The 119,792-nt window shown below is 45.6% G+C and overlaps 2 protein-coding genes across 2 annotated transcripts; both read left to right on the forward strand.

Annotated features, from left to right (window-relative positions):
• Positions 1 to 17,467: 17,467 nt before the first annotated feature.
• On the forward strand, positions 17,468 to 48,325 carry LOC142255023 (vomeronasal type-2 receptor 26-like). The gene is made up of 6 exons (XM_075326449.1): positions 17,468 to 17,662; positions 18,049 to 18,616; positions 40,848 to 40,969; positions 41,058 to 41,181; positions 41,272 to 42,172; positions 48,145 to 48,325. Exons 1-6 carry the CDS (start codon positions 17,468 to 17,470, stop codon positions 48,323 to 48,325), a joined length of 2,091 nt encoding a protein of 696 aa, XP_075182564.1.
• Positions 48,326 to 51,029: 2,704 nt separating this feature from the next.
• On the forward strand, positions 51,030 to 99,777 carry LOC142255024 (vomeronasal type-2 receptor 26-like). Its single transcript, XM_075326450.1, has 6 exons — positions 51,030 to 51,447; positions 57,397 to 57,500; positions 83,582 to 84,373; positions 98,347 to 98,568; positions 98,659 to 98,782; positions 98,873 to 99,777. Exons 1-6 carry the CDS (start codon positions 51,030 to 51,032, stop codon positions 99,775 to 99,777), a joined length of 2,565 nt encoding a protein of 854 aa, XP_075182565.1.
• Positions 99,778 to 119,792: the final 20,015 nt, after the last annotated feature.

Consider the following 119,792-nt stretch of genomic DNA (forward strand, 5'->3'; position numbering starts at 1 on the left):
ATATGTGCAGGATGGAGACATCATCATCGGGGGAATGTTCTCCGTTCACTGCTTGACCGAACAAAAATCAACACCAGAAAACCCATTTATCATCAAGTTATGTTGCTCAGTTAAATTTTAATAAATTTTCAACATAAAAGTGTGGGTCAATTATTATTCAACCCCTAGGTTTAATATTTTGTGGAATAACCCTTGTTTGCAATTACAGCTAATAATCGTCTTTTATAAGACCTGATCAGGCCGGCACAGGTCTCTGGAGTTATCTTGGCCCACTCCTCCATGCAGATCTTCTCCAAGTTATCTAGGTTCTTTGGGTGTCTCATGTGGACTTTAATCTTGAGCTCCTTCCACAAGTTTTCAATTGGGTTAAGGTCAGGAGACTGACTAGGCCACTGCAACACCTTGATTTTTTCCCTCTTGAACCAGGCCTTGGTTTTCTTGGCTGTGTGGTTTGGGTCGTTGTCTTGTTGGAAGATGAAATGACGACCCATCTTAAGATCCTTGATGGAGGAGCGGAGGTTCTTGGCCAAAATCTCCAGGTAGGCCGTGCTATCCATCTTCCCATGGATGCGGACCAGATGGCCAGGCCCCTTGGCTGAGAAACAGCCCCACAGCATGATGCTGCCACCACCATGCTTGACTGTAGGGATGGTATTCTTGGGGTCGTATGCAGTGCCATCCAGTCTCCAAACGTCACGTGTGTGGTTGGCACAAAAATCTCGATCTTGGTCTCATCAGACCAGAGAACCTTGAACCAGTCTGTCTTAGAGTCCTCCAAGTGATCATGAGCAAACTGTAGACGAGCCTTGACATGACGCTTTGAAAGTAAAGGTACCTTACGGGCTCGTCTGGAACGGAGACCATTGCGGTTGAGTACGTTACTTATGGTATTGACTGAAACCAATGTCCCCACTGCCATGAGATCTTCCCGGTGCTCCTTCCTTGTTGTCCTTGGGTTAGCCTTGACTCTTCGGACAAGCCTGGCCTCGGCACGGGTGGAAACTTTCAAAGGCTGTCCAGGCCGTGGAAGGCTAACAGTAGTTCCATAAGCCTTCCACTTCCGGATGATGCTCCCAACAGTGGAGACAGGTAGGCCCAACTCCTTGGAAAGGGTTTTGTACCCCTTGCCAGCCTTGTGACCCTCCACGATCTTGTCTCTGATGGCCTTGGAATGCTCCTTTGTCTTTCCCATGTTGACCAAGTATAAGTGCTGTTCACAAGTTTGGGGAGGGTCTTAATTAGTCAGAAAAGGCTGGAAAAAGTGATAATTAATCCAAACATGTCAAGCTCATTGTTCTTTGTGCCTGAAATACTTCTTAATACTTTAGGGGAACTAAACAGAATTCTTGTGGTTTGAGGGGTTGAATAATAAATGACCCTCTGAATAAACTTTTCACAATTTAAAAAAAAAACGAAATAACATTCTTTTTTGCTGCATTTCACACTTCCAGGCTGATCTACAGTCCAAATGTCACAATGCCAAGTTAACTCCGAATGTGTAAACCTGCTAAATCTGCAGGGGGTTGAATACTACTTGTAGGCACTGTACCTGCCATCAACTATGTGTCTGGCTGCCATCTTAAACTGTAATTCTCTTCTTGCATGGATTGGGAAGAATATGACACTCCCGTGGTTTACCAGGAGTCAGATAATATGCACCTATCACATCTCCACCTGAACCTGCTCCATCGACTTCTGCTTCTATCACCAGGTGCCTTAGAATTAATTCTATGGACAGAAATGTCAGGACCAAATGCTCAGTGCAGGTGTAGAGACTAGCATGGCTGGGACCTGTAGTGTTGCCCAGCCTGGCAGCATGTATGTGTGCTGTCCAGCAGAAGTAATCAGCTTCAAGTTGTAGTCAACTGGACATCACCCCATGCTACTTATCTCCAAGCATAGTGCTGGGACTTGCCAGTTATAGTTTAACTTGCTCTGGTTCACTCCCACTTCTCAAATCCTTTGAAGTCTATATTCTCAGTTCCGACCTTGGCCTGAAATTAGACTTTCCCGTTACCTGACAATTCTGTTCATGTCCATGATCTCCTGTCATTGACTTGGCTACCTGACCCTTCACTGCTAGTCCACTCCACTGGCCAACGACTACTCTGTAGACCTAACCCAGGGTCGCCTATATAGGTACTGAACCTAAAGGGTGAAGGCCACAACACCCACTTGGACTCAACAAAAGTTAACTCATTAGATGCCAAATATTTTGATTGCAAAGATTCCGGCAACAGAGAGGAAACATTTAAAAAAAATGGGGAAAAAAGGTATTATTTTGCTCTACAGCCACTGATATCCTTTTACAAGCCATAGCTGTAATGAGTATGGAGGGAGCAGTCACACTCGGTGCATGATGGAGCCCAATGTTGCCTCTGCCCTATTCAGACACATCATTATTATACATGGCAGGTGGTAGTTTGGGAGCGGATACAGATTTTGCATTCTACTATATTATTCTTGTTATCATCATTAGTGACCAATAAAATAATAAAACTACATTAACTGCAAAAGTATAATCCACATGTAAGATAGTAATAAATACATCAATCACAACTGGTCTATTCTCACCACAGGCCGCTACGTCAGTTCTACAGGAATCTCCAACTTTTTCTTTCTGCCATCAATTATCTGAACAACGATCCATCACTTTTACCAAACATGACTCTGGGATATCACTTTTTTGATTCATGTTCAAATCCTCGAAAGGCAATTAAAAATGTATTACAAATATTATCGGGGCCCGGGGTGACCGTCCCAAATTATTCCTGCCGAAAGAAGAGGAGATTGGGCGGGATTATCGGGGATCAGAGCTCTATCACAATTTTACCTATATCACAACTACTGGCGCCGTATATGTATCCGGTGGTGAGTAATGAGCCCTAAGCTTACATGTAAGGCATCTGTTCAACTTGTGCATAGCTTCCGATGCGAGAGCATTGGAAGCAAAATGCTAATGACCCTCTGCTGAGATTGTGAGGCGAGGGTCCTGCGACTGTGATCCACCTTGCAATCAGATCACAGAGCCGGAGAAGAAGAGTGAGCTTAGGGTAGAGCCCTCTTCCCTCTGTACTAGTCTGTCTACTGTAACTTGTATACAGTTAGGTCCAGAAATATTTGGACAGTGACACAATTTTGGCGAGTTGGGCTCTGCATGCCACCACATTGGATTTGAAATGAAACCTCTACAACAGAATTCAAGTGCAGATTGTAACGTTTAATTTGAAGGTTTGAACAAAAATATCTGATAGAAATTGTAGGAATTGTACACATTTCTTTACAAACACTCCACATTTTAGGAGGTCAAAAGTAATTGGACAAATAAACCAAACCCAAACAAAATATTTTTATTTTCAATATTTTGTTGCGAATCCTTTGGAGGCAATCACTGCCTTAAGTCTGGAACCCATGGACATCACCAAACGCTGGGTTTCCTCCTTCTTAATGCTTTGCCAGGCCTTTACAGCCGCAGCCTTCAGGTCTTGCTTGTTTGTGGGTCTTTCCGTCTTAAGTCTGGATTTGAGCAAGTGAAATGCATGCTCAATTGGGTTAAGATCTGGTGATTGACTTGGCCATTGCAGAATGTTCCACTTTTTTGCACTCATGAACTCCTGGGTAGCTTTGGCTGTATGCTTGGGGTCATTGTCCATCTGTACTATGAAGCGCCGTCCGATCAACTTTGCGGCATTTGGCTGAATCTGGGCTGAAAGTATATCCCTGTACACTTCAGAATTCATCCGGCTACTCTTGTCTGCTGTTATGTCATCAATAAACACAAGTGACCCAGTGCCATTGAAAGCCATGCATGCCCATGCCATCACGTTGCCTCCACCATGTTTTACAGAGGATGTGGTGTGCCTTGGATCATGTGCCGTTCCCTTTCTTCTCCAAACTTTTTTCTTCCCATCATTCTGGTTCAGGTTGATCTTTGTCTCATCTGTCCATAGAATACTTTTCCAGAACTGAGCTGGCTTCATGAGGTGTTTTTCAGCAAATTTAACTCTGGCCTGTCTATTTTTGGAATTGATGAATGGTTTGCATCTAGATGTGAACCCTTTGTATTTACTTTCATGGAGTCTTCTCTTTACTGTTGACTTAGAGACAGATACACCTACTTCACTGAGAGTGTTCTGGACTTCAGTTGATGTTGTGAACGGGTTCTTCTTCACCAAAGAAAGTATGCGGCGATCATCCACCACTGTTGTCATCCGTGGACGCCCAGGCCTTTTTGAGTTCCCAAGCTCACCAGTCAATTCCTTTTTTCTCAGAATGTACCCGACTGTTGATTTTGCTACTCCAAGCATGTCTGCTATCTCTCTGATGGATTTTTTCTTTTTTTTTCAGCCTCAGGATGGTCTGCTTCACCTCAAAGGGGGGTAAAGGGAAAAGTGCTAGGAAGGCTAGTCCTGAACTGACACACCCCAATAGGTTTGCAAACTTGGCAGATGAGGGGGATGTCATTACAGGGGTAACACTGCTGCAGCAAGGCATGACCTCTGAACGCCAGAGGAGTGTCTGCTCCAGTAAGGGGGGGAATAGGAGTGCAGGGCAGGCAAGACAGGTACTGGTAGTGGGGGACTCAATTATTAGTGGGACAGATAGGGCAATCTGTCACAAAGACAGGGATCGCCGAACAGTGTGTTGTTTTCCTGGCGCTCGAGTTCGGCACATCGCTGATCGGGTTGACAGATTACTGGGAGGGGCTGGGGAGGACCCAGCGGTCATTGTACACATTGGCACAAATGACAAAGTTAGAGGTAGGTGGAAGGTCCTTAAAGATGATTTCAGGGAATTAGGTTGTAAGCTTAAAGCATGGACCTCAAAGGTGGTATTTTCGGAAATACTACCTGTGCCACGAGCCACACCAGAGAGGCAAAGAGAGATCAGGGAGGTTAACAGGTGGCTCAGGAATTGGTGTAGGAAAGAGGGTTTTGGGTTCCTGGAGAATTGGGCCGATTTTTCAGTTGGCTACAGATTCTATGCTAGGGATGGGCTGCATCTTAATGGGGAAGGTGCAGCTCTGCTGGGGCAGAAAATGGCTAGAAGGTTGGAGGAGTGTTTAAACTAGGAATGGGGGGCGAGGGTATTCACTTTATAGAAGGGGAATGTAGTGCAGATAGTGACCAGGCACAAGTAATGAAATTGGGGGTGGTACAGGGGGAAGGGTTAGGACAGTTAATACAGTGAGCAGGAATACAGGTACAGAGTCATACGTAACGTGCATGTACACTAATGCCCGAAGCCTCACAAATAAGGTGGAGGAATTAGAATTAATATTGTTGGAAGAAAATTATGATATAGTGGGGATATCAGAGACATGGCTGGATGAGAGCTATGACTGGGCTGTTAATTTCCAGGGTTATAGCCTATTCAGGAATGACCGTACAAATAAGCGAGGGGGAGGTGTGTGTCTATATGTAAAATCATCCTTAAAACCCATCCTGCGTGACAATATATGTGAGGGTACTGAGAATGTAGAGTCCCTATGGGTGGAGATAAGGGGGGGGAGAATGAATAATAAAATACTGATAGGGGTGTGTTATAAGACGCCGAATATTATGGAAGAGGTAGAGAATCTCCTCATAAAGCAAACTGATAAAGCAGCGAGTCTCGGAGAGGTAATTATTATGGGGGACTTTAACTATCCTGATATAAATTGGGGAACAGAAACTTGCAGTTCCAGCAAAGGAAATAGATTTTTGATAACAATGAAAGATAATTACCTTTCACAAATGGTACAGGACCCCACAAGAGGGGGAGCACTACTAGACCTTGTACTAACCAATAGGCCAGACCGCATATCAAATATACAAGTTGGGGGTTACTTGGGGAATAGTGATCACAAAATAATAAGTTTTCATGTATTCTTTAGTAAGATGTCTAGTAGAGGGGCTACAAGGACACTAAACTTCAGGAAAGCAAATTTTAAACGGTTGAGAGATGATCTTAGTGCAATAAACTGGGATGATGTACTAAGTAATAAAAGTACACAAAGCAAATGGGAGACTTTTATGAGCATCCTGAATAGGGCTTGTGCAGAAAATATACCCTATGGGAACAAACATGCTAGAAATAGGAGGAAACCCCTATGGCTAAATAGAGCTGTAAGGGAAGCAATAAAAGAAAAACAGAAAGCCTTAAAAGAATTAAAGAGGGTAGGTAGTGATGAGGCATTATATAATTATAGAAAATTAAATAAAATATGTAAAAAGCAAATTAAGTTAGCTAAGTTTGAGACAGAGAGACTCATTGCGAGAGAAAGTAAAAATAATCCTAAAATATTCTTTAACTACATAAACAGTAAAAAACTGAAAAGCGATAGTGTTGGCCCCCTTAAAAATAGTCTTGGTGAAATAGTGGAAGGGGATGAGGGTAAAGCCAACCTGCTGAATGACTTTTTTTCTACGGTTTTTATACAAGAAAATGCCATGGCAGATGACATGACCAGTGATACCATAAATTCACCCTTGAATATTACCTGCTTAACCCAGCAGGAAGTACGCCGCCGCCTCGAAATCACTAAGGTTGACAAATCTCCGGGCCCGGATGGCTACACCCCAGAGTACTACAGGAATTGAGTTCTGTGATAGATAGACCATTATTTTTAATCTTCTCAGATTCCTTAATAACAGGGTCGGTACCGCAGGACTGGCGCATAGCAAATGTGGTGCCAATATTCAAAAAGGGGACAAAAACTGAGCCGGGAAATTATAGGCCGGTAAGTTAACCTCTACGGTTGGTAAAATCCTTGAGGGTTTCTTGAGAGATGCTATACTGGAGTATCTCAAGAAAAATAACCTTATGACAGAGTATCAACATGGGTTTATGAGGGATCGATCCTGTCAAACTAATTTAATCAGCTTCTATGAAGAGGTAAGTTCAAGTCTGGACCAGGGAAATGCAGTGGATGTTGTGTATATGGACTTTTCAAAAGCTTTTGATACGGTGCCACACAAAAGGTTGCTACATAAAATGAGAATAATGGGGATAGGGGAAAATATGTGTAACTGGGTTAAAAACTGGCTCAGTGATAGGAAACAAAGGGTGGTTATTAATGGTACGTACTCGGACTGGGTCTCAGTTCATAGTGGGGTACCACAGGGGTCAGTATTGGGCCCGCTTCTTTTCAACATATTTATAAATGACCTTGTTGGGGGCATGCGGAGTAGAATTTCAATATTTGCAGATGATACTAAACTCTGCAGGGTAATCAATACAGAGGAGGATAATTTTATATTACAGGGAGATTTATGTAAATTGGAGGATTGGGCTGAGAAGTGGCAATTGAAGTTTAATGTAGATAAATGTAAGGTCATGCACTTGGGTAGAGGAAATATCATTTATGATTATGTACTTAATTGTAGAACACTGGGTAAAACAGACACAGAAAAAGACTTGGGTGTATGGGTGGATGGTAAACTTCACTTTAGTGGACAGTGTCAGGCAGCTGCTGCCAGGGCTAATTAAATAATGGGATGTATTAAAAGACGGTATAAGTGTTCATGAAAAAAATATAGTTCTACCTCTGTACAAGTCACTAGTGCGACCGCACGTAGAATACTGTGTACAATTCTGGTCACCGATATATAAGAAGGACATAGCTGAACTGGAGAGGGTGCAGAGAAGAGCGACCAAGATTATTAGAGGAATGGGTGGGCTGCAATACCAAGACAGGTTATTAAACTTGGGGTTATTTAGTTTGGAAAAACGAAGGCTTAGGGGGATCTAATCACAATGTATAAATATATGAGGGGACAGTACAGAGACCTTTCCAAAGATCTCTTTACACCTAGGCCTGCGACTGGAACACGGGGGCATCCGCTACGTCTTGAGGAAAGAAGGTTTAATCATAATCACAGACGAGGATTCTTTACTGTACGAGCAGTGAGACTATGGAACTCTCTGCCGCATGATGTTGTAATGAGTGATTCACTACTAACATTTAAGCAGAGCCTGGACGCCTTTCTTGAAAAATGTAATATTACCAGTTATGTATATTAGATTTTATGACAGGGTATTGATCCAGGGAACTAGTCTGATTGCCGGATGTGGAGTCAGGAAGGAAATTTTTTCCCCATTGGAACTTGTTTGCCACATTGGGGTTTTTTTTGCCTTCCTCTGGATCAACATGTTAGGCTACGGGTTGAACTGGATGGACTTAGAGTCTCCCTTCAACCTTAAAACTAAAAAAAAAACTATGATACAATTGAGAGTTCCTTAGACCGCATGTTGTCTGGTCACAGCAACAGCTTCCAAATGCAAAACCACACACCTGTAATCAACCCCAGACCTTTTAACTACTTCATTGATTACAGGTTAACGAGGGAGATGCCTTCAGAGTTAATTGCAGCCCTTAGAGTCCCTTGTCCAATTACTTTTGGTCCCTTGAAAAAGAGGAGGCTATGCATTACAGAGCTATGATTCCTAAACCCTTTCTCCGATTGGGATGTGAAAACTCTCATATTGCAGCTGGGAGTGTGCACTTTCAGCCCATATTATATATAATTGTATTTCTGAACATGTTTTTGTAAACAGCTAAAATAACAAAACTTGTGTCACTGTCCAAATATTTCTGGACCTAACTGTATGTATTTTGTATGTAACCCCCTTCTCATGTACAGCACCATGGAACTAATGGTGCTCTATAAATAAATAATAATAATAATAGTGAGCACTTTCCCCCTCTCTTCCACGACCTGTATCTGCATACATCGCACTGTGGTCGGATGACATGTGAGTGCAGTGCGATGTTTCACACGCACCCATAGACTTGTTTGGGTGCGTGTGAGTCGAGACTTGCTGCCAAACGCAGCATGCAGTGATTCATTTCTCAGGACAAGATGGCATGAGAAATCAATCGCAGATGGACAGTGCTGTCACAGGGTCCTTCTCCAATATCACACAATCAACAGAGCGAGAGATGAGTGAAACATTTATTCCAAGCAAAACAGAAGGTTTATAAAATAATCCACCACACACAGGGTAAAGTAGTCCAGTAATGGGATAAATGTTCAGGGGATCAGTCACAATCCTCCAGCAGTCCTTTTCCAGGGAAATTGGGGTTTCTCAACAGCTCTCTGTGGTGCTGCCTGTAGCCGCAGCTTCTCCCCCAGAGGATGAATCTTCCTGCTTGTCTCTTGTCCTTCCCAGCCTGACTGAATAATCCCCCAGGTAAATAGAGTTTGGGTGGATTCCAGGCCCCCCTCCCCCACTCCTAGGGACAGAAGCACTGCAAGGGGTTATTAACCTTCAGACAGGACAAATAATACATAAAATTGACAGAGCACCACGCCTATAATACAAACTTACACAAAATGATACAAAACCCACAATATCACACCATCACACCCTCTCCCTCCTTCTTAATAAGTTAGTGCGCCATGAGCGCTACACAGACCTCTGGCCACCTCACTTAAGTCCATGTTATTCAGCTGTCGATAGTCCCTTCTACAGCGGTAATGTTGTTAGGACAAGCTTCCCTTTGTGTCCTCCTTCACTCAAACTGTGTTTCCTGCACCCAAAAATTGACATTATAGATCTCCACGTCATTTCCTAGGAGAATATCTGCAGGCAGGCCGCCCGTCACCCCAACTAGGCATTGCTTGATCCCAAAGCCAAAGTTCAAATATACTGTCACCTTTGGGATATTTCTCCTTTGTCCTCCAGCCAATCAAAATAACAATCCCTGGTCCATGATGTATTGCCTGTTGCTGAACCACCCGGGGATCAGCTATTGTGAGAAATGCCCCAGAGTCACAAAATCCAATGACTCTCTGTCCATCCAGCACAATCTGTAAGTGCTTACTTTGATGGTAAGAGGATCTCAGAGATGTGGTTTGCACCCCACAATCTCCTAGTGTCCGACCACGAGTGTCTGAGTCATCAGGAAAGTCAACTTGAAGGGGTGAGAACTCTTTCCCCATTATATTTGACTGAAGTGAATGAACAGGTCGATTGAGTGCAAAGTTATTCCTCAATCGAACAGCAGGGCAAGTGTCTTGCAAATGCCCAGGCTTCCAACATCGATAACATTGGCGCTGCATCGTACTCCTTCCAATGTGCATTTTGAAGAAGGCAGTAGGAGAACCTGGTGACAAAGGCCGGAGCCCATACACTCCAACAGGGCCTCTATGGTGCAGGGGTCAGCGGTACACTCCAGTGGAGGTGGTTGTACCTCTTCCTCAGGTGGTATGGAATGCACAAAATGCACCGGATGAGGTTGAGGTGCATGGGGCTCCCTCCGAGTCCTTGCGGGACAACTGGATTGCTGGTGCCCAGGTTGTCCGCACCCATAACATCTCCTCTCTGTGATTCCCACAGGGTGTGGTCGAAATGGTTGGGCCCAGGATTGTGAGCCGTGGTTGTCATCGGCCTGCTGAGAGAGAGGGGAGCCAGCACGATCTGAAAATGGCATGCATCATATAAAAGGTGCAAATTCACAGATTTATTCCAACTGTACTGTAATATAAATGAGATTTTTAGCAAATAATTGATCAATTCTTTGAGCCACCCCTGCCAACGTCACGGCAAATCTCAATAGGGGGGTCCTACTCTATATTCTGTATTTCATGTGCCATGCGGCCTCCTAGATAAAGTTAAAAGCAGAACCATAATGGAGCACACATACCTGTAACCTGTATATATAACCGCTTCTATGTTGCAAAAGAGGCAATTGTGGATAGAGGCCAGCCCAGGTCCCAGCATGTGGAGCAAGCTCTACACATACCAGGACTATATCAGAACTGATCCTCCCAGTGCCAGAGAGCAACCATTGATAAAGGCGGACCAGATCCAAGTATGGTGCTTAATTAGCAATGCCTGTGGAAAGGGTGAGGCAACTGAATGTGTACAGCTACCAACAGGAGGAATATATTGCAAACCAAGATCAGGCGTGCATAGCATGGTGGTGACCAGCCACCAGACATTTGTAGCATAACTACAACCAAACAGAGAGAGAGGGGAGCCAGCACGATCTGAAAATGGCATGCATCATATGCATCTCTGTGATTCCCACAGGGTGTGGTCGAAATGGTTGGGCCCAGGATTGTGAGCCGTGGTTGTCATCGGCCTGCAGCTGCGTGGAGTGGCAGATATAACTGGAGGGCCGAGGCGCAGGAGCAGGCTGTGGCTTATTGTCCAAGAGCATCCTCCATTGTGGTCAGCTAGTAAGAGCCTCATCAGCCAGGGCAGCAGCTCTATCCAAGGTGCGTGGTGTGCGCTCTCTGAGCCATTCCCGTATTTCTGAGGGGCACTTGTAAAGAAATTGTTCTATAAGAAATACCTGTATAACATCTTCCTTAGTGAAGACATGTTCTGCTTCAAGCCATCTCCGACTTGCCTGGGACTTCTTATGGGCATACATCCTAATTAATCCCCCCGTGGTGCATGGGAGGTCTCGGAACTGTGCCCTAGATAAGTCTGGGGTGATAGCATGATAATCCAGGATAGTCTGCTTTACAATGTTATAATCCCGGTTCTGCTGTGAGTCAATGGTGCAATAATCCTCTGGCAGGCTTCCGTTCAGGAGTCCCTATAGCAAACATATCCAGCCAGAGTGGGGCACCTCCATCATGGCACACTGCTGCTCAAAGTCCTTGAAGAACCCTTCCACATTTCCGGAAGCCTCATCAAATGGCTTGAAGTCCGACCGGGTAATCTGAACAGGCTCACGGGTCGCTGGGTTTACACTCCAACTCATATTACTCTCTCTGCAGGACTGCATTGCTTCTTGTCTCCGCTGTGCTCAGCGAGCAGTCTCCTCCTTATACTCCTAAGATATACCTGGGCCCAGAACCACCATCTTTTCTTCATACCAACCACTGTTTTTTTGGTGCATTTCCAGCGCTTGTCCGTTAGACATCTGGGAGGAGATGGTCTGGCTAGCACTCACCAGTAGATCAATTAAGGCCTCTTTAGTCAGTCCCTGGTAGTTCAGGCCCAGATCTCTGGCTCTCTCCTGTAGACTGGATGCGGTCCAGTTTTTGTACTCTCTGTGGGTGGATCTCCATTGGGCTGCGGTCTGTTGATCCCACTGCTGCCACCAGTGAAAAATCCATAGAACATTTATTCCAAGCAAAACAGAAGGTTTCTAAAATAATACACCACACAGAGGGTAAAGTAGTCCTGTAATGGAATAAATGTCCAGGGGATCAGTCACAATCCTCCAGCAGTCCTTTTCCAGGGAAATCAGGGTTTCTCAATGGCTCTCTGGGGTGCTGCCTGTAGCCGTAGCTTCTCCCCCAGAGGATGAATCTTCCTGCTTGTCTCTTGAGCCTTCCCAACCTGACTGAATAATCCCCCAGGTAAGCAGAGAGTTTGGGTGGATTCCAGGCCCCCCTCCCCCACACCTAGGGACAGAAGCACTGCAGGGAGTTATTAACCTGCAGACAGGACAAATAATACAGAAAATGGACAGAGCACCACGCCTAAAATATGAACCTACACAAAATGATACACAATACACAACCCACAATATCACACCATCACACTGCCCCAGTTTTCCACTGATGCAAGTGCAATCCGATCGTTTCATTGGATTGCACTTGTCCATGCAAAACGCAAGTGGAACCGAGGCCTAATACAGAGTATTGCAGAGGGAGCAGCTGCACAATCCTCCATGACTGACACTACTCTGATAAAGGGCAGGTTTAGGTATGATAACGCTACCTAGCCTGCATATATAGGGGAGAGGGTTAATGGGGATTGTCTGATTTTTTTTGTGTATTTTATGGGAAAAATGGAATTTTAAGAACATTTTGAGTGCTCCCTGAAGGAAAACAATGTCACCTCAACACATAATATTGATAACCCAACCTCATCAATAAACGATCAATAGTAACCTTCAAAAAAAGATACAAAATCTTACAATCTCCCCAAAAGAGAATGATGGTGCTGAGACATTTAAAAATACTCAAACCCAGACATAGCCATGCTACAGGAGACTCATCTAGCAACAAAAGACTTTGAGAGGATGAGCAAAATGTGGGTGGGCCAGGTTCTGGGTTCTCCGTCACAGAATAGAAAAGCAGGAGTACTAATTTTAGTTCACAAACAGGCCAAATGCATCATAGTTGAGCACGAGAATGACGAAGAAGGGAGATGGCAAAAATTGACTTTGATCTATCAGGGGAGACAGTTAAAATTGTACAACCTTTACGCACCCAATACCAATAATAAAATATTTTTCCAAAACCTGGAAAGCCAGATACTACTGGAAAAGAAGGTTAGAGTTGTGGTGGGAGGGGACCTTAATACAGTAGTCAATACATGGGAGGATAGATCACGAAAAAACAGATCCAGTGATGTAGAACGTACACATGACAAAATTTTGACACCATTTTGGAAACTACGAAAATGCTTGATTGTTGGCGTATGCAACATCCTACAGGGAGGGAATATACTCACTTTTCACAAGTTCATAACAGTTGGTCTAGGATTAACTATTTTTGGGGTCACAGAACCTAGGGCCAGAAGTGGAGGAGGTTAACATCCAGGACATGGTCATCTCGGATCATTCCCCTTTGGAATTGGTGCTGCGAGATGCTCATCCGAAGGGAACAAATATCCTGTGGAGATTCCCGTCATACATGGCAAAAGAGGAAAATTTCCAAAAACTTTTAAAGATGTGGTGGTCAAAGTTTACTACAGATAACGAACAACATAAACTAGACAGCCATTTATTTTGGGATACGGCCAAAGCGGTTTTAAGAGGTGGGATAAGTGGGTACATGGCAGCGCAAAAAAAAAAAACACTTCAGGCTTATGATAAAGCGGCAAAGGAACATAGAGAGACATATACAGAATTCCAACAAACACCAAATACATCAAACAGAGAGCAGTGGGTGACAGCAAAAAAGAATTTTGACCTGTGGCTCGATAGAACGGAACAGATTAAGGGCCAGAGAGTAAAAGCACAATTTTTCAGATATGGAAACAAGTAAGGTAAACTATTAGCGAACTTTGCAAAAGGAAAGATCCCTATTACGAACATTGGGTGTTTAAGAGATGAACAGGGGCAAATTATACTGACCCTAAAAAAATAAACGGGATTTTAGAAAGCTTTTACACAAAACTATATACTCAGGAAAAATTTAAGATAGAGGGAGAAAAGGAGCTGCGGAACAACCTTGCCCTGACAAAAATGTCAGAAGTAGATATGGAAACCTTGAATGCACTAATTCAGGAAGGCAAAATAACAGAGGCTATTAAAAATTTAAAAAATAACAAAGCTCCAGGCCCTGATGGACTTCCAGGAGAATTCTTTAAAATTTTGAATGAAGACATCACACCCACACTAAGCCAAGTATACAACACTATCTTACAGCAACAAACACTTCTACAATCTGGGAATATGGCATACATCAAAGTTATCCACAAAAAAGGAAAAGACGAAATTGATCCGGCATCCTATAGACCCATATCCCTGATTAACCAGGATATTAAACTATTGTCCAAAATCTTAGCGGACCGATTGGCCCTATTTCTTCCATCGCTGATAGGAAAACATCAGGTGGGATTTATTAAAAATAGATCGGCGGTTTTTAATATTCGTTCTGTCTTAGCGGTACAGGATAGTATGAGATGACCTGGCATGGTGGGAGGCAACCCGGCACTTTTGGCACTGGATGCCGAAAAAGCTTTCGACAACGTAAACTGGGAATGGTTGGAGTTAGTGTTGGACAAAATGGGAATCATAGGGACCTTCCGAAGCTATATAAAAGCCATGTATGCTGACCCACAAGCAAAAATAGCAAGTCCAGGATTTCTGTCCAATGTAATTCACCTGCAAAAGGGAACTAGACAGGGATGTCCACTTTCGCCGCTATTATTTGATAACGCCATTGAACCACTTGCCCAACAATTTCTAAAATGTGAAAATTTTACAGGGATAAGAGTGGGAAACAGAGAAATAAAGCTGACCTGTTTTGCTGATGATATGCTTTTATTTCTAGCAGAACCGGAAAAACAGTTACAGCACATCTTAAACCTGATTGAATCTTTTAGAGCCTACTCAGGCTACAAAATAAATATAAATAAATGCCAGTTGCTATTCCTAAGACCCACAGGGCAGAGATCAAAGAAATTTTTGAACATAGAAGTGGTGACGCAGTTTATCATACTTAGGAATTAAAATTGGTACAGACTTTTTGGCCATGTATAGACTTAATTACCCCCCGTTGATAGAAAAAATAATTAGGGAACTAGAGAGATGGAAAACCCTGCCGCTTTCTCTATTTGGACGAATGCACTTGATCAAAATGATCAGTTTTGCGAGACTACTTTACCCAATGCAAACCATTCCAGCCCTTTTAAAACACACGGATGTAAACACAATTCAGAAAGCATTCACCACATTTATTTGGCAGGGCAAAAGACCTAGAATTTCATATCATAAATTGACCCGATTGAAACAGGAAGGAGGGATACAAATGCCTATGATGAGAGCCTATAATTTAGCTGCCTTGACAAGACACATCAAAGATTGGATATACAACACTCAGTACTTTTCCAATACTCAGTTGGAAAAAGAGCTCGCAAAACCCCTAGATCTAATTACGATATTACATTTGAAAGCGAAGAAATTCCCGTCACATATTAAACTCAGTTGCCTGCTAACTGACACTAGAGGAGCTTGGAAAGCAGTACGGAAATTATATAGATTACCGTTTAATCTTACAAAAGACATACCTCTCTGGGAAAACATCAATTTTGAACAGGGACAACAAAACAAGCTTTTTGGAGAATAGAAACAAAAGGGAATTCAAAAATTAGGAGATTTACTAAATCTGGAAGAGGGCAGGGCCTTCAACTGGCAAGAAATGTTGGAAGTATACTCGCTATCTAACAAACAACAGTACACTACAGACAAATGGTGAGCCATTACTCGTCCATAATGAAATGCTGGGGGACACTGGGAATTAGAAATGGATTTGATACCTTGTTGGGTGGAAGAAAGGACCAGATCTCATTGGCGACACTTTATGCCCAAATACAAAGTCAATACAATCGAGGTAAAGAGAACGAAGTGGGGGGAAAGTGGAACAATAAATTTGAAGTTAATGGTCTACAGGAAAAAATACTCAAGGGATGGTTAACTGTGAGAAAAGTGGTGGTTAACGAACAATGGCGAGAGATGCAATTCAAACTAATGCACAATGCTATATACGCCTTTGACCTTCCGTACACAAACTCCCCAGCACACTATCTAAGTAGCTGCCCCAAATGCCACCTCCACAAAGAAAACCTGATACACTGTCTATGGGAATGCCAGGTGATAGCAAAACTTTGGGGGGATACAATCAAACAGATAGACAAGACTTGGGGAATCAAAATCCCAAAAGATCCAATTCTCTGTTTATTCCATGCCACAAGTCGAGAGGCGAGAGAGAGGGAAGAACAGTTATTCATTCCAAAAGCAGTACACGCATTAATACTATTGGTTAAAAAATGCATTTTGCGACACTGGCTTACAAAACAAGCACCAGATATTACGGAAGTGTTAGATACCATAAAAATGGTGATACTGATGGATCAATTAGAAGCAGAAGATGGCAAAGAGAAACGCATGACTAGTTTTTTTTAAAAAATGGAAAACATTTATAGAAAAAAAACTACTCTCAAAGAGAGATTTCTAATTTAATGTATCGTTTCAAAGATACAGCCTGGTATAGCTGGGGAGAGCTAGATGGCTCATTGGGGAGATTGAGGATAGACAGGTAAATCAAGGAACCCTTATGTTATGGTTATTTCTATGTTAATTTATTATTGTTTTCGATGTACAACTTGAAAATGCCAACATGTTTAGTGTTGCGACAGAAAAAAGATTTAAAATGGATGAGAATTGTTAAAAAGCTAACTGAGAATGTTTTCATTTCTGTAAATATTTTGTTGACAACTCATCAAATAAAATATGTTTAAAAAAAAGAAAGATACAAAATCTTTATATGTCCAATAAATAGGGGATAATGTGCTGGTTGATTGGCATCTGACTGCCAGGATCTTCAGCAATCCTGAGATTGTGGCTTTGAATTCCCCAGAATGAGACTCTGCCGCCTTGTCTTTAATGGAGCAATGGGGTGCACTCTCAGCCTACAACCCACTCTCAGCCTACATTAAACTGGAGACAAAATATACCGTTTTGCCCCAGGTGTGGGAATACTCGTTTAATTTACAATTCTCCGTAACTAATAACATGAGATGCTGATGGCTTCTCTTGTGGAAACTGAAGCTGGATCCGAGCAACATTTGTCTCCCGGCTTGAAGCTGAAATCATGAACATCAGAGGATTATGCCTCAAAAGGATGGTATTCCATCTCGGTATTATAGGGGATGACAAGCTGTAATTCTTATGATGTGCCATCTTCTTCTTGGCTTCTTGTGACATGGGGAAATGGCAATATCTCTTTGTTAGGTTCAAAGTAGTTAGATACCATGCCGGCCACAGCCTCTTGATCAGCTCATAAACATGAAGCAACGGGTTTGCTTTGAACCTGGAAACCTCATACAGCTTTTGATATTCCTTACAGAATCTCCATTCTCTATCCAGTTTCAATGGGACAATTGGGCTGGACAAGCCACTCTTGGATTCCTCAATAACTCCGAGATTCAGTATCCGCTTCAGCTATTTGGAGATCACCTGTCACTGGGCCTTGGGAATCCGGTAGGGCTTCAAGTTCACCCACATTTTGAGGTCAGGTAGAACTTTATGTTCTATAATCTGGGAACACCCCACCAATTCAGAGAACAGGTCTCTCTTGCGCTGGAGCAACTCTCGGTACTGCTGTTTTTGGGCCTTCTAAAGCTTCAATGTCAGCTTCCGATTTGGTGACCAAACGTGAAGTCTCAGTGGCATCCCTGAGACACCCCTAGCACCTTCGCCCACTGTTCTGGTGGGAGTTTATCGTCTTCTATGTGTGAGAGTCTCCATTTTAACCCATGTATCACACCCATAAAAGGGATATGTGAGCAACCAAACCCGCCATCTTACACCTTATATTCCCACTGATTTTTTTTCCTTTAATGATTCTTCACACTCTTATTTTATAGATCAGTTATGGAGCTGTTGACCATATATTGAGTCATAGACAACATTTCCCACATTTTTTCCGGACAATTCAAAATGAATATCCCATTAGTAAAAGTTTAGGGAAACTTATCGAACACTTCCGATGGACTTGGGTTGGAATTATCACGTCTAATGATGACAGCGGAGAGAGAGAGTCTGATTTGCTATATCGATTTTTAACACACTTTCAAGTTTGTGTCGCTTTTATACTTAGAGGTTCTGTGATAAAGGATGATTCTGAAAGAGCTGCTCATAAACTTGTTGAACGGTTGGCGGTGAAGGTTGTGATACTTTGTGGCACCTACCATGATCTGATCTTCAATCCCTCTGTTTCTAAATGGCTCAATAATGTGACAATAATCTTAACACCTCCCTGGGGACCAAACATCGTCCTCATTGAGAAGTATCCGGAGATCTTCAATGGAAGTTTGTCCCTGGATCCAATCTCAAAACGCAATGCACAACTGAAGCATTTCATTGATGGCTTCTGCCCTGCAAATTATCCAGAAGACATGTTACTTGAGGATTTATGGATGATCTTGTGCCGCTGTACATCAGGAAAAAAAAAATAAGGATCTATTGTATGAAAAGACTTATGGAATTTCCCTTCACAATTGCACAGGACAGGAACGTATTAAGGATTCCTGGAATTACTTGAATGATAAAGTTTATGATCCAGTAACTAATGCGATGTTTTTTATAGTCAGCACCCTACATCGTATACACTCTTCCCAAAACAACTGGTCTAGAACGGACGCATCCTATCGACTCAAGGTAAATGGAAGACGTCCACCTTATCCAGCTTTACCCTTGTAGGGGATATTTCCATCCCAGATATTTATGGCATATTCCTGATATGAATTGTATATTTTTTTGGGGTGAAGGACATGCGATTATTACCAGCACCCCTCATGTGGGGGCTTTTATAACTATTGCTAGTGACTGATTAAAGAAGTTTCCACTTAAAAGATGTCCATCTCCTTCAGCAGCACTTTTTACTGTGTTTCCAGATGGTCTCCAGCAGGGGAGGGGTCACAGGACCGCTGCAGCCAAACACCAACTGCTGATTGACTGCAGCCTGCATAATCTGTCCAAGCTGAAAGAATCCTATCACCTTCCAGTTTGGAAAGAATCTGAAAGCTGCAGCCAATCAGCGATCACCTGCCCCAACGCTCATGCCCCAAAAGTTGATGCCAGGAGACTGTCCGGGAACACAGGACCATCTGCAGAGCACCAGTACCTGTGCCAGTGCAGAGGGCAAGTATAGGTTTTTTCTTTTATTTTTACACCCCCCCTGGGCCCATTGAGGTTTCCTTTTAGGGTTACTACTAGGGCTGAGTGGACCTGTAGTGAAAAAGTCCGGATCCGACCGGTTTCAAAGATTCCCGGGTGCCGGGGCCCAGGATTCCGGGTGTACGATCCAGATTCTGCACTGGAGAAATGAAAGGAAAAATAAAGAAAACAAGAATTAATTGAGCGCTGCATACTAACGGAGACTCGGTGTCATGGTGGCAAACTGCTTCCGGGTCGCGCATTCACTTCCTGTACTGCGCAATAGGCTCATCGCATACACATACACACAGCTTTCCGTGCTTTCCCCGCCCACCGGCCGTCCTGACGTTGTCAAGGGAGGAATTTTGTTGAAGACTGCTAACGGAGTCTTCGTTTGGGATATCCAGAGACGGTGCCGTATTAGCTGTATATCAATGTATATAAGACAATGAACACAGAGACGTGCTCTCTCTTTTAGCCAGCGTCATCAACTGACTCGTGTATTCTATTGTTTAAGCATTAAACACATCACTTCAGCCTGAAAGATATTTACAAAAACTTCTCCATTTGCTCACACATACTGATAAAGAATAATTAGGGGGGAGTGTGTATGGGCAGCATTGGGAGAATGCATGAGATCATACATTATCCCAAATAGTACACTTTGAAGACGGTAAGCGACAATGAGATTCTGTAGAAATAATACATGGGAGTATCGGATCACCCGCCTCATCCTACAAATACTACATTCCTTCTCCTGTGAATTTTACTGATAAGGCTCCCAGTTAACTTAATGAATATTTCCTTTGTTCATTTATACTTTGGCTAACTTTTTTTAATATACAGCTTAGAATTATACTATGGGTCTATGCGATGGCTACATAGACAGACAGATAATTATGCATTTATATTTACATTTTGATTATTTATATACACAGATATTTTTATTACGTTTGAACAAACAAGCTATAGCTTAGGCGACCTCCACAACGTCTGTGATTGGTTGCAGTCAGACGCGCCCCCAGTCTGTGACAGCGTCTGCCTGCAGTTATCACTCATTGCGGCTCAGTCATTGTCTGCACTGACAGCCGGCGGTCTTGTTCTATGGCACTTGCTGTGAGATGTAGCAGAGCTGGAAGCAAAGTGGATCCTCGTGTGGATTACGTCGGACCTGGAGGGGTGTTTGGGATTAATAAAGTAGTGAAAGAGGGTGTGTTTTTGTATTTTATTCCAAATAAAGGACTTTTTCTCTGTTTACACTTATTTACTTTCATTTACAAGTTGTGATGCAGGTATCTCATAGACACCTATGCGATCACAACCTAGGGTTTAGTAGCAGCTCTGTGCTGTTATAAACCCCTGCAATTACCCCCAATTGCCACCGCTTCAGGGCAATTGGAGAAGCAGGTAAAGCACCGGGATTGTCACATCTAAAGGAAGCGGCAATACAGGGCGGCTGCGGGCTGAGAATACCAACCCCCAGCTGACTTTATCTTGGCTGGGTATCAAAATTGGGGGGGACCGCTTGTCGGTTTTTATCTACATAAAAAAGCTGCATGCGGTTTATCTGTTTATCTAAGGCCAGAGTCCCACTTGCAAGGGATTTGAGCAAGTCTCGCGTCACATCACCCGGGACAGGCGCAGAGTCTTCTGACAGGAGCGGGCTGCATGTGTTTCTATGTACCCGCACGCTCATGTTCGAAGAGAAGGAAAGGCCGGATGATATGATGCGAGTCCCTCGCACATATGACTCTGGGCTTATTTTGATAAACAGCACAGATAAAGCCCGACAGCTGGGGGCTGCAGCTGTGGACTTTATCTGTGCTAATATCAAAATATGGGGGACCCTGCCACAATTCTTTTATCTATTCTTTTATTTTTATACCACGATACTGACCCGCAGACACTTACACTGCTTTCCCCACCCACCGGCCGTCCTAGCACCTGTGATTGGTTTCAGTCAGCTGGCATGCTGACACTCAGGGTGGGGGCGTGTCTAACTGCAACCAATTACACATGCCGGTGAGCGGGCAAAGCAGTGATATTCAATAAGGGTTAATTGTCGGATCCAGAAGGGAATGCGTGACCTGGAAGCAGCTTGCCGCCATGACACAGCCTCTGTGAGTACACCGCGAGCGCTCCTACCCCCCTATCCCTTCCACCAATGTTTTTAATCACCGTATTCTGGTCCCTATAGACTTATATGGGTACCAGATTCTGGAGCGGATCTGGGTTTTTGTTTTTTTTTACGTTTAGCAGGGACTCGCCAATCCCAGTTTTTTGTAAGTTCGACAGCTCTAGTTACTACATTAAAGTCAACTGTATAAGGCTCTGAGAGCCACCTTGTGAATCTTGACCCTTCCCGATCACCTATAACAGTATCATATCTTATAAGAGAACTGGCAAGCCATGCACACATGGCCGGCTTTAGGCATGTGCGACTTGTGCGGTCGCACAGTGCGCCGACGGCCATGCTTCAGGGGGGGCGCAGCAGAGAGGTAAGAAGTCATAACATTTCCTGGCTCCTCCGGTCCCAGCACTGCGTTTTTACTGTAACCGCCGCCAGTTACTTACTTAGCCGGTTAATCACTTAGCTTTATGTAGCCCCTGACCAGCCAGGCCCACCATCTTCACCGAGCCCCAGTCACTGCTGCAGCGGAGGGGCCCGGCGGTGTCGCTTCAGCAACAACTGCAGCCTGCACATGACTAAGGTGCGTGCAAAATCCTTCTAGGTCATCGCATGCAAATTAGCCATGTGGTGGGGGAGGCAATGTGAGTGGAGCAGAGCAGGCAGGCAGCGCGTCATCCCGCAGCCCAATGTGATGAGAGGTCATCACTTTGCACCTCATCACATTGCTGCGGACAACGCGGAGCTGGCGAGCGCGTGGCATCTGGCTGAAAGAGGTAGGGGCTCTATGAGCTGAAGATTGCCGCGGGTGGTGGGGGCCACTGACTCCAGCCGCAGGTGGTGGGGGGGTGCTGACTCCAGCCGCGGGGGGTGGGGGGGCTGCTGACTCCAGCCGGGGGGGCGGGCGCTGACTCAGAGGGCAGGGGGGCGCTGACTCGGGGGGCAGGGGGGGCCGCTGACTCCAGCTGCAGGTGGTGGAGGGGGCACTGACTCCAGCCGCGGGTGGTGGGGGGGCACTGACTCCAGCCCCGGGTCATTGGGGCGCCCACTTACTGCAGCCCCTGCCTTGCTTTAGCTGGATGTGTGGAGGGCACACATCCAGCTGAAATGCATCGCTGCTCAGAGAGGACGCTGCAGGACGTGGGAGCCAGGGAGGGTGAATAAAATGTTTGGGTTTTTTTCTTTTTGCAGTAGACAAATATACGAGGAGAGACCCAGGAAAGGCACATATACACAAGGAGGAGGAGATATATACCAGGAAGGGGACAAAAACCAGGATGGGACATATATACCAGAATGTGCCCAGGAGGGGAATACATATACATCAGGAGCAGCCTAGGATGGGGACATATATGCTGGGAAAGGGACAAATAAACCAGGATGGGAACATATATACCAGGAGGAGGACATATATACCAAGAAGGGGACAGAAACCAGGATGGTGACATATATACCAGAGTGTGCCCAGGAGTGGGATATACATACCAGGAAGTGCCCAGGATTGGACATATATACCAGGATAGGGACAAATAAACTGGGATGGGGACATGCATACCAGGAGGGTCCCTGGATGGGGACATATATACCTGGAAGAGGACATTTATGCTAGGAAGGGAACAATAAACTAGGATGAGGACATGCATACCAGGAAGGGCCCAGGATGCAGACATATATACCAGGATTTGGACATATATACCAGGAGGATATTATACAGAGAGACAATGTGTGTGGGGGGGATAGTATACAGAGAGGTAGTGTGTGTGGGGTTATATACAGAGGAGCATTGTGTGTGTGTGTGTGAGGATATATATACATATATATATATATATATATATATATATATATATATATATATATATATATATAAAGAGGGGCAGCTTGTGTGGGGGATAGTGTACAAAGGAGCAGCGTACATGATGGATATTCCACAGAGGGTCATTGTGTGTGTGTGTATATTATACAGAGTTGCAGTGTGTGGATGCTACATAGAAGAGCAGTGTGTAGGATATTATACAAATGGGCAGTGTGTCTTGGTATTTACAGAGGAGCAGTGTACATGTGGGGACATTATACAGAGGAGCAGTGTGTGGGAGGATATTATACAGAGGAGCAGTGGGTGTGGGAGGATATTATACAGAGGAGCAGTGTGTGGAGGGGGATATATTGAGGAGCAGTGTTTGTGGGGAGATATTATACAGAGGAGCAGTGTGTGGGAGAATATTATACAGAGAAGCAGTGTGTGGGAGGATATTATGCAGAGGAGCAGTGGGTGTGGGAGGATATTATACAGAGGAGCAGTGTATGTGTGTGAGGATATTATACAGAGTAACAGTATGTGTGGGGGATATTATATTGATAAACAGTGTGTGGGGGATACTATACAGAGGAGCAGTGTGTATGTGGGGATATTATACAGAGGAGCAGTGTGGGGGGATATTACACTGAGGAGCAGTGTGTGGGAGGATATTATACAGAGGAGCAGTGGGTGTGGGAGGATATTATACAGAGGAGCAGTGTGTGGATGGGGATATATTGAGGAGCAGTGTTTGTGGGGAGATATTATACAGAGGAGCAGTGTGTGGGAGAATATTATACAGAGAAGCAGTGTGTGGGAGGATATTATGCAGAGGAGCAGTGGGTGTGGGAGGATATTATACAGAGGAGCAGTGTATGTGTGTGAGGATATTATACAGAGTAACAGTATGTGTGGGGGATATTATATTGATAAACAGTGTGTGGGGGATACTATACAGAGGAGCAGTGTGTATGTGGGGATATTATACAGAGGAGCAGTGTGTATGTGGGGATATTATACAGAAGACCAGTGTGTGGGGGGGTATTATGCAGAGGGGCATTGTGTGTGGGGGATATTATACAGAGAAGCAGTGTGGGGGGATATTACACTGAGGAGCAGTGTGTGGGCGGATATTATACTGAGGAGCAGTGTGTGTGGGGGGATAGTATACTGAGGTGCAGTGTGTGTGTGGGATGTTATACAAAGGAGCAGTGTGGGGGGGATATTATACAGAGGCAAAGTGTGTGGGGGATATTACACTGAGGAGCAGTATGTTTGGGGGGATATTATACAGAGGAGCAGTGTGTGTGTGAATATTATACACAGGGGCATTGTGTGGGTATATTCTACTGAGGGGCAGTGTTTGTGGGGGATATTATACATGGGGCAGTGTGTGTGGGAGAGGTATTATATAGAGGAGCTGTGTGTGTGTGTGTGTGAGTGAGTGTGTGTGTGTGTGTGTGTGGGATATCATACAGAGTGGCAGTGTGTGGGGATATTATACACAGGGATATCGTGTGCGGGTACACTGAGGGTCAGTGTGTTCGGAAATATTATAAATAGGGGCAGTGTGGGAGAGAGATTATGGAAAGGGGCGGTGTAGAGTATATTATGGAGAAGGGAGGTGCTAACACTTTTGGCCATAACTGTGTGTGTGTGTCTGTATGTGTATGTATGTGTATATGTGTGTATATATATATATATATATATATATATATACACATACATACATACACACACACACACGTTTTTAAGAGAAGAAAGAACACGATCAACCGTCCATAAGGTGAAAAAAGAAGAATTCTTTATTGACCAGTGCTGAGTGGACACACAGATAAAATATTTAAAACACCAACAAGAACCAACCGGCAAGAGAAGATCACAATAAATACCAAACGCCAGACCTTGGAAATGCATTAGATGGCAAATGATAATAAATACATCGGCATACGTATAAATATGAAGAAAATCTAAACACATATGTGTATCTCACACGCCACATATGTATCACAAATGTAACTTTATACCACTAGTCCATATTGGAAATATTAGTAACATCAAAGGGTCAAGCAGGCATGGAATGCTTGATCATATATATAATATGGGTGCGTGCTACAATAATAGCCAATATTACAATTATTACTGCCTTCCAAAGTCTGGTACAATACACGTGGTCAAGATTATAATAGTGCACGCCACTATGTGCTGAGGGCCCACACAGGTGTATTATATCTTCACCACTACATAATTGGATACAAAGGGGATAATGCCATGCATCCCATAGGAATAACTGGTTCAAATGAGCCCATCACAAGTGATACGGGTAGTGGTAAATCATATATACACACCTGTGTAAGTCCAGAACGGCAAACAGTTTACTGCATATAGCAGGATGGAAAATAATTAAACCAAATGGTGAGCCTACCCAAGGGCTGCAGTAGTTAATGTTAATACATGCCCAAAGCGACGACAGAATTAACCACAAGTGTGCACGATTAACGTGATCAAGATTATAGTGATACACGCCACTATGTGCTAAGGGCAAATATTTGTGTGCAAATCTTCATCACGACAGCAAGGAGTACAGGGGGGATGGTGGCAAACATCCCATAACATAATAATTGGCCCAAATGAGCCCGTCACATATAATAAGTAGTGATGAACGACATATACACACCTATATAAGCCCAGACCGGCAGATAATTAACTGCCTATGGCAAGGTAAAGGATAGTTAAGCCAAAAGATAGGCTCACCCAGAATGGCGGAGGCTAATGCTGGTGGTGCACGGAGCGGCAACAAGGCTTACCACGTGTGTAACAGGATCTGGAGAAACCAAGCCGGAAGGTCCGCCTACCCACGTTTTTCCAAGAATGGTGGTGAGTGTGGAGGGCTTGAGGGGTGGAGTCGGAGCTGGGGTGGGGTGTAATATCTATGGATATGGCATAAATGGTTGAAATCGGAAGACCTCTAAAAAAACTAGATCAGACGTGGTGGATAAGAGGTGCAGATTCTCCAGCACAAATTTGTAATTTATTTTACATTTGAAGAGATCAATTTTCTTAGGATATAAAAAAAAAATGGCCTACTGATCTTGTTTGTTTCCTGGGAAACGGAGTAAAAAATCAGTAGGGGGGGGCACCAAAGGACAGTTTTGCACAGGGCGCCATTCAGGCTAAGGCCGGCCCTGCATGCACATGACCCTCTTATATCTACTCAGTGAGTGTAAAGGAGCAGGCACGCTCATTAGCGCATCACCACATGTGGACACAGGTCTGCCTCTTCTCAGCTGAAGAGGACCACCATATTGCCATCAGGATGTTATGGGTTCACCTGTTGAGCTGGATTCTTTAAAGAGTAACATTTTAATTTTTATTTTATAAATCAATAGTAACATAAAAATAAGCAATTTTGTAATATGTCTTATCAGGGAAATCTGCTTCTCTCTCCTGGACTGATCTGTCATTTTCATAATTCTCAATTCCCAGGTAAAATCTGTATTCAGTGAAGAGCGATTGTTACATCACTGAGATTGGAGATGGCAGTTGAAACTGATAAGATTCTATGTAAAGAGCAGGGTGGAGGAGGAGCTAGAGCTGAGCTCCTCCCTCCTTTTCCAACCACCCGTCTATATAGAATCTTATCAATACTAACTGCCATCTCCAATCTCAGTGATGTAACAATGGCTCTTCACTGAATACAGATTTTACCTGGGAATTGAGGATTATGAAAAGGACAGATCAGTCCAGGAGGAGAGAGAAGCAGATTTCCCTGATAAGACATATTACAAAATTGCTTATTTTCCTGTGTACTATTGATTTCTAAGATAAAATTAAAATGACGATTACTCTTTAAGTTGTAGGTCGGGTCAGCAGGACGGACCAGAGGCGATGCAGCAGCAGAACAGGAAGCACCACATGAAACAGAGCCAGGAGTAAGGATACACATGGGAACAGTAGAGGCCTAAACAATCTGGAACATGCAGAAGGCAGATGGCTAATAGAGATTTATGCAATGAGGAACTTTTTGCACAGAGCCAGGTGTGAATAACACTCGGTAGCAGAGATGAAGGTATATTACGGATTCTCACAACAGTTTTTGAATGCAATTAAAACAAGATACACAAGTCTGAACTTGGATGTAGAGTTGGTAGCGAAAAAGCAGATAAGAGTTGCTGTAATGTAATGAGTCACCTGGATGGAGCGGAGTGTAGGAGAAGGGGAGGCAAAAGGACGAGTAACAAGGGACTATGATCCCACATGCCTTTCTGGACTTGCTGTCAAAGGTCTTGGGTGATGATGTCAGAGGTACTTGCTGGGCTATCACAGTAATGTAGCGCAGTCTAGCACAAAGGGAATCGACCATAACCATAGGAAAAGGAAACAAGACCCAACCCTGGAGTCAGGACAAGTGAGTAACACAGTGATGGTGGAGATTTCCTGGTTTCCAAGGGCAGAAGAGGCATAAAGGAGCATGTCGTAAGCTCTGTCTATAACTCGGCCATAACAAAAAAAAACAGTCGCACTCTGAAATGCTGAAGCATGGGTAACGGGCAGTGTCTCTACGGGGAATGTCACGATGGTGGCTGTTACCCGGTTACCAGGTTCCGTGCCCTGGGTCCTTTTTGTAATGGGGATATTTACAGGTGATTTGTGAATAAAGTTATTTGTGACGCCACTTGCGGTATTGCGGCTAAGTGTAGGGAGCCGCCGCTGCAGATTTTGTGGGGCTGATGGAATGTGCAGCTCTGATGACTTGGGCCCTCCTCAAGTAGGGTATTACCTAAGCAGATGTATGGTGCAGTAAGCATTGAAGAAGGAGTCCAGACAGGTATTCAGTGCAACTGTTTGCCCGAGACCGGCTGGTTTCGCCTTCAGATCGTCCCAGTGCCAGTCTGGTTCTCTGGTACCTTCTTCCCCTGCACCTGTCTCTGGTAAGTGGGTCCCCGTGGTATGGAACAATTGGGGGTCTCTGGTCTGTGGTTTATCTACCTCTGTTCGCCTGACGGTAGCGTGAACCCTGTGGGGATGGAGTCTGTGGTCCTGTCTCCGGCTCTCCCGTTGCTACTGAGTCTTCGGATTCTTGAGGGTCATCAAGGTCCTTGATGGTCCCCTTTTCTGTGCAGGTGTTAACAGGTCGGCTTGGAGCGCTTTCCTGTCCTGGGGTCCTGAACCCAGTCAGTGCGTAGTTCCGGAAGTACTCCACTATACTCCACCGGCAACTACCTCTCCTCGGTTCCAGGTCCCCGTTAACCCAGTCAGGACGTTGCTCAGTCACCTCTCCACACTCCTGCTGTCAACTCCGTTCTCACACTCACACTGACTACGCTCCACAGTTTGCCCCTCCCACTTGGTCAACAAGTGGACTGGAATGGCTCCACCTCTAGGCGGCCATCCATTGGTCTCACCCTAGCTGGGTACCATTGTATGGGGGATTTGTTGGGGTAACTGGGATTTCCTGGGTTCTTGGTGTTACCGGCACTGGGGTTCTGGGTCCCTGCATCCTTGTGGAGATGCAGAACCTTGTAGCACCCTGAGGTGTTATGGGGTGCTACACATGCAAGCCATGAATGTAAGAATATAAATATGCATTACTGCTAAAGGAAATCCAGGAAAAATTGAGATATATAGTGTGATGCCCTGGCCTATCAGGTCGTCACAGGGTATTGTGCAATCTGCCCTTCTGTGCAATATCCACCTCCTCCTTGGTTATGGGTCCCCAACTAATAGTGTTGCCAACATCAGCCAATCAAAATACTAGGAACACTCTGCACCACACCCACCAGACACACCAGTGGACAGCCTGAGTGGAATAGGGTCGCTCAATTGGGGCGTTGGTAAGGGGAGGTCAGGAGTGTCAGGAGTCAGTCAGTTGAGAGTCAGAGTAAAGGAGTAAAGGAGAGAGGAGGTCAGGAGCTGGGCTCCTTGGAAGTCACTAGGTAGCCGACGGTGGTCTGAGCCTAGTAGGAGCTGGACCCCAGTCGCAGGGGATCGTGACAATTGACCAGACGAGAACGGAGCCTTCAAGATCCACTCTCCACCCGCTCCAAAATCGGGGTACTAGTGCAACGAGGGGGATAGGACTTTCCACTAACGGTCAAGGGAATCCCAAGCGTGAAACCTGAGAGCAAGCTCCCTCAGTTAGCCACACTGGGGAGTGGCACCCAACTAGTTCTACACTACAGGGACCAACTGACAAGTGAACTGAGTGCCAAAGGAAAGGTCAAAGATCACCAGGCAACACCAGCGGGGATGGGTCCCACACTAGCTCCCCTCGGCGGCAGCGGTGTCCAGAAATTTGGTTTATCAATTTGTCGGTGTCAGCTTTATGGACTGAGTGAGTACGCAAGTGACCCTTTCAACCCCAACGGCACTCCCCAAACACCATCACCGAGTCCCGGGGCATTCCCCCTACCCGTGGAGGGGTTAAACACCTAGCTGCCCACTCCATCGCCCCCGGGTACTCCCAGCTGCAGCGGTGGTGCTCCACCTTACCACACACCATGGGTGGCACCACGAACTCTCAATATATAATCCCCTGTAAATACCCCCTTTATTTGACCCCCGGGTCCGGACGCCCCCTGAGCCACCGCGGATCTGGATCCAAGCAGCCCGGCTGCTAACGCGGGGGCGGCACAATAGCATACAAAAATGGCAAGTTCTGTATCTGCCCAGTACCCACGTCAAGGCATATGTTGTATACTGAATACCTATTCTAACTATAATTTAGCCATTTTCTTTTCAACGCATTTCAACAAAACCTCTCGCCTTCATAAGGAGAATAATCACACATATGTGTGATTTTTTTTGTCTGATGAAGGCGAGAGGTTTTGCTGAAACGAGTTGAAAATAAAAAAAAATTAGTTTGATCTCCACCTGGATGATTTATTTCTGCACGCCAGCGCAGCGTATTCCCCATTCATCACCAGCCTTGTACATCGTCCAGGGATGCTGCAGCAGCTATTTGATACTTAACAAGTAGTTGTGACTAACAAGTACCGCAGGTGAACCTGTTATCTTTCTTTCCCATCTCCCTTCAACACAGATAAGACACTATTGCGCTTCTGTTACTTTCTAAATTTTACCTCCTCTATAATTCGGCCATGGCAGACCTTGTTACAATCGCAGGTCACCGTATAGATGTGTCCACCCTCACCTTTTCTGCAAACATTTTTAAAGGGCTTTTGTGACGCCCTGGACTAGCCAGGTAGTCACCGGTAGACCCCCTGCACAAACACTAGCCCCTAATAAGGTGACAGCAGCCAACCTACAAAACCCTTGTCACCTCTCTCAGTGTTCAATGGTCACACAAGGGGGGGGAGTCAAGCGGTTGGCCACGCCCACCTAGGAGTCCAGAGAGCCTGAGACAGGAAACAAACAGTCAGTTGGAGTTTGAGTTCAGTACAGTGAAGTGGAATGGAGGTCTAGTTCAAGTGCAGCAGGCCTGAGGCGTCAGGTCTGCAGCGACAACACTGACCGGTGTCGGGGTCGTAGCCCTGGTACCGTGGCAAGGAGGCAGGCAGTGGTTTCCGCCTGCAGGAGCCGGGAAGATGGCTGGTGGAACCGTAAGGGACCGGGACAGGGTAGTGGCCCGCCGGTACCGAACCGGGGAACCAACTGGAAACCGGAGCACCAGGAGGGGTACTCAGACCCAGAACGAGGTCCAGAAGCCACTGGACCACGTCGAATTCACTGATTGAGGTCTGGACCTTAGGTCCTTTCCCGTCCCAAGACCCGAAAGACGGCAACACCCACCGAGGGGAATAGAAAGCCACCGTACAGGCAGAGAGATCCCACGGGCCAGCGCCTGCAGGCAAACAGGTTCCCCGACACACATTAAGCCGGGGAGCAGACTACCATTGCTGAAGCATAGGCAGTTAAGTTCCACAAAAGAGGTGCAGGAGAAAGGCGGGAACCACCAACCTGAGAAAAGGGCAAAGCGCAGCCGGCTGCGGGCACCGACCACCATCCTTTTTGGTTTACCAGAGACTCCGGTGTATCTGTCATAGTGAGTACAACAATGCCCTCGGGCCGCGCACCGCACCACACCATCTTGCCCGCACTTCACAACCACCGGGCCCCGGGACCATCACCTCTTGCCCACGGAGGGGTCAACACCAGGCTGCATAACACCATCCCCGGGAGCCTAGTTAACGGCAGCGGTGGTGTCCACATTCACCACAACCCGTGGGTGGCGTCACGAACTTACATCCCTAAACACCATGGCCTCGGCCGTGAACCTCCCCACCGAAATCCCTACACGTAGCGCCAACCCCCTTTCAGAGTGACGTGACCCCCGGGTCCGGGAGGAGCTCGAGCCATCTACCGACGAGCACGGATCTGAGCGGCTCGGCAGCCGGCCGAGCCCCGGGGCGGTACACTTTCACTTCTCATTATACATAGTCAATACATCATTGGGATATGCTAGCAAAATCCTTGACAGGCTATAAGCCACATCACAACTACTGGGTAGCCACACATTGACATAAAGAGCATTTGTAGGGGTGTCGCCATTACGAACGTTTTAAACACGCTATGATTTTAAGAGACGGTGCTTCACTGCGTGCAGGGTTTTGTGGACTAGCCGGCAGAGTCGGCACTCCTCTCTGCACTGTGCAGTTGGACTAATGCTGGCCAAAAAGTGCAGGAAGTAGAGAAAGAGCAGGAGGGTAGCTTAGGATGGGAACAGGAGAATTCGGGTCACCTGAGAGAAGGAGAAAGAGGAGATGCTGCCTGGGAAGTGTCCAGGAATGATAGCTTGGAAAGAGGCACTGTGCCAGCTGTGAGAGATAGTGTAAATCGGATCATGAGAGAGCCCTGGTAGCTGTCGAGTAAGTACCAGACGGAAAAGCATCTGAGGTCTGCAATTCCCGAATAGGACAAGAGACATGTTCCGGAGGCCTCAATAGACACGGCTCCGTAACAGAAGAAGAAGAGTTCCCCCCGTCCTGCAAGGTGAAATTTGCACCAACGGGCATCACAGCATCGAGCTCAAGGGAGTGGATTTGTTCCCCCTCAACTTTACCATGAGTCGTTTACCGGTGTGCGCTCTCAATGGAGCGAAGCATAGGCCTCAGTAGTCAGAGCACCGTATCAGCATTGCCCAAGTAGCAGAGGCCAGTTAGGTTGTTAGTGCAGTGTAGTTGTGAATATACAGTATTCTACTTGTAAAGTTAACTCTTGTATATTGACTTCTAATAGCTGGGGTGACATGGTGTAAGAAAATGCAGTGTTTCTTAAACTTTACCATCCCCGCACACCGGAGATCAAAATTAGAGAACTTAATTTCCTAAATGATAAGGTCATTGTGTAGTCCTATGTGATTAAATCCTATGTGATGTTGCTCACAGTTCACACTATATATTGGGGGCACTTACTTTGCTGCAATACGAGGTAGTGTGACACCCCTGGACTATCAGGTCGTCACAGGGTACGGCACGCTCTTTTCCCTTTAGTGCAGTATTCAAATCCCTCATGGTTCTGGGTCCCCATCTTACAGTGCTGCCTCCAACAGCAAATCAAATCCTATGAACACCCTGCACCATACCCACCAGTGGGCAGCTTGAGCAGAATAGGGTCACCCACCTAGGGGGCAGGAAGGGAGGGTCAGGAGAGTGTCAGTGAAGTGAAGGAGAGTGGATTGAAGTGAAGTGAGGAGTGAAGTGAGGGAAGGAGGGAGCGGTGGCTCCCAGGAGTAGCTGTCTAGGTTGCAGGCGGTGTCTGGGCCTAGAGGAGTCGAACCCCCGGTCGCAGGGGATTGAGGCGAGGTGCCTAGGACCTGTCAAGAAAACGGTCAGCAGCCTGGTCCTATCTCCAGTCTGGGACTGAAGGCAAGGCGGGGTACACGGACCCTAGGTCGGGGAGAAGCTTCATGCAACCCGGCAATTAACCTGTGGAGAGCGGCGCCTTTATGGACTGTTCCCACTAGCTCCAGAATCGGGACACTAGCGCAATGAGGGGGATAGGGCCATACGCAGCTCACAAGATCCCAAGCGTGAGCCCTGAGATCAAGCTCCCACACTTAACCACAGTGGGGAGCGGAGTCCGGCAAGTTCCAAACTACCGGACCACTTCAGTATATCTCAACTTTGTACCAGGAGGCAGGTCACAAATCACCAGGCAGCACTGCAGGGGACGGGACAAGGCGAGCTCCCCGAGAGAGGCAGCGGCACCTAGAGACTTAGTTTACCCGGTTGTCAGCATCTGCTTATTGGCTGAGTGAGTACATGAGTGATCTCCCCGTCACAGCACCCAGTATAACCGCACACCACGGGTGGCGTCACGAACTATCATCCCCTTGTAAATATGCCCTTTCACTTTAGAGTGTGGCCCAGAGCCCCCGGGTCCGGAGACCCTCGAGCCACGAACGAACATTGCCCACGGATCCGAGCGGTTTGATCCACTGCTGGGGTGGCACAGTAGCATAGGAACACACAGTTCATTAAACGTCCAAAGGGTTTATTAACACCGCACAAACCGCAGTCCAACAACATAACATGAGCCTTTTCTTAAAATAAACAAACAATCACGGATTACAGTCTGTTACCTTCACGGTGCGCCCGCACAGGTTTTGGAGACAGTCTTCCAGTATCACACTGACCCCAGTCAGCACATACACAGTTTTCAAGTCCGTTATATTGGGGGCTCACTCACAGTCATTACACTGACCCCGGTCAACACATACATGATTTCCCAGTCCGTCATATTGTGGGCTCACTCAGTCATCACACTGCCCCCGGTCAACACATACACAGTTTTCCAGTCTGTTATATTGTGGGCTCACTCACAGTCATTACACTGACCCCGGTCAACACATACACAGTTTTCCAGTCTGTTATATTGGGGGGGGGGGGCACTCACAGTCATTACACTGACCCCGGTCAGCACATACACGGTTTTCCAGTCCGTTATATTGGGGGGTCACTAACATTGATCTCACTGACTCCGGTCAGCACATACAAGGTTTTCCAGTCCATTATATTGGGGGGTCACTCACAGGGATCACACTGACCCCGGTCAGGATTAGTCCACAGAATCCAAGTCTGTTATTCTCAGGAGATTTAGTAGTCTCCGCACACACTGACGCCTGTACAGCACAACTCTCAGAAGCTTCTCACATCCACAGCCTCTTCAGACTCCACCATGTGCCAAAGGCTGGGGCCACACGGGGCACTACTGCGATGCTCGCATGAGACTCGGCTCGTGCTGGCAGTACAGCAGGAGCCGAGTCTCATGCGAGTGTGCCTGCTTCTGAGGTCCGACTCTGCGAGCAGACCTCAGCTGCGGGGGGTGGGCCGGCTCTCAGGAGGGGAGGGAGGGATTTCTCTCCCTCTCTCCTCCGTAGTCGGCTATTGCCATTCTTGCACTGCACTGGCAGTACACCGGTGTACCGCGAGTGCAGTGCGATTTTTCTCTCGCCCCATTCACTTGAATGGGTGCGAGAGAAAGAGTCTCGGCTTACAATCGCAGCATGCTGCCATTGTTTTCTCGGTCCGATTAGGGCTGAGAAAATAATCGCTTGTGTGTGCTGACACACAGGCTAGAATTGATCCGAGGGGAATGCGATGTTTTATCGCACTCCACTCGCACCGATTTTCTGGCCGTGTGGCTTAGGCCAAACAGACAATCTCCATTTTACCTGTCAGAAGTGACACACCTCTCTAGCTACTTGTGAACCTACCCTGTGAATACTTTAGCAGAAACATGTGGCACTACAAGCACCAGAACGCAACTCCAGGTTCACAACTCTTATATGATACATACCGGCCATTAGCAGTATAGCATGTTGCCATCTTACACTTAACATGAGTAAACTTGCAGTATTTTAAGCTTATTTCATAAACTGAATTTATTCCAAAGCACATGATAAAAATGTAAATGAGATAAATTAAAAATAACACGGATCAAATTTAGAGAACATTTTCAGATCCCTGCAAGTTATTGGTGTTAATCTACACCTGGTGCTAATTTCCTTAATTATCTAACAAACCCTATATTACTTGGCAGCCTAACTTTCCAGTCTACACTGACTTTGCTGTTCCAAAGTGACTGAAATACTCTGGCAGAAGGTTCCCCAGAAGAAGGCCAAAGGGGTGACCCTATCAGCCACAGCAAGAGAAGTTGGTCGTTCCAAGTCTGTGATTTCATGAATATTGCATCTTTACAAAATCCCAAACTCTTTCAAATCCCCCAAGAAGGCTGGTCGCCCTCAAAAGACAAACGCAAGAGAGGACAGGATAATGGGGAGAATCTCCATGGGTAATCATTTCACCACTGCTGCTGGAATTGCTCGCCAGTTCAGCACTGAACAGTATAATGATCTGTCTCGTCATACAGTGTCACGATGTTTAAGAGCATCCCAACTGAAAACCTCTAATTTACAGAATAAAAAGGCTAGACTCGCCTTTGGTGAGGAACATGTTGTGTGGACAGAGGAGAAGTGACCACAGTTAATTTTAGTGATGAAAGCAAGTTTAACTTATTTGGGTTTGATGGGAAACATTATATTCGTCAACAAACTGGGAAAAAACTAAACCCAAAGTGTGTTAAGAAGTCAGTGAGAGGTGGTGGAGGAAGGGTCATGGTTTAGGGAATATTTGCTGCAGCAAGAGTTGGACCTCACATACTGCTACATGGCAGAGTGAATGCAAGTGCATCAGAACCTTCTTCACAGCACATGGCTCCTTACTTGTGTTCATCACAATCAGCAGCAATTTTCATGCAGGACAATGCCCCCTGTCACACAGCAAAACGGGGAAAGCAGCTCCTTGAAACGGAAAACCATGAAATGGCCACAGCCCAGAGTCCTAATCTAAACCTAATAGAAAAACAATGGAAAATCCTTGGTGACAAAGTTATGACCAAAATATTCACAACAGTCAAAGAACTGTGGAAGAGACTGGAAGAAGAGTGGATCAAAATCCCCCCAGAGCAGTGTGAGAGACTAGTGATGTCCTGTGGAAGAGACTAGAAGAAGAGTGGGCAAAAATCCCCCAGAGCAGTGTGAGAGACTAGTGATGTCCTGTGGAAGAGACTAGAAGAAGAGTGGACCAAAATCCCCCAGAGCAGTGTGAGGGACTAGCGATGTCCTGTGGAAGAGACTGGAAGAAGAGTGGACCAAAATCCCCCAGAGCAGTGTGAGAGACTAGTGATGTCCTGTGGAAGAGACTAGAAGAAGAGTGGACCAAAATCCCCCAGAGCAATGTGAGAGACTATGATGTCCTGTGGAAGAGACTGGATGAAGAGTGGACCAAAATCCCCCCCAGAGCAGTGTGAGAGACTAGTGATGTCCTGTGGAAGAGACTGGAAGAAGAGTGGGCCAAAATCCCCCAAGAGCAGTGTGAGAGACTAGTGATGTCCTGTGGAAGAGACTGGAAGAAGAGTGGGCCAAAATCCCCCCCAGAGCAGTGTGAGAGACTAGTGATGTCCTGTGGAAGAGACTGGAAGAAGAGTGGACCAAAATCGCCCCAGAGCAGTGTGAGAGACTAGCGATATAATATGGAAGAGACTGGAAGAAGAGTGGGCCAAAATCCCCCCAGAGCAGTGTGAGGGACTAGTGATGTCCTGTGGAAGAGACTAGAAGAAGAGTGGACCAAAATCCCCCAGAGCAGTGTGAGAGACTAGTGATGTCCTGTGGAAGAGACTAGAAGAAGAGTGGACCAAAATCCCCCAGAGCAGTGTGAGGGACTAGCGATGTCCTGTGGAAGAGACTGGAAGAAGAGTGGACCAAAATCCCCCAGAGCAGTGTGAGAGACTAGTGATGTCCTGTGGAAGAGACTAGAAGAAGAGTGGACCAAAATCCCCCAGAGCAATGTGAGAGACTATGATGTCCTGTGGAAGAGACTGGATGAAGAGTGGACCAAAATCCCCCCCAGAGCAGTGTGAGAGACTAGTGATGTCCTGTGGAAGAGACTGGAAGAAGAGTGGGCCAAAATCCCCCCAGAGCAGTGTGAGAGACTAGTGATGTCCTGTGGAAGAGACTGGAAGAAGAGTGGGCCAAAATCCCCCCCAGAGCAGTGTGAGAGACTAGTGATGTCCTGTGGAAGAGACTGGAAGAAGAGTGGACCAAAATCGCCCCAGAGCAGTGTGAGAGACTAGCGATATAATATGGAAGAGACTGGAAGAAGAGTGGGCCAAAATCCCCCCAGAGCAGTGTGAGAGACTAGTGATGTCCTGTGGAAGAGACTAGAAGAAGAGTGGACCAAAATCCCCCAGAGCAGTGTGAGGGACTAGTGATGTCCTGTAGAAGAGACTAGAAGAAGAGTGGACCAAAATCCCCCCAGAGCAGTGTGAGAGGCTAGTGATGTCCTGTGGAAGAGACTGGAAGAGTGGACCAAAATCCCCCCAGAGCAGTGTGAGAGACAAGTGATGTCCTGTGGAAGAGACTGGAAGAAGAGTGGGCCCAAATCCCCCCAGAGCAGTGTGAGGGACTAGTGATGTCCTGTGGAAGAGACTGGAAGGAGAGTGGACCAAAATCCCCCCAGAGCAGTGTGAGAGACTAGTGATGTCCTGTGGAAGAGACTAGAAGAAGAGTGGACCAAAATCCCCCAGAGCAGTGTGAGGGACTAGTGATGTCCTGTAGAAGAGACTAGAAGAAGAGTGGACCAAAATCCCCCCAGAGCAGTGTGAGAGGCTAGTGATGTCCTGTGGAAGAGACTGGAAGAGTGGACCAAAATCCCCCCAGAGCAGTGTGAGAGACTATGATGTCCTGTGGAAGAGACTGGAAGAAGAGGGGACCAAAATCCCCCAGAGCAGTGTTAGAGACTAGTGATGTTCTGTGGAAGAGACTGGAAGAAGAGTGGGCCAAAATCCCACCAGAGCAGTGTGAGAGACTAGTGATGTTCTGTGGAAGAGACTGGAAGAAGAGTGGGCCAAAATCCCCCCCAGAGCAGTGTGAGAGACTAGTGATGTCCTGTGGAAAAGACTAGAAGGAGAGTGGACCAAAATCCCCCAGAGCAGTGTGAGAGACTAGTGATGTTCTGTGGAAGAGACTGGAAGAAGAGGGGACCAAAATCCCCCAGAGCAGTGTGAGAGACTAGTGATGTTCTGTGGAAGAGACTGGAAGAAGAGTGGACCAAAATCCCCCAGAGCAGTGTGAGAGACTAGTGATGTCCTGTGGAAGAGACTGGAAGAAGAGTGGCCCAAAATCCCCCCAGAGCAGTGTGAGAGACTAGTGATGTCCTGTGGAAGAGACTGGAAGAAGAGTGGACGAAAATCCCCCAGAGCAGTGTGAGAGACTAGTAATGTCCTGTGGAGAGACTGGAAGAAGAGTGGACCAAAATCCCCCAGAGCAGTGTGAGAGACTAGTGATGTCCTGTGGAGAGACTGGAAGAAGAGTGGACCAAAATCCCCCAGAGCAGTGTGAGAGACTAGTGATGTCCTGTGGAAGAGACTGGAAGAAGAGTGGACCAAAATCCACCAGAGCAGTGTGAGAGGCTAGTGATGTCCTGTGGAAGAGACTGAAAGAAGAGTGGGCCAAAATCCCCCCAGAGCAGTGTGAGGGACTAGTGATGTCCTGTGGAAGAGACTGGAAGAAGAGTGGGCCAAAATCCCGCCAGAGCAGTGTGAGGGACTAGTGATGTCCTGTGGAAGAGACTGGAAGAAGAGTGGGCCAAAATCCCCCAGAGCAGTGTGAGAGACTAGTGATGTCCTGTGGCTGCAGATGTGCTGAAGTCATTCACAGCGACGGCCGGTGCACGTCCCATCGATTGTAACTGTTGTTACTTGCAGAACATTTACTGATCATCTCTCTACAGTCATTGCTGCTCTCTAATTATCCTACATAAATATAACACTGCACTCTCAATAGGCAAGAATGAATAAAGATATAACTCTTTTTCTCAATGCTAATAGATTTTTATTACAGAAGGCAAGATAGCAACAATTGAAAGACATGTGACACTTGCGACAATAACGTTTCGGTCCTCCAGGACCTTGATCACATTAGTCGCTAAATTACTATGAAGAAAAGTGTTTTTTTGGGTTTTTTTTAATGATTAACAGACAGTAGCCTCCTTACTCATAGGCATATGTATAAAGACGTTCGTCCAGAAATCCAAATAAAGTTGCAATACGGTTTGGTTTTTCCTGTTCCCTCCACAGTGGAGTTCAGGGTAGGAATATCCTGTCCTTCCTGGGCAGTTAGGGAAAAATAATCTCCTGTATAGAAGTGCAGGAAGATCCATAAAGTAATTAATGCATGTGTATTATGAGTGGGCTCATAAAATGAATTTGTGCTCCAGACCCTCCGGGGTTAATGCTGTATTTGTCTTTTGTATACACCTTAAAGCTGAATTGCAGTCTGCGTCCCCAGGAGCTGTGGCCATGTGTCTCTAATTATCAGCATTACCTTTTGGGCAAAATAAAGGTTTTATGTTGATAAACTTTGGATCTTTTGTAAAACACTGTTCTAGTGACGCGGTGCACCTCTTACCCTGTTCTAGTGACATGGTGCACCCCTTACCCTGTTTTGGTGGCATGGTGCACCCCTTAATCTGTTCTAGTGGCACGGTGAATGCCTTAACCTTTTCTAGTGGCATGGTGCACCCCTTACCCTGTTCTACTGACACGGTGCACCCCTTACCCTGCTCTAGTGACACGGTGCACCCCTTACCCTGCTCTAGTGACACGGTGCACCCCTTACCCTGTTAAAGTGACATGGTGCACCCCTTACCCTGCTCTAGTGACACGGTGCACCCCTTACCCTGCTCTACTGACACGGTGCACCCCTTACCCTGCTCTAGTGACACGGTGCACCCCTTACCCTGCTCTAGTGGCACGGTGCACCCCTTACCCTGTTCTAGTGACATGGTGCACCCCTTACCCTGCTCTAGTGACACGGTGCACCCCTTACCCTGCTCTAGTGACATGGTGCACACCTTACCCTGCTCTAGTGGCACGGTGCGCCCCTTACCCTGCTCTAGTGACATGGTGCACACCTTACCCTGCTCTAGTGGCACGGTGCACCCCTTACCCTGTTCTAGTGACATGGTGCACCCCTTACGCTGCTCTAGTGGCATGGTGCACCCCTTACCCTGTTCTAGTGGCATGGTGCACCCCTTACCCTGCTCTAGTGTCATGGTGCGCCACTTACAAAAATAAAACCTTCAAATGTTCATCAATGTAGCTGACATTGTTTCTGAAAAAAGCAAGTGATCAGACATTGTTCTCTAATTATGATCTCCAGCGTATACACAATTCCAGCCTGTTATAAACCTGTTCTTTAGTTTCTGCAACCTCCGTCTTGTGTACTGTAATTGAACTCTGCACAGCGGTGGTCCCTCGGTCATCACTTCACATTTTCTGATATTATCACAAAATCATTATTAGTTAAAAGTTGCTCCTCTTGTGCCGTTCATCACGGGATATGAGGAAGTAAGAGGAAGGACATATCTATATGTGTAGGTAACAGGCTTTTTAGTATTTCCATTATTACTTCGGGTTACATTTCTCAACAAGAGGTTATGTCATTTTTTTATTGTTATCCATAGATATTACATACGTTGAAACATTTGAATTTTTTTGGTAGAAAGGTTTTCACGGTGTATGGAGATCTCCCCGATTATTACGAAATTTATAACCACATATAGTCAACCAAATATTGTACTCGAGCGTTGTTGGTTACATTCAACCTAACATTTTACATCACCGCTATGAGCCAGACTTCTACATCAAAGACAGTTTAATTCAATGGAAAACCATTAACAATGAGGTAATGCTTTATCTTGGAGATACTTTGGGGTTCACACTTTATATTTGATACATTTTCTAATCAAGAATAAACTGTCTCTTGAATTTAGAAACCAAAGTCCCAATGTACAAAAAGTTGTCTACCAGGAAGTAGAAAAGTGTCCGGAAATTCCATGTATTTTTGCTGTTACGGGTGTATTCCTTGCTCTGAAGGGGAGATATCAAACTCATCTGGTAGGAGCTACTTCTAGATTCTACCTACATCGGGGCCTTTGTCACTACTTCAGTCATATTATGTGATATTTCTTGTTGTCTTTCCTATAGATAATGAGAACTGCAGGAGATGTCCTGACTATGAGTGGTCTAATGACAAGAAGACTCAATGTGTCCCCAAACTGATGGAATTTCTCTCTTACTCTGATAAAGGTTTATCACTGATTGCTCTATCAGGATCCATTTTACTTTTTACAGTGACCGCAGTGATATTGGGGATTTTAATTAGAAATCAAGATACCCCGATCGTAAGAGCAAATAACAAGAATCTGAGCTTCGTTCTCCTGGTCTCCATCATGCTCAGCTTCCTCTGTGTCTTCTTGTTCCTCGGTCGTCCTGTGGATATTACCTGCATGTTACGTCAGATCTCCACTGTACTATTACTCTCAATATCCATTTCTTCGTTGTTGGCCAAGACCATAACGGTTTACATTGCGTTCAAAGCCACCAAACCTGGAAGTGTGTGGAGAACATGGACTGGAGTAAAACTCCCTAATTGTGTGCTCCTGATCTGCTCCTCCGTCCAGGTGGTCATCTGTATGAGTTGGGTGATCCTCTGTTCCCCCTTCCAGGAGCTGGACACACAGTCTTATACGGAGAAGATCATAGTTCAGTGTAATGAAGGCTCCGATATTTGGTTCTACTTTGTCCTGGGTTATATGGGGAGTCTGGCCGCTGTTAGTTTCATTACAGCTTTCTTAGCCCGGACATTACCGGACAGTTTTAATGAGGCCAAGAACATCACCTTCAGCATGCTGGTGTTCTGCAGCGTCTGGATAGCCATGATCCCAGCTTACCTCAGCACCAAAGGGAAATACACGGTGGCCGTGGAGATATTCGCCATCCTGACCTCTAATGCTGGACTCCTAGGCTGCATATTTTTCCCTAAATGTTACATCATTCTCTGCAAACCTGAGCAAAATACAAAATCCTATATTATGAGGCGGACTGCGTGAGATTGAACATCATCAAATCTTTGAAGAGATATGTCTTGTTCTATTACTGTGTACAGATTTAATTTTATGTTGAGGTAGATTAAAGAAGAAAAATTTAATTTAAATTACCACAATATAAATGTTTAAGTGAAGCATTTGTGAGTGCCGCCCTTTGTACAGTTAGGTCCAGAAATATTTGGACAGTGACACAAGTTTTGTTATTTTAGCTGTTTACAAAAACATGTTCAGAAATACAATTCTATATATAATATGGGCTGAAAGTGCACACTCCCAGCTGCAATATGAGAGTTTTCACATCCAAATCGGAGAAAGGGTTTAGGAATCATAGCTCTGTAATGCATAGCCTCCTCTTTTTCAAGGGACCAAAAGTAATTGGACAAGGGACTCTAAGGGCTGCAATTAACTCTGAAGGCGTCTCCCTCGTTAACCTGTAATCAATGAAGTAGTTAAAAGGTCTGGGGTTGATTACAGGTGTGTGGTTTTGCATTTGGAAGCTGTTGCTGTGACCAGACAACATGCGGTCTAAGGAACTCTCAATTGAGGTGAAGCAGAACATCCTGAGGCTGAAAAAAAAGAAAAAATCCATCAGAGAGATAGCAGACATGCTTGGAGTAGCAAAATCAACAGTCGGGTACATTCTGAGAAAAAAGGAATTGACTGGTGAGCTTGGGAACTCAAAAAGGCCTGGGCGTCCACGGATGACAACAGTGGTGGATGATCGCCGCATACTTTCTATGGTGAAGAAGAACCCGTTCACAACATCAACTGAAGTCCAGAACACTCTCAGTGAAGTAGGTGTATCTGTCTCTAAGTCAACAGTAAAGAGAAGACTCCATGAAAGTAAATACAAAGGGTTCACATCTAGATGCAAACCATTCATCAATTCCAAAAATAGACAGGCCAGAGTTAAATTTGCTGAAAAACACCTCATGAAGCCAGCTCAGTTCTGGAAAAGTATTCTATGGACAGATGAGACAAAGATCAACCTGTACCAGAATGATGGGAAGAAAAAAGTTTGGAGAAGAAAGGGAACGGCACATGATCCAAGGCACACCACATCCTCTGTAAAATATGGTGGAGGCAACGTGATGGCATGGGCTTGCATGGCTTTCAATGGCACTGGGTCACTTGTGTTTATTGATGACATAACAGCAGACAAGCGTAGCCGGATGAATTCTGAAGTGTACTGGGATATACTTTCAGCCCAGATTCAGCCAAATGCCGCAAAGTTGATCGGACGGCGCTTCATAGTACAGATGGACAATGACCCCAAGCATACAGCCAAAGCTACCCAGGAGTTCATGAGTGCAAAAAAGTGGAACATTCTGCAATGGCCAAGTCAATCACCAGATCTTAACCCAATTGAGCATGCATTTCACTTGCTCAAATCCAGACTTAAGACGGAAAGACCCGCAAACAAGCAAGACCTGAAGGTTGCGGCTGTAAAGGCCTGGCAAAGCATTAAGAAGGAGGAAACCCAGCGTTTGGTGATGTCCATGGGTTCCAGACTTAAGGCAGTGATTGCCTCCAAAGGATTCGCAACAAAATATTGAAAATAAAAATATTTTGTTTGGGTTTGGTTTATTTGTCCAATTACTTTTGACCTCCTAAAATGTGGAGTGTTTGTAAAGAAATGTGTACAATTCCTACAATTTCTATCAGATATTTTTGTTCAAACCTTCAAATTAAACGTTACAATCTACACTTGAATTCTGTTGTAGAGGTTTCATTTCAAATCCAATGTGGTGGCATGCAGAGCCCAACTCGCCAAAATTGTGTCACTGTCCAAATATTTCTGGACCTAACTGTATGTAGAGCATTATCAGTAATACCGGGAGGCTGCAGATGTTACGCAGGGGCAGAGCAGAACGTGTGTGAGGAGCAGCTTCAGCCAATAGCTGCAGATCAGGAGGTGACATTGAGGAGTAGCACAAGGAGGTACAATGTAAAGAGAAGCTTTATGGCCAAGGATATATAATAAAAAAAGTGAAAGTAGAAATTCAATCTCTGGAAATTCAGAAGGTGCTGTTCACAGCTCCATTCTCAATGTTCTCATTGTTTAGCATGGCTTCTGGTACGTGGAGTCAATTTGTTGAGCTTGTAGAGTAGTGACAGCTTTTATCTAAAGAAGAGTCATTATCTAGTAAGTCACTTTTAACCTTCAGATTTTTTTCATTAGTTGTTAATTTAAATACAGGCGATTTGGAATTTAACATTTTCTATCTCTTATGCTCAGATTTCACAGTGTTAAGGGTGCTTTACACGCTGCGACATCGCTAGCGATAGCTAGCGATGTTATGCGCGATAGCACCCGCCCCCGTCATTCGTGCGACATTTGGTGATCGCTGCCGTAGCGAACATTATCGCTACGGCAGCGTCACATGCACATATCTGTTTAGCGACGTCGCTGTGACCGCCGAACAATCCCTCCTTCAAGGGGGAGGTGCGTTCGGCGTCATAGCGACGTCACTACGGCATCACTAAGCGGCCGCCCAATAGCAGAGGAGGGGCGGAGAAGAGCGGTCGGAACATGCCACCCATCTCCTTCCTTCCTCATTGCCGGTGGACGCAGGTAAGATGTTCGTCGTTCCTGCGGTGTCATACATAGCGATGTGTGATGCCGCAGGAACGACAAACCACCAGCGGCATGCACAACCAACGATATTATGGAAAGGAGCGACGTGTTAATGATCAACGATTTTTGATGCTTTTGCGATCGTGGTGTCACACGCTGCGATGTCGCTAACGGCGCTAGATGTGGATCACTAATGACGTGACCCCAACGATATATCGTTAGCGATGTCGCAGCGTGTAAAGCACCCTTTAGGCCACTTTTACACTGCGTTTCTCTTCCTGATCAGTGATTTCATCAGGTATTCCATCCGAACCCCCACAAGATGGATTTGGACGTATGCACTGATGGGGCCTGACTATAATGGTGCAGATGGAGTCACCGTGTGCTCTGTCGTGCACCATTTTCGGAGCTATATGCTTACTGGAGACAGACACCCATATGCAGTCTACAACAAGGATGAGCACAATACTACAAGTATTGAAAAAAGAAAAAAGTCAGCTCACCAATCGTTCAAAGTATGGACAGCACGGAAAGTACTTGTGCAATGACGGAAAATGAAAGCAATTATTTCATGGAAATCCAGCATCCAGAAACTTCATAAAAAAATCAATAGCTTTATTCCAATTCCATTAAAAACATCAAAAGGAAAATTATGTCAGGTAAAAATCTTTTGGATATACAGTTTTGCTCATAAGTTTACATACCCGGCAGATTTTTTACTTTCTTGGCCTTTTTTCAGAGAAAATTAATGATAACACACAATCTTTTTCCGCTCATGGTTAGTGGTTGGGTGAAGCCATTTATTGTCATCTACTGTGTTTTCTCTTTTTAAATCATAATGACAAACAAAAACATCCAAATGACCCTGATCAAAAGTGTACTTACCCCGGTTTTTAATACCGTGTATTGCCCCCTCTAACATCAATGACAGCTTGAAGTCTTTTGTGGTAGCTGTGGTAGAGGATCTTTATTTTCTGAGATGGTAAAGCCGCCTTTTCTTCTTGGCAAAAAAACTCAAGTTCCTGAAAATTCCTGGGCTTTCTTGCATGAACTGGGCGCTTGAGTTCTCCCCAGAGTGGCACAATGATATTGAGGTCAAGAGACTGAGATGGGCACTCCAGAACCTTCACTTTGTTCTGCTGTAGCCAATGACAGGACGACTTGGCCTTGTGTTTTGGATCGTTGTCATGTTGGAATGTCCAAGTACGTCCCATGCGCAGCTTCCGGGCTGATGAGTGCAAATTTGCCTCCAGTATTTGCTGATAACGTTCATCAGCGATCCATCTCCATGCTTTACAGTAGAAATCGTGTTCCTTTTATCATAGGCCTTGTTGACACCACTCCAAATGTAACGTTAATGGTTGTGCCCAAAAAGTTCGATTTTGGTCTCATGACTCCAAATTAACTTGTACCAGAAATTTGGAGGTTTGTCTCTGTGCTGTTCGGCGTATTGTAGGAGAGATACTTTGTGGCATTTGTGCAGTAATAGCTTTCTTCTGGCGATCCGTCCATGCAGCCCATTTTTCTTCAAGTGCCTGCTAATTGTGCATCTTGAAATAGTCACACCGCTACTTTTCAGTGAGTCCTGTACTTCAGCTTATGTTATTTGTGCGGGTTTTTTGCATCTCGAACAATTTTCCTGGCAGTTGTGGCCAAAATTTTTGTTGGTCTACCTGATCGTGGTTTGGTTTTTACAGAGCCCCTGATTTTCCAGTTGTTAATCACAGTTTGAACACTGCTGACTGGCATTATCAATTCCTTGGATATCTTTTTGTATCCCTTTCCTATTTTATACAGTTCAACTATCTTTTCCCATGGAGCAGTTGACAATTCTTTTGTTTTTCCCATGACTCACAATTCAAAAACATCAGTAGCTGGATGAAAAATACAAGAGTCTGTCTGGATTTCAGAAACTCAGTCAGCTTTGATGCACACACTGATTACAAGCAAACAGGGAATTGAACAATGGGAATGTTGACTCCTGCAAAGTTACAGCCATTAAGAAAGTCCACCTCCCCGTGAGAGGAGGAGACCACAGACGGATACTCCTCAACAGGGAATCGTGGTGGATTTTTGTTCTTCAAACCAGATCACCCACAGATCTTAACTTAAGACATGATTTAATTTATCATTATGATGAAATGTATTTTGACAGTATTTTTGATTTAGTTATCTAATTCTTTATGTTAGTGTTTTTTGAATCAAATGGCTATTCGATATGCTACCTGCTTAAAAGGGCAGGACAAGATTTCAAGTAAAATGCTGAAATTTCTGGCTATGGTAATGCAATGAATAAGGAATTTTTAGCCTGAAACATGTCTGCTGCTGAAGTTTGAGACATATCCAAAAGTTTTTTACCTGATGTAATTTTCCTTCTGATGTTTTTAATGGAATTGGAATAAAGCTATTGATTTTTTTATGAAGTTTCCGGACGCTGGATTTGCATGAAATAATTCCAAGGATGGGCACATTTCTAAAGGTTGGGGACAAGGATGGGGCACATTACTAAAGGATGGAGAACATTACTACAGGATGGGGAGGATGCGGCACATTACTACAAGATAGGACACATTGCTACAGGGTGAGAACAAGGATGGGGCACATTACTACAAGATGGGGACAAGAATGGGGACATTACTACAAGATGGGGACCAGGATGGGCACAATACTACAGGATGAGGACATTACTACAAGATGGGGACCAGGATGGGCACATTGCTACTTGTTATTTTCTATTCTGTTCCTTTATGCCGAAGTAAGCATTGCTTTATGTTCTCTCCTGGAGAGCGGTTTATATGAACTGAAATAAACAAGCTGGACTTATTAGATCAAAACTGTTCAATTTGTTAACTCAACCAGCAGCTAATCTCTGTCTATCAGAAGTTCCCTTCCCCTAGGCAGGAACACAGTGTGTCTGGCTTGGTGGGGATTTGCCTTGAACAAAGGTAAGTCCAGTCCCAGATCTGACCTTTTGGGGCGCTAGTGATGAGCACCATTATTTGTCCCAGCTCACAGCGCTCCTGCATTAAGGCTGAACACGTCTTGGACATTGTCTATTTTGCTATTATCTTAAATAAATTGGAAAAAAATAAATTAAATGAAAAAATTTATTTTAGAGTTTTCTCTCCAGACATTACATATAATAAGAATAATCTCAACAGTGAGCAAACACCGGTCTAAAATCAGGTCTGTGTGCGTCTGAGCTCCTTATAAGACGTCTGACTATTCCAGCTCCTTACACTGACAGACGCCTCAGAGTCTCCAGAGCCGCTGATTTGTCTCCTGTACGGACACAATCTCCACATTAAGCAGATCTTCTCTCTCCCTGGAAATGCTCTTATTCCTGTTGTTGCTGTTGCTTTTATTATTATTGCTGTTTTTGACACCTTGTAGTTCTGGAATCAAAAGTCCATCGTCAGCTTGTAATCTGCAAATTGCCCCGACCTACGAGGACTATGAATATGTCCAGGATGGAGACATCATCATCGGGGGAATGTTCTCCGTCCACTGCTTGACCGAACAAAAATCAACACCAGAAAACCCAATTATCAGCTCCATGTTTTGCACCAAGTAAGTAAAACCATGCAACCATGAAGCAAACTCCATAGAGCTCCACAGGAATTGTGCAGAGAATTGGGAGGTTTATAAAAGTTCTTTAGGCTGATTTCTCCTGTCCAGTAATCATCCGTTAGAATGGATCCAGTAGCAATCCGCTGGCAAAAAAGTGGTGTAAACAGAACTCTCTCAATCGTTTTGAAAAAAATGATTTTTGCAGGATCCGTTTTTTTAACATGGGAGTCTATGGAAAACAGATCAGTTACCTGATTGCTATTTAGTTGTATGTTTTTCTTTCATTTGTAACAGAGCCGTCTTTTCATATGGGATCAGTTTCAAATGGAAAATAAACAGCAATCAGGTAACGGATCTTATATTAAAAAAAAAAAAAAAGTATCCTGCAAAAATCAATTTTTTGAAAACAGACAAAAACGTTGTGTTTGCAGAACTTTTTGCCAACAGATTGCTGCTGGATCCGTTCTAATGGATGATTACTGGACATGTGAATAGAGCCGTACAGAGATCTGAACAGTTGCAGGTAACAGAGGTCTTTTCTTCTTCACAGATGCTTGATGGTGCAGGGATTCCTTCACTTTCAGGCAGCCGGTCATTTTTGACCGGACTTATTAAAGTCTTGATTTTTAGTTGTTTTTAAGTGTTTTAATTGAATACCTGTTGCATTATTCTACTGAATGTGAACATTGTTGTTGAGAAACAAACGGAAAATGCAATCAAAAACTTAATTTTTATTTTTTGTGTCAAAAAATGTTACATAGCCTTATTGTAATATTCATGCATATTGCACATAAAAAAATATTTATATAACTGTAAACTATAACTAATAGCATCAAAATGTATGTAAATATATTTAAAAAAAAACAAAAAAATAAAAAGTTCAGTTTTTTCTATATGAAATGGTAAATAAGGTTCACGGTGCTAAATTTACTGTTTGCATTCGTCACAAGTATAATTTACATGTCTTTTAAATAAGTACTTTGCACAACTGCAACATATCACATTTGTTTTGTGATTACTTGATGTTGGACAAAAGGGGCATCGTTTTTATTTTTTGGTTTGTTGCGTTGCTGGTGGAGGCTGTGGGTATGGTATTTGTGCTGGTGGAGTTTATGGGTATGGTAGCTGTGCTGGTGGAAGCAGTGGGTAACATAACAGTGCTGGTGGAGGCCGTGGGTATGGTAGCAGTGTTGGTGGAGGCCGTTGGTATCATAGCATTGCTGGTGGAGGCCGAGGATATCCTAGCCGTGCTGGTGGAGGCCTTGGGTATCGTAGCCTTGCTGGTGGAGGCCGTGGGTATCGTAGAAATGCTGGTGCAGCATGTGGGTATCGTAGCATTGCTGGTAGAGGCCAAGGGTATCGTAGCAGTGCTAGTGGAGGCCGTGGGTATCGTAGCCTTGCTGGTGGAGGCCATGGGTATCGTAGCATTGCTGGTGGAGGCCGTGGGTATCATACTAGTGCTGGTGGAGGCCGTAGGTATGGTAGCTGTGCTGGTGGAGACCGTGGGTATCGTAGCTGTGCTGGTGAAAGAGGTGGGTAACATAACAGTGCTAGTGGAGGTCGTGGGTATCTTAGCAGTGCTGGTGGAGGCCGTGGGTTAGGTAGCAGTGCTGGTGGAGGTCGTGGGTATCGTAGCAATGCTGGTGGAGGCCGAGGGTATCGGAGCCGTGATGGTGGAGGCCGTAGGTATCGTAGCCGTGCTGGTGGAGGCCGTAGGTATCATAGCCGTGCTGGTGGAGGCCGTAAGTATAGTAGCTGTGCTGGTGGAGACCGTGGGTATCGTAGCTGTGCTGGTGGAAGAGGTGGGTAACATAACAGTGCTGGTGGAGGTCGTGGGTATGGTAGCAGTGCTGGTGGAGGCCGTGGGTATCGGAGCCGTGATGGTGGAGGCCGTAGGTATCGTAGCCGTGCTGGTGGAGGCCATGGGTATCGTAGCTGTGCTGGTGGAGGCCATGGGTATCGTAGCCGTGCTGGTGGAGGTCGTGGGTATCATAGGCGTGCTGGTAGAGGCCGAGGGTATCCTAGCCGTGCTGGTGGAGGCCGTGGGTATCGTATAAGTGCTGGTGGAGGCCGTGGGTATTGTAGCCTTGCTGGTGGAGGTCATGGGTATCGTAGCATTGCTGGTGGAGGCCGTGGGTATCATAGTAGTGCTGGTGGAGGCCGTAGGTATGGTAGCTGTGCTGGTGGAGACCGTGGGTATCGTAGCTGTGCTGGTGGAAGAGGTGGGTAACATAACAGTGCTGGTGGAGGTCGTGGGTATGGTAGCTGTGCTGGTGGAGACCGTGGGTATCGTAGCTGTGCTGGTGGAGGCCGTGGGTATGGTAGCAGTGCTGGTGGAGGCCGTGGGTATGGTAGCAGTGCTAGTGGAGGCTGTGGGTATCGTAGCAGTGCTGGTGGAAGCCGTGGGTATCGGAGCCGTGATGGTGGAGGCCGTAGGTATCGTAGCCATGCTGGTGGAGATCATGGGTATCGTAGCATTGCTGGTGGAGGCCGTGGGTATCATAGTAGTGCTGGTGGAGGCCGTAGGTATGGTAGCTGTGCTGGTGGAGACCGTGGGTATCGTAGCTGTGCTGGTGGAAGAGGTGGGTAACATAACAGTGCTGGTGGAGGTCGTGGGTATGGTAGCTGTGCTGGTGGAGACCGTGGGTATCGTAGCTGTGCTGGTGGAGGCCGTGGGTATGGTAGCAGTGCTGGTGGAGGCCGTGGGTATGGTTGCAGTGCTAGTGGAGGCCGTGGGTATCGTAGCAGTGCTGGTGGAAGCCGTGGGTATCGGAGCCGTGATGGTGGAGGCCGTAGGTATCGTAGCCATGCTGGTGGAGGTCATGGGTATCTTGGCAATGCTGGTGAAGGCCGTGGGTATCGTAGCCGTGATGGTGGAGGCCGTAGGTATCGTAGCCGTGCTGGTGGAGGCCGTGGGTATCGTAGCCATGCTGGTGGAGGCCGTAGGTATCGTAGCCATGCTGGTGGAGGTCGTAGGGATCGTAGCCATGCTGGTGGAGGTCGTGGGTATCGTAACAGTGCTGGTGGAGGCCGTGGGTATCGTAGCCGTGCTGGTGGAGGTCGTGGGTATCGTAGCCGTGCTGGTGGAAGCCGTGGGTATGGTAGCAATGCTGGTGGAGGCCGTGGGTATCGTAGCAGTGCTGGTGGAGGCCGTGGGTATGGTAGCAGTGCTGGTGGAGGCCATTGGTTCACTTTCTTTAGCATGCTGTTGGACAATGGCTGCCGCTCTATCATCTCTGAGTGTTACTTTTCCTTCTTCGATATATGGGCTATCAGTGATTTTCCCAACTCCTCTATAGAAATTCTTTTATATAGTTTATTTTTGCTCCAATTTGGGTCTATTTCATGCCATAATATGAATACATTGTATGCCGACACATCAAGAATGTTGGGGGAAAAAAAAAACAACCATTGGCCACGGATTAGTTTTGCGTTTCCAGGTGTAAGTGCCTATGAGTTGATGTAGAGCATCATCTGCCCCTTTTGTGGCATTGTAATGTAAGATCACGTCCAGTTTTCTGTGGTCTCGATTACTGATTGCTCTATCATGGTGCATTGTGCTCATCACAATGATGTGTTTGTGTTTTGGGAACGTAAGAAACTATTGTTGTTAAAATAAAACATAGAACTATAACCGTCTCTTACTGAGGATACCGTGCGGCAGATCTGGCTTGTTTTTCCTTATAGTACCCAGTGCGGTCATTTTTCTTTTCCTACTCCACACTGATGAGGGGCAAATACCCCAAAACAGCTGTCTGTGGATGGATACCATGTTTTGGCATAGGCGGTTTCCTTGACTGGAGGCTGCCCTTCCCGAGGTTGTTCCTTCCTGGTGAAAGACCTGGCTAGTTTCCTGCCAGCGTTGAGACATGTGATGGTGTTTCCGCGGCAGTCCTGTTTTTCATATTTTCCCAGGGGGCCTTGTTCTAGAATCACTGCGTTGAGAAACACGTGATGGTGTCTCCGTGGTGCTGGATGTTGATCTCCCTAAGGTCAATCATCCTTGCTTATGTAGTCATTTACTAGGCATTGCTCCCACTAGCCAGTTTCCTACTCCACACTGATGAGGGGCAAATACCCTGAAACAGCTGTCTGTGGATGGATACCATGTTTTGGCATAGGCGGTTTCCTTGACTGGATACTGCCCTTCCCGTGGTTGTTCCTTCCCGGTGAAAGACCTGGCTAGTTTCCTGCCAGCGTTGACACATGTGATGGTGTTTCCGCGGCAGTCCTGTTTTGCATATTTTTCTTTTCAGCAACATCTGCCCCAGTTGGTTTGAAGTGAAAAAATTCTCGCATGTAACATTTTGTCCTTTGTGTCCGTGTGCCAAATTCAAAACTACTTTCTTGATTTTTTTCGGTTTTCTCCAGTGTTTTTTCCTATGTATACCTGAGCGTTTACAGCGTATGAACTTTTGCTGTCGCAGAGTCCATATTTTGATGCCGTACTTTGCAGGCTTACTTGGAATATACTGTCTGAACGGGCACCTACCTCTGAATGACACCAGATGTCCATCTACAGTCACATTTTCACCAGTATTATAAAACGTTGGTAGAAAAAAATTTGCACATAACTATACTGGAAGCAAATCCATCTCCAGTATCATAATTTGAAAATGTATGTATGTGTAAAACTGCATGGACCAAAAGGACAGATAAATTAATAAATAGTAGTAGATGCAATATAAAGTCCAAAATGAGATTATAATTCCTTTATTTGACTCAAAAAATGACGAGATTAGTATAAAAGGCTATCGGGCATTTTTGACTGAACAGTACAAGTGTAAACTAAAAAGTGTTAACAAAAAAAACAAAAACTAGCCATAGAACGAACCCCTCACATGAGGAAACGTCAGTTAACCACAAGTTTCAGAACTGCATAATGAATGTTTAAAAAAAAAATAAATTCGGTCATTTTTGACAGAACAGCAGGGTTAAAGTTCATAAAACTTCCAGGTAAATGTAACAACCAGCTTTTCTCCGGCATAATGACGAGTAAAAAACAAACTTTCCTCCCGATGTCCGGGCTCCCCGTTTACAAAGGTCCCCACACAGGTCTGCCGGGATCACAAGTCTTCTCACCTTGACTCACTGACTAAAGGGGGCTTTACACGCTACAATATCGTTAATGTTTTATCGTCGGGGTCACATCGTTAGTGACGCACATCCGGCGTCATTAACGTTATCGCAGCATGTGACACTTATGTGCGACCTAAAACGATCGCAAAAGTGGCAAACATCGTTTGCTGTGGAGAGGTCGTCCTAAAATCAAAAATCATTCACCTCTCATTAGCGATGTTGTTCGTCGTTCCTGCGGCAGCACACATCGCTGTGTGTTACACCGCAGGAGCGAGGAACATCTCCTTACCTGCCTCCACCGGCAATGCGGAAGGAAGGAGGTGGGCGGGATGTTTACGTCTCGCACATCTCCGCCACTCCGCTTCTATTGGCCGGCCGCCGAGAGACGTCACGGTGACGCCGAACGCACCTCCCCCTTGAAGGAGGGATTGTTCGGCAGTCACAGCGACGACGACAACCAGGTAAGTGCGTGTGACGCTGCCGTAGCGATAACGTTCGCTACGGCAGTGATCACACGATATCGCATTCACGACGAGGGCGGGTGCTGTCGCGCTCGATATTGCTAGCGATTGCTAGCAATATCGTAGCGTGTAAAGCCCTCTTAAGTCCCAGAAGTGTTTTCGGCCTCTATTCCCAGACACTTCTCTCTTCTCACTTTTGGACAGTAACAAACTGATCCCTGCAGACTGAACATTCAGTGAACCTATTTCCTGGTTCTAGTAAAACTAGGAAGGGGCTTCTAATTAGGCCTTGGAAAGCTTGGAATTAACCCGGTCCTACCTGACTTTGTTACATTCCCTCCCTTTTGTCCAAAGCAGGGGGCTAGGCACCTTCTGCCATTGCTTAATAAGGTCCCTGGCACTTAGCAAGGACCTTACACCCCATTGTGGAAACCCTCACAAATATACAAACCCAGGTGTGAATCGTCTTACTTGAGCCTCGAGGAGGGACTCTTTTACTAGGCCCTTCACTTTGGATCATCAAGATAGCAGATCATTGTGGTTCAAGACAGAAACAATATTTAACCCCCTCACCTTTATTTGAGCACATTTTAAAGTCAAGTCCCCAAGTTTGGCAATTCCAAAGTTTTCACTGGTCACCTCCCACTCAGAGATACTGACTTTAGGGGATGCTTACACCTCCTTATTGCCAACTCGTATAGACAATGACAACTCACCGGACGCGGCATGAGGTGTTTATTGCTGTAACCTGCACGTCAATCGAACTACCAGGTGATACCTCTTTCCCCCACAAATCCCAAAACAGAGGAAAATTACATCCAATAAGTCCAGGGAGTGACAAGTTTTTTTTACCCTCCCCACTTTGTGGGACACGGAACCATAGTCTGTGCCAATGTCAACCCAGGCCACAGGTAGGTTCTTGACATCTCCATGAACAGTCCTGACGCCTACCTCCATCCCAGGGACTTACACATGAGGAAGTGTGGCCAATACCATGAACACCAAACTCCCAGAGTCGAGAAACCCAGATACTTGCACACTGTTCACAATTTTCCGTCATATCTGAGGCCGCTAGCCAGGATGAGGAACAGCGCTGCAGAGATGGTAAGTGAGGTAAAAGCAGCACTGGAATATGCTGCAGTCCATTCTGAGGTCAGGGGACAGTGGACGGATATATGACCAAGGGCACAACACCTCCAACAGACAATGAAACAAGATGTACCCCTTGAACCCAGCTCTGACTCCTGGTTGGTCTTTGGGCGCCCTTCAGAGGTGGTCTTGGGCTCTTTCTTTTAGGTATTGTAGACAGATTACACTGTTCAACAGGGGTTTTGTTTCCTGCATGAAATTGGGTGAATCTTATTGGAATTTTCATGCAGAGTTCAGAAATAACTTCAGAATTGGTCTAAAACTTAAGATTTTGGAGAAAAATACAATTATATCTATGCATTGAATACTGTCAAACTCATAGTGGCATGTTAACAAACTTTTCGGTTTCCAGTTTTAAACTATATTGTCTCTATGTATTTTAAGGCGTTAATTTCAGAAATGTAATCAGATTTTTCAGTAGCACGTACCATTTCCAAGATATTTTCATTTTACAATTATAATTATAAGGATTGTACATAGTGCATAATAAATTGGCACTTATATTAATCTTTTTATTTCAGAAGTGGATTTTTGGTAGGAATAACCAATGAAATGTATAACATGGACTCTAATATAATATACAGCAGTTACGCCCTGTCTGATCATGCATTGCATTAGTTGTGCACTCTCAGGCCCAGATAGCTGGGATACACTAAGTATTGTTGTCATTGTAACAGCGTGTACCTCCCCCGCCTGTGCTCATGGTGTAATAGTCTGTCTCTCCTTTGTGCTGCTTCTGCTGGGGGATTGTTTGTTCTTCTCAGCATGGGATTTCTCCAACCACAACTTGGTAAACAGAACAGAGCCAGGAGTCTAAAGTCCATTCATGTATCCTAAGCCATCAAATGTCCCGGCGGAGTTGGACTCTTCTGCTCACCTTAAGGGCGGATCCCAGGAGAGAAGAACAATGAGACCCATGTACGTCAGTTAGTTGGATCTCGGCTGGAGAAGCACTAGGATCTATAGCTAAGGCTGGATCCTAGGGCCTGTGTATGGACTATTACAGACTGGAAATCAGTGGCCACGTGGGATTGCGTTTTGTTGTTCCCCCTGTTGGACTCAAGGAACACATATAAGGACCATTGCCCTATTTTCCCTGGCATTGGAATACAAGGCGGTGCCCCTGGATTTTTTGTTTTGTTGTGGACTCCTTGCAGACTTTAAGGATTTATATTTGTTTGGTGCTTTATCTTTGTGGTTCCAATAAAGCCCTTTGGATTGTTCCTTGGCCTGGCGTCCCTCACTGCTCTGTCGCATACCCCGTCACAGTCATATATCATGATATCATATCATATCATAATATTCCGAATGCAAAAGTCAGCAACAGCGATGAAGTTTAGAAATGTTTTGCCATTGATTTTTGTTTATAATCACTGTCCGATGATTCACGAACAAGATTCCAACAATAGTCACCCGGCATCGAGGGCCTCCACCTTTCCTGGTGCCGTTTCCCGGCATCGAGGGCCTCCACCTTCCCTGGTGCCATTTCTCCATCCGGGAAATATCTTGATGAAACCTTTCACCATGTTCATCGCTTACAGTGCCGAGGTTTGGTGAGAAAAAGTCCAAGTGAATGAAAGAAATGTATATTAAGTGACATATTGCACTTCATTGACTTGTAAGCTTGAAGACTTTCACCTGTGGTTCCTAGTAGTTGCCTAGAAAGCTGAAAACCACATTCTTGAAGGCCGACCATGCGCCATGTTCTGCACCATGCAGACGACTATCATATTACTATCATTTACTGGCTCTCGGATTTGTGGCCAGTGAAAACACCCTCTTATCTTGGCATCACTGATGCATGGAAACTTCTGTCGCAAGTCAGCGAAGGCTTCAGATCGCTGGTTCAATTCTTTAACAAAGTTCTTCATTAATGCCAGTTTGATGAGCAGAGGCGGCAGGAATATCATGATTTCATCTACCAGTGGTCCATTCTTCTGCCCTGGAATCAGTTTATTGCGCCGTGGCTGGTCATCCTGATATAATGCAAATCTCTTGCGCAACTGTCCCATTCACAAAGGAAACAACAGTATTCCAGCTGTCCGGGCCTCAGAGTGCACATGCAGTGCATGATCACACAGGGCGTAAGTGCTGTATATTATAATAAAGAAAGTCCTTGCTAATCCACTTCTGAAATAAAAATATGAATATATGTGCCAATTTATTCTGCACTATGTACAGTCCTTATCATTATAATCGTAAAATGAAACTATCTCAAATGGTACGTGCTACTGAAATTCTGATGACATTACTGAAATCAGTGCATCAAAATACATAACCACAACAGTTTTGTTGAGGAGAGCCATAAGATTAAATACGTAATTAACCTCTGGACATAGAGCACTGTGAGAAGTGTGTTCAATTAAATCAATTGTCTATACATAAGGCAGTCAGTCTTCAGAGGAACCCAAGATGGCCCCCAATGACATCGCAGACCCTACCATCAGCATGGATCCACCAGATGACATCCCTACAATCACCATGTGTGAGGTAAATCCGGAGATATGACGATAAATCATGATATTCAAGTATGTCAGGAAGCCCTCTCCTGGTGTCACCCCCCCTTTCCTTCACACAACTGGTTTAGCAACAAATCCCATGGCCATCTCCTGTGATATGGAGATGAGGTGGTGTGGGAACAATGGACACAGGATGACTCCCTGCCGTCACCCTGTAACAAGAGTTGTATCTCATTAGCAAGGCTATGGAACTAGCTAGACAGAACGACTCCAGTAAAAAATGGTTCATATCTCGCAAGCCATATTTCCGATAAATACGGCAACCATAAAAATGGTGTCTCCGCATGCGGACGATGCCGGCACACCCTTTTTATGGGAGCAGGACATTGGGAAATGCCCCAGGCGTGATATCAGCCAATGGGGAACTGGCAGACAGGTCATGAGTCCCCTCGTTCTGTAGCTAAATTCATAACTGTCACAATGAGAGCATTGGCGTCCGCCTACGACGCTCCCAGGCAAAGTTATGGCCCATATTCCATGTTGTGGATTTTGTCCATAACTCCAGCCAGGGGTGGAGCAGTGCTCCCTCTGAGGTCACGAAGGTAGGAGGGGACCTGGATTTGTCCAGGTTGATAACCCTACTTCGGCCATTTTCCAGTGTTCTTTCGCTGGGGGTCACGTGCAGGAAACATCTGTGGGAGTTCCTGGAAACCTGGTCTACAGCGCCCCCCTGTGGCCAGACGCACAAGGTAACTGATTGAATTTGCATACCTGTTTGTAAACCATGCTTTATCTGTAACTGTACTCTGACATATGTATATTCTGTAGATTCCCTATTGTATATATTGTAGTTTCTAGTGTGCTTTAGGCTGATTAAATTATATAATTAATCTTGGGCTGTTCTGTTATCTCGATCTTGAATCCCACGTCTGTGTGTTCGGCTAATAGTTACCGTGAAGCGGTTGGTGGCAGCGAGTTTGTGCCAAGGATTATTGTGGGGAGGCCAGTGAGATTCGGGGAGATTTTATATATTCCGCCCGCGGAGGTCGGGGGAATATATACCCTACTCTCACCGGGGACCCTTCAATAATCGGCATAAGTAGTATAGCGGCCTCCTTGCTTATTGTCGGGCAATTCCATAATTGGCCTGACTATAAGAGGGGCGCTAGAGAGCGCGTCACGTGCTCTGTCGGTCGGGAGGTATAAAGGAGGGGTGACCCCCCACTTGTTACCCCCCGATTGTGACGTACTGGTAGCCAGCGCGGGGGATTTCTGAGTGACCCCCCCGGTGGTTTGTGACATATTGGTGGCATAGCGGTGGGATCGAGATAATAGTGTGTGTGAGTGTGAGACCCATACTCCCAGACACTAAAGACTGCCTGCAGCAGCTGTGGCTGCTGGGGTCTTCAGACTAGCTCAACACTAGAGTGTCAGAGTGCAGATACTGTAAGGTGTGTGGAGGCATCAGGTGTCAGTTCTGTGTCAGTGACCAAAAGTCTGCAAGAATGGCTGATGGCACCAGGAGCAGAGCTATGCAACTGGCCAATGCTAAGGCAGGAGCCGAAGAGAGGGAGGACGGTGCTGTGGACAGCAATGAGGAGGTTGCCCACGAGTCCTCCAGGAGCTCGACGCCAGAAAACCGTTCTGCCGAGGACATTGCGCAACCTGGCACTGCTGGACAAGATGAGGAGGAGCTCACCCAAGGTTCCTCAACGAGCCAGATGCCAGCCCTCCGCTCTGAAAGGGACAGTGAATCGCCTAGCTCTGCAGCGTGCCGCAGATCACCACGTGCCATTCCACCGAGCCTGGGAGGCTCGGATAGCCTTCTTCAAATGGCTATGGCCCTTCTCCAGGCTGGAGACCAGAAGGGCTACAAGGAACTCCTGGCAGAGCGCAGGGCAGAGCGGCAGGCAGCGCGTGACGCTGAGGCTGCGGAGCGGCACGCAGAGCGTGAGGCTGCGGAGCGAGAGCGGCAGGCAGCGCGTGAAGAGCGAGAGCGACAGGCAGACCGTGACTACCAGCTGCAGCTAGCTCAGCTCCGGCCCTCATCAGCCACATGTGACCTTCGAGACACCAAACTTCCAAAGGTCCGTGTTGAGGACTTCCCAGTGCTGGAGAAGGATGGAGACTTGGACTCTTTCTTGACTGCTTTTGAACGGACTTGCTTGCAGCACCATCTGGACAAGGACCAGTGGGCCAAATACCTGACCCCCCGTTTAAGGGGTAAGGCCCTGGATATCCTTGGGGACTTGCCTGCTGAGGCAGATCAGGGCTACGACACCATCAAGCGGGCCCTGATCCAACAGTACAACCTCACTCCAGAGTCCTACCGCAAGAAGTTCCGGAGCCTACAGAAGGGACCAAAGGACTCCTGGGCTGACCACCGGCGGGCACTTGCCCGAGCTGCCGACCACTGGACCCAAGGCCTGCAGCTTTCCACCGGACCGGAGAGCCTGGACTTGTTCATCACGGAGCAACTCTTGTGGAACTGCCCTGAGGATCTCCGCCAGTTCATCCGAGACCAGAAGCCAAAGGGGTCCACGGCTACAGCTGCCCTTGCCGATGACTACACCAACAACCGGGCCCCTGAGGCCAGGAGAGCGGCCACCAGCAGCACCTGGAGAGGGGGTAAGATGAATTCTGCGACTGCCCCACCTGCCCCTAGACTGCAGGGGGTGTCCCCCTCAACTCCCCTCTCCAGGCCCGTGGCGGAACCAAGACGGTGCCACCAGTGCAACCTACCTGGACACTTCAAGGCCATGTGCCCTCAGCGTCCCAAGGCCCCGGCTCCGTCCCCGTCCCAAGGGCCGCCCAAGGTGTATTGTGTGGGTGGGGGTGGTGGTAGGTCCCTGGACAGCTTCCAACCTGTCACCGTCGGCCGGTCTGTGACCATAGGACTGCGAGACAGCGCCTCGGAGGTGACTCTGGTGCGGCCTGAGATGGTGTCCCCCCAAGACTTGATCCCTGGAAAAACCCTCGCTGTCTCCGGGATTGGAGGCATTGACCCGGCGCTGCCTGTTGCTGACATTTATGTGGACTGGGGCGCAGGGCGAGGGGTGAGGGAGGTGGGGGTAACTGATCGGATCCCTGCAAACGTGCTACTTGGGACAGATTTGGGGCAGATAACCTCCCAGTTTGGGCCCCAACCAAGGGCTGAACCTTCAGCCAGTACTGACATGCCTCCGGACAATGTTAATGTGTTATCTATGAATGATGTAAGGGAGGAGGGAGTGAACTCTGATATTTCTGCTTGCATAGACACCATAGACACACACACAGCTGCAGCTGTGACAGGGGAGGGGGTCAGAGAAAGGTGTGACAATGCCTCTACAAGTAATCAGCCTGTGAGCTGGGATCTGTTGCCCTCTGCAGGGATAAGCAGAGAGCAGGGTGCTGCAGGGGGAGGACCAGTGTGTGGGGTGGGGGCTACCACAGCAAATGTGGGGTCCCCAGAGATTTCACAGCGGGGTTCTGTTGCTGCAGGAGGGGAACAGGCAGGTGAGATTGGGGCCGGTCCAGGAGCGGAAGTGCTCCCAGGTAAGATCTCGGTGCATGGTTCCCCCACAACCGGGGTGTCAGGAAGCCAGGTCGGTCTGCCTGAACCGGCGACTTGGTCAGGAACGGAGGAGGAGCAGGCACGACCCACGGTCGCAGCGGCTGTGGCCGCTGTCACCCGCAGTGGGAGTGCTGGAAGCCAAGGGGCCTCCCGGAGGTCCGATAGCTCTTCCCCTTCTGACCAAGTGGCAGCCGAGTCAGGTGGAGGCCAGGACACAGGTCCCGGGGTACTGACCGAAGATGTGACAGTCTCGTCGATTCTGGCCACATCTAGTCAGGGGTTTCAGGCAGCGTTAGAAGCTGACGACAGCCTGAAAGCTCTTAAGGAGCAGGCGGCCCAGCCTCCCTCGGACTCGGACCCGGAGCGAGTGGTCTGGGACCAAGGACGGCTGTACCGGGCCACGGTCCAGCAGGGTTCACCGGAGGCGTGGCCCAGGGACCGACAGTTGGTGGTACCCTATCCGTTCCGGACGGAGTTGTTGCGGATCGCACATGAGATTCCGATGGCCGGACACCTAGGGATCGCTAAGACCAAGGCCAGGTTAAACCAGCATTTCTACTGGCCAAAAATGGGGGCCGATGTGGCTGCCTACTGCCGTTCGTGTGAAACCTGTCAGAGAGTGGGGAAGGCGGGGCCACACCCCAAAGCCCCACTAGTATCTCTGCCAATCATCGATGAGCCTTTCAGGAGGGTGGCTGTGGATCTGGTCGGCCCGCTGGCCATCCCCAGCAGCTCCGGGAAACGCTTCATACTGACGGTAGTGGACTATGCCACCCGGTACCCAGAAGCAGTGGCCTTGTCGTCCATTCGGGCTGACAAGGTGGCCACCGCATTGCTGGAGATTTTCTCCCGAGTGGGTTTTCCCCAGGAAATGCTCACTGACCGGGGGACCCAATTCATGTCCCAGCTGATGGAGGCCCTCTGTAAGCAAGTCCAGGTGCGACATCTGGTGGCCAGCCCGTACCATCCACAGACTAATGGCCTGTGCGAGCGGTTCAATGGCACCTTAAAGCAGATGCTTAAGATGTTGGTCGACTCCCATGGGCGTGACTGGGAGCGGTATCTCCCACACCTGTTATTTGCTTACCGGGAGGTTCCACAGGCCTCAACAGGATTCTCACCGTTTGAGCTCCTGTACGGGCGACGTGTGCGGGGCCCCCTGGCTCTGGTGAAAGAGGCTTGGGAAGGGGATTTGGCCACCCCTGGAGTGTCGGTTATCGAGTATGTCATGCGCTTCCGGGACAAAATGCAGGCCTTGACGCAACTGGTACACGACAATATGGCTCAAGCCCAGGCCGATCAGAAGCGTTGGTACGACCAGAACGCTTGTGAGAGGACCTACCAAGTGGGTCAAAAGGTGTGGGTACTGGTCCCCGTACCACAGGACAAGCTTCAGGCAGCCTGGGAAGGCCCATACCTCGTGTACCAGCAGCTCAACCCTGTAACGTACCTGGTCACCCTGGACCCTGCCCGTGGAAGGCGGAAGCCCTTCCATGTGAACATGATGAAGGCACATCATGAGCGGGAGGCATGTGCGCTCCCCGTGTGCAACCTGCCCGAGGAGGGAGAAGCGGAAACCCTCTTGGATATGCTAGCCCAGGTTAGGGCAGGCGGATCCATTGAGGATGTGGAGGTTGGCCACCAGCTCTTGGAAGACCAACGGTCCCAGCTGTGGGCCACCCTCCTCCCCTTCCGGGGGTTGTTTACCAACCAGCCCGGAAGGACTGACTTGGCTGTCCATTACGTGGACACTGGGGATCATCCCCCGATCCGGCGTTCAGCATATCGGGTCTCCCTGGAGGTGCAGCAACACATGCGCCAGGAGATTGACGAGATGCTGAAGCTGGGGGTGATCCAGGCATCCAACAGCGCTTGGGCCTCGCCTGTAGTCCTCGTCCCTAAGAAGGACCGAACCACTCGGTTCTGCGTGGACTACAGGGGGCTCAATGCGGTCACGGTCGCCGATGCGTACCCAATGCCACGCATCGATGACCTGCTCGATCAGTTGGCCGGGGCTCAGTACCTGACCATCATGGATCTGAGCCGGGGATATTGGCAGATCCCCCTGACTCGCAAGGCCAGGGAACGCTCTGCCTTTATTACCCCATTTGGACTGTACGAGTCCACGGTGATGCCATTCGGGATGAGGAATGCCCCTGCCACTTTCCAGCGGATGGTCAACACCCTGCTCAAGGGACTTGAAGGGTACGCGGCCGCGTACCTGGATGACATTGCCGTCTTCAGTCCCACCTGGGAGGACCACCTAGAGCATCTAGCACAGGTGCTCAGGCGGATCCACCGGGCAGGTTTGACCATCAAGCCGGGAAAGTGTCAGCTGGCCATGAGCGAGGTCCAGTACCTCGGTCACCGGGTAGGTGGGAGAACACTGAAGCCCGAGCCTGAGAAAGTGGAAGCCATCGCATCCTGGCCCACCCCCAGGACCAAGAAGCAGGTGATGTCCTTCTTGGGGACCGCTGGGTACTATAGGAGGTTTGTTCCATGCTATAGTAGCCTGGCAAAGCCCTTGACGGACCTCACCAAGAAGAAGCTGCCCTCTGCAGTCGATTGGACAATGGACTGCGAGACAGCCTTCCGGGCCCTAAAGGACGCCCTGTCCAGCCCGCCCGTGCTACAGGCAGCCGACTTCACGCGGCCGTTTGTAGTACAGACCGACGCCAGTGACTTCGGCCTCGGTGCGGTGCTCAGCCAGGTGGACTCTGCGAGCCAAGAGCACCCAGTCTTGTACCTGAGCAGGAAGCTGTTACCAAGGGAAGTTGCCTATTCCACGATGGAGAAGGAGTGCCTGGCCATAGTGTGGGCCCTGCAGCGTCTGCAACCCTATCTATACGGGCGCCACTTCATCGTGGAGACGGACCACAATCCCCTCAGCTGGTTGCACACCGTCTCTGGGACGAATGGGCGATTGTTGCGATGGAGCCTTGCGCTCCAGCAATACAACTTCACCATTCGCCACAAAAGGGGCCGTGACCACGGTAACGCAGACGGGCTGTCCCGACAAGGAGAGGTCGCGGACGGGCGCACGGGGGAACACCGGAGTGTGCTGCCCCCTAGCGCCCTCAAAAGGGGGGAGGTGTGAGGTAAATCCGGAGATATGACGATAAATCATGATATTCAAGTATGTCAGGAAGCCCTCTCCTGGTGTCACCCCCCCTTTCCTTCACACAACTGGTTTAGCAACAAATCCCATGGCCATCTCCTGTGATATGGAGATGAGGTGGTGTGGGAACAATGGACACAGGATGACTCCCTGCCGTCACCCTGTAACAAGAGTTGTATCTCATTAGCAAGGCTATGGAACTAGCTAGACAGAACGACTCCAGTAAAAAATGGTTCATATCTCGCAAGCCATATTTCCGATAAATACGGCAACCATAAAAATGGTGTCTCCGCATGCGGACGATGCCGGCACACCCTTTTTATGGGAGCAGGACATTGGGAAATGCCCCAGGCGTGATATCAGCCAATGGGGAACTGGCAGACAGGTCATGAGTCCCCTCGTTCTGTAGCTAAATTCATAACTGTCACAATGAGAGCATTGGCGTCCGCCTACGACGCTCCCAGGCAAAGTTATGGCCCATATTCCATGTTGTGGATTTTGTCCATAACTCCAGCCAGGGGTGGAGCAGTGCTCCCTCTGAGGTCACGAAGGTAGGAGGGGACCTGGATTTGTCCAGGTTGATAACCCTACTTCGGCCATTTTCCAGTGTTCTTTCGCTGGGGGTCACGTGCAGGAAACATCTGTGGGAGTTCCTGGAAACCTGGTCTACAGCGCCCCCCTGTGGCCAGACGCACAAGGTAACTGATTGAATTTGCATACCTGTTTGTAAACCATGCTTTATCTGTAACTGTACTCTGACATATGTATATTCTGTAGATTCCCTATTGTATATATTGTAGTTTCTAGTGTGCTTTAGGCTGATTAAATTATATAATTAATCTTGGGCTGTTCTGTTATCTCGATCTTGAATCCCACGTCTGTGTGTTCGGCTAATAGTTACCGTGAAGCGGTTGGTGGCAGCGAGTTTGTGCCAAGGATTATTGTGGGGAGGCCAGTGAGATTCGGGGAGATTTTATATATTCCGCCCGCGGAGGTCGGGGGAATATATACCCTACTCTCACCGGGGACCCTTCAATAATCGGCATAAGTAGTATAGCGGCCTCCTTGCTTATTGTCGGGCAATTCCATAATTGGCCTGACTATAAGAGGGGCGCTAGAGAGCGCGTCACGTGCTCTGTCGGTCGGGAGGTATAAAGGAGGGGTGACCCCCCACTTGTTACCCCCCGATTGTGACGTACTGGTAGCCAGCGCGGGGGATTTCTGAGTGACCCCCCCGGTGGTTTGTGACACCATGGATTAATCCACTGAAGTCAGACACACCCATCAACAGCAACATAGGTCTCCCCATTGGCTAGCCCATGAACTGTCCCACTAAATAGGCATATCTGAACTTGTGTACGCCCCTAGCCTATCTCAAGAGGACGCATGCTCTGTACTTTCTCTGTTCGGTGACATCTTTACTGTGATCAAGAAAAGATTTCACATCCGACTGTGTCTGGTGTGATTTCTTTACGCATGCATTTGGTCCACACCAATTAGGCCAGGCATTAGCAACAAGTGATCTCTGGTTAAGAGTTCACCCTAATATTAATGGCGCTTAACGTGGGGCCAATAGACGAAGACACCTGAAATCCTGATGAATCGGCAACTGGATGGCATGACGTGCTGAACACCCCAGGAATTTGATCACCTCCTAACGGGAGCACGGTAAGTCTGCTGATTTTTCATAATCTGTAGTCTTCCCGTAGTCTCAGGGGGCTTGGCACTGATTACCTGACCATGTCCATTTTTTTTGGGTATCTATTGACGGAAGACCAGGTCTCACGGCTATTGGCCATATTAATCTCGGAAGAACTGTCACATGTTCAGTTGCCTGCTGCCTGTTGTGTATTTGTGAATAGGGGAGATTGACTGGTAGTTAAGAGAGCAAGTGGTTTTGTGAGCGTCCTCTGGAAACGTAAAGGATATTGTCTGTGGTATAGTATACGGTTGTCGCCTGTGTTACATTTTATGGCTGTGAGGAAATACGTGGGACTGCTGGTACGTGGTAAAATTGATGCCTAGCGCAGTGTAGCGTGGAATGGTTGGTACAGATACCATAGGGGCATAGCGTTTAAGTTTCGCGTTGTGGCTGGTACGTGGTAGTCTTGGGGCCTAACGCTGGACGTAAAATGGCTGGTACGGATATCATTGGGGCTTAGCGCAAGCTTGGGTGATATAATGGGTATGAGGTGTCTTGGTGTCTAGAAGAGCGCTGGACGTGAATCGGCTGGTACGGGCACCTTGTAGCCAGGGGTGACACCAGTGGTATCTTTATGAATTAAGGACCATGTAGAAACTGGACTGGGACACCGTGACGAGGCGCCTGCTTCAGACTTAACAAAACTTTGTTCAGTTGTGAGTTATCTTTCTGTTTGTGTATCTATAAAAGTACAGACAATAAGGAAGAAAGAGTTTGAGCAGATGTGAGGTCAGTGTTTCCCTTTTCACTGCCACATGCCAAAATGGTGGGCGAAGCACATGGTGCTGAGGCATGGTTGAGACAAAGAAAAGGAAGTTAGTGGGGGGAGGTGCTATTCCTGGTGGCAGCCATTTTAAGACAGAGCATGTGTAAAGTAACCAGAAGATCATAGGTAGTTTGAATGTCTGAATATGTGTGCATATGAGATATATAAATGTATGTGTGTGTGTGTGTGTGTGTGTGTGTGTGTGTGTGTGTGTGTGTGTGTGTGTATAAAACACAGACTATAGAATATAGGGGGGAAATAGTTGAGCAAAAGGAAAAAGATATCAGTTTACCTTCCCCTCCCCCCCACATGATGCTACAATCCCAACAAAAAGAAGGAAATCATGTGCTGTGGGGCCATTTTTCTATAGGCCTCAGTGAAGCTGACAAAATTGCAGCCACTGAATAACATGAAGTGTTAGTAAGGGTAACTGCACACATGGATAAAGTAATATTTGGGAGTCGGGACAGTCATAAAAAGAAAATCAACTTAGTAGGAAATTGGATGAAAATGAGTATTTGCAGTGTGAGACTTAGGAATCAATATATTAAAGTCCATTACAATATTGAAAATGATAGATTAAGAAAGCATTAAGATACCCAAATTCATCTCAAGGCTCTGACCAACTGGTCCAGGAAGCCATTATCTATCCCCCATTTCCTTGAGATGGCTGGATTGTCATTGTAAATAAACACTTGTACCTTGCCCCTCCCCCCATCTCATTGTAGATTGTAAGCTCTCACCAGCAGGGTTGCCTTTTTTCCCTTTAAATATTGTATCTTCTATAATTGTTACTTGTTTGTATATGTTTATGCATATGATATGTAGATGAGCCTCCTGAATTGTAAAGCGCTGCGGAATATGTTGGCGCTATAGAAATAAAGATTATTATTTTTAAGATAAAAATTCTTAAATAACGTACCTTTGCGGTAGATGTCATGATAAATAAGTAAATAAATAGATATTACAGTTATGGATGGGTCTGAATAGATGAGAGTTGCATGTTTTTAAAAAACTATATCCAAGGAAAGAGATGGACCCCACCTTGCATCTTGCAGTGAGAAGAAAAGGAAAAAAAAAGAAAAAACCTGTTTTGCTTGTGGCTTCAGGGGGAGGAGGAAAATACAGGTTTTCCACTAAATTGTCAGCTTACAAGGGGGATGGTCATATCTATTGTTTTGTTATTAAAAGGCCAGAGAGGGAAGAAGAAAAAAAAAGGGGTTTTCCACATTTAATTCATTGTATATTGTATCAGAAAACGTAATTGAAACTAGTTTTTTATCTTACTAATTTTTTCCCAAAGGAATAAAAATTAACTGTGGACATGTTTAGATTTATTGATAGATATTCAAGCATAGAAGTCTGTTAGTTAGATAATTTTCTATGGCAAATCAGCATTTTGTGGTGATAATAATCTAATTTATTAATAATTACAATAATTTGTTTTAAGGTATGTGGATGATTTATGGCATTCTGTTTCATATTTAATGTATTGAATCATCTGCTTTCTTTTTATAGAATGAATGATTGCAATGCAGATTTCTGTGGTCTAAGCAAAGGTTAAAAAGCCATTGAAAGGGTTTTCCATTATTAAGTTACACATAAAAACAATATTATGGTGTTCCCGGTTAGGTACAGTCTACACAATGTGACTTTTATGCCTAAATGTAGAGCTCCAGGGCCACACACTTTTTGAATCTAATTATGTTTTGGATAATAGATTCAAAAAGGGGAGGGGAGATGATGTAGAAAGTCACACCTATTTTAAGTTTTTAATTTGTTCATTGATTAAGTTTTTCTATTAAGTTGTCTTTATATTTTTATCTGTAAGAAGGATACAGCAGATATACATATATTTCATGATTGCTCTGATGTAACAAGAATTGTCAGGTTAAGAACATGTCTCAGATGATTCCATTGCTAATGCAGATTTTGAGTTTTTCCGTAGATGGATCCAGATACCAAGATGCTGGTTGATTCTGCACTGGATATGCTGAGGTTACGCAACATGAGGTTATAAAAAAAATTGAACCGCTCACTCTTCTCCCATCGGAATAGGAGAACGAGATGAAGATTTGCGATCACTGTGGTTTGTATAGCGGAAGGGGGTAAGATAGTCAAATGTGGATATAGGCAGCAGATCTTTTCTAGTGTGACGTGATAAACCTATAAAGACCGTACAGTGGGTGTGAGCCCCGGTGGAGGCTCTCCTGTTATCAAAGGAGCCGGTGACTGATGGAGCCGGAGGAGATGCTCGCACAGGTGCAGACAACAAAGAAGCAGTGAACAGGCCTAGAGTTGAGAGTCCTTTACCAATGCAGACCAGTAAGATACCTCGGTGGCACCTGTCACGTCGTCTGTGACATCCGTCACTCCTTGTGTTCTTAAATCTTTACAGGAACAAGCAATTCAGCAAGGAACGGAGTGTGAAACGCAGGGAGGCAGCTGAGGAAGGTCTGTGGATAAAGGGCGGTAAGCTTTCTCTGCCATAAGCGCTCTACTCAATAATGGCCCAGGTAACCAATGAACACGTGACAAAGAGTGTGGTGGTGGACAAGATATGGGCAGCACATCTGCTTCAGTACCCAGGTGGCCATACACATCCAGTCTTGTAAGATGTGTGCCTATTAAGGTGCAGAAACTGTAAAGACGTCGTAGAAACCCCCCCCTCATCCGCTCTACTTCTCCGGTGATTGCAGATTAGTCATATATATCTACCATGAGTAGGTTTATATGAGTTTTGTGCGTGTTGTGTGAATTTCTTTTCAGGTCTGCTCTGAAACATATCCAGTATGGAAAACATTACTGCTGAAAAACTCAAGATGCTGGTGGTATGTAAAAATTTCTATATTTCCTCACTGACATTAGCAGCACATATTAGCTTAGCAGTATAGGGATAGGGAGGGTGAGCCGTCGGTGAGCGGGGGCGACAATTCGCCTTATAGGATGCCGACTTCTGCTACGAGGTAGGGAGAGTTTAGGGCTATTGCCCCAATCCCTGCCCCCTCCTTTATTGCAATATCTAATTGTGTCTATAGTAAAGTCTGCTTTACACGGTACGATCTATCGTGCAATTTCACGATCGATCGTACCCGCCCCGGTCGTTTGTGCATCACGGGCAATTAGTTTCCCGTGGCGCACAAAGTCGTTAACCCCCGTCACAGCGACGTCACACACCGGCCGGCCAATAGAAGCGGAGGGGCGGAGATGAGCGGGACGTAAACATCCCGCCCACCTCCTTCCTTCCACATAGACGCCGGGTACTGCGGGACGGAGGTAAGCGGCTGTTCATCGTTCCCGGGGTGTCCCACAGAGCGGCGTGTGCTACCCAGGGAACGATGAGCAACCGGCGCCATTTTAATTAAACGAAATTATGAAACCGAGCGATGAGTACACGACTCACGATTTGTGAGCGATACTGCGTCGCTCGGAGTTTTCACACAGCCCGACGTCGCAAGCGATGCCGGAAGTGCGTCACAAAAAACGTGACCCCGACGATCTATCGCACTATAGATCGTCTCGTGTAAAGCACCCTTTACTCACATGGGTGTATGTTTGGAATTTTAATGATTATAATAACATAAAAATGTAACGATCCACAAGATAATGGTGAACGCTGGCAAATCATGTAACAAATGTTCATTTTCCTTTTTCTTAATAATTAGATCTTCATATAAGATATTTTTGGTTTAGTACCTAGAACGTGATTATATTTCTCACAGATACTTCAGATACAGTGTGATATCCTGACCAGTGATGAACGAGCCTTATACAACTGCCTATATAGTGTGTTAAACATGTGTCTCCTCCAATTCCAGATCCTAAATCAGTGTTAGGCGCACGTGGTCTCAAGCCAGGAGACTGGGTGATCCTAAAAAGACAAGTCAGAATGAGCCATGAGTCAGAATCAGATGGGCCGATCCAGCTTTTCCCGACCACAGCAACTTCCATAAAGCTTGAGGGAAAACCCATCTGGAGACAACAACCGCTGTAAAGAGTCCATCGTACAAGCAGAATGAGTGTCACAACACACATAGTGCTGGATTATCTCACATAGAATCTTATGGAGAATTTCTAGATTGGGGATGATACATGGAAAATAACCATGATAAGAGAACAATGGGTACAGGAACATTACACAAATAAGGATTCGTGGTGGGAAAAACATTATCTGACCTGAATTAACCAATTATTTTAAGGATAACATACACTTGTAGGTAACTGGTATTGTCTTATTTGTTGGTATTTGAAGCCATAAAAGTGCTACCCTGGGTTACTGAAGGTAATCAGATCCATGCGTAAGGGAAATCTTGTTAAAGGCCTCCTGGTGGTAGGATTATGGACCCGAGACAAGAAGAGATCCATTAGAGTTGTGATACAATTAGGTGTAATCAGGTAGAAAAGTCTCGAAGACGCGGACAGCACTCAGATGTTGACTGAGAATCAGTCTTTCAGAAACAGTAATGCTAAAAGCTGCAGCATAACGGTAAGAAGCTTATTCTTACAATTGCCTTACTCTTTCTTATCGATTAATCTCAAAATCTGGGTGAGCTCTTCAGCATTAAATAGTCTGTTCTAAGGACTGGGACATTACCTGTGCCTCTGTGAACTGTGTTAAAAATGAAGTAAACCAATTCTGTAGTGGCCGCGCTCCCCGTAGTAATGATTTTAAAAACTCTTGTCCTCAAATGGAATTTATTACTCAAACATACGGAAATAAAAAACGGATACAACGCGTTTCGGCGGGAACAACCGCCTTCCTCAGGTATCTAAATAAAAATGCATCTCACTCTACGTTATAGATAAAAAAATAAATACAATTTACCTGGTATTAAAATAAGGGTGTGGATATAACCACAGCTGTATAATCAGCTTCTTAGTTCACTTCAACTCTAGTGGTTCATTAAAAACAAATCCACAAACAACAAATCACTTAAAAAATCATAAAACTAAAAACACTGTAAGCATCTATCAATAAAATTACTATCAATAAGATTTATCAAATAAAAGGTAGTACAAAAAAAAATTATTAGATAAAAATTCTTTAAAAAACAAATTTATTTATTTATTTTTTCTTTTTCATTATATTTAGACAGGGATGTACACTATATTCTTTCCACAATATCATTAAGGCCATTAGGATGCAATGTTTGAAGGCGGTAAATCCAATATATTTCTTTGCGATTGAGCAAAGAATTTCTATTGATCGTTTCCGTAGGTATCTGTTCTAGAGGTGTCACCCTTATATTAAAATTCTTATCATGCTTGAGTAGTATATGTCTTGATAAACTATGTTTTAAAAACCCATTTTTTGCTCTATTTCTGTGCCCGTTCATACGAGCACGTAACGTCTGTGTCGTGCGTCCCACATACTGTAGCCCACAGCTACAGTCGATAACATAAATAATATAATGCTATCGCAACTCAGATTTTGTTTTATTTTAATTAATTAGCCTGTACTTTTACTTGTAATCTGTTTTGCTCCATGGTTTATAATTCCACACGTATGACATTTCCTAGAACTACATCTAAAAACTCCAATCACCTGATCTTCATTTTTTTCTATCCTTGCTGATTTTTTTTTATTTTCTCTTAATCTACTTGGGGCTATTAAGCGTTTTATCGTTTTCCCCCTCCTAAATGTTATATTTGGTTATATAAATAAGTGCCCCCTGGTCCTTAGTACTGTCTTTGGAAGAAATAAGTCATGTGCCAGTCCTTTTATTGACCACACATGTATTTATACATATAAATGAGATCTCCTCTGAGACGTCTTTTTTCTAAGCTAAACATATCTAACTTTCTCAACCTGTCATCATATGGGAGGCCTTCCATTCCTTGTAATAGTCTAGATGCCCGCCTTTGAACTGACTCTAACTTCTGAATGTCCTTTTTAAAATGTGGAGCCCAAAACTGGATCCCGTATTCCAGATGTGGCCTTACAAGTGATTTATAGAGGGGTAACAATACGTTGGGATCACGGGATCTAATCTCTCTTTTTATACACCCTAAAATCTTGTTTGCTTTAGCAGCTGCTGCCTGACATTGAGTGCTGCTGCTCAGCTTATTTGTAATGAGAATACCCAAGTCCTTCTCCTGTTCTGTAGTCCCGAGTTTACTTCCATTTAATGTATACGCAGCTATAGGATTACTCCGTCTTAGGTGCATTACTTTACATTTATCAACATTAAATCTCATTTGCCAAGTATCTGCCCATTCTGACATCTTATCCAGATCTTTTTGTAATATTTTACTATCCAGGTCAGTTTTTAATATCCTACATAGTTTGGAGTCATCGGCAAAGACTGACACTGTACTATCAATCCCATCCACAAGGTCATTAATAAAGAGATTAAAAAGAATCGGTCCAAGAACAGATCCCTGCGGCACCCCACTGCTGACTATATATACCTCTAGAACAGATACCTACGGAAACGATCAATAGAAATTCTTTGCTCAATCGCAAAGAAACATATTGGATTTACCGCCTTCAAACATTGCATCCTAATGGCCTTAATGATATTGTGGAAAGAATATAGTATACATCCCTGTCTAAATATAATTGAAAAAGAAAATAAATAAATAAATAAATGTTTTTTAAAAAAATGTTATCTAACATTTTTTTTTTTTGTACTACCTTTTATTTGATAAATCTTATTGATAGTAATTTTATTGATAGATGCTTACAGTGTTTTTAGTTTTATGATTTTTTAAGTGATTTGTTGTTTGTGGATTTGTTTTTAATGAACCACTAGAGTTGAAGTGAACTAAGAGACAGATTACACAGCTGCGGTTATATCCACACCCTTATTTGAACACCAGGGAAATTGTATTTATTTTTTTATCTATAACGTAGAGTGAGATGCATTTTTATTTAGATACCTGAGGAAGGCGGTTGTTCTCGCCGAAACGCGTTGTATCCGTTTTTTATTTCCGTATGAGTAATAAATTCCATTTGAGAACAAGAGTTTTTAAAATCATTACTACGGGGAGCGCGGCCACTACAGAATTGGTTTACTTCATTTTTAACTTTTTCACCTGTGGGAATCTGAGGCAGGACCAAACACAGGATCAATTCAAGGCAAGCAGCAGACCCGGATAAGGAGACTTTGGAAAAGTCATATATGCCTGACGTTTTGTGGCAAAAGGTGAGTGCATAAAACTTCAGTAAAAAAAAGGGCACCAGAGAGCCGCTTTGATAACGCGCTGAGATTGGCGCCGCGTGTTTGTTTTTTATTATATACCCTGCAGGGAATCACCTTACTTCTGTGAACTGTGTGTGCGGGATGTGATCAACTCTCTGATCAACAGTCTGTACCAGCGGGGGCAAAGGCTTAGCATTGCTTGTATAGCGGATAGCAAAACGAAAAAAGTTGCAGTTAAAGCATTAGAGCTGATGTGTTAGAAGACCACGGTAGGGTCAGAAGGTTAATAAAAGTATTTAGGGGGGACTGTTGAGGAGAGCCATAAGATGAAATACTTAATTAACCTATGGACATAGAGCACTGTGAGAAGTGTGTTCAATGAAATCAATTCTCTATACATAAGCCAGTCAGTCTTCAGAGGAACCCAAGATGGCCTCCGATAACATCACAAAAAGGAATAACGTTTGGAACACCATTCTAAGTCCAAACTGGGTGCAAAAACCTAAAAAAACATCACTATGGGGAGATAAGGTATGCACACCAGTGACTATGCAAGGGGAATACATGAAATAGCAGAAACTGCTGTGTGAATACTGACTTGAAAAATCCAATAGCTATATGCAAGAATGAAAATGTGAAAAATGGAATCTGCATTACTGCCATGAACATATGAATCAAGAGAAATTTAGCTACTGAATTGATCAATGCAATAGACCCCAACACTACGCCAAAGTATTTAACATCACAGACCCAACAATCAGCATGGATCCACCAGATGACGCCCCTCCCATCACCATAACCATAGATTCATCCATTGAAGTCAGACCCGCCCATCAACAGCAACACAGATCTCCCCATTGGCAAGCCCATGAACTGTCCCACTAAATGGGCATATCTGAACTTGTGTATGCCCCTAGCCTATATCAAAAGGACGCATGCTCTCTATTCTCTCTGTTCGGTGCCATCTTTACTGTGATCAAGAAGAGATTTCACATCCGACTGTTTCTGGTGTGATTTCTTTACGCATGCACTTGGTCCACACCAATTAGGACAGGCAGTAGGCAACAAGTGATCTCTGGTTAAGAGTTCACCCTAACAGTTTAAAACAGGAAACAGAAAAAAAGGTTAAAATTTGTTGACCAGTGTTACCTCAGGCTCCTTTGACAGCTCAGGGAGTTCTCCATAGCTGAGTATCTTTCCACAAGGCTCACCAAGTCGTCTGCATTTTGAGGACCTCCCTGAGAAACCCAGCTTTGTATGAATTTCGATAGGGAGTAGATAAATCGGTCATCACCACTCTTTTCACCATCTGAGCTGGGGAACAAGTCTCAGGATGCAGCCATTTTTGTACCAGGTGCAGGAGCTCAAACATCTGGGACTGTTGTGTCTTGTCCCTATGATAGCCCCAGTGGTGCACCCATTGTGCCATGACTGCCAGGGTTACGCCAAAACAAGTGTAGCTTGCTGTATTCCTTGGAATCGTGCAGGGCAAGGTCATAGCATTAAAAGTAATAGGAGGCGGATATGCAGTGCCAGGCCGCGTCTACTATCAGAAGAGGGAGCAGCTGCAGAACTGAGCTTTTCTGGCTGCCTACTGCTGGTGCCGGCACTGAGAACAGCTGATCGGCAGAGGTGCGGGGTGTCGGACACGGATACCTAAGGATAGGCTATCAATGGATAAATAATAGACAACCTCTTTAATGTGGTCCTTTCCCTACATTTTTCATGTTGAGGTGGAAACACGATGTAATAGCGGCTGCAGTGCAGCAGAAAACATTTTTTAGTTTTTATATTTCACCTCTCCATTGTGGCACCTGATAAGCTAACTTTTCTTAAGTCCAAGTGGGTGTTATCATATAGCAAATAGGGGGAAGAAGTACAGACCCCAGGGGGAAGAAGTACAGACCCCGGGGGGAAGAAGTACAGACCCCGGAGGGAAGAAGTACAGACCCAGGGGGGGAGAAGGTCAAACTCAGGGGGGGAAGAAGTACAGACCCCGGGGGGAAGGGTGAAAGTACAGACCCCGGGGGGAAAAAGTACAGACTCCGGGGGGGGAAGAAGTACAGACCCTGGGGGGGAAGAAGTACAGACTCTGGGGGGAAGGGTGAAAGTACAGACCCCGGGGGGGAAAAGTACAGACCCCGGGGGGAAAAAGTACAGACTCCGGGGGGAAAGAAGTACAGACTCCGGGGGGGAAGTAATACAGACCCTGGGGGGGAAGAAGTACAGACCCCGGGGGGGGGAAGAAGTACAGACTCCGGTGATAACATCCACATAGACTTCACTGAAGGTAACTCATTAGTTGCCAAACACTTTGATTGCTAATATCTCTGCAATTTAAAAACGTCCTTAAAAATAAAACTGTTTGTTCTGTTCTGCAGATATTATTACATCACGTGTCCAGCTCAACATGAAAATGTGGTGAAAGCGCCTCTTTAGCTTAACCTGTTGGAATCGGGTGCTCACTTGGCTGTGGGTTACAGGCAAAGGCAGGAACGTTTTTCGCTTAAATCCAGTGGGTTTAGTTCATCTCCATAAACCTCCTCAAAAAAATGAAACAAAAATCAGCCTTGTCTGGCACAAAATAATAAACAGAAAAATAACAAGTCCGTAAATATATCTGTGGCGTACGACCGCAACAGGATTTCATGATACCAAGATCCCACAGGAGGTGTTCCAAGCTCCACACACAGAGCATAGGTGAAACAGTCTCCATTTTAATCCATATGCCACTCCAAAGTGTGGGAGGATGTGAGCAGCCAGATCCGTCCTTCTCTCCGGCTGCTCGTAAACCTTTCTTAGTACAACGTGTACTAGAGCTTGCATCCTGAGCTTACATCACAGAGGATAACCACCTCTGTGATGCATACCTGCCATCAACTATGTATCTGGCTGCCACCTTACTCTGTAGTTTTTTTCTTGCATGGATTGGGAAGAATATGACACTCCCGTGGTTTACCAGGAGTCAGATAAAATGCAACTATCACATCTCCACCTGAACCTGCTCCAGCGACTTCTGCTTCTATCACCAGGTGCCTTAGAATTCATTCTATGGACAGAAACGTCAGGACCAAAAGCTCAGTGCAGGCTTTGTCCAGCTGTAGAGACTAGCATGGCTGGGACTTGTAGTGCTGCCCAGCCTGGCAGCATGTACAGTACAGATCAAAAGTTTGGACACATTTCATCTCTAGAACAACTGTTAAGAGGAGACTTTGTGCAGCAGCCTTCATGGTAAAATAGCTGCTAGGAAACCACTGCTAAGGACAGGCAACAAGCAGAAGAGACTTGTTTGGGCTAAAGAACACAAGGAATGGACATTAGACCAGTGGAAATCTGTGCTTTGGTCTGATGAGTCCAAATTTGAGATCTTTGGATCCAACCACCGTGTCTTTGTACAAAAAGGTAAATGGAAGGACTCTACATGGAATGGTTCTCACCGTGAAGCATGGAGGAGGAGGTGTGATGGTGCTTTGCTGGTGACACTGTTGGGGATTTATTCAAAATTGAAGGTATACAGAACCAGCATGCCTACCACAGCATCTTGCAGCAGTGTGCTGTTCCATCCAGTTTGCGTTTAGTTGGACCATCATTTATTTTTCAACAGGACAATGACCCCAAACACACCTCCAGGCTGTGTAAGGGCTATTTGACTAGGAAGGAGAGTGATGGGGTGCTACGCCAGATGACCTGACCTCCACAGTCACCAGACCTGAACCCAATCGAAACGGTTTGGGGTGAGCTGGACCACAGAGTGAAGGTAAAAGGGCCAACAAGTGCTAAGCATCTCAGGGAACTCCTTCAAGACTTTTGGAAAACCATTTCTGGTGACTACCTCTTGAAGCTCATCAAGAGAATGCCAAGAATAAGGAAAGTAGTAATGGAAGTAAAAGGTGGCTACTTTGAAGAACCTTAAATATAAGACATATTTTCAGTTGTTTCACACTTTTTTAAGTATTTCATTCCACATGTTTTAATTCAAAGTTTTGATGCCTTTAATGTGAATCTACAGTTTTCAGAGTCTTGAAAATAAAGAAAACTCTTTGAATGAGAAGGCACACCACTTTTGGTCTGTACTGTATGTGTGTTGTCCAGCAGAAGTAATCAGCTTCCTGCTGTAGTCAACTGGACATCCCCCCATGCTACTTATCTCCAAGTATAGTGCTGGGACTTGCCAGTTATAGTTTAACTTGCTCTGGTTCACTCCCACTTCTCAAATCCTGTGAAGTCTATATTCTCAGTTCCGACCTTGGCCTGAAATTAGACTTTCCCGTTACCTGACAATTCTGTTCATGTCCATGATCTCCTGTCATTAACTTGGCTCCCTGACCCTTCACTGCTAGTCCACTTCACTGGCCAACGACTACTCTGTTGATCTAACCCAGGGTCGCCTATATAGGTACTGAACCTAAAGGGTGAAGGCCACAACACCCACTTGCACTCAACAAAAGTTAACTCATTAGATGCCAAATATTTTGATTGCAAAGATTCCGGCAACAGAGAGGAAACATTTAAAAAAATGGGGAAAAAAGGTTTTATTTCGCTCTGCAGCCACTGATATCATTCAGGCTGCTTTACACGCAACAACATCGCTAACGAGATGTCGTTGGGGTCACGGATTTCGTGACGCACATCCGGCCTCGTTAGCGACGTCGTTGCATGTGAAACGCACTAACGACCGTTAACGATCAAAATTACTTACCTAATCGTTGATCGCTGGCGCTTCGTTCCTTTCCAGATTATCGTTGCTATTCCAGGACGCAGGTTGTTCGTCGTTCCTGCAGCAGCACACATCGCTACGTGTGACACCACAGGAACGAAGAACATCACCTTACCTGCAGCCGCCCGCAATGAGGAAGGAAGTAGGTGGGCGGGATATTCGTCCCACTCATCTCCGCCCCTCCGCTTCTATTGGGCGGCCGCTTAGTGACGCCGCTGTGACACCGCACGAACCACCCCCTTAGAAAGCAGGCAGTTCGCCGGCCACAGCGACGTCGCTAGGCAGATAAGTATGTGTGACGGGTGTAAGCGATGTTGTGCGCAACGGGCAGCGATTTGACGCACAACCGACGGGGGCGGGTACACTCACTAGCGATATCGATAGCGATATTGCTGCGTGTAAAGTGCCCTTTCTAAAAGCCATAGCTGTAATGAGTATCAAGGGAGCAGTCACACTCAGTGCATGATGGAGCCCAATGTTGCCTCTACCCTAGTCAGACGCATCATTATTATACATGGCAGGTGGCAGTTGGGGAGCGGATACAGATTTTGCATTGTACAATATTATTCTTGTTATCATCATTAGTGACCAATGAAATAATAAAACTACACTAACTGCAAAATTATAATCCACATGTAAGATAGTAATAACTACATCAATTACAACTGGTCTATTCTCACCACAGGCCGCTGCGTCAGTTCTACAGGAATCTCCAACTTTTTCTTTTTGCCATAAATTATCTGAACAATGATCCATCACTTTTACCAAACATGACTCTGGGATATCACTTTTTTGATTCATGTTCAAATCCTCGAAAGGCAATTAAAAATATATTACAGATATTATCGGGGCCCGGGGTGACCGTCCCGAATTATTCCTGCCGAAAGAAGTGGAGATTGGCCGGGATTATCGGGGATCAGAGTTCTATCACAACTTTACCTATATCACGACTACTGGCGCCGTATATGTATCCGGTGGTGAGTAATGGGCCCTAAGCTTACATGTAAGGCATCGGTTCCACTTGTGCATAGCTTCCGATGCGAGAACATTGGAAGCGAAATGTTAATGACCCTCTGCTGAGAGTGTGAGCCGAGGGTCATGCAACTGTGATCAGATCGCAGCTCCAGGGAAAAAGAGTAGTGATCCCTTTCCCCCCTCTCTTCCCTCGGCCTGTATCTGCATACATTGCACTGTGGTCGGATGACATGCGAGTGCGGTGCGATGTTTCACACACACCCATAGACTTGTATGGGTGCGTGTGAGTCGAGACTTGCTGCCAAACGCAGCATGCAGTGATTAATTTCTCAGGACAATATGGCATGAGAAATCAATCGCGGATGGACACTGCTGTCACAGGGTCCTTCTCCAATATCACACATGCAACAGAGATGAGTGAAAAATAGAAAGAACGAGCAAAAGTTCCATAAAATAATCCACCACACAGAGGGTAAAGTAGTCCAGTAATGGGATAAATGTCCAGGGGATCAGTCACAATCCTCCAGCAGTCCTTTTCCAGGGAAATCAGGGTTTCTCAACGGCTCTCTGTGGTGCTGCCTGTAGCCGCAGCTTCTCCCCCAGAGGATGAATCTTCCTGCTTGTCTCTTATCCTTCCCAGCCTGACTGAATAATCCCCCAGGTAAACAGAGTTTGGGTGGATTCCAGGCCCCCCTCACCCACACCTAGGGACAGAAGCACTGCAGGGGGTTATTAACCTTCAGACAGGACAAATAATACATAGAATGGACAGAGCACCACGCCTAAAATATAAACTTACACAAAATGATACACAACCCCCCATATTCCACCATCACAACCTCTCCCTCCTTCTTAATAAGTGAGTGCGCCATGAACGCTACACAGACCTCTGGCCACCTCACTTAAGTCCATGTTACTCAGCTGTCGATCATCCCTTGTACAGAAGTAATGTTGTAAGGACAAGCTTCCCTTTGTGTCCTCCTTCACTTAAACTGTGTTTCCTGCACCCACAAATCGGCATGATAGATCTCCACGTCATTTTCTAGGAGAAAATCTGAAGGCAGGCCGCCCATCACCCCAACTAGGTATTGCTTGACTCCCAAAGCCAAAGCCAGTTCTGCTGTGAGTCAATGGTGTGATAAGCCTCTGCCAGGCTTCACCTTCAGGAGTCCAACTAGCAAACACATCCAGCCAGAGTGGGGCACCTCCATCATGGCACACTGCTGCTCAAAGTCCTTGAAGAACCCTTCCACATCTCCGAAAGTCTCATCAAATGGCTTGAAGTCCAACCGGGTAATCTGTACAGGCTCCCGGGTTGCTGGATTTACACTCCAATTCAAATTACTCCCTCTGCCGGACTCCATTGATTCTTGTCTCTGCTGTGCTCGGTGAGCAGTCTCCTCCTTATACTCTTGAGATATACCTGGGCCCAGAACCGACATCTCTTCTTCATACCAACCACTGTTTTTTTGGGCCGTTTCCAGCGCTTGTCCGTTAGACATCTGGGAGGAGGTGGTCTGGCTAGCACTCACCAGTAGATCAATTAATGCCTCTTTAGTCAGTCCCTGGTAGCTCAGGCCCAGATCTCTGGCTCTCTCCTGTAGACTGGATGCGGTCCAGTTTCTGTACTCACTCTGTGGGTGGATCTCCATTGGGCTGCGCTCTGTTGATCTCACCGCTGCCACCAGTTGTCACAGGGTCCTTCTCCAGTATCACACAATCAACAGTGCGAGAGATGAGTGAAAAATCTAAAGAACATTTATTCTAAGCAAAACAAAAGGTTTATAAAATAATCCACCACATAGAGGGTAAAGTAGTCCAGTAATGGGATAAATGTCCAGGGGATCAGTCACAATCCTCCAGCAGTCCTTTTCCAGGGAAATCAGGGTTTCTCAATGGCTCTCTGGGGTGCTGCCTGTAGCCGCAGCTTCTCCCCCAGAAGATGAATCTTCCTACTTGTCTCTTGAACCTTCCCAACCTGACTCAATAATCCCCCAGGTAAATAGAAAGTTTGGGTGGATTCCAGGCCCCCCTCCCCCACACCTAGGGACAGAAGCACTGTAGGGGGTTAGTAACCTGCAGACAGGACAAATACAGAAAATGGACAGAGCACCACGCCTAAAATACGAACCTACACAAAATGATACACAATACACAAACCACAATATCACACCATCACACTGCCCCATAGTTTTACACTGATGCAAGTGCAATACGATCGTTTCATCAGATTGCACTTGTCCATGCAAAACGCAAGTGGAACCGAGGCCTAATACAGAGTATTGCAGAGGGAGCAGCTGCACAATCCTCCATGACTGACACTACTCTGATAAAGGGCAGGTTTAGGTATGATAACGCTACCTAGCCTGCATATATAGGGGGAGAGGGTTAATGGATCTTTCCTGATCTTTTTTATGTGTTTTATGGGAAAAATGGAATTTTAAGAACATTTTGAGTGCTCACTGAAAGAAAACATAATGTCACCTCAACACATAATGTTACTGATAAGCCAACCTCATCAATAAACAATCAAAAGTAACCTTCAAAGAAAGATACAAAATCTTTATATGTCCAATGAATAGGGGATAATTTGCTGGTTGATTGGCATCTGACTGCCAGGATCTTCAGCAATCCTGAGATTGTGCCTTTGAATCCCCCAAAATGAGACTTTGCCGCCTTGTCTTTGATGGAGCAATGGGGTGCACTCTCAGATTACACCCCATTCTCAGCCTACATTAAACTGGAGACAAAATATATCGTTTTGCCCCAGGTGTGGGAATACTCATTTAATTTACAATTCTCGTAATTAATACCATGAGATGCTGATGACTTCTCTTGTGAAAACTGAAGCTGGATCTGAGCAACATTTGTCTCCCGGCTTGAAGCTGAAATCATGAACATTAGAGGATTATGCCTCAAAAAATGGTATTCCATCTCGGTATTATAGGGGATGACTAGCTTTAAGTCTTATGATGTGCCATCTTCCTCTTGGCTTCTTATGACATGGGGAAATGGCAATATCTCTCTGTTAGGTTCGAAGTAGTTAGATACCATGCCGGCCACAGCCTTTTGATCAGCTCATAAACATGAAGCAACGGATATGCTTCGAACCTTGAAACCTCATTTCAGCTTTCGATATTCATTACAGAATATCCATTCTCTATCCACTTTCAATGGGACAATTGGGTTGGACAAGTCACTCTTGGATTCCTCAATAACTCCGAGATTCAGTATCCGCTTCAGCTATTTGGAGATCACATGTCACTGGGCCTTGGGAATCCGGTAGGGCTTCAAGTTCACCCACATTTTGAGGTCAGGCAGAACTTTATGTTCTATAATCTGGGAGCACCCCACCAATTCAGTGAACAGGTCCCTCTTGCGTTAGAGCAACTCTCGGTACTGCTGTTTTTAAGCCTGAGACACCCCTAGCACCTTCGCCCACTGTTCTGGTGGGAGTTTATCCTGTTCAGTGACCCTTTCAAAAGCAGTTAGAAAAGTTTTTCTGTTCTCACCCAGGGTCATTTTCTGCAATAATCTTTACTTTTTTCTGGATCTGGGAGTCATCACCTGGGTTTGGGGGTGTTGTGGTCGCCCTGCCACAGATTGCCTCTGTACGGAGCTCCAGCTGCTGTTTGTTCTGCTGCTGCATCTGTAGCTGCTGTTGCCACTTCTGTATCTGGAGATTAACCTGTAGCATTTTCCCGGACTATGCTTCCATATCTATTTCCGCTAGCACCATTGGTAGTAATGCTACTTACTCAGCTGCTTGCAGAGGTAGGGACAGGAATCATTTAATTTAAAAAGTCCAGCTGGTTTATTTTAATTACACATAAACTACTCCACAGGAAAACATAAATAAAGTCTATCTCCAGCATAAAGGTTCAAAAAACGAACATAAACAGTCCATTCAGCTGCGAGATCGCCTGCTCAGGAGACGAAACGGTACCATGAAAGGAATCCCACTGGAGGTGTAGGGACCTCCACACACAGACCATGTGTGAGATAGTCTCCATTTTAACCCATGTACCACACCCATAAAAGGGGTATGTGAGTAACCAAACCCGCCATCTTACACCTTATATTCCCACTGATTTTTTTTTTCCGTTAATACTTCTTCACACTTTATTTTATAGATCAGTTATGGAGCTGTTGACAATTTATTGGGTCATAGACAACATTTCCCACATTATTTCCGGACAATTCAAACTGAATATCCCATTAGTTACAGTTTAGGGAAACTTATCGAACACTTTGGATGGACTTGGGTTGGAATTATCACGTCTAATGATGACAGCGGAGAGAGAGAGTCTGATTTGCTATATCGATTTCTAACACACTTTCAAGTTTGTGTCGCTTTTATACTTAGAGGTTCTGTGATAAAGGATGATTCTGAAAGAGCTGCTCATAAACTTGTTGAACGGTTGGCGGTGAAGGTTGTGATACTTTGTGGCACCTACCATGATCTGATCTTCAATCCCTCTGTTTCTAAATGGCTCAATAATGTGACAATAATCTTAACACCTTCCTGGGCACCAAACATCGTTCTCATTGAGAAGTATCCGGAGATCTTCAATGGAAGTTTGTCCCTGGATCCATTCTCAAAACGCAATGCACAACTGAAGCATTTCATTGATGGCTTCTGCCCTGCGAATTATCCAGGAGACATGTTACTTGAGGATTTATGGATGATCTTGTGCCGATGTATATCAGGAAAAAAAGATAAGGATCTATTGTATGAAAAGACTTATGGAATTTCCCTTCACAATTGCACAGGACAGGAACGTATTAAGGATTCCTGGAATTACTTGAATGATAGAGTTTATGATCCAGTAACTACTGCGGTGTTCATTATGGTCAGCGCCCTACATCGAATTCACTCATCCCAAAACAACTGGTCTAGAACGGACGCATCCTATCGACTCAAGGTAAATGGAAGACGTCCACCTTATCCAGCTTTCTCCATGTAGGGGGAATTCACATCCCAGATATTTATGGCATATTCCTGATATGAATTGTATGTTTTTTTGAGGTGAACGACATGCGATTATTACCAGCACCCCTCATGTGGGTGCTTTTATAACTATTGCTAGTGATTGATTAAAGGCGTTTCCACTTAAAAGATGTCCATCTCCTTCAGCAGCACTTTGTACTGTGTTTCCAGATGGTCTCCAGCAAGGGAGGGGTCACGGGACCCTGCAGCCAAACACCAACTGCTGATTGACTGCAGCCTGCATAATCTGTCCAAGCAGAAACAATCCTATCACCTTCCAGTTTGGAAAGAATCTGAAAACTGCAGTCAATCAGCAGTCACCTGCCCCAACCCTCATGCCCCAAATGTTGATGCCAGGAGACTATCCGGGAACACAGGACCATCTGCAGACCACCAGTACCTGTGCCAGTGCAGGGGGTGAGTATAGGGTTTTTTCTTTTATTTTTACAACCACCTGGGCCCATTGGGATTTTCTTTTAGGGTTACTACTAGGGCTGAGTGGACCCGGAGTGGAAAAAGTCCGGATCTGACCCGTTTCAAAGATTCCCGGGTGCTAGACTAGGTCCCAGGATTCCGGGTATACAATCTGGATTCTGCACTGGGGAAATTAAAGGAAAAATAAAGAAAACAAGAATTAAGTGAGCGTTGCATACTTACGGAGAATCGGTGTCACGGTGGCAAACTGCTTCCGGGTCGCGCATTCACTTTCTCAACTGCGCAATAGGCTCATCGCATACACATACACACAGCTTTCCGTGCTTTCCCCGCCCATCGGCCGTCCTGACGTCTGTGATTGGTTGCAGTCAGACGCGCCCCCAGTCTGTGACAGCGTGTGCCTGCAGTCATCGCTCATCGCGGCTCAGTCATTGTCTGCACTGACAGCCGGCAGTCTTGTTCTATGGCACTCGCTGTGAGATGTAGCAGAGCTGGAAGCAGCGTGGAACCTCGTGTTGATTATGCCGAACCTGGAGGGGTGTTGGAGATTAATAATGTAGTGAAAGAGGGTGTGTTTTTATATTTTATTTCAAATAAAGGACTTTTTCTCTGTGTTTGCTCTTATTTACTTTCATTTACAGGTTGTAATGCAGGTATCTCAGACACCTATGCCATCACAACCTAGGGTTTAGTAGAAGCTCTGCACTGTTATTAACCCCTGCAATTACCCCAATTGCCACCGTACCAGGGCAATGGGAAGAGCAGGTAAAGCACCCGGATTGTCACATCTAATGGATGCGGCAATACCGGGTGGCTGTGGGCTGAGAATAGCAGCCCCCAGCTGACTTTATCTTGGCTGGGTATTAAAAATGGGGGGGTACCGCTTGTCAATTTTTAGCTACATAAAAAAATCCGCATGCGGTTTATCTTAGGCCGGAGTCCCACTTGCGAGGGATTCGCGCGAGTCTCGCATCACATCACCCGGAACAGAGTCTTCTAACAGGAGTGGGAAGCATGTGTTTCTATGAACCTGCACGCTCATGTTCGAAGATCGGCAGGTCGTGCTGGGTGATATGATGCGAGTCCCTCACACATGTGACTCTGGGCTTATTTTGATACACAGCAGAGATAAAGCCCGACAGCTGGGGGCTGCAGCCGTCGGCTTTATCTGTGCTGATATCAGAATGTGAGAACCCTGCGCCAATTGTTTTATCTATTTATTTATTTTTATATCACCTTACTGACCTGCAAACACTTGCACTGCTTTCCCCGCCCACCGGCCATCCTGGCACCTGTGATTGGTTGCAGTCAGCTGACACTCAGGGTGGGGGCGTGTCTAAATGCAACCAATTACACATGCCGGTGGGCGGGCAAAGCAGCGATATTCAATAAGGGTTAATTGTCGGCTCCGGAAGGGAATGCGTGACCTGGAAGCAGCTTGCCGCCATGACACAGCCTCTGTGAGTACACCGCGAGCGCTCCTATCCCCCTATCCCTTCCACCAATGTTTTTAATCTCCGGATTCTGGTTCCTATAGACTTATATGGGTACCAGATTCCGGAGAGGATCTGGTGTTTTTTTGTTTTTTTTTTAAGTTTAGCAGGGACCCGCCAACCCCGTTTTTGTAAGTTCGACAGCTCTAGTTACTACTTTAAAGTCAACTGTATAAGGCTCTGAGAGCCACCTTGTGAATCTTGACCCTTCCCGATCACCTATAACAGTATCATATCTTATAAGAGAAGTGGCAAGCCATGCACATGACCCTCTTATATCTACTCAGTGAGTGTAAAGGAGCAGGCACCCTCATTAGCGCATCACCATATGTGGACACAGGTCTGCCTCTTCTCAGCTGGATATTGCCATCAGGATGTTATGGGTTCACCTGTTGAGCTGGATCCTTTAAAGAGTAACATTTTAATTGCTATCTTATAAATCAATAGTAACATGAAAATAAGCAATTTTGTAATATGTCTTATCAGGGAAATCTGCTTTTTTCTCCTCCTGGACTGATCTGTCCTTTTCTTAATTCTCATTTCACAGGTAAAATCTGTATTCAGTGAAGAGCAATTGTTACATCACTGAGATTGGAGATGGCAGTTGGTACTGATAAGATTCTATGTAAAGGGGAGGGTGGAGGAGGAGCTAGAGCTGAGCTCCTCCCACTCTTTCCCCACCTCCTGTCTACATAGAATCTTATCAATACTAACTGCCATCTCCAATCTCAGTGATGTGACAATCGCTCTTCACTGAATACAGATTTTATCTGTGAATTGAGGATTATGAAAAGGGAAAAGGAAAGATCAGTCCAGGAGGAGAGAGAAGCAGATTTCCCTGATAGACATATTAAAATTGCTTATTTTCCTGTGTACTATGGATTTATAAGATAAAAATTAAAATGACGATTACTCTTTAACTTGCAGGTCAGGGTGAGCAGGACGGACCGGAGGCGATGGAGCAACGGAACAGGAAGCCCCACATGAAACAGAGCCAGGGGTGAGGATGCACATGGGAACAGTAGAGGTGTAGACAATCCGGCACATGCAGAAGGCAGATGGATAATGGAGATTTATGCAATGAGGACTTTTTACACCGAGTCAGGTGTCAATAACACTCAGTAGCAGAGATGAAGGTATATTATAGATTGTCACACAACAGTTTTTGAATGTAATTACAACAAGATACACAAGTCTGAACTTGGATATAGAGTTGGTAGCGAAAAAGCAGATAAGAGTTGCTGTAATGTAATGAGTCACCTGGATGGAGCGGAGTGTAGGAGAAGGGGAGGCAAAAGGACGAGTAACAAGTTACTATGATCCCACATGGCTGTCTGCACTTGCTGTCTAAGGCCTTGGATGATGATGTCAGAGGTACTTGCTGGGTTACCACAGTAATGTAGCACAGTTTAGCACAAAGGGAATAGACCATAACCATAGGAAAAGGAAACAAGACCCAACCCTGGAGCCAGGACAAGTGAGTAACACAAGAAATATCAAAAAACTGACCCGCACATCCAACAAATGTGAAACAGGTGCTAACTGAAAAAACATAGTAACTAAAAATGCATATAGTCGCACACTGAAAAAGCCAAAAATGTACAAGGGAAAATATGGCACTGCATTACTGCAAAAGAGAGATATTTAGTTTATGTATTGGCCAATGCATGTAAGCCCGGAAACCAACGGCAAGGTATATCTCTGTAATCCAGAAACCTAACTTAAATGCCACTATCTAGGTTAAAAACATCCATATCTGGGCAAAATGCCACTATTTGGACTGCAAACCTCCATGTATGGGCAGCTAAGCTCCTGCTACAATATACCTTGCCGCTGGTTTCCGGGCTTACATGCATTGGCCAATACATAAACTAAATATCTCTCTTTTGCAGTAATGCAGTGCCATATTTTCCCTTGTACATTTTTGGCTTTTTCAGTGTGCGACTCTATGCATTTTTAAGTGAGTAATACAGTGATGGTGAAGATTCCCTGGTTTCCAAGGGCAGAAGCGGCATAAAGGAGTATGTCCGTATGTTCTGTCTATAACTTGGCCATAACAAATAAAGACAGTCGTACTCTGAAATGCTGAAGCATGTGTACCAGGCAGTGTCTCTAAGGGGAATGTCATGAAGGGAGCCGCCGCTGCAGGCTTTGCTGGGGCTGATGGAATGTGCAGCTCTGATGACTTGGGCTCTCCGCAAGTAGGGTATTACCCCAGCGGGTGTATGGTGCACTAAGCGTTGGAAGAAGGAGTCCAGACAGGTATTCAGTGCAACTGGTTTACTCACTTGAAATGTTAACTGGTTGCCCGAGGCCGGCTGGTTTCGCCTCCAGGTCCCCTTCGTCCCAGTGCCAGTCTGGTTATCCGGTGCCTTCTTCCCCTGCACCTGTCTCTGGCAAGTGGGTCCCCGTGGTATGGAACACTGGGGGTCCCCGGTCTGTGGTTTGTCCACCTCTGTCCTCCTGAAGGTAGCGTGAACCCTGTGGGGATGGAGTCTCTGGTCCTGTCGCCGGCTCTCCCATTGCTACTGAGTCTTCGGATTCTTTAGGGTCAGCAAGGTCCTTGATGGTCCCCTTTGCTGTGCAGGTGTTAACAGGTCGGCTTGGAGCTCTTTCCTGTCCTAGGGTCCTGTACCCAGTCGGTGAGTAGTTCCGGGAGTACTCCACTGTACTCCACCGGCAACTACCTCTCGTCGGTACCAGGTCACCGTTAACCCAGTCAGGACGTTGCTCAGTCACCTCTCCACACTCTTGCTGTCAACTTCGTTCTCACACTCACAGTGACTATCTCCACTGTCTGCTGCTCCCACTTGGTCAACTAGTGGACTGGAGTGGCTCCACCTCTAGGCGGCCATCCATTGGACCCACCCTAGCTGGGTACCATTGTATGGGGGATTTGTTGGGGTAACTGGGATTACCTGGGTTCTTGGTGTTACAGACACTGGGGTTCTGGGTCCCTAAGGGGTTAGGCCCTGCATCCCTGTGGAGATGCAGAACCTTGTAGCACCCTGAGGTCTTCAAGGGCGCTTCACATGTAAGCCATGAATGTAAGAATATAGACATGCATTACTGCTAAAGGAAATCTAGGAAAAATTGAGATATATAGCATACAAAATTGGCAAGTTCTATATCTGCCCAGTACCCACGCTTAGGCATATATTGTATACTGGGTACCTACTCTAACTATAATTTAGCCATTTTCTTTTCAACGCATTTCAGCAAAACCTCTCACCTTCATAAGGAGAATAATCACACATATGTGTGATTTTTTTTTTTGTCCGAAGAAGGCGAGAGGTTATGCTGAAACGAGTTGAAAATAAAAAGGTCAGTTTGATCTCCACCTGGATAATTTTTTTCTGCACGCCAGCGCAGCGTATTCCCCATTCATCACCAGCCTTGTACATCGTCCAGGGATGCAGCAGCAGCTGTTTGATACTTAACAAGTAGTTGTGACTCACACAAGTACCACAGGTGAACCTGTTATCTTTTTTTCCCATCTCCCTTCAACACAGATAAGACCCTATTGCGCTTCTGTTACTTTCCAAATTTTACCTCCTCTATAATTCGGCCATGGCAGACCTTGTTACAATCGCACGTCACCGTACAGTTGTGTCCACCAGCGTCTTTTCTGCAAACCTTTTTTAAGGGCTTTCACTTCTCATGATACATAGTCAATACATCATTGGATATGCTAGCAAAATCCTTGACAGGCTGTAAGCTACATCACAACTACTGGGTGGCCACACATTGACATAGAGCATTTGTAGGGGTGTCGCCACTACGAACGGTTTAAACACGTTATGATTTTAAGAGACGGTGCTTCACTGCGTGCAGGGTTTTATGGACTAGCCGGCAGAGTCGGCACTCCTCTCTGCACTGTGCAGTTGGACTAACGCTGGCCAAAAAGTGCAGGAAATAGAGAAAGAGCAGGAGGATAGCTTAGGATGGGAACAGGAGAAGTCGAGTCACCTGAGAGAATGGAAAAGAGGAGATGCTACCTGGGAAGTGTCCAGAAATGATAGTTTGGGAAGAGGCACTGTGCCGGTTGTGAAAGATAGTGTGCACCGGATCATGAGAGAGGCCCTGGTAGCTGTCGAGTAAGTACCAGACGGGAAAGCATCTGAGGTCTGCAATTCCAAATAGGACAAGAGACATGTTCCGGAGGCCTCAATAGACACAGCTCCGTGATAGAAGAAGAGTTCTCCCCCTGTCCTGAAAGGAGAAGTGCGCACCAACGAGCATCACAGCATCGAGCTCAAGAGAGTGAATTTGTTACCCCTCAACTTTACCGTGAGTCGTTTACCGGTGTGCGCTCTCAATGGGGCGTAGCATAGGCCTCAGTAGCCAGAGCACCGATTCAGCATGGCCCAAGTAGCAGAGGCCAGTGTGGTTGTTAGTGCAGCGTAGTTGTGAATATACAGTATTCTACCTGTAAAATTAACTGTTGTATATTGACTTCTAATAGCTGGGGTGACATGGTGTTAGAAACTGCAGCGTTTCTGAAACTTAACCATCCCCGCACACCGGAGATCAAAATTAGAGAACAACACAATTTCCTAAATGATAAGGTCATTGTGTAGTCCTACAGTCCCTGACAGAAGTTCGTTTATCCATGTTAAGTAAATAAAACCTTATAACCTGACTTTAAATTCATCCATTGGTTTCATAAATTACTCTTGTGAAAGCTGAAACCCTCCCAAATTTGGTTTAGGTTATGAAAATAAAGTTGCTGCAAAGCTGAAATATTGATCATTTAATGAACACAGAAAGGTCAGATTTTGTCAAAACAAAAGTTTTGTTGTCCACAGAAACTAATGTGAAATTCAAACAAATAATTAACTTCTAATACAAAGATATGTTGCATAACATTTGTGAATGAAGTTGTGGTGCTATTAGAGCCATATTTAATATTTTGTGTGACTTCCATGAGCTTGAAGGACTGCATCCATGCGGTTCAACAATGATTCATACAATTTATTGATGAAGTCATCAGGAATAGCAAAGAATGCATCTTACATGCCTCCCAGAGGTCATCTAGATTCTTTGGTTTTGTCCTCCAAGCTTCCTCTTTCATCCTACCCCAAACATGCTCAATGCTGTCCATGTCTGGTGACTGGGCTGGCCAGTCCTTGAGCACCTTGATCTTCTTTGCCAGGAGGAACTTTGTTGTAGAGATGGATTTATGAGATGGAGCACCATCCTGCTGCAGACTTTCACCCCTTCTATGGTTGGGAATGTAAGAGGTAGCTAATACTTCTTGATATTTTAGGCTATTATTATTATTATTATTATTATTTATTATTATAGCACCATTTATTCCATGGCGCTTTACAAGTGAAAGAGGGTATACGTACAACAATCATTAACAGTACAAGACAGACTGGTATAGGAGGAGAGAGGACCCTGCCCGCGAGGGCTCACAGTCTACAGGGAATGGGTGATGGTACAATAGGTGAGGACAGAGCTGGTTGCGCAGTGGTCTACTGGGCTGAGGGCTATTGTAGGTTGTAGGCTTGTTGGAAGAGGTGGGTCTTGAGGTTCCTCTTGAAGCTTTCCACGGTAGTGGAGAGTCTGATGTGCTGAGGTAGAGCGTTCCAGAGTATGGGGGATGCACGGGAGAAATCTTGTACACGATTGTGGGAAGAGGAAATAAGAGAGGAGCAGAGAAGGAGATCTTGTGAGGATCTAAGGTTGCGTGCAGGTAGGTACTGGGAGACTAGGTCACAGATGTAGGGAGGAGACAGGTTGTGCATGGCTTTGTATGTCATGGTTAATGTTTTGAACTGGAGTCGTTGGGCGATGGGAAGCCAGTGAAGGGATTGGCAGAGTGGCGAGGCTGGGGAGTAGCGAGGGGAGAGGTGGATTAAGCGGGCTGCAGAGTTTAGGATAGATTGGAGGGGTGCAAGAGTGTTGGAAGGGAGGCCAGAGAGCAGGAGGTTGCAGTAGTCGAGGCGGGAGATGATGAGGGCATGCACTAATGTTTTTGAAGATTCTTGGTTAAGGAAAGCACGGATCCGGGAGATATTTTTGAGTTGTAATCGGCATGAGTTGAAGAGGGCTTGGATGTGTGGCTTGAAGGATAGAGCAGAGTCGAGGGTTACTCCAAGGCAACGAGCTTGTGAGACTGGGGTGAGTGAGCAACCATCAAGTTTGATGGAAAGGCTTGTTGGAGGAGGTGAGTGAGGAGGAGGAAAGACAATAAACTCTGTTTTGTCCATGTTAAGTTTTAGGAATCGTGCAGAGAAGAAGGATGAAATAGCAGACAGACATTGTGGTATTTTGGTTAGTAGAGAGGTAATGTCAGGTCCAGAGAGGTAGATCTGTGTGTCATCGGCATAGAGATGATACTGGAAGCCGTGGGACTCTATGAGCTGTCCCAAGCCGAAGGTATAGATGGAGAACAGCAGGGGTCCAAGAACTGAGCCTTGAGGGACACCGACAGATAGGGGGCGAGCTGAGGAAGTGGTGTGAGAATGGGAGACGCTGAAAGTTCGGTCGGTTAGGTATGAGGAGATCCAAGATAGGGCCAAGTCTGTGATGCCCAGAGATGAGAGAATCTGTAGTAGGAGGGAATGGTCTACTGTGTCGAAGGCAGAGGACAGGTCCAGGAGGAGGAGGATAGAGTAGTGTCGCTTGGCTTTGGCGGTTAGTAGATCATTGGTGACTTTGGTTAGGGCAGTTTCGGTAGAATGATGTGGTCGGAAGCCAGATTGAAGCCGGTCAAAGAGGGAGCAGGAGGAGAGGTATGAGGACAATTCAAGATGGACATGCTGTTCCAGTAGTTTTGAGGCATAGGGGAGAAGGGATATGGGGCGATAGTTTGACACAGAGGATGGGTCAAGGGAGGGCTTTTTGAGGATGGGTGTAATAGAGGCATGTTTAAAGCATGAAGGGAATACACTATTGATACAAATGTTTTGCACACCCCCATACTGAACGTAACCCCAGACCATGATCTTTCCACCACCAAACTTACCTGTTTTCTGGATCCATACGGGCTCCAGTAGGTCTCCTGCAGTATTTGCGGCGGCTGTGGTGTAATTCAACTAAAGATTCATAAGAGAAATCCACCTTCTGCCACTTTTCCAGTGTCCATCTGTTTAGCAGGCTGTGGGACTTGGCAAATGCCACAAGGTTTTTTAATTGCTTTTTTGTTTAGTGCTGACGTCTGGGCACTGATTCAACCATGGAGGCTATTTCGAGACAGAATCCTACAAACTGTTCTAGTTGACACAGGGACTTGAGGTAACCAGGCCTGTTGGAGCTCTGCTGCAGTGGAAGAGGGGCTGGCTTTGGATTTTTCTAACTAACAAACTTTCCTCCTGAGCAGTTGTCTTGCGGGGTCTGCCAGACCTAGGCTTGTCAAAAATATCTCCTGTCTCTTCAAATCTTTTTTTAATTCTTTGTACTTGACGCTGAGACATATTAAAGGTGCAGCCACCTCTGCAGTGGATCTGGTCTTTAGCCTGTTGATAATCAAGGCTTTGGTCACAGGGGGGATCTTTGGCATGTTGTCAGAGGTCAAGTTGCAGTTCAACTGAAAGTCTGGGGTGCTGGGTTTCTTTTTATACACACCCACCAATTAACCGATCATTTAGTGAGCATTGGGTGCATTATATGACAAGGCGACAAAACATTTGTCATGTCAAAATCTGACCTTTCTGTGTTCATTAAATGATCAATATTTCAGCTTTGCAGCAACTTTATTTTCTTAACCTAAACCAAATTTGGGAGGGTTTCAGCTTTCAAAAGAGCAATTTATAAAACCAATGAATGAATTTAAAGTCAGGTTATAAGCTTTTATTTACATAACATGGAGAAGCGACAGAACTTCTGTCAGGGACTGTAGGACTGTATGTGATTAAATCCTATGTGATGTTGCTCACAGTTCACACTGTATATTGGGGGCACTCACTTTACTGCAATGCGAGGTAGCATAGGAACACACAGTTCATTAAACGTCCAAAGGGTTTATTAACACCGCACAAACCGCAGTCCAACAACATAACATGAGCCTTTTCTCAAAATAAACAAACAATAATGGATTATAGTCTGTTACCTTCACGGTGCGCCCGCACAGGTTTTGGAAATAGTCTTCCAGTATCACACTGACCCCGGTCAGCACATACACGGTTTTCCAGTCTGTTATATTGGGGGCTCAGTCACACTCATCACACTGCCCCCGGTCAGCACATGTACGGTTTTCCAGTCCGTTATATTGTGGGCTCAGTCTCAGTCATTACACTGACCCCGGTCAGCACATACACGGTTTCCCAGTCCGTTATATTGGTGGGTTACTCAAATTGATCTCATTGACCCCGGTCAGCACATACACGGTTTTCCAGTCCGTTATATTGGGGGTCACTCACAGGGATCACACTGACTCCGGTCAGCACATACACGGTTTTCCAGTCCGTTATATTGGGGGGTCACTTACAGGGATCACACTGACTCCGGTCAGCACATACACGGGTTTCCAGTCCATTATATTGGGGGGTCACTCACAGGGATCACACTGACCCCGGTCAGGATTAGTCCACAGAATCCAAGTCTGTTATTCTCAGGAGATTTAGTATTCTCCGCACACACTGACTCCAGTACGGCACAACTCTCAAAAGCTTCTCACATCCACAGCCTCTTCAGACTCCACCATGTGCCAAACAGACAATCTCCATTTTACCTGTCAGGAGTGACACACCCATCTCTCTAGCTACCTGTGAACCTGCCCTGTGAATACTTTAGCAGAAACATTTGGCACTACAAGTACCAGAACTGAACTCCAGGTTCACACCACTTATATGATACATACCGGCCATTAGCAGTATAGCCTGTTGCCATCTTACACCTAACATGAGTAAACTTGCAGTATTTTAAGCTTATTTCATGAATTGAATTTATTCCAAAGTACATGATAAAAATGTAAATGAGATAAATTAAAAATAACACGGATCAAATTTAGAGAACATTTCCAGATCCCTGCAAGTTATTGGTGTTAATCTACACCTGGTGCTAATTTCTTTAATTATCTGACAAACCCTATATAACTTGGCAGACAAACTTTCCAGTCTACACTGACTTTGCCGTTCCAAAGTTACTGAAATAATTTGGCAGCAGGTTCTCCAGAAGAAGGCCAAAGGGGTGACCCTATCAGCCATAGCAAGAGAAGTTGGTCGTTCCAAGTCTGTGATTTCATGAATATTGCATCTTTACAAAATCACAAACTCTTTCAAGTTCCCCAAGAAGGCTGGTCACCCTCGAAAGACAAATGCAAGAGAGGACAGGATAATGCGGAGAATCTCCATGGGTAATTGTTTCAACACTGCTGCTGGAATTGCTCGCCAGTTCAGCACTGAACAGTATAATGATCTGTCTCGTCATACAGTGTCACGACGTTTAGGAGCATCCCAACTGAAAACCTCTAATTTACAGAATAAAAAGGCTAGACTCACCTTTGGTGAGGAACATGTTGTGTGGACAGAGGAGAAGTGACCACAGTTAATTTTAGTGATGAAAGCAAGTTTAACTTATTTGGGTTTAATGGGAAACATTATATTCGTCAACAAACTGGGAAAAGACTGAACCCAAAGTGTGTTAAGAAGTCAGTTAGAGGCGGTGGAGGAAAGGTCATGGTTTAGGGAATATTTGCTGCAGCAGGAGTTGGACCGCTCATACAGCTACATGGCAGAGTGAATGCAAGTGTGGATCAGAACCTTCTTCACAACACATGGCTCCTTACTTGTGTTCATCACAATCATGATCAGCAACAATTTTCATGCAGGACAATGCCCCCTGTCACACAGCAAAAGGGGGAAAGCAGCTTCTTGAAACGGATAACAATGAAATGGCCACAGCCGACCGAACTTTAGATCTAATTCCTTCCCTCCAGGATTCGAGTGCCTTATATTTTCTCACATATATTCATTGTTTTATGTTACGTTACATCAATATTTTGCTCTGAACAATACTTGGACGGTGTGCATTGTGTTTCACATGCTGCTAATTTTCACTATAATAAAAAGAATATTGAAAAGAAATGGCCACAGCCCAGAGTACTAATCTAAACCTAATAGAAAACCACTGGAAAATCCTTGGTGACAAAGTTATGGCCAAGAAATTCACAACAGTCAAAGAACTGTGGAAGAGACTGGAAGAAGAGTGGATCAAAATCCCCCCAGAGCAGTGTGAGAGACTAGTGATGTCCTGTGGAAGAGACTAGAAGAAGAGTGGCCAAAATCCCCCCAGAGCAGTGTGAGAGACTAGTGATGTCCTGTGGGAGAGACTGGAAGGAGAGTGGACCAAAATCCTCCCAGAGCAGTGTGAGAGACTAGTGATGTCCTGTGGAAGAGACTGGAAGAAGAGTGGACCAAAATCCCCCCAGAGCAGTGTGAGAGACTAGTGATGTCCTGTGGAAGAGACTGGAAGAAGAGTGGACCAATATCCCCCCAGAGCAGTGTGAGGGACTAGTGATGTCCTGTGGAAGATACTGGAAGAAGAGTGGGCCAAAATCCCCCAGAGCAGTGTGAGAGACTAGTGACGTCCTGTGGAAGAGACTGGAAGAAGAGTGGACCAAAATCCCCCCAGAGCAGTGTGAGGGACCAGTGATGTCCTGTGGAAGAGACTGGAAGAAGAGTGGACCAAAATCCCCCCAGAGCAGTGTGAGAGACTAGTGATGTCCTGTGGAAGAGACTGGAAGAAGAGTGGACCAAAATCCCCCCAGAGCAGTGTGAGAGACTAGCGATGTCCTGTGGAAGAGACTGGAAGAAGAGTGGATCAAAATCCCCCCAGAGCAGTGTGAGAGGCTAGTGATGTCCTGTGGAGAGACTGGAAGAAGAGTGGACCAAAATCCCCCAGAGCAGTGTGAGAGACTAGTGATGTCCTGTGGAAGAGACTGGAAGAAGAGTGGATCAAAATCCCCCCAGAGCAGTGTGAGAGACTAGTGATGTCCTGTGGAAGAGACTGGAAGAAGAGTGGATCAAAATCCCCCCAGAGCAGTGTGAGGGACCAGTGATGTCCTGTGGAAGAGACTAGAAGAGTGGCCAAAATCCCCCCAGAGCAGTGTGAGAGACTAGTTATGTCCTGTGGAAGAGACTGGAAGAAGAGTGGGCCAAAATCCACCCAGAGCAGTGTGAGAGACTAGTGATGTCCTGTGGCCGCAGATATGCTGAAATCATTCACAGCGACGGCCGGTGCACGTCCTACTGATTGTGACTGTTGTCACCTGCAGAACATTTACTGATCAACTCTCTCTGTGCTACAGTCATTGCTGCTCTCTAATTATCAGCATCACATTTTGGCCAAAATAAAAGTTTTATGTTGATAAACTTTAGATCTTTTGTAAAACACTGTTCTAATGACACGGTGCCCCCCTTACCCTGTTCTAGTGGCACGGTGCACTCCTTACCCTGCTCTAGTGGCACGGTGCACGCCTTACCCTGTTTTAGTGGCATGGTGCACCCCTTACCCTGTTTTAGTGGCATGGTGCACCCCTTACCCTGTTTTAGTGGCATGGTGCACCCCTTACCCTGTTCTAGTGGCATGGTGCATCCATTACCCTGTTTTAGTGGCATGATGCGCCCCTTACAAAAAAAACAAACCTTCAAATGTTCATCAATGTAGCTGACATTATTTCTGAAAAAAGCAAGTGATCAGACATTGTTCTCTAATTATGATCTCCAGCGTATACACATTTCCAGCCTGTTATAAACCTGTTCCTTAGTTTCTGCAACCTCCGTCTTGTGTACTGTAATTGAACTCTGCACAGCGGTGGTCCCTCGGCCATCACTTCACATTTTCTGATATTATCACAAAATCATTATTAGTTCAAAGTTGCTTCTCTTGTGCCGTTCATCACGGGATATGAGGAAGTAAGAGGAAGGACATATCTATATGTGTAGGTAACAGGCTTTTTAGTATTTCCATTATTACTTCGGGTTACATTTCTCAACAAGAGGTTATATCCTTTTTTTACTGTTATCCATAGATATTACATACGTTGAAACATTTGCAACTTTTTGGTAACAAGGTTTTCATGGACAATGGAGATCTCCTAGATGAATACGAAATTCATAACCACATAATAGTCAACCAAACATTGCACTCGAGCGTTGTTGGTCACATTTCACCTGTGATTTTAGATCAACGCCGTCTGCCAACCTTCTACATCAAAGACAGTTTAATTCAGTGGAAAACCATTAACAATGAGGTAATGCTTTATCCTGGAGATCCTTTGGGGTTCACACTTTATATTTGATACATTTTCTAATTAAGATAAAACTGTGTCTCTTGAATTTAGAAACCAAAGTCCCAATGTACAAAAAGTTGTCTACCAGGAAGTAGAAAAGTGTCCGGAAATTCCATGTATTTTTGCTGTTACGGGTGTATTCCTTGCTCTGAAGGGGAGATATCAAACTCATCTGGTAGGTACTACTTCTAGATTCTACCTACATCGGGGCCTTTGTCACTACTTCAGTCATATTATGTGATATTTCTTGTTTTCTTTCCTATAGATAATGAGAACTGCAGGAGATGTCCTGACGATGAGTGGTCTAATGAGAAGAAGACTCAATGTGTCCCCAAACTGATGGAATTTCTCTCTTACTCTGATCAAGGGATATCACTGATTGCTCTATCAGGATCCATTTTACTTTTTACAGTGACTGCAGTAATATTGGGGATTTTAATTAGATATCAAGATACCCCGATCATAAGAGCGAATAACAAGAACCTGAGCTTCGTTCTTCTGGTCTCCATCATGCTCAGCTTCCTCTGTGTCTTCTTGTTCCTCGGTCGTCCTGTGGATATTACCTGCATGTTACGTCAGATCTGCACTGGACTATTACTCTCAATATCCATCTCTTCATTGTTGGCCAAGACCATAACGGTTTACATTGCGTTCAAAGCCACCAAACCTGGAAGTGTATGGAGAACATGGACTGGAGTAAAACTCCCTAATATTGTGCTCCTGATCTGCTCCTCCGTCCAGGTGGTCATCTGTATGAGTTGGGTGACCCTCTGTCCCCCCTTCCAGGAGCTGGACACACAGTCTTATAGGGAGAAGATCATAGTTCAGTGTAATGAAGGCTCCGATCTTTGGTTCTACTCTGTCCTGGGTTATATGGGGATTCTGGCCGCTGTTAGTTTCATTACAGCTTTCTTAGCCCGGACATTACCGGACAGTTTTAATGAGGCCAAGAACATCACCTTCAGCATGCTGGTGTTCTGCAGCGTCTGGATAGCCATGATCCCGGCTTATCTCAGCACCAAAGGGAAATACACGGTGGCCGTGGAGATATTTGCCATCCTGACCTCTAACGCTGGACTCCTAGGCTGCATATTTTTCCCTAAATGTTACATAATTCTCTATAAACCTGAGCAAAATAAAAAGTCTTATATTATGAGGCGGATTGCGTGAGGTTGAACATCATCAAATCTTTGAAGAGATATGTCTTGTTCTATTACTGTGTACAGATTTCATTTTATGTTGAGGTAGATTAATGAAGTAAAATTAAAGTTAAATTACCACAATATAAATGTCTGAGTGAAACATTTGTGAGTGCCCCCCTTTGTATGTAGAGCATTATCAGTAATACCGGGGGGCTGCAGATGTTACGCAGGGGCAGAGCAGGACGTGTGTGAGGAGCAGCTTCAGCCAATAGCTGCAGATCAGGAGGTGACATTGTATCTCCTTGTGCTACTCCTCAATGTACAGAGAGGCTTTATGGCCAAGGATATTTAATAACTTTTTGATCACTGGGGGTTCCCAATGACTCTGAAGGTGAAAGTAGAAATTCAATCTCTGGAAATTCAGAAGGTGCTGTTCACAGCTCCGTTCTCAATGTTCTCATTGTTTAGCATGGCTTCTGGTACGTGCAGTTTGTTGAGCTTGTAGAGTAGTACAGCTTTTATCTAAAGAAGAGTAATTATCTAGTAAGTCACTTTTAACCTTCAGATTTTTTCATTAGTTGTTAATTTAAATACAGGATATTTGGAATTTAACATTTTCTATCTCATATGCTCAGATTCCACAGTGTTAGGCTACTATTACACTGCGTTTCTCTTCCTGATCAGTGATTTCATCAGGTATTCCATCCGAACCCCCACAAGATGGATTTGGACGTATGCACTGATGGGGCCTGACTATAATGGTGCAGATGGAGTCACCGTGTGCTCTGTCGTGCACCATTTTCGGGGGTATATGCTTACTGGAGGCGGACACCCATATGCAGTTTACAAGGATGAGCACAATACTACAATTATTGAAAAAAGAAAAGAGTAAGCTCACTTATCGGTCAAAGAAAGGACAGCACGGAAAGTACTTGTGCAATGACGGAAGATGAAAGCAATTATTTCATGTGAATCCAGCATCCAGAAACTTCATAAAAAACATCAATAGCTTTATTCCAATTCCATTAAAAACATCAAAAGGATAATTATGTCAAGTAAAAAACTTTTAGATATACAGGTTTGCTCAAAAGTTTACATACCCGGCAGATTTTTTTACTTTCTTGGCCTTTTTTCAGAGAAAATTAATGATAACACACAATCTTTTTTCCGCTCATGGGTAGTGGTTGGGTGAAGCCATTTATTGTCATCTACTGTGTTTTCTCTTTTTAAATCATAATGACAACCAAATACATCCAAATGACCCTGATCAAAAGTTCACATACCCCAGTTCTTTATACCGTGTATTGCCCCCTCTAACATCAATGACAGCTTGAAGTCTTTTGTGGTAGCTGTGGTAGAGGCTCTTTATTTTCTGAGATGGTAAAGCCGCCCATTCTTCTTGGCAAAAAATCTCAAGTTGCTGAAAATTCCTGGGCTTTCTTGCATGAACTGCGCGCTTGAGTTCTTCCCGGAGTGGCTCAATGATATTGAGGTCAGGAGACTGAGATAGCCACTCCAGAACCTTCACTTTGTTCTGCTGTACCCAGTGACAGGTGGACTTGGCCTTGTGTTTTGGATCGTTGTCATGTTGGATCGTCCAAGTACGTCCCATGCGCAGCTTCCAGGCTGAGGAGTGCAAATTTGCCTCCAGTATTTGCTGATAATGTGCTGCATTCATCTTTCCTTCAACTTTGACCACGTCTCCTGTGTCTTTGTAGCTTACACATCCCCAGATCATCAGCGATCCACCTCCATGCTTTACAGTAGGAATGGTGTTCCTTTCATCATAGGCCTTGTTGACACCTCTCCAAATGTAACGTTTATGGATGTGGCCAAAAAGTTCGATTTTGGTCTCATGACTCCAAATTACCTTGTACCAGAAATTTGGAGGCTTGTCTCTGTGCTGTTTAGCGTATCGTAGGTGAGATACTTTGCGGCATTTGTGCAGTAATGGCTTTCTTCTAGCGACTCAACCATGCAGCCCATTTTTCTTCAAGTACCTACTGATTATGCATCTTGAAACAGTCACACCGCTAGTTTTCAGTGAGTCCTGTATTTCAGCTTATTTTATTTGTCAGGGTTTTTTTGCATCTCAAACAATTTTCCTGGCAGTTATGGCCAAACTTTTTGTTGGTCTACCTGATCGTGGTTTGGTTTTCACAGAGCCCCTGATTTTCCATTTGTTAATCACATTTTTAACACTGCTGACTGGCGTGATCAATTCCTTGGATATCTTTTTGTATCCCTTTCCTGTTTTATACAGTTCAACTATCTTTTCCCGTGGAGCAGTTGATAATTATTTTGTTTTCCCCATGACTCACAATTCAGAAACATCAGTAGCTGGATGAAAGATGCACGAGTCTGTCTGGATCCCAGAAACTCAGTCAGCTTTTATGCACACACTGATTATAAGCAAACAGGGAATTGACCAATGGGAATTGTTCATAGTGGGAATGTTGACTCCTGCAAAGTTACAGCCATTGAGAAAGTCCACCTCCCTGTGAGAGGAGGAGACCAGAGACGGATACTCCTCAACAGGGAATCGTGGTGGATTTTTGTTCTTCAAACCAGATCACCCACAGATCTTAACTTAAGACATGATTTAATTTATCATTATGATGAAATGTATTTTGAAAGTATTTTTGATTTAGTTATCTAATTCTTTATGTTAGTGTTTTCTGCTCAAAGGGGCAGGACAAGATTTGAAGTAAAATGCTGAGATTTCTGGCTATGGTCATGCAATGAATAAGGAATTTTTAGTCTGAAACATGTCTGCTGCTGACGTATGAGACACATCCAAAAGTTTTTTACCTGCTGTAATTTTCCTTGTGATGTTTTTAGTGGAATTGGAATTAAGCTATTGATTTTTTTATGAAGTTTCTGGACGCTGGATTTGCATGAAATAATTCCAAGGATGGGCAGATTACTACAGAGTGGGGACAAGGATGGGGCATATTACTACAGGATGGGGAACAGGATGGCGAACATTACTACAGGATGGGGACAAGGATGGGACCCATTACTACAGGATGTAGAACAGGGTGGGGAACATCACTACAAAATGGGGAACATTACTACAGGATGGGGACAAGGATGCGGCACATTACTACAAGATGGGACACATTGCTACAGGGTGGGAACAAGGATGGGGCACATTACTACAAGATGGGGACCAGGATGGGCACAATACTCCAGGATGGGACAAGGATGGGGATATGATTACAAGATGGGGACCAGGATGGGCACATTGCTACTTGTTATTTTCTATTCTGTTCCTTTATGCCGAAGTAAGCATTGCTTTTTGTTCTCTCCTGGAGAGCGGTTTATATGAACTGAAATAAACAAGCTGGACTTTTTAAATCAAAACTGTCCAACTCATTAACTCAACCAGCAGCTAATCTCTGTCTATCAGAAGTTCCCTTCCCCTAGGCATGAACACAGTGTGTCTGGCTTGGTGGGGATTTGCCTTGAATAAAGGTATGTCCAGTACCAAATCTGACCTTTTGGGGCGCTAGTGATGAGCACCATTATTTCTCCCGGCTCACAGCGCTCCTGCATTAAGGCTGCACACGTCTTGTACATTGTCTATTTTATTATTATCTTAAATCGAAAAAATAAATAAATTAAATGAAAAAATGTATTTTAGCGTTTTCTCTCCAGACATTACATATAATAAGAATAATCCCAACAGTGAGCAAACACCGGTCTAAAATCAGGTCTGTGTGCATCTGAGCTCCTTATAAGACGTCTGACTATTCCAGCTCCTTACACTGACAGACGCCTCAGAGTCTCCAGAGCCGCTGATTTGTCTCCTGTACGGACACAATCTCCACATTACACAGATCTTCTCCCTCCTGGAAATGCTCTTATCCCTGATGTTGCTGTTGCTTTTATTATTATTGCTGTTTTTGACACCTTGTAGTTCTGGAATCAAAAATCTATCGTCACCTTGTAATCTGCAAATTGCCCCGACCTATGAGGACTATGAATATGTGCAGGATGGAGACATCATCATCGGGGGAATGTTCTCCGTTCACTGCTTGACCGAACAAAAATCAACACCAGAAAACCCAATTATCAGCTCCATGTTTTGCACAAAGTAAGTAAAATCATGCGACCATGAAGCAAACTCCATAGCGCTCCACAGGAATTGTGCAGAGAATTGGGAGGTTTATAAAAGTTCTTTAGGCTGATTTCTCCTGACCAGTAATCATCCGTTAGAACGGATCCAGTATTAATCCACTGGCAAAAAAAGGGTGTAAATAGAACTCTCTCAATCGTTTTGAAAAAATAACTGTTTGCAGGATCCGTTTTTTTAATGTGGCGACGTCCACAATTCAGGAAGTAAAATATCCATGGATAAGACTTTATGACAATTTGAACTGTCGAAACGCGTTGGATGATGGTCATTTAAGTATTCCTTGTACCTGTCTGCTGGATTACATGATGTGGACTTTTAGAATGTAAGAAATAAAGCTACTTGAATTTTAAATTTGCCTGTGATCCGCTGGATATTTTACCTCCTGAATTGTGGATGTCCTCACATGGGATCGTCCGTGCAGGATCAAGTGATCCAGTCCTTCTAACACAGTGAGCGGTGAGCTGGTATCGTAGTTGTTTTTTAACGTGGGAGTCTATAGAAAATGGATCCGTTACCTGATTGTTATTTTGTTGTATGCTTTTTTTTCATTTGAAACAGAGCCGTCTTTTCTTACGGGATCAGTTTCAAATGAAAGATAAACAGCAATCAGGTAACGGATCCTGCAAAAATCAATTTTTTCAAAACAGACAAAAAAGTTGTTTTTGCAGAACTTTTTGCCAACAGATTGCTGCTGGATCCGTTCTAATGAATGATTACTGGACATGTGAATAGAGCTGTACAGAGAGCTGAACAGTTCCAGGTAACAGAGGTCTTTTCTTCTTCACAGATACTTGATGGTCCAGGGATTCTTTCACTTTCAGGCAGCCGGTAGCATTCACACAGACAAAACATCTCTTGGGAAAAGCAGGAGGTTTCATTAACCCTGCTGTTCTGTTCGGATGCACTATACACATACAGTTAGGTCCAGAAATATTTGGACAGTGACACAAGTTTTGTTATTTTAGCTGTTTACAAAAACATGTTCAGAAATACAATTATATATATAATATGGGCTGAAAGTGCACACTCCCAGCTGCAATATGAGAGTTTTCACATCCAAATCGGAGAAAGGGTTTAGGAATCATAGCTCTGTAATGCATAGCCTCCTCTTTTTCAAGGGACCAAAAGTAATTGGACAATGGACTCTAAGGGCTGCAATTAACTCTGAAGGCGTCTCCCTCGTTAACCTGTAATTAATGAAGTAGTTAAAAGGTCTGGGGTTGATTACAGGTGTGTGGTTTTGCATTTGGAAGCTGTTGCTCTAACCAGACAACATGCGGTCTAAGGAACTCTCAATTGAGGTGAAGCAGAACATCCTGAGGCTGAAAAAAAAGAAAAAATCCATCAGAGAGATAGCAGACATGCTTGGAGTAGCAAAATCAACAGTCGGGTACATTCTGAGAAAAAAGGAATTGACTGGTGAGCTTGGGAACTCAAAAAGGCCTGGGCGTCCACGGATGACAACAGTGGTGGATGATCGCCGCATACTTTCTTTGGTGAAGAAGAACCCGTTCACAACATCAACTGAAGTCCAGAACACTCTCAGTGAAGTAGGTGTATCTGTCTCTAAGTCAACAGTAAAGAGAAGACTCCATGAAAGTAAATACAAAGGGTTCACATCTAGATGCAAACCATTCATCAATTCCAAAAATAGACAGGCCAGAGTTAAATTTGCTGAAAAACACCTCATGAAGCCAGCTCAGTTCTGGAAAAGTATTCTATGGACAGATGAGACAAAGATCAACCTGTACCAGAATGATGGGAAGAAAAAAGTTTGGAGAAGAAAGGGAACGGCACATGATCCAAGGCACACCACATCCTCTGTAAAACATGGTGGAGGCAACGTGATGGCATGGGCATGCATGGCTTTCAATGGCACTGGGTCACTTGTGTTTATTGATGACATAACAGCAGACAAGAGTAGCCGGATGAATTCTGAAGTGTACCGGGATATACTTTCAGCCCAGATTCAGCCAAATGCCGCAAAGTTGATCGGACGGTGCTTCATAGTACAGATGGACAATGACCCCAAGCATACAGCCAAAGCTACCCAGGAGTTCATGAGTGCAAAAAAGTGGAACATTCTGCAATGGCCAAGTCAATCACCAGATCTTAACCCAATTGAGCATGCATTTCACTTGCTCAAATCCAGACTTAAGACGGAAAGACCGACAAACAAGCAAGACCTGAAGGCTGCGGCTGTAAAAGGCCTGGCAAAGCATTAAGAAGGAGAAAACCCAGCGTTTGGTGATGTCCATGGGTTCCAGACTTAAGGCAGTGATTGCCTCCAAAGGATTCGCAACAAAATATTGAAAATAAAAATATTTTGTTTGGGTTTGGTTTATTTGTCCAATTACTTTTGACCTCCTAAAATGTGCAGTGTTTGTAAAGAAATGTGTACAATTCCTACAATTTCTATCAGATATTTTTGTTCAAACCTTCAAATTAAACGTTACAATCTGCACTTGAATTCTGTTGTAGAGGTTTCATTTCAAATCCAATGTGGTGGCATGCAGAGCCCAACTCGCGGAAATTGTGTCACTGGCCAAAGATTTCTGGACCTAACTGTATATTAAAATTAAAAGCAATATTATCTGAAAAGCTCACTTGAATATTATGTGTTTTGGCATTTGCTTGATATTCAGAGGAATCATTACACATTAACCCCTTCACGACCACGGGCAGTAAAATTACGTCCTATTTTAACGTGACTTAGCGACCAGGGACGTAATTTTACTGCCTAAAGTTCATTTGATTGCCGTGGCCATAGCAACGGCTTTCAAATGATGTCCCCTGCTGTTTCTTACAGCAGGTGACCTTTGCTTGACCCCAGAGGGGGTGGCATCGCCACCCCCCATAGACAATCGATGTGATTGGCTGTTCAAATCTGAACCGCCAACCACATCGTTTGCACCGATTTCGGCAAAATTAATGCCCGAATTAGTGCGAGACTGTGAGATCCAGCTATGAGATGCCGTAGCAGCTACAGCAGATCATAAGTGGATCTCAAACATGCCGCCCCCAGCCCCTGCAGCACTGATTGGAGCGATCGTGCTTTCACGCGCAATCGCTCCTGAGTTTAAATTTACCACTGACATGAAGTACAATATGTCACGAAAAAACAATCTCAGAATCGCCAGGATCCGTTGAAGCATTCCAGAGTTATAACCTGTCAAAGTGACACTGGTCAGAATTGCAAAAAATGGCCCGGTAATTAGGGTGTTTTAGTGGCCGGGGGTGAAGGGGTTAAATTTCCCGATATGTTTCTACAAGTTTCAATAGTCCCATTTATGAACATATTGGCATAAGGCCATAACATATCATGAATTGTCCTTTCCACTAAGCTGGGTTTAAAAGCATCTACAGTATTTATAGCTGTCCCAAAACTTATTTTTATATTCTCTATAGGGAGGAATCCCGGGTTAGTCAGTCCAGTCTTATTTCTTGGTACCCAAATTCCTCCCTTAAAGCCAGATATTGTAAATTGATGATTGTTCTACTCAAATTACCTTGCCACCATGGAAGATTGATCCATCCCACTACGGGAATGGGTACTGTAGTATTCCATAGACGAACATTTCGAGTGTCTTTATCAGCAAGCTGATCAGAACAACTTTTCCACTTACCTCCATCGATACCGGGATAGCCAGATAAGGGATACTGGTGGCTGTAACCGGAGAATGTGTACAGATCCAGAAATCTGTGTGTTGGCTACTGTTCAGCGCATCAGTTAAAATGTGATGGTGCATCAGAAATGTATTCGCCATAGGTTCCTCCTGATTAGAGATGAGCCACCACCCTGGCATTCGAGTTCGGTTTGACGAACCACTCGAACCCCATTGAAAACAATGGCAGGCAAACACAAACACAAAAAAACACATAGAAAACACCTTCAAAAGGTGTCCAAAAGGTGACAAACAGCTCCCAAAGACACCACAAACACATGGGAAAGTGACAAGGACATATACTCATGCGAAAACAAAAGAGCTGGACGAGTAAACAGAGGAGGAGACACATATAGGCATGTCATGCCCTTCTAAAATCATGTAAAACACAGCAAGTGGACTCCAACCAGAGTCTCCCTTTTTCCCAAAAATTGGGCCACAGACACCACTTAAGTGGAATCACTTGTCCCCCAGTTGCAAACTTGACAGGTAGATTTTCATGAAGCACAATCAAAATCCACAAGCCTTTACTCTCCCCAGGATGACACCGGGGTAGCAAAGTCCTTGCTGAACCATGACGTGTTCATCTTGGCTCATTGTTAAAAACACAGCAAAGCGACTCCAAGCAGAGTCTCCCTTTTTACCAAAAATTGGGCCACACACACCACTTCAGTGGCATCACTTGTGCCCCAGTTGCAAAATGGATGTGTTGATTAGCATCAAGCACATTCAAAAATACGCCAGCCTTAACTGTCCCCAGGATGACACCGGGGTAGGTAGCAAAGGCTTTGCTGAACCATGACTTGTTCATCTTGGCTCATTGTTAAAAACACACCAAGGGAACTCCAAGCAGAGTCTCCCTTTTTTCCAAAAATTGGGCCACACACACCACTTCAGTGGCATCAGTTGTCCCCCAGTTGCAAACTTGACAGGTTGATTTGCATGAAGCACATTCCAAAATACGCCAGCCTTTACTCTCCCCAGGATGACACAGGGGTAGTAAAGTCCTTGCGGATCCATGACTTGTTCATCTTGATGAACGTTAGTCTGTCCACATTGTCACTGGACAGGTGCGTGCGCTTATCTGTCAGTACACACCCAGCAGCACTGAAGACACGTTCAGAGACAACGCTGGCTGCGGGACACGACAAGATCTCCAAGGCGTAAGTGGCGAACTCAGGCAATTTTTCAAGATTTGAAGCCGAAGATGAGCAAGGCTCCAGTTGCAAAGTCATGGCATCGATGTTCATTTGGAGATACTCCTGTATCATCCTCTCCAGCCGTTGACTATGTGTCAGACTTCTTGTCTCTTGTGGACTTGCTTTGGATGGTCTAAAAAAATTATGAAACGATTCCACAAAATTGCTGTTACCAGCACCAGATACGGTGTTGCTGGTACGGTTTGACTGATAATGACGAGACAGTCCCATGCTTGGCAAGTTACAACTGGGAGATTCACTCCGTGCACCACTGGTGTTTGGTGGAAAAGCCGAGCTAAGATTGAGTAACAGCTTCTGCTGATACTCCTGCATACGTGCGGCCCTTTCTATGGCAGGAATTATTTGGACTTGTATCGGGGATCTAATTGTGTGGCAACCCAGTAGTCATCATTACTTCTAATTCGGACAATCCGAGGGTCATGTTGTAGGTAGTGCAGCAAGAAGGTGCTCATGTCTATTGCGCATCCATGCGGAAAAATTCCTTGCTGTGTTTGTGGCGGCAAGGTGATAACCGTGCTTCCTTCCTCTGACATCTCCCCCCAACCTCGTTCAACCGAAATTTGACCAAGGTCTCCCTCATCTGCTGAGTCTTCCATGCTCATCGACAGTTCGTCCTCCATTTTTTCCTGGTCTCCTGCACCTTCCTCAACATTTTGGCTGCTACCATGCGCCCTTGTTAATCCCTCTCCCCCACCGTCCCATGCCTGCCGCCTTGGTGATGATGAACGTCTGGACCTTGTAGATGTTAGTATCCCTTGCGCATATGAATCCTCCTTTACTTCCCCCCCTTCCTCTTGTCCCACCCCCTGACTCCAAATAGTGTTTAGCGTGTGCTCCAGCATGTAAATGACTGGAATTGTCATGTTGATAATGGCATTGTCAGCGCTAAACATATTCGTCGCCATGTCAAAACTGTGCAGAAGGGTGCATAAATCCTTGATCTGAGACCACTCCAGCAGCGTAATCTGCCCCACCTCTGCATCTCGTTGGCCCAGGCTATACGTCATAACGTATTGCACCAGGGCTCGGTGGTGCTGCCACAGTCACTGCAACATGTGGAGAGTCGAATTCCAGCGTGTCAGCACATCGCATTTCAAGCAATGAACCGGCAGGCCGAAAGACTTCTGGAGTGATGCAAGTCGGTCAGCTATGCCGGTTGAACGGCGGAAGTGAGCAGAGAGTGCAGAAGCCCATCTAGGCCGGGATAGTGGGTTAAAAATTGCTGGACAACAAGTTTCAACATGTGAGCCATACAAGGCACGTGTGTCACCTTGCCCCGGCGTAGGGCCGCACCCAGGTTTGCAGCATTGTCGCACACGGCTTTCCCTGGCTGCAGGTTGAGTGGAGACAACAATTTACTAAACTTGCTCTCCAGAGCTGACCACAACTCCTCAGCTGTGTGACTCTTATTTCCCAGAAATTTCAAGGTAAAGACCGCCTGATGCCATTGAGCTCTGCTGCCAGCATAATAAGGAGGTGTGCGGGATTCTTTGTGTGCAGTTAAAATGCAGGTGGCCTGACCAGGCAGGCTTGGCGCGGAGGTGGAGAACCCAGACGAGGTTGAGGAGGCAGAAGCAGTGGAGGAATTTCCACATACAGAGGATTGACGCACAAGTCGTGGGGACGGCAAGACTTGTACAGCAGACCCTTCTTCATCTCGCACCATAGTTACCCAGTGCCCAGTCACATGTAACGCCCCTGTTCATGCTTACTGGTCCAAGTATCGGTGGTGAAATGCACCCTGTCACACACAGAGTTTCTCAAGGAAGTGGTGATTTTGTGTGCGACATGCTGGTGTAGCGCAGGCACACCTTTCTTGGAGAAGTAGTGGCGACTGTGAATCTGGTACTGGGGCACTGCGACGGACATAAGGTCTCGAAAATCCTCTGTGGCCACCAGGAGAAAAGGCAGCATTTCTGTAGCCAACAGCTTGCAGAAGGTAAAAGTCAACCTCTTAGCTTTGTCATGGCTCGGAGGAAATGGCCTTTTAATGGTCCACATCTGAGGGACCGAGATCTGGCTGCTGTGCGGAGATGGTGTGGAGTAGGGTGTCCCTGGAAAACTGCTGGTCTGTGAGGAAAGTGCAGGCGGAGACATGATATTGCCTTCATCCAAAGTTGGTGCTCTCAATGTCTGAGAGAGCTGTACAACAGCACCTGTTCCCTCCCCCCCCCCCCCCAAAACAACTGATGATGACCTGCCAAGCAAACTGCCTGCTGTGGTTAAAGAGGTGGAAGGTCTGCTTAGAAAAACATGTGTGACAGCTGTCCCTACAGACATAGAGGATGAAGAGCGCACAAATGCAGTTGAAGGGGCAGACAGTGGTTGGCCCGCTCCGCTAGGACGTATTGTAGCACAGTAAGCTTCCCACTGGGACTTATGCTTGATATTCATGTGACGATTAATGGACGAAGTAGTCAAACTAGTGAGTTTTTGGCTTCTACTTACAGATTGGCGACAAAGCCTACAGATCACATGAGTTGGGTGATCCTTTGCGATGTCAAAAAAGGACCAGGCAATGCAACTATTAGAGCCCATGCGACCTGCAGAGCCACACCGACTTGTGCTCAGAGGCAGAGTTGTGGCTGAGGATGCAGTTGTTGACGTGCTGCCAGTACTCCGTTTTTGTCCGGGAAGGCGCAAGCTAACCTCGTCGTCAGTCTCATCCTCCTCCACCGCCTCTGGTGACCTCCTCGAGTGCCTGACTGTGGGTTGACAGTAAGTGGGATCTAGAACTTCATCATCAACCATTGTATTTGCACTCCCCTCGCCCTCAGACCTAACCTCTTCCTGCCCTGACAGAATAGTTAAGTTGTCATCCCAATCAGGTATCTGAGTCTCATCGTCATCAGTATGTTCCTCATTGTCTCCACCAAGAGGTGCTACAGTTTGTGAATGAGGGTCTACATTATGCTCAGAAACTTGGTCATCAGGGCCTGAATCAGACTCACAAAGCTTCTGGGTATCACTGCAGACCATTTCCTGGTCTGTACTCACTGTAGCTTGGGAGCAGACCTCTGATTCCCAGCCTATAGTGTGACTGAACAGCTCTGCAGACCCACCTCTGTTACACCATACTCTGCAGGGCGGGTGGATACTTGAGAGCTGGGAGAAAGCAAGTGCGATTGGGGTGACAAGTCAGAGGACTGTTTTTTGGATGTTGAAGTTGAGGTGGAGGAGAGGCCACTTGTTGGAGCGCTTGAGATCCATTCAAGCATGTTCTTTTTTTGTGCATCATCTACCTTTGTTTCAGTAGTTCTGTTCCGTAAAAAAGGGAGCACGGAAAGTAGTAGACATCTTACTTTTGATTGAAGATGGCCTTTCTTCAGCAGATGTTACTGTAGCTTTACCACCTCCCCCACGGACACAAACTTTTTTTCCCTTTCCAACACGCCTGTTCCCCTTTCCACCAGCATCTGTCCTTTTGCCACTCGTTTTGTTTGTAACCAGATTGGACACTTCAAATGTCGTAGCAAAAATGGAGAGGTGGTGTACAATGAAGAGGTGGTCTAGCTTTATTGACAGCTGAAGAACCAACACTGACTATCCCTGACAATGCAACTATGGCCCTAAAACTGGCAGCACTGTTTGCTATAAAAATAGCGTAGCAAAAACGGGCAGGAGGGTTGTCACGAACCACCGGGGGGGTCACTCAGAAATCCCCCGCGCTGGCTACCAGTACGTCACAATCGGGGGGTAACAAGTGGGGGTCACCCCTCCTTTATACCTCCCGACCGACAGACAGAGCACGTGATGCGCTCTCTAGCGCCCCTCTTATAGTCAGGCCAATTCTGGAATTGCCCGACAATAAGCAAGGAGGCCGCTATACTACTTATGCCGATTATTGAAGGGTCCCCGGTGAGAGTAGGGTATATATTCCCCCGACCTCCGCGGGCGGAATATATAAAATCTCCCCGAATCTCACTGACCTCCCCACAATAATCCTTGGCACAAACTCGCTGCCACCAACCGCTTCACGGTAACTATTAGCCGAACACACAGACGTGGGATTCAAGATCGAGATAACAGAACAGCCCAAGATTAATTATATAATTTAATCAGCCTAAAGCACACTAGAAACTACAATATATACAATAGGGAATCTACAGAATATACAGTTATGTCAGAGTACAGTTACAGATAAAGCATGGTTTACAAACAGGCATACACAGTTCCAGCAGTTACCTTGTGCGTCTGGCCACAGGGGGGCGCCGTGGACCAGGTTTCCAGGATCTCCCTCACAGGTCTTTCCCAACCAGGCCCCCGAGCAAAAGAACACTGGAAAATGGCCGAAGTAGGGTTATCAACCTGGGCAAATCCAGGTCCCCCCCTACCTTAGTGACCTCACAGGGAAGCACTGCCACTCCCCCTGCATGGAGTCAGAGTAATATCCCAGAAGGGGCTATTACCTGCAACTCCGGACTGGGAGGTCCGATCGGGACAGTTCTGGTGCCATCAGATCCGCCCGGGTCCCCTCTGCATTTTGAGTCCAAGCACGACTCATTTACCGGACTCCTACTAGCAGTTCTCTATATCTCGCCGCCCCAGGGTGCCATATACACTCCGAGGATATGCACAGATTCGGCTCGAAGTCCCGATTCTAACGATGTAGGGGGTGTATGGCTGAGACGCACGGTAATATCATAACTGGGTATGATATTACGGAGCCAGCAGTATGCTCTCCTGTGGTGACTAGCTCCCTTTTGGTTTTGCCAGGTCACTGTCCACTTTCTTTGATGAGCGGACACAGCTCCCAGGGGCTCTTCCTCTCTCTCTTTGTTTTAGAGGCCTGAGAGAACACTAATCTCCATATCAGAGGAGATGGCTGTTGGAGGTGTAAAGCTGGGTTTACACGCTGCAACATCGCAAAGGACATCGCTGTAACGTCACCGGTTTGGTGACGCAATAGCGATCTCCATAAGTCTCTGCTAAGTCTCTGGTGAGCGTTCAACCCGGCAAACCTGGCCAACAACTTACCAGCGATCCGGACCTGCAGAGCGACCTAGCTGGTTGTTGGGGACGTTGATAAGCAGCCTTTTGAAAGGGAAGTTGCTAACAAAGTCGCTGAAAAGGATTCACACACTGAAACTTCATGCTGCACAGCGGGAAACAAAGGACCTAGGAATGGTCCTGAACGACTTGTAGTGATCAGCAACTTCCAGCAACTTCACAGCAGGGGCCAGGTCGCTGATAGGTTTCACACACTGCAACATCGCAAACAACATCGCTATTGCGTCACAAAACCGGTGACGTTACAGCGATGTCGTTTGAGATGTTGCAGTGTGTAAACCCAGCTTAAGTGGAACACAGACCAGTTCCTTTGACACCTATCTGCTAAACAAACCGTTTATCCCTGTGGTAAATTTTCTGATTGAAGGAGTTGTGTGAAGGAAGGGGGGGGTGACACCAGGAGAGGGCTTCCTGACATAACTTGAATATCATGATTTATCGTCATATCTCCGGATTTACCTCACAAGGGTAGAATGCAGAGGTGGTGTACCTTGCTTGGCACCAGTGGGACACTAAGTTAGTATAGCAGACACTTTTTGGATGCCACTAAGTGTCAGCACTGTTTGCTATTAAAATAGCGTAGCAAAAATGGGCAGGAGGGTAGAATGCACAGGTGCTGTAGGTAGCAGACAGCAAAGGAAGCCTCAGTTTCTATCCCTGCCAATGAAAAAGTGCAGCAAGGACTTGCCAGAGCTGATGTAGCCAGACGCTGTTATCTAAAGCCCTGCACAGCGTTTGCACAGACCTGCCTAGCAACAATGCCTATGAACAGCTGTAATGCATCCCTGAAAAGGCCTGAAATTACAAGTAGTCCCTAGTCCCTAAAGCGCTGTGTAGATTGCACTGTATGGCTATAGTGCACACAGCAGCAGCAGCGGGAGCGGGAGCAGTGACTGTCACCCACCCGCAGCAGAGAGCTAATGGCGGCGACGGGGAAATGGCTGGATCTTATAGAGCAAAGACATGTGACATGCACAGCCTATGACACATGCCCTTGCTTGTCTGGCAAAAATCCACTTTGCAGTGTGTGTCTCTGTGATTTGCTGACAGCCTGGTCCGCCCCACTTTACGCGCAGTTAGGGTGGGGGGGGGATGGTTATCAGCATTCTTTCAGCAGTCAGCAGCAGCACTGTTCTAAATCCCCGTCCCCACCACACACTATACGCTGAATTTTGATAATAGCGTGATTCGCAGTGACTCACACTATTACAGTGAAAAGCCAGCTAGTAACTAGCTAGGCTTTTTGTTGATCGAACCGTTCTCGAACGTAACTCGAACTACCGAGCTTTTACCAAATCGTTCGAGTTCATCGAACGACTCGAACACCCCCCAAAATCACTCAAACATGAAATTGGCGAACCTCGAACCTCAAACATCGCTCATCTCTACTCCTGATGTAGACTTGTCCATCCAACGACCAAAGAGGCAAACATCAAACACAGGAATTTCTCCATCTCATCACTATCGAGCTCTTCCCAGTAACCGATACCATGGATTCCGCTTATTTACAACACCATCTGCAAATAAAGATACACTATTATTCTCATAAATAACATTTTTCTTGTGGAACATATTCACACTTCTCCACTCCTGGTCTCCTTATCATGAGAGTACGATCTTTTCCGACCGCTATTACCGCTGCCTCTTAGGGCAGTCCTTGGAGGTTTTGAATCCATATTTTTGCTCCTACATTTGTAATATTAGAGGATCCAAAACCTTTAGTACCCCGTATTGTTAATTCTGCTGGGGCAGTTCCTTCTCTTATCTCAGACAAGTTTATTGGAATTATCAACATCTGAGCCACCTTCTGGTGTTTCACCAAGATCAAAGGTTCATTTCCCAAATTTAGCATCAGTACCTTGATTTCTAAAGTTCTCTCCACTGGGTTGCTGCCTTACAGGGAAAACCCACCATCAAACCTGAGTATGTGTCTACTGAAGTGCAGACGTATTTACACCCTCTACTTTCTGGCAATGGACCAATGAAATCAATCTGCCAAATTTGTGCAGGTAATTGTCCTCGATCTATGTGTCCCATTACTGTATGTGGAACCTCCCTCTTTTGTGAATGTTGGCACACTGGACAGTAAAGAATGGTTTCTTTAATGATATGAAGGAGTAAGAGGCACACCCCTTTCCTGAGCCCACCTGTAAGTGGCTTTTTTTCCCCAAATGTCCACTTTTCTGGTGTGCCCAAACAGCTGTACCTTGCAACCATGCCTCTTTTTCCTTGTCACCTGTTGGACTGACTTGTCTGATGGCTGCTGCTTTACCTGCTTCTGAATTAAACAAATGTTCAAGTGAGTTAGTAGGGACATGAGCATCGACATGAAATACAGTGGTCTTGGTAGATTGAATAATCTCTTCAATGTCTTGCCACACTTCCTTGACCCAAATCTCATTTACATTAATTAACCAATTGTGTTTTTCCATCCCATCATCCATGTGGCTAATCCATTTGCTACTGACCAAGAATCAGTATAAAGATGACACTCTTTTCCCTGTTCAAAAGATAATGCCAAGAATATGGCATAGAGTTCTGCATATTGGCTACTTTTGCCTTCCCCTTCTACTGACAGAAATGTTTCCAATCTGGGATTATATGCAACACTTTTCCACAACCTTTTCCCACTCACATAACGAGCCGCTCCGTCTGAGAACCATGCATGTGTTTGTTGTTGTTCGGTTAAATCTTCATATGCTTTTCCCCACTTCACCGGGGATTCTTCCTTCAACAGTCGGGTATTACATTCCAGAACTGTTTTCTGGCCACCTAATTCTATCATCTTTTGTTCCATCTGGGAACCTTTCTTCTGCATCTTTAGATTACGCTCATGTATCGCGCGATATGCACTTGCCAAAATCCAGATGCGCCGTCCTAAAGACACTACATCACCTGCTTTCACAGCGACACTACTGAGTACATTCACAACATCAGTAGGTTCACTACCCTGGAGCTTATCCTGCCATTGTTCTGCCAATCCACAATTGACCAATTCATGTGCTATACGATTGTAGGGAGCCTCAGTCCAGCCGGGGATCTCCACAACAACCTCCTTAACCCCTTAACGACCCATGACGTACTAGATACGTCATGGATCGTTTCCCGGTAAGCCCCGCCCCCTGCCGCCGGCGAGACGCGCACATATCAGCTGTTATTAACAGCTGATATGTGTGCCTGCTAGCCGCGGGTGGAATCGCTTCCACCCGCGGCCATTAACCCCTTACATTTCGCTGCCAAAGTCTTGGCAGCGATATGTATATGGGAGCCGCCATGACAGTGACTTACCCCGCCCCCGCCGGAAGTCATGTGACATGATCACGTGACTTTCGGCGGTTGCCATGGTAGCACAGGGTCATGTGATGATGCCTGTGGCTAACATGAGTCACTTCCTCTCAATGCCGGAATACAGCCGGCATTGAAAGTGAAGCAGCAAATCTGCAGTTCTCAGCTCTGTAGCTGAGATCTGCAGATTGTGCAAAGCGATCGGATTGCTGATCGCAATAGCCCCCTAGGGGGACTAGTAAAATAAAAAAAAAAAGTAAAAAAAAAAGTTTTAAAAAATTAAAAAAAAATAAAAAAACCTAAAAGTTCAAATCACCCCCCTTTCACCCCATTGAAAATTAAAGGGTTAAAAAAATAAAAAATACACACATATTTGGTATCGCCGCGTTCAGAAATGCCCGATCTATCAAAATATAAAATCAATGAATCTGATCAGTAAACGGCGCAGCGGCAAAAAAATTCCAAACGCCAAAATTACGTTTTTTGGTCGCCGCAAATTTTGCGCAAAATGCAATAACAGGCGATCAAAACGTAGCATCTGCGCAAAAATGGTACCGTTAAGAACGTCAGGTCAAGACGCAAAAAATAAGCCATCACTGAGCCTCAGATCCTGAAAAATGAGAACGCTACGGGTTTTGGAAAATGGCGCAAAACGTGCGCCACGTTTTTCGGACAAGCTTGTGAATTTTTTTAACCCCTTAGATACAAGTAAACCTATACATGTTTGGTGTCTATAAACTCGCACCGACCTGAGGCATCATACCCACACATCAGTTTTACCATATAGTGAACACGGTGAATAAAATATCCCAAAAACTATTGTACAATCCCACTTTTTTTCCAATTTTTCCGCACTTGGAATTTTTTTGCCGTTTTCCAGTACACTATATGGTAAAACTTATGGTTTCATTTAAAAGTACAACTCGTCCTGCAAAAAACAAGCCCTCATATGGCAAGATTGATGGAAAAATAAAAAAGTTACGCCTCTCGGAAGAAGGGGAGCAAAAAACAAAAACGCAAAAACGGAAAGTGCCCGGGGGCTGAAGGGGTTAACATTATCCTTACGTTTTCTGAACATTTTGACACTATGCAAAAAGATTGAAAAAAAAAAAAAATATGGAAATTTGCCAAATATATGTTTTTAATTTCTAAATTACAAAAATTTGTTAATTACTTCTTATAGAAGTAATCCTGCAGACTACGCCAATTTATGTCTTGCTAAATTCTCCTAAAAAGGGGCTGAAAGCCCGTACTTACGAAGCGCTCACTGATATCCTAATCAGGCACGAATACTAAGATTCTTTATAGCAACATATTATTTATTTTAATAGCACATGAATAATCAATGAGACATAGGCATTAGAACTACTTTATAGTCATAGAATCTTATACAATAACAGAAATATGCATCAACATTACCGTTATGTTGTAGCAATCCTTTCTCATCGGAGGGACTCGATTAGTGAGAAGGAAAACAACCCGGCCTTTGCATCACAGGAGCAGTGTGTCCACTTTGAGCGTCCTGGAAATGTCCCTAATCTCAATAAGCCAATCCTGTATTTTTATACAAAATTTGTACGTCGTGTGCAAATGCAGTATTGCAATTGTGACCAGCATGTGATTGCTGAGTCATGGTCATGTAACCTGACCACACGCGGCTGTGGGCACCAGTAGCTTCCTGCACATTTTGTTAGTTGACCACTGGCCGAACACAGTTTCCTGGAGATATTGCAATGAGCCGTGAATTTTACATGCCAGTTTCCTTATACATGTTTTTAGCTAACCACATGTTTCCTGTAAGTTGAGCTGTAAACGTTACTTCCTCATAAGTGGTTTGTTCAAGATCTACTAACACGTATATTCTTCATCATGGTAAAACAGGTTCAACCAGAGGACACCTCTTTGATACTGAATTTTGGATGGATCAAATAAACCTGTGATCACTATCTTTTGATTAGGATTCCTATCTAATCACACTCATTCTTCAGTCATATCACATTGGTATCACACCTGGGTGCTCGGATCCGGGGTGGTCGTGGCTCGAGGCGTCCGGATCCGGGCTCGGCTAACACTCCGATCCTTGAAAGGGGATATTTACAGGGGAGAAGTTCGTGACGCCACCTGCGGGTTGCGGTAATGGGAGTACCGCCGCTGCTGGAGGGAGTACTGGGGCATATGGTGTGGGGGCAGCAAGGTGTCAATCCCTCCACAGGTAGGTAAGGCCCCAGCCTCTGGGAATATTTGGTAGTTAGTTGGGAGGACAGGGTGCAGGGATCAGGGTACTCACTGCGGAGTCGTGGTGCTGGATGAGGATTATAACGTGGACGCAAACACTGTGGTAAACCAAAGTCTCTGTGTACCGCTGCCACTGCGGTGAGCCCGTCCAGGTGTCCGCTCCCACCGATGTCACTTGGTAATCCGGACCCTGCCTCCGTGCACAATTTTAGTTGTCTGTTGTGGTCCCTTGGCTTGAAGCTGTTAGGGCCCCGCTACCTATGTGTAGCTCTTGATGGCTGGCACTTGGGATTTTAGTGGGTTGCTTGATATGGAAAACCCTATCCCGTGTTGTGCTGATGCCTTCAATCTCTGAGCTCTTAGGGAAGTTCATAAAGAGACTCTCCCTCCCAGGTTAATTATAAGGACGTTGAATCTGTTCCTGACCTAGGGTCTTGTACCACGTCGTGCTCGGTACCGGTCCACTTATTGGGCTTGCTGATGCCGA

This window comes from Anomaloglossus baeobatrachus, chromosome 10 (genome assembly GCF_048569485.1).
Source record: "Anomaloglossus baeobatrachus isolate aAnoBae1 chromosome 10, aAnoBae1.hap1, whole genome shotgun sequence".
Taxonomy (NCBI): Eukaryota; Metazoa; Chordata; class Amphibia; order Anura; family Aromobatidae; genus Anomaloglossus; species Anomaloglossus baeobatrachus.

What these genes read in the sequence shown, in the direction of transcription:
- LOC142255023 (XM_075326449.1), top strand. Translation starts at nt 17,468, where the DNA reads ATGAAGCAACGGGTTTGCTTTGAACCTGGAAACCTCATACAGCTTTTG. An exon ending in CACTGGGCCTTGGGAATCCG is followed by an intron (nt 17,663 to 18,048) that starts GTAGGGCTTCAA and finishes CTTATTTTATAG; the next exon opens with ATCAGTTATGGAGCTGTTGA. An exon ending in TATATTATGAGGCGGACTGC is followed by an intron (nt 42,173 to 48,144) that starts GTGAGATTGAAC and finishes GACACCTTGTAG; the next exon opens with TTCTGGAATCAAAAGTCCAT.
- LOC142255024 (XM_075326450.1), top strand. Translation starts at nt 51,030, where the DNA reads ATGGTTGCAGTGCTAGTGGAGGCCGTGGGTATCGTAGCAGTGCTGGTG. An exon ending in ACGCATCCTATCGACTCAAG is followed by an intron (nt 84,374 to 98,346) that starts GTAAATGGAAGA and finishes TGTTATCCATAG; the next exon opens with ATATTACATACGTTGAAACA. An exon ending in GGAAAACCATTAACAATGAG is followed by an intron (nt 98,569 to 98,658) that starts GTAATGCTTTAT and finishes TCTTGAATTTAG; the next exon opens with AAACCAAAGTCCCAATGTAC.